This window comes from Microplitis demolitor, chromosome 2 (assembly GCF_026212275.2).
Source record: "Microplitis demolitor isolate Queensland-Clemson2020A chromosome 2, iyMicDemo2.1a, whole genome shotgun sequence".
Lineage (NCBI taxonomy): Eukaryota > Metazoa > Arthropoda > Insecta > Hymenoptera > Braconidae > Microplitis > Microplitis demolitor.
In genome coordinates this window covers 468,591-585,150 of record NC_068546.1, presented here as the reverse complement: position 1 = coordinate 585,150, position 116,560 = coordinate 468,591, and the positions used below count along the sequence as shown (strand labels likewise).

Genomic DNA, 116,560 nt, shown 5'->3' with positions numbered 1-116,560 from the left:
AATATTTATATAATTAATAATAAATAAAATTCATATATATTTAATTTTCTTTAAATAAAATATATAAGAAAATTTATTAATCAATAATTATTAAAAAAAAATTCTTATGTAAATAAATAAAATATTTTACGTATTTTAAATAAGAAAAATAATCAAATAAGATAATCTTAAATAAATATAATAATTTATTAATAATTATATTGAATGAGAAAAAAAATATAACAATTAATTTAAAAGACAAAAACGTTGTAAAATAAAGTCTCCATAAAGTCTCAGAAAGAAAAATAAAATTTATAAGATCAACAAACTTATCTTTAGTATTCCGAAGCACGTAAATGTGAAAAAAATTATATTATGATTCTTATCATTTTTCAAGATCCTCACGTACTTATCAATTAAATTCACATGACCATAATCTCAAGAACAAAACATAATTATTTTATTATTCATTTTTTTTTTCCGTAAGTAAATAGGACATTCGTAATTAATTGTTAATTATAACAGTAATTATTTAGTAAAAAAAATATAATTGACACTTAAATTGAACGTTGAACTAAACGCTGTAGAGGAACAATTTGATTAAGGTCAATAATTTATAGAAGATTAAAGAAATAAATTTTAGATCACGATAATTCGAACAAATGATTTTTTTATTGGCAACTAAATAAAAAAATTTTTTTTTTTTTTTCATATATTTACTGTGTTTACGATATACATTTAGTTATTCAAATATAATCCATGGGATAAAGGGGGTCAGGGATAGAAAACGATAATAACATTAAATGATCCTGTCATTGTCGATAGGTCGTTAACGTTACTACTAATTACACTTTCTATAACTACAATAATCTAAAGAAAAAAAATTATTGAAGATAAAATTTATCGGCTTGTAGTAAATATTTACTTGAGTTATTGAGAAAAATTAAATTACAAGAAAAACTAAAATTTTGCGAAACTACAGTTTCAAATTTTAAAATATTTTTTCTTATTTTTACAAATGACAAAACTGGATAATTATAATTAAATATTTTTCTAGCGTTATTTATAGGAAAATTTAAAAATTTTTGAATTATTCTATTTTATATAAAATACTCTAGTGTGTTTATAAATCGCTTGTAAACTCGAAATTACAAAAAAATTTTTTTAAAAAATTTATTATCATTTTAAGAGGACTTGAATGCTACCAGAACAAAAAATAGTAGTTCCGATAACTAAGGTACAATTAACTAAATAGATTACGTAATCTTATACTTGGATAGTTACATTTACTATGAAAGATCAGTAGTAAAGACTAAGAAACCTTTTGATACTTGGACAACATAAATATAATAACAATGATAGGAACTATAGAGTTACTACACGGAGAGAAAATTATGGTAACTGTTCCTAGTACGTTTATGAAATATCATCCCATACCGTTATAGTAATGATTACTTGGGATTATGGGATATAGACCCATACTTTCTGGGAAAAGTTTCCATAAGTATGGGAACAATTCCTATGATTATGGTAACAGTTTCCATATCGCATGTGAAAGAATCATGGTAATAATTATCATACCCAGGAATAGTTCCCATAAGCAAATAGTAACCAATCCTATAACCACATTGTAATGGTTCCTAAGTGTATATGGGAATAAGCTCTATATATTATGGTAATGATTACTATAATATCATGGTAACCATTACCATAGTATTGTAGTAACCACTACCATAATATTATGGTAACCATTATCATAGTTACATGGTAACGATTACCATGATTCCATAGGAACTATTCCGATACCTTATGGAAATTATACCCATAATTATATGAATGATTACCATAATATATATGGGTGTCGTTTCTATAATCAACATTTGAAAAAAACCGGTTACCATGTAGTATGGGAACCATTCCCATAATATATTGTAACTGTTACCATAATTTTCTCTCCGTGTAGTACTAGTATCAGAGCTACTTGCCACAACAATTTTTTTGTAGTCTATATTATTTGTGAATAGTTACAACTACCTAAACCAAGTCCTAAGTATCAAACTGACTTGTCCTCTAACTAGATGATTTGATTTTTTTTCTCTGAGTGCTTTAAATTATGTTAATTGTAATTTTGTATTTAAGAAGTCTATCATTAATTAACAATTTGAAACTGAATATTTGACATGTAATTCAATAAGACGTCGACTTAAAATTAATCATGTATTTAAATTAAATAAAAAAATTACGGAAATAAATTTTTAATGTGATTTTGATGATACTGTTAGCCGACGTCCAATAATTTTTGGTTTTTTTTAACAAAAAATTATTTTAAAAAAAATATTTGAAAAAATTGCACCTATAGTTTATTAAATTTCCTACATGTGCATATTTTTATTTTTATTTTTTTTTTACATTAAGTCGTTGAAACAAAAATTCGAAAATTTTTTACTGTCTGCTAACTTCAGTATCAATGATTTTCATAATTTAATAATAAGAAAATTTTGATTTATATATATTTTATAATAATAAATATTAAGATTTTATTTTTCCTCTTATTTGTAAATACAAAATATTTTGAAATTTTTTATTTATTAATAATAATAATAATAATAATAATAATAATAATTATATTTAAGTAATGCAAGCAAGAATGTCGATAAATAAGATAACAAAATATATAAAAATAATATACAGGTAAATAGAGTGTGGGGATAGTTGATAATTGTAAGGTCGGTGGGAGGTGAATGAAATTTAAAATGACCAAGATTTAAGTGCCAGTTTGAAATGTCAGTTTCACGCGGGCTTTTGCGTTGACTAGTTCATACTCAACGCTCTTCAATTCGTTTATTGAACAAATCAAATTAATAATTTATTATTTAAATTATATATATAACTAATAATTAATTATATTTTTGTAAATTTATATTATTCCATTATCGTGAATGTATGTAACAATTGAAAGTTCCGAAATAAATATAAAGAGAATGAGCAATGTTTTAAAAATAATCAATAACGATCCAAAATCGTAGTAATGAAAGAAAAAGTATAATTTTTTTTTTTTTTTTTTTTTTTTGAAGTGTTTTTAATTTACTTTGGATTTTGTTTTTCAATTTGCATGTAAGTTAATTAATTGTTAATTATTATTACTGGAATATAAATTAAATTAAGTGAAATTTTAAGAGAAATTTGTATTCAAATTTTTTTTATGTGCAAACTTTCAGTGTTTTTTTTTTTTTCACCTTGTTACGGTATCGGAATAATAAGTCAAACTATTATCGAATATTTAAACTGTCATACGATGTAAATAATGTTTCTGTAGTTATTTTTAATTGTTAAAGTTACGCATTACTTAAACATACGTGTTACGTGAAACTTCGTACGTGAATTGAATTATTTTATCCAGGAATATTTTGGAAAAAATAATTAAGTAAGAGAGAGGCAAAATTGTAAGCTAAAATTACTTGAAGTAAAATGTGACCGGCAATTTTTTTTTTAAATATTAAAAAAGGTGATGTAGATATGGTGCGATATGAGCCACTAAAAGTTTTGTATAAAAAAAATTTTCAATTTGTAATTTTTATTAAAATTAAAATTTTTAATTTTTTACGCGCGCTAATTTTGATTTTTTTTTACTGGGACATATTTATATCAAATTTTAAAGGGTCGATTTCGCTCTCTCCTTTTACTGTACACAGAAAAAAAAAATTTCTTGGCCCAAAAATATTTTTCTGTTTTTTTTTTTAAATTTTCGCGCCACGGAATTTTTTTTTCTGGGTATTTAAAATTTGAAAAAAAATTGAAATTTTGATTTGTTATAAAAATTAATATCTACTGGCATTTAAATTTTCTAAATTTTAGGTTGTCTGATAAATTTTTGAAAAAGATGTCAAAAAAATAAATTGATATAAATAATCAGTGTATTAATTAATTAAAAATTTTAATTGACCAATAAAATGTAATTGCGATATTTATTAGGTTTTGAAAATAATTAACGAACATATTACCATTTATTACTTACATTTATCGTGTCTGGCTATGATTTATGTACGTAGATAAAATTAAAAGGTCAGTCTACATTAGTCATAAATATAAAAATCAAATAATCAATTTTACTTTTGATCTTTAATTGCAAAAAAAAATTAAATTCGTAATTATATTTTTATTTTTATTTACCATCCAGATAACTCGTCTCACAATTTCATAACGTGATATTTATTCCCATTTATTAATAATTTAAATTTTTTATTAATATTTCAGCCTTAATACAATTATTGATATTTATAATTAAAAAAATATAATTACTGCGGACACTAAAGTTATGACAAATTTTAATGGTGAGTTCAAAATACATTTATGTTTTTTTTTTTTATATTAAAAAATTTTTCTTCATTATTTTACCGTGATATAGATATCAGTTTGTGATTTCTGATAATCATATGTCTATTTACTTTTTTTATTATTATTATTATAACTTGTGTAGTAAAGATACACAATACCTGGGAGTTACTTTCGCTAGTGTAATTCAGTATTATCCAGAATCATCGAGATTTATCATATAAATATCATCTATGTCAAGGTTAAATAGTCAGTCAAGGGTGAAAATTCATATCAATTATTTTTAATTAGTTTTTTTTTTCTTAAGTAAATGATTAAAAATATTTATCATCTTTTCAAGTTTTCTTGTCTCCAGATGTATATATATATATATATATATATATATATATGTAGGGAAGGCAGGCAGTAAATAAAGAGATTTGTAATAAAGTAAAAGATCCAAAACCCAATTAGGACCATTAGTCGCTGACTTTAACCGACTTATGGGTTTTCATAGTTTTTATAGAAAAAAAATTTCAAGTAAAAAAATGATGATTGATAAATAATTATTCATGAATCTATATATATTATAATATGACTTATCAAAGTATTTTATAATTTATTACAAATTTAAATTAAGCGGGTGTTTTCAAAATCGCGCAAAGCCGGCCATTTTTTACGTTAACGCTCATTCGTTAGATTAAATTTAGGTTACGTTAAACTCTTTGATAATTGTTATAATTATATGTAATTCAATATATATTTTAAATTTGTGAAAATTACATAAAGTGATATATTTTATAAATTATTATCCAAATTAATAAACTTATGACAGTTCAATTGATATTGGCTTTGAGCGAGTATGGGCCATATGTTGATCGAGAGATGGCGCATGACAACTTTTAGTGAGCGACTATGGTGCACTCACGAGCTTATTTTATAAATTAATAATAATTAATCATCAACATTATTCTTAAAATTATAATTATATTATAATATTTGAAACTACAAAAAATAACCTAAAAATGAAAATGATTTTTTATTTCATTTAGCAATTTATATTGAGTGGTTTAATCTTACTCCGATGAAAAGTGAGCCGGTAATGGGTCTTTTACCGTACTGTTAATTAATATAGATACTCAAAACTGTACAAAGATTTATAAATATAATGATTAAAAATAATATTTCATAAAAAATATTTTTTAATAAATTTTGTGAAGTGCTCGGTTTTTCCCACTTGGTCTTATTTGCTCCCCCCCCTCCATATATATATATATATATATATATATATATATATATATACATATATATATATTGTGATTGAAATCACGTGAGTTATAATTCATATTTGATAACAAATAACACAATTAGTATTTCCAAATTACAAAATCCGACAGTAGGTTATTGTAAATGTCATATATTTATATGTATTTTTTGTGCCTCAGGTTAGTTAATGTACTATTAAATGAATGACTTACTTACTTCTAAAACTATTGGGAATAATTGTTTTGATTATTCATTATCTTAGTGATGAAATAGTAATTTATTATTTAGATTTGATCTATCGAAGTAAAAGTATAGAAATTTATTTAGGTGAACACTAATAACAACATATATGTTCAAAAGTTTTGACAAGTAGTCAAGAACTAATGAGTTTGTTGACTAGTGTAGATCATGAAAAATTATGTCTGAGCAAATAAAAAGTAAGAAAAGTGAAGGAAAAAATTTTTCTTACTGAGCATAATCAAAACTTTCTCTATATTTTTGGAAGACTTCTGTAAAACCGAAAATATTTTCAGGATTTCGCTTTTGAGATGGATTTTTAATCGATCGAGTTTAAAAAATTTCCCGAAAATTTTCATTATTTTAAACCTTGAAATTCAATTTTCCAAAATTTCTTTCTACTCGCGTCCTCTAAATGGAAATTTTTTTTTTTTTATAACAAAAATAACGAAAGATTTTTTTTCTAGGGCTAAAAAATGATAAGCAACAAAATGTGGAGTGGCAAAAAATACGAACAAAACATGATACAGAAGAACTAGTGAGTATTCTTTAAACAATAATTTATCTCGCGTAACAATTCAAAAAATGAATACTAATTTTTGTCAAAAAATTTATTTCAGCAAATTTGCGGATTTGAAAAAAGTTATCTAAATAGTATCTTAACATATTTTTCATACATATTGTCATTAGGATGGGTCCGACTTTTTTTCCACTGGTATCCTCGTTTACATTTGTACGCAACCCACAAAAAATGCCCGTTAATTCGCGCCACGAAACTTTTGATAATCGTAAGTCAAAATTTCTCCTAAAAAAAATTTATTTTTAAATTTTCTCTGTAAATAACTTTTTCTATGTCAATGTACAGGATGATTATCAGGGAGTCTACAAGTCATACTTCGTCAAGGATGTGAAACTAATAGGGACAAAAAATTTGAAGTAATTATATTAATTTAATTCGCAAATTAAAATTATATTTTATGATGTGAAATCAACTTTATTGTATTAATTACTAGTATTGCATAAATAAATTAATCCGCAATGACATTAGTGTCACGTGTTTGAATGCGTACTCACATTGAAAGTACTATTTATTTTTTTAACTTCAGATCAAGTGGACACTTGAAAGTTCTCGGCGACATTGACGTTGATTTATTGAACAGTATTGAAGGTAAAAGTTTGAGTATTAATTTAGACAATGGGACTAAACGAGAGGTGCCGGAATATCGCGCATTTTGGTTTAAAAAACAATGTTACATATGGGACGAGACTCGCGATGAGTTCTCTGGGTTAATTGGCTTAGATAGATATGTCTCATGTCCGGAACTTCATCTTGGTCAAAACAAAGGTCTTTCGAAAGAAGATCAACTGTTGAGGTGATTTTGATAAGACATTTATTTTATTTGAAAATTTTCAAATACTACTATATATGAACATATGTATCAGATATATGATTAAACATGATTTTTTATGTTCATATATGATCATAATTAAGTTTTTTTCCCAGATATTTATTGTCATAAATTTTATCAGATATGATCATATATGATGAGATATGGGTAATTACTTAATCTGATCATATATGATCATATCTGATATCATGTGTGACAATAAATGTCTAAGAAACAATACTCAGATATGATCAGAAATGAAAAATTACTTTATCTGATCATATATGATCACACCTGAGTTTTTTTCTCAGATATTTATTGTCATAAATTTTATCAGATATGATCATATATGATGAGATATGGGTAATTACTTAATCTGATCATATACGATCATATCTGATATCATGTGTGACAATAAATGTCTAAGAAACAATACTCAGATATGATCAGAAATGAAAAATTACGTTATCTGATCATATATGATCATATCTGATAGAATTTATGACAATAAAAACCTACGAAAAAATACTCAGTTATGATCAGATATGGATAATTTCTTAATCTGATCATATCTGATATCATGTATGACAATAACTGTCTAGGAAAAAATCTTCAGATATGGTTAATTACTTTATCTGATCATATATGATTATATCTGATACCATTTATGACAAATGTTTTAGAAAAAATACTCAGATATGATTAGATCTGAAAAATTACTTCATATGATCATTTATGCTCGTATATGACTTTTAACTTGATCAGATATAGTCATATATATTTATGTGTGTTCAAATGCGTTCATATTTGGCTAATTATGATTTCAAATTGATCAGATATTATCATATATGTTCGTGTGTGATCAGATACGGCTATTTATATATCTGATCATATATGATTAATTTTTCCAGGCATATATGATCATACATAATATCAGATATAGTCATATAAATTTATATCTGATCATATATGAACATACATGATCATATCTGAGGATTTTTTTCAGAATATTGAAAATAATCGACTATAAATAGAATAATAAAAATTTTTCAGGCGAATTGTGTATGGAAATAATGAAATAATAGTACCAGTACAAAGTATCCTTGTACTATTTCTACTGGAATTTTTAAATCCTTTTTATATATTTCAAGTTTTTACAATATGCGTTTGGTTTGCGGATGGTTATTATTATTACACCGGTGCTATTATTCTCATGTCAGTATTCAGTATTACCAGTACAATTATACAAACTCGCCGAGTATGTATTAAATATTTATATATACCGCAATTATAAATAAATTTCACTAATTAAAAAAAATAATATTTTTTATAAGAATCAAAAAAATCTTCGTGGCACAGTAGCTTCCATGGACATGGTGCGCGTAAAAAGAAGCTCTGGGGAATTCGAAAGTATATCTAGTTCCGAATTAGTTCCTGGGGACATAATTGAACTACCAAGGCATCAAGGGACTGTTATGTGCGATGCTGTCCTACTTACTGGGCACTGTATCGTCAACGAATCCATGCTCACAGGTATTTTTTTTTTCAATCCATAAATAAAGTATGATACATTTTAAATTATTTATTTTTCGCCATCAGGAGAGTCTGTGCCTGTTACGAAAACACCATTAACACCCAGACCAGTGCTCTATGACTCTAAAGAATGTTCGCAGCATACACTTTACAGTGGAACGATGATCATTCAAACCAGGTAATTTAACCTTTCTTCACAGTTTTTAAAAATACGACCCCAATAATTGCTTCGGTAACCAATTTTTGAATTTATATCCAAAAGTTGTTACCAAAAAATCAATATTCTAGCTAAACTAATAAAGATATCACAAAAATGTATAGAGACACTTTGGTAGCTTATTAAATTCTCTACAAATAATGTACTATTACTTTTTTACGTACGTCGAATTTTTCCGACGTAATTGCAACTTTTAGTAAAAAAAATAATTTATTCAAACTCTCGAGTTGGATGATCAATTATTTATTTTCTCTATAACTTCGTTGTTATTAGAAATACGATAATAAGTCTAAGGACTTTTTTTGTAGGAAATTAAATTTCCTACAATTTTTGTTTGAAACATTTTTTTCTAAAATGTATAGTTTCGTTACAAATTTCATTTTAAAGTGAATTAATCCTTTATTTAATTTTTTTTCCCGTTTAAATTTTGATAAAATGAAAATAATAATAATTATTATTTTATCAGATATTATGGTGATGGTCCAGTATTAGCAAGAGTTATCAGAACTGGATTACAAACAAATCGCGGTGCTCTAGTAGCTGCTATTTTATATCCACCACCGGCAGATTTCAAATTTGATCAGGACTCATATAAATTTATTGGAATACTTGCAATTATTGCACTACTAGGATTTATTTATACTGTAATTTCAAAGGTAAAGCGTAAGATGAAATTTCAAGCCCACAATTGATAATATTAACAATAATTTCTAAAAAATTTATTTAAGGCATCACGTGGAATTACTACCAGTGAAATAGTGATCGATGCACTTGACATAATAACAATAGTAATTTCACCTGCTTTACCAGCTGCAATGACGGTTGGGAAATTGTATGCACAGACGCGGTTAAAAAAGGCGCAAATTTATTGTATAAACAGCCGTGTAATTAATGTGTCTGGTAGTATTAATTGTATTTGTTTCGATAAGGTATTCTTTGTTGTGTATTATGATTTATTAACAAATATTAAAATTGTTTATATTTTTTAATCTTTCATTTGTAATTGATATAAAAAAAAACTGTGGTTTGTTTACAGACCGGTACATTGACAGAAGATGGCCTCGATATGTGGGGAGCAGTTCCATGTAGCAATGGCGTTATGCAGAGTCCTGAGAAAGACATAAAAAAATTGCAAAATCATCCTATTTTTCAGGGAATGTTGGTCAGTCATAGTCTTACTCTCATTGATAATGAACTATGCGGCGATCCATTAGATGTTAAGGTAAAATATAAGTGGAATTATCTGTTTACACTCAAAAATATGCAGATTCTATCATATATGATCATATGTAACCAAACATTGTTATATATGATCATATGTGACCATATCTTGCCATATATGATCATATGTAACCATACATTGTCGTATATTATCATATATGATCATATGTGGCCAAACATTGTTGTATATATCATATGTGCTCATACATTATCAAATATGATCATATGTGACCATATTTTGTCATATATGATCATATGTAACCATACATTGTCGTATATTATCACATGTGCTCATACATTATCAAATATGATCATATGTGGCCATATATTATCATATATGATCATATGTAGCCAAAAATTACTATATATGATCATATGTGGCCATACATTGACCTATATGAGCATATGTGACCATACAGTGTCATATATGATCATATATGGTCGTATATGACACCATAAATTGTCATATGTGAACAAACATTGCCATATATATATATAGCCATATGTAGATATATATGATCATATGTAACTATATCTGGTTATGTATAGTCCTATATGATCATATCTGGTCATGTATATTATAAAAATCTTAAGTATGATATATAGGCATGATCTTACTAGTCATATATAATTATATGTGATATTAGATATGATCAGAGTTTAATTCATGCTTAATTATATATGATCATATATGGTAATAAATGATCAGGTTTAAACTTATATATGACCATATCTGATTATAAATGACCATTTATGATCAGGCATGTATATAATCATGTCTTACTACTTTTTTTACATAAAATAATTTGAATTCCTTTCAATAGATGTTTGAAAGCACTGGCTGGATATTAGAAGAGCCAGAAATATCTGACACGAGTAAATACGATCTTTTGGCACCAACAGTAGTAAAACCTTCGGATAAAAATTCCATGATGACGGGAAACATGAATGAAATATCTGAGATCGGTATAATAGAGCAGTATCAATTTTCAAGTTCGCTTCAGCGCATGTCAGTAATAGTCCGCGTATTGGGATCTGATCATTTCGAATCTTATACCAAGGGTTCGCCAGAAGTTATTCTGAGTCTGAGTAACCCCGAAACTATACCACAAAATATAATGACATTAATGCAAGAGTATACTGAGCAAGGCTACCGCGTCATTGCCATCGGCAAAAATATTATCGCAAGCAGTTATACGAAAATCCATAAAATGCATCGGGACCAAATTGAGAGAAATTTGGAATTCCTGGGTCTGGTTATTCTGGAAAACCGGTTGAAGGAACCAACCATCCAGGTCATTGAGGAGTTACGTGAAGCGAACATTAACGTCCTGATGATTACCGGTGATAATATACAAACGGCTGTTAGTGTCGCCAGGGAATGCAAGATATTGGCCAAAGATGAGACAGTAATCGGTGTCACTGTTGTCCCACCACCTAGTGACGAAAAAATATTGCCCAAGATCTTTTACAACGTCCAAGGCAAGCCAGCGAAGATAATAAACAATAAGTTGTCTCTGGATATCATCGAACGGGGCATGGACGTAATTAACTACCGGTTTGCACTAACCGGACAAACTTGGCAATTATTGCGGGAATATTATCCAGAATTGGTTCCTAAAATTTGTGTACGAGGTGCCGTGTTTGCTCGAATGACCAGTGATCAGAAACAGCAGTTAGTTACTGAGTTGATGCAACTAGGATATTATGTTGGTACGTTCATAAACAGTTAGCAATTACTCTTGTTGCCACATTACAATGAATTTATTGCTAAATATTATTTTTTTTTGTCAATAGCTATGTGTGGTGATGGCGCCAATGATTGTGGCGCCCTCCGTGCTGCGCACGTCGGGGTTTCTTTATCAGAAGCAGAATCCAGGTATCAAAAATCACTAGAACTTTCTTAAAATTATCACTATTTTTGTATAATAAAACCAAATGTCATTTTAACCAAATGTATAATAGAACCATATATGAATAGGGTCGTATATGAGTTTAAACCTGGTCATGCGTGACCAGGCTTGACCATGTGGTCAGATATGGTCAAGCTTGGTCACATATGATCATGTCTAGCAATACATGAAATCTAAACTGGCCACATATGATCATATATGATCAAAAATGATAGAAAACATGTTCATGTGATCAGATGTGATCAAGCTTGATGTCCCATAACCATGTCTAGAAATACATGAGATCAAGACTAGTCATATATGATCAGATATGACCATACATGATCATATATGATAGAAAAAATGTTCATGTGATCAGATATGGTCAAGCTTGACCATTTATGATCATATCTAGCAATCCATGATATCAAAACTTGTCACATATGATCATATATGACCATATATAATTATAAATGGTACGAAACATATTCATATGATCAGATATGACCAAAATTGATCACTTATGACCATGTTCAGCAATACATGATAGCAAAACTTGTCACATATGATCATATATGACCACATATGATCATATATGACCATAAATGATTCAAAACATATTCATGTGATCAGATATATTATTACTGATCATATATGGCTTTGAGTCTGATCATATGTGATCATATATACTCATATATGGTCATACGGGGTCTTATATATTACACATGATCATATAACCAACTTAAAAAATTTTCTCCGCATTTTAAATAAAAATTAATTTTTGTTGCAGTGTCGCAAGTCCTTTTACTTCACGAATACCCGACATTACATGCGTTCCAAAAGTAATACGTCAAGGACGCGCAGCACTAGTGACATCCTTCGGAATATTCAAATTCATGGTTACTTACTCCCTAACCGAATTTATATCAGCATTTATCCTCTACTCAATCGACTCAAACTTGTCAGATTTTCAATTCCTCTTCATTGACATATTTCTTATCGTTAATTTCGCATTTTTCTTCGGTAAAACTAAAGCTTACGAAGGAAAACTCGCTAAGAAACCTCCAATGACAAGTTTGCTGAGTTTCACTCCACTGTTTTCTCTGACCCTCCACATGACTGTCATGCTCTTGTTCCAACTCAGTGTCTACTACTGGGTAAAACAGTTCGACTGGTACTCGGCCCCTCAATTTCGAGGCCTACACGATTACTATTCCTTCGAAAATTACTCAGTATTCACCATTTCCATGTTTCAATACATAACTGTAGCTCTTATATTCTCACATGGAAAGCCCTACCGACGAGCCGTCTACACAAATAACTTATTTATCATTTCGATACTGATATCTACCTTAATATGTCTCTATATAACAGTGATGCCAGCAAATTGGGTCATTACAATACTGCAACTTAAAGTACCACCGAATTATCACTGGCCCTGTATTATTGTTACTCTGTCCATTGTCAATTTCGTTATTTGTTTCTTCATCGAAGCCGTTATTATTGAGTATTTGATTGAAGGAATCGTAAAGCCCCGGGTATATCGCCCAGAAAAGTCAAAAAAACGTTATCTAGGCATACAGTACGATTTGAAAAATCAGTCCGATTGGCCGAAAATAAACAGCGAGCTGCCCGTATTGCCCCTGACACCCAGTAACGACAAATTGAAAACAATAGCCGATGATTGTGATAATCAAGTCAACGCCGGTTTCGATAATTTGGCATTCGAAAATGAGGATATCAAGGAGACAACTAAATTCTAATTTAGTAAAATTTAAGTTGTAATAAATATTTTTATCAATTTTCAATATTAAGAAAAATAATTTAGATTTTAATGTAAGACAGAAAAGTGAAAAAAATATGTTATTTGAATATATGTTTAAGTTTTATTTGTATACGATAAAATAAATGTTGACTATTTGTAAAAAATTGCGTCATTTAACCCTAGTCTGCATTATCGAAGTCAGCAAACGGTTCACAATTTTTGGATTTTTTTTTCCACTGAATAAATTATGAAAAAAAAAAAAAAATATGCATACGTAAAAAATTTGAACAACTATAGGTGCAATTTTTCCAAATTTTTTTTTATTTACTGTTTTAAAAAAAAATTTTGAATCATTGGACGCCAGTTTTATATGATACTAGTCATCCGACGTCTAATAATTTTTGAATTGTTTTTTAAAACAGTAAATAACAAAAAAAAATTATTTCAAAAAATTGCATCCATAGCTTTTTAAATTTTCTACATGCGCAATTTTTTAACTTTTTTTTTTTTTTCGTAATTTATTTGGCGAAAACAAAAGTTAAAAAAATGTTAATCATTCTTCAATTTCTGAATCACGTTTATTTTAATGAAACTGAAATTACCCAACGTCAAATAATGTTTGGAATTTTAAATTTATTTTTCAATTAATATGAAACTTAAGGAACGGTATAGTTTAGATTTTTTATCTGAATAATTTTATTCAAATTTTCAACTCAAGAGAAATATACGTTATAAAAAATTTGGTGGCCCTGAAAAGGGCCGTTTTGTTTAATGATTTGGATGAGGAAATTTATTTGGAGCTGGTGTATTTGGTGACAGCTTTGGTTCCTTCACTGACGGCGTGCTTGGCCAATTCACCAGGAAGCAGAAGACGAACAGCAGTTTGAATCTCCCGGGAGGTGATGGTTGACCGCTTGTTGTAGTGCGCAAGTCTCGAAGCTTCAGCAGCGATACGCTCGAAGATGTCGTTGACAAAACTGTTCATGATGCTCATGGCCTTGCTGGAGACTCCAGTGTCAGGATGAACTTGTTTGAGCACTTTGTAAATGTAGATGGCGTAACTTTCCTTACGCTTCTTCTTGCGTCCTTTCTTATCATTCTTAGTGATGTTCTTCTGGGCTTTACCAGACTTCTTCATGGCTTTACCACTTACTTTAGGCGGCATGACGACGGAGCAATTGGTTGATTGTCAGAGAATAGTCAGACTGCCGAAAATATTTTTTCGCAGCAATAGCATGACTTATGAATCGGTACCTGCGAGGCCAATGAAATCGCGTAAAAGTAAGTGGAGGGGATAAATGTAATCTTATTGGCGCGCTGGTACCGACCGCTGAAAAATAATAACAATAGTAATAAAATTGGGATCTGCGAGCCAATGAGAACGCAGAAGTGGTGAAGGGAATAGAAACTCTTTCCGGATTGGGTCGCAGGTCCCGATGAAAAGTTCATAACACCCCTTTTTTCGGCGCCATGTTGTATTACAACGCAAGAGTTCGCTCTGTTCACTCGTGTCACATTTTCTAACTTCAAAACTCATCATCATGTCTGGTCGCGGTAAAGGAGGCAAAGTAAAGGGAAAGTCAAAGACCCGTTCAAGCCGTGCTGGACTCCAGTTCCCAGTCGGTCGTATCCATCGTATGTTGCGTAAAGGAAACTACGCAGAACGTGTTGGTGCTGGTGCTCCAGTCTACCTCGCAGCTGTCATGGAATATCTGGCCGCTGAAGTTCTCGAGTTGGCAGGCAACGCTGCTCGTGACAACAAGAAGACTCGTATTATCCCACGTCATCTTCAATTGGCCATCCGCAACGACGAAGAGTTGAACAAACTTCTCTCTGGAGTGACCATCGCTCAAGGTGGAGTCTTACCCAACATCCAAGCTGTCTTGTTGCCCAAGAAAACCGAAAAAAGCAGCTCTTAAATTTAACATCAATTTAAATAAAAAACAAAACGGCCCTTTTCAGGGCCACCAAATTTTTTAAAACGAAAGTTGCCTTCAAGTTTTATTTTCTCTATTAAATTAGTTGTCTATTTCTCTTAACAGCGACATCAATAATATTTTTATCATTTAAGTGATCCGTCATCTTTTTTCACTTAAAATTAAAAATGATCCATCTTAAATACATAATCAGTTTACTCAAATTTAATTTATTTTACAGTCTCCAATTACTGTTACTCCTCTTTTTCCTCAAACCATTCCTCATTCCCCAGCTAGGAAAACACCAGCAGTCAAAAAGTAAATATTCAATCCATCGTTATAAATATTTAAAAAAAAACGGTCCTTTTCAGGGCCATACAAATTTTTCGAAACGCAACAATACACTTCGAGATTATTTGAATAGTTTAAGATATCAATTGCCGACAACGTTCCTTCGTTGGATCCTTGTGGAAGGATTTATAAACACAATTTGTAAAAAATATTTTGAACATTACAATGTTATTTTTCCAACTTTCAAAAATTTTACTAATCTCTTTAAACAAAATTCCAAATTTTATTACCTTTCAAATCAAAAGTAAAAATAAATTTTGAATTCATTATCATTTATCAGTTAGCTGTAAGAGACAATTACAATTTAATTCCTACCATAAAATTCCACCCTTTTTATATATTTTCACCAAAACCATCTGAACTAAATTTATATCGAAAATGTTAGATAACGTTCGGAAAAAAATGAATCTGCTTTAAAAAATATAAAATGAAATTGCAAAGCACCCAATTATTATCGCTTGTAATTAGTAGAATATCGCGTGCCAAAAAGTAAAAGGGCGTATACCAATGTATAAGCCCTTTTACCTTTACAAAGGTAAAAGGGCGCATAAATTTTTTTTTCATCGCCGATTGATTAGTAAACATTTTCTATGCTTAAAAATCACATATTGTTTTCCCACAGGTAAAAGGGCGTATGTCTTTAATTATGCGCCCTTTTAGCTTTAGGAATTTGAAAATTTTGTGACCAAAAGGTAAAAGGGCGTATAAATTTTTTTTCTGAAAAATTTATTAAAAAGCTTAGCTGAAGTCTAAAAATAAAAAAAAAAAAAAAAAAAAAAAAAATGCTGCAAATTGTATGAATGTTATTTTATTTCACAGTTAATTATTAGAGTTTATAATAGTATTTTAAAATTCTTATACTAAATTGAAAAAAAAAAAAAAACAGAAATAACCGATTTATTTAGGTACGATTCCTATACCCTCTTCCTCCGTGTCTGTCGCACTTACTTTGGATTTTTTTTTTTTTTTTTTTCATATATTCTGATTCATGACGGATCCATAATCCAAAACACTGATTAAAGAAAAAGTCAATAAATTTTTATTTTTCATAGTCGTTATGAAAATTTTTTATTCAATTGAAAATTTGATATTTTCATTTTATTTTTTTTTTTTTCAGTTATTTTATTTTTAATAAAGTAAAAAGAAAAGTGTAAAAGGAGTGTTTTTTCATCTAACTTGTCTTTTGAAATTATTTGTCAGTATTTTGTATTAAAACTAGAATTTTTTTTTATGCGCCCTTTTACCTTTAGGCACTACTTTTCAAAAGGTAAAAGGGCGTATGTCTTGAGATACGTCCTTTCAGCTCAAGGATGCCCAAATTTTTTTTTTGCAGATCTTTGCGTTTCGAAAAATTTCAAAACTAATAGCAAAATAAATTTTTTTATACGTCCTTTCAGCATAATTCCCTACTAACCTGTAGCAATACGCCCTTTTACCTTTTGGCACGCGATATATTAAGTAATTCTCAATGTGTAACACCAGTATTTTCCGGGCCTTTGAAAAATCTCGGTATATTTATGCTATTGACGATCGCGAGTATCAACAATCTGCTATATATTGACCAATTTTTTAAATATAAACTAGAAATTTGAATAGCGCGCGCGTAAATTTCAACCAATACTGAATCGTGGCCCGTTTTTTGCGAATTTCGACCTTTGACTAACTTCAAGACTTTCATCTATTTTATAATATAGGATAAATGATTTATTAATATGGAGTTTAATTATTAAATACTGAAAGGTGAAAGAACATAATGTGATATATATCATGTATCAAAAGCCCGACATTTTATAAGGTTAGGATTTAGGACATGGATAATAATAATCAAATTGAGGATAGAGAATAATTTCAATTAAACTAGATTTATAGGGGATTTAATAAAACTTGATTGATTTGTTACGTATAAAAAATTTGGTGGCCCTGAAAAGGGCCGTTTGGTTTGATTGATATAAGCAGAGTCGAGTGATGAAATTAACCTCCAAAACCGTAAAGAGTACGGCCTTGACGTTTCAGAGCGTAGACAACGTCCATGGCGGTGACGGTCTTACGTTTCGCGTGCTCGGTGTAGGTGACTGCGTCACGGATGACGTTTTCAAGGAAGACCTTAAGAACTCCACGGGTTTCTTCGTAGATCAGACCGGAGATCCGCTTGACTCCACCACGACGAGCCAGACGACGGATCGCTGGTTTGGTGATTCCCTGGATGTTGTCACGAAGAACTTTACGATGACGCTTGGCTCCTCCTTTTCCCAATCCTTTTCCTCCTTTACCACGGCCAGTCATTGTCACGAATTTAAAGAACGGAGACGGTTACTCGACGAGAGTCAGAGAACTTATGAATTTGGAATTTAAAATAGCCGTATTTAAGCACTTTCTTACGATTTCCCTCTCCGCTCGATTCCAACGAAGCTGTCAAATTTTCTCCCACTTTTCGATTCGAACCAATCGCGGAGACGTTCGCTAAATTATTCCCCTCTACCGAAAACGAACGAATCAGAATGCGCCAAGCGGCAAGAGAGTTGACAAAAAGGCAAAAACTGGCGGAATTTTGTTAATTCGCCCGAATCTCTTGAACGTATCGTTACGTCAATTCTCTTTTATCTCGCCATGGCTCGTACTAAGCAAACTGCGCGTAAGTCGACCGGTGGAAAGGCTCCACGTAAACAACTGGCTACCAAGGCTGCTCGTAAGAGTGCGCCAGCAACCGGAGGAGTTAAGAAGCCTCATCGTTACCGTCCCGGCACAGTAGCTCTCCGTGAAATTCGTCGCTACCAGAAGAGCACGGAACTTCTCATCCGTAAGCTGCCATTCCAACGTCTGGTTCGTGAAATCGCTCAAGATTTCAAAACTGATCTGAGATTCCAGAGCTCAGCTGTGATGGCTCTCCAGGAAGCCAGCGAGGCCTACTTAGTTGGTCTCTTTGAAGACACCAACCTCTGTGCCATCCACGCCAAGCGTGTCACCATCATGCCCAAGGACATCCAGTTGGCTCGTCGTATCCGAGGAGAACGTGCTTAAGTTGCTTCAACATCTAAACATACAAAACCAAACGGCCCTTTTCAGGGCCATCAAATTTTTTATACAAAGAAAATTTCTCAAGTTCTCGCAATTTCTCTCCTCACCTATACCCTACCATTTAATTTTTTTTCCTCACTAATAGTATTTTTGTCTACCTTAGAAATAAATTTAACTAATATCCCATATATTTATCAATTTTGGTATTTATTACAACTTATTTTATTCTCTGACAGAACACTATCTGCCTCTAGAATCATTCACACTTTAAAATGTGTGAATTATCTTCACCATTTAGTGCTTTCTGGTTCGTTCGCAATTACCAACGTAATTTTTATCGACATTATATTCCATCGGTTAGCGCGAACCAATCACAGCTCAGCAAATATCGCCTTTACTCCTATGAATTTTTCCATTCGTTTGCAGATACCGACGCAGTCAAAATTCTTTTTTTTTTTTATCGGAACCTGCGACACCAAAGTCGAATATTTCTATTCATAAAAATTTTTATCTATGTCTGAAAATTATTTGCTTAAAATATTAATTTTTAACTTGAGATACGTGAATCATTCAAATTTTTAATTCCAATTCGAAAATTTTCAAAACTTAACACTCAGAGATAAAATTTGCGAAAAATTATCCCCACTTTGCAACATGGAAGCTTCTGATTAGATCGAATTAAGCCCCCTCTACCAAAAACCGACCAATCACGAAGAAGATGCAAACTATCACCTGATCGGCTCGCAGATACCGACGTTTCTAGCCGGAGCTAATCAGCGCGAATAACAGCAGTTCTGTGCTTCGGTCCATTCGCCAAGATTAGTTATAAATACACCTGCTAATTCTGCATAATTCGCATTTTCTGCTCAGCTGTCAAAGGGGTAAAATTATCCTTTGGCACTTTTAGCATCCTCAGAGTCCAATTCAAATAAATAAACTCATTAGAGCCACTTATAAAACTTAAACTCCGCGATTTTAATTTTCCGCTTATAATTTACACATTGCGAATTCGCTTTCAATCCTGCGACAAATTTTCTACAAACTAAAAATATTAGTTCGTTCACCGAACTCTTGCGAAATGGGTTTTTATGCCATAAAAATTTTATCATGTATCTTTTATGGTTGATAAAAAATTTATGATTTTTAAAGAAAAAAAAAAGTTATTACTTCTGATCAACCTAATAAATTTTTTTGGTTCTAACTAATGTAAACTTTTTTTTTCGTTAATTCTTTTAGCTTGTTTTGTTCATCGACTACGATAAGTAAATTTTTATTTCAAGGCTAACTAATATAAATTTTCTTTATTTATTTTTCAATTCTTTCAGCTAAATTGTATATCAAATATTATTTCTTATAAAATTTACTTGAAATGTATAATCGTAACGATAAAAACTTATTTAAATATTTTTATTTCAGGGCCAACTAATATTTATTTTTTTTTTTTTATTCTTTCAGTTAAATCTTATATTAAATAAATTATTGTTTATAAAATTGACTTAAAATTACACTTTTCAGCGCTTCATTGTATTGAAAAATACTTATTTAAATGTTTTCATTTCAGGGCAAACTAATATTTAATTTTTTTATTTTTTCAGCTAGATCTTCAACTAATTAAATTGTTACTTATAAAACTGACATCAAATGATAAATTTAAACTCCCCATTGTAATGATAAAAACTTACTCAATAATTTCTGTTTCAGGGCCAACTAATATTTATTTTTTTATTATTTTTTTTTTTAATTCTTTCAGTCAAATTTTAAACTAAATAAATTATTGCTTATAAAATTTATATTAAACGGCACTTTTCAGCACCTTGTTAAAACGTTGAAAACTTGTTTAAAAATTTCCATTTCAGGAATCAACTAACATGAATTGTTTTATTTTTTTTTTTAATTTTTTCAGTCAGGTCTTACATCAAATGAATTATTCTCAATATAATTGACGTCAAGTGGGACTTCAGCGCCTTATTATTACGACGAAGAGTTTTTCAATCAATCCAATTTCAAGGTGAACTGTCATAATTTTTTCTATTTTTATTTTTTGACTTTGATTTTAAGTAAATTATACAAAAAACAACCATACCCATACGTAAAACCATACCAAATTAAAACCAAACGGCTCTTTTCAGCGCCTGGCTCACATGGAGAAAGTTCTTGAGCTTTTGGGGTCCTGTTCATGCAGCCCCCCCCCCCCCCCAATTTTTTATACGTCTATTCCTTTCAAGTTTCAAATTATACTAAATAAGCAGTCATAAGAAATACAAAATTTTTTTTCCGTACAAATAACATAAAATTTTTTTCTTGCAGAGTATAATTCCCTTAAATAAAATTTCCCAATACCCATAAAACCCATCTTTAACTTTATCCTTTCCCATTGGACTCAACAAATTCATGAAACTTTTTTTTGTTGAATTTTACGGCAATTAGTAAAAAATTTTCTAACCTAGTCTGCAGAATTTTTATCTATCATCTCTGTACTCAAAGATAAATATATTTATAAACTAAAGTGTAAACTATAATTTAACGAATGTTAAAAAATTGTAATTCTTTGTCAGTCATTTAAAACAATGAAACATTTACTGCGAAAAAATATCGGAGCATTGATGTGAGTTAAATGTTACAGAACTTAAATTATCATCCACGAACGTAAATTATAGTGGCTCTAAAAAGAGCCATTTCCAACTCAAAGTGTAAAACTTCAGTATCCAATTATAAAAAATCTGTACATAGAAATAAAAAGAATTCCTGACGAAAGACATATTTCGTTTGAGATTTCCTCAAAATAACATGAAAACCAAATTATAAAGTCGTGATGACAACTTTTTTTTCACAACCCGGGATATTTTTCTACTACTTATTGGTTAGCCGATACCAACTCAGTCAATATTGTTATTATTTTGCGTTATAAATAATTACTTAAAGCTGTAAAACTATAAAACTTACACTCTTGTAAACATTAAACAGTCAATAAAAATACTTAGTTGGAATACTTATATTTGTTAAAATAAGAGACTAATGGTGAGGCAAAAATAAATATATGCACAACTCGAAATGTATAAAAATCATAATTTAGTAAATATTAAAATTTGTACTTGTTGTTTAGCCACTTACTAAATAAATATAAATATTGAAAGAGTATGGGAGCAAGGATTGAATTCTTAGGTGTAAACTTGAATTGTTTTTTACGTATGAAAAATTTGGTGGCCCTGAAAAGGGCCGTTTTTAACTTAAGTCAGAACTTAGGTATCTAATCAGAAAGTATCTTCACCTGTACCATGATATATACTACATCGCTGGCTTCATGTAATATGCCACAGAAGTCGTCTCTGCCACGTCGTCTGATGCAGTTGCCCAAGTGTATATAGTCATCGTAGGCCTTGAAAGGAGCAGACTGGTCGGTGAGGGTCGTCAGGTTACCGAGCAAGTCAAGGGCGAAACACTGGGCGGTGTATCTTGTCTTGAGGTCCTTGGACTTGGACGGTTGGATGCCCAACGAAAGCCAAAAGTTGTCTTCCCGGTCGTGGCTTAGCTCCATACGGAAACTCCATGTTTCCTGGATGTCTGTCCTCGGATACAGGGATGACTCTGCAACCTCCACAGCTCCTGAATCTGTCGTGTATAGCTTCGTGCTGATTTTAGTCAGCTTGAACGTGTGGCCAGTTGAATTAATGAAATTCATCTTGACGTGTGAAGTTAAAAACTTGAATATTTTGTGTGACGTACAAAGTAAGTTGTCGGTTGGAAATGACCTACGATGACTGTATGACCTCTAAGTAACCTCTGACCTTTACCATCTCCACGACTAAATTTCAACGTACTGCTTTCTTATTGGCTCGCAGGTACCGACACAGTGAATATTGTTGTTATTTTTCGTCGGTACGTGCGATCCAATAGAATTACCGAATCATCGATCCCTGAAATATTTGCATCAGACAAAATATTTAGCATTGCCATCGATGGAATATCAAAACTTAACAATATTAAAATATTCCGTTCGCATTTAGTTGATTTTTTAATAGTAGCTGGCTATTGGCTACTTCAACAATTTTACCACACTGTGAATGATATGAATAATTTTATTGATATATTTGTGAAATTTCAGGAGACTTTCGTCTGTTAGAGAGACTCAACTTTCCTTATGACAAGTACACAAAATAATTGTTTGAAAAAATCAAAAATTAATAATAGCTTTTCTATTAATAGCTTTTTCGTAATTTGTCACAAAAAAAAAAAAAAAAATAACATTCCGGTACCGGGAATCGAACCCGGGTCGCCTGGGTGAAAACCAGGAATGATAACCCCTACACTATACCGGAGAAGTTATGAGTATTGACAACATTGACTTAGTTGTTCTTATGAAAAGCCATAATGATTTGAATATAATTTCTATTTCAAACTAAAAAATTAAAAAAAAAAAAATACTGTGTAATTTAAAATTAGAAAATTTTTTGATTTTTGAATTTTCTTAACAGTTAATTTAAAACAATGATACGTATTTTATCTAGATAAATTTTAACATACTACTTAAAACAGTCAGTATTTCTCCGCGATGCTGTCAACAATTATATATATATATATATATATATATATATATATATATATATATATATATATATATATATATATAAATATATATATATATTAGGGTGATTCAAAAAATAACAAATTTTTTTTTCTTCTCACAAACAGGTTCAAAAGTTTCATTTAGATATAATAAGACGCCTGTGAAAATTAGAGATCTTAATATTAACATTAAGAGGTTCCTCAGTGCACTTTTCTATTTTCCATAAGAATAACATGGAAAAATTTTTTTTTGCATCTTCTGATTTTTATAACTAGCTAACGATGCACAGTACAAAGAATCAACAGATATATTTTTGTAGGGAATTGAATGCTCTACAAAAAAAGTCTCTTATCATTTTTTGATAAATCCACTTGTTCATAAGTTATTCGAGGTTGAAGTTGAATTTATAATAAATTTTGAGATCGTGTTACTTTTCCGGCGAAACTATCAAACTTATCACAAAATATTATAGGACCTTTTTTGTCGACATTTTTATTTTCTACAAATTATTACCTATAAAACTTTTTCGAATTCCGCATTGTTTTCTAGTTATTTTCATTTTACTCTCAAGCTCTTAAAAAAAATAATCATCTAATCGACTTTAAGCGCTTGAGATTAAAATGAAAATAACTAAATAATTTTTTTTTAACATAACTTAGTAACTCGAGCATAAAATGGTATCTTTTACATGCAATAGCATTTAAGAATAAACCAATAGTACTTTCAAGCTTGAAAATATATTCACACTAATGTTTTTGAGCTCCTTGAGCTGATACCAATCACTCGAGGCTTATGACGCTCAGCCACGGTAGCCGCCTAATTTTTTTTCATAACTTAAAATTTTCTAAATTCTATTACCGATAATTTTTTTTTAATTTTCAAAAGACTAAAATATTAGACTAATTAGTAAACTAATTTTTTTTTGTCCAGATCATTGCACCTGACCATCTAAGAATATCTCAGCAACCAAAAATTTGATGATACTTAAGATAGCCGACGTTGAATAATTTTTAGATTTTTTTTCTCAAAAATATGATTTATAAAAAAAATTTTTTTAAAAAATTGTGTCTATAGTTTATTCATTTTTCTACATATGTATATTTTTAGTTTTTTTTTTTAGCAATATATTTATTAAAAAAAAATTCGAAAGTTATTAATTAACTTAATAATTAATAATTTTTTTTCAACTGCAATTTATTTAATAAAGGATGCCTATTATTAGAATAATTTAAAATAATCATCACTTGAATTCAATGACAATTGAATGATCGTATTCTATCCTAAAAAAAATTCTGCGCATGCGCAGTCGATCATAATAAAGAAACTAACCATCTTTACAAGCAAATGTCTGTGATTAATAAAAATAAATAACTAAACAAATATAATCACAATATATATTCATGAATACTCAGATTTTTTTCTAATAAATAATTAAGTGATAAATTACCGTTTCGGTCAATGCGCTCATGTTCCGTTACGGGTACAAGTGCTGCCGCGATCAATTATTTATGTAATATATAATGTAATACTAGTGTAACGTAATAATAAACAATAATAATGCGATATCTATCAAAAATGTCAGTATGTTGTCGTAAAAACAATAACAATGGGTTCATTATCGGAATGTGTTTCGGACTAATAATAAGTTTGCTGCTTTACCAAATGTCAAGTATTGATTCTCACGATGATAAATATGGATCAATCAAAACAGTAGATCGTACTATAAACAAAAAACGTGCATCACACCTAACTCTGCTAACTAGCCAGGATAATGACTATGAAATAAACAACCAAATAAATCGGCCGTCTTCGAAGGACCAAGTCGACGAATACGCCCCGAAAATAAAAAAGCCATCGTCTTTGAAACTCGATACCGATTTAAATAAAAAACAATGGAGATTTATTCGCCCGCGGTATTATTTTACAGAGCTGGGGATCCGGGAAAAATTATTCCTCGGTGTTTTGACGAATCCCGAGCACTTGCACAGTCGCGGAGTGGTTTTTAATAGAACTGTGGGTCATTTAATCGAAAAAATTCGGTACTTTATTACAATAAATGAAGGGTCTGGGAACGGTAACAAGAAACCCAATGTGACTTTGTCGGGAATCGTTGGATTTACGGACACGCGTAAGATCCTCAAGCCATTCCATGTGATAAAGTACATCATTGATAACTATCTTGATGACTACGACTACTACTTCATTATCAAAGACTCATCGTACGTGAACGCGAGGCAGCTGATGGCTCTGATCGAAAGCTTCAGCATCGGTAGCAACAAAGAAATTTATCTGGGGATTCCAATCAAGACTGATAGTACTAATTCTGATAACTATATCAATGATAACTTAACGAACTTCTGTTCTCTCGACGCGGGGATCTTGATAAGCAATTCAATAATGCGTGAGCTGAAGAAAAATCTCGATTGGTGCGTGAAAAATACTCTTCTGTACTCGAGTCAATCGGACGACGTTAATTTCGGAAGGTGTCTTTACTACTCGACAAAGATTCCATGCAGCAAAAAACTATTCCGAAGTAAAAATGAAATCTTCGCGGCTAAGCAGCTGCCGAATAACTTTAATTTCGTCGAAGATTTTAGTTCACTGATAAACAATAACTACTTTGATAATCTGGTGTCGGTTTATCCGATTTATGATCCGAAAATAATTTACCGAATGCACGCGTTCGTTGCCGCTAAAGAATTGGAAAAAATCGAAAATGCTATGATGAAATTGAGGAATGAAATTTCTGCTAGCGCCCATTTAGGTCCGGTAATTACTGGTAATAATTTTAACAGTAATAGAACATCCTGGCCGGTGGGGATCAACCCCGGGAACAAGGCACCAGGACGTTTTGATATTCTGCGGTGGAATTATTTCAACGCGACTCATATTTTTGGGGAAACGGACTTCAGTAACGTGGGTAAGTTGCAGGGTAGCAAGAAACTGGACATTGAATATGTGCTGATGGTGGGTAGAAAGAGAATTAAAGATAAATATGACGACAAGTATAAATATGAAGGACTTGTCAATGGGTACATGAGATTCGACGCTTCCAGAGGGATGGATTATATCCTAGATTTAAGTTTTGTAGACTCGAGTACCAAAGAAAGTAATAAAGTTGTGAAACGCATCGAACTTTGCAAGCCGCTGGGCAAAGTTGAGCTGCTTGCGGCCCCCTACGTCACGGAAAACACGAGGGTTAATTTGATCCTGATGGTCGATGGAAGTAATATCGATGACTCTATTAAATTTGTTCAAGACTATGGGTCTGTTTGCATGGAGAAAAGAGACAAGACTACACTGATGTTGGTAATTATTTTTCAGTTTTTTTGAAATTCTATAAGAGTTCGTTGGTAATTATCATTTTGTCCAGGTATTTTTGTACAACAATTCAACGAAAGGCGCTAATGACGTTTTTGCCAGAGTGAAGACACTGGCGTTGAGTCTTACTAATAAATATAATAAGAGCAAAGAGCAGTCGAAAATTATTTGGCTGTCGATCCAATTGCCGAAGGAAGGAAATGAGGATCCGCGGATCAAAGTCGCGGTTACTGATCTGATTATCAAAAAATTTTCATTGGAAAGTTTAATTTTGTTTGTGCAGACTCGCATGGAGCTTACTGTTGATTATTTGAATAGAGTAAGTGATTATTTTTTTTTATAGATATTGATCAGAATTTAGATGTCGGCTCTATAAAATTCGATTACTTATTAATATAGATGTAGCATAATAAAAACAATTTTCATCGCTGATATTTTTGTATCTGAATATTCCTAAAATATTTTAATTTCATAATTTTTGTAAGGATCCCGTGTAAAAAAAAAAAATTTCATGACTCATCATAAATTTTCTCCAGTATCTTTTTGTCAGATGACTTTGATAGAAACTTGACTGAATTTTTACTCAGTTCAGAAATTATCAATAAATTTCTTCTATCAAGTACTCGATTTACGTAAATCAGTTTCTATTGTAAAATTAATTTAGTGAATGAACTTCGGATCACTTGGATAAAAATTTGACTGCCGTTATTAAAGTTATGATAGAAATTTATGATAAAAGTCATATTTGTGTCACGACCTGAGTTTCGTCATAAAATTTAGGCCTAAATTATAAATATAATTTTTTTAGAGGGGATTCAAAACTCGACTTGTAGATTTTTTTTTTCTTACAAAACTAAATAATTTAAAAAATTTTTCATGTTTGTGTCTACTTTCGGTCAAATATAATTTACACTTAAAAAAAATTTTTTTTTTTTTTAGAGTAGGTTTTTTTACTAAAATTCCCAAAATTCGTGACATTATTAAGCGACACTCCAAGAATATTCTGCTAAATTTTCATAAAAAAGTATTTAAAAATAAGCCAGTGGTCGAAGGGAGAGACAAGGCACAAAAAAAAGTCTCCATGCCATAGGCAAGATAACTCATGACTGCCTCATCTGAAATAAAAAAACCAAAAAGATTTCTTTAGTACAGTTTATCTTAGATTTGAACGAAGTATTTTTTTTTTTTTTTCAATAACTACTTATTTTTTAATTAAACAAAAAATGCAATTTTTGGGAAAAATCATAGTTTTTTTATTGCACATTTACCAAAAATTCAAAAATAAATATTTTGTTTGTTCCTTGGTTCAAATCCATCAAACTTATGTACTAAAGAAATCTTTTTGGTTTTTTTTTTTTTTTTTTTTTTTTTTTTTTTTTTTTTTCCAGATAAGGCAGTCATGGTTATTCTGTCTACGGCATGGAGACTTTTCTTAAAGTGACTTGTCTCTCCCCACTACCACCGGCTCATTTTTCAATATTTTTTTATAAAAATTTAGGAAAATATTCTTGGAATGTTGCTCAAGAATGTCACAAATTTTAAGATTATCTGAAACGAGCTTCCCCTTTAAATAACCGCAATATTAATAAGAAATATTTTAAATTACAGATTAGAATGAACACAATAATTCAATGGCAAGTATTTAGTCCAATACCGTTCGTCGAATATAATCCAAATTTATACGAAAGTGATCAGAAGTCACGGAAATTTGACCTCAGTCACAACCACGGCTACTATGACACATCTAATTACGAAAGTATTTCATTTTACGCGAAAGATTATCGCGCAGTCCGGCGTGCGAGCGAAAATGAGTTGCCGCAGGTCCACAGCGACCGGGAAATAAGTAAATTATTGAAGAAAAAATCACCAAAAATAAGTAGTATTACTTCGATATTCAAATTATTTGTCTCGTACAGCAACTTGCATATTTTCCGCGGCATTGAACCCGCGTTGAAAATTCATTACAGCGACAAAAACAAAAACGTCTGTGGCAAAACTGCCCTAGGACATCGCGGACAACTCGCGAGACTGATTGACGAGTATAAAGTCATATAAATAATATAAGTTTTGTTATTTGGCAAGATTTATTTACTTTTTATATTATCATTTATTAATTATTAATAATTATATTAATATTATTATTATTATCATTCAATTATTATTACAAACTCCCAATACCTTATCAACACACAGTCCTACTGGACATTTAAATATATACATATATATATATATATATATATATGTATATATATATATGTATATTTATATATATTTATAAGAAAGAATTGTACAAGCATTTTTAAAAAAATTTATCTCCCGATGCGTAAATAAAAATATATAATTTATTGTTAAATTAAAAAGTATCGGATTGTTATTATTATTATTACTTATTATTTGCTTATTTATTTCAATCACTATCAGACTCCGACTCAGATAGTTGGAGATCTTCACTTAATAAATTATTTTGCAAGTTCGTCGTCGGAAGTACCGGTGACGGAACTGCTCTAGTCCCATTAGTATGTCCTGTAATAAATGTTTTAGTTAATAAATAAATAAAATTTATGTTTTACATACACAGAAAAAAATTATTTATTGGTATGAGAAAAATTTTGAACTGAGAATTTAAAATAAAGATTTTCGTAGAACTAAAAACAGAATTTTTTGCAACAAGAAATTATTTTCTTGACCCAAGAAAATTTTTTCTTGATTCAAGAAAATTTGGTTTTATCTCAATAAAACTTTTTTGATTAAAGAAAAATTTTTGTTTTCAATTTATGATGAAAAAAATTTCTTGAGTCAAATAAAAATTTTCTTGATAAGAGTCAAAATTTTTAGACCCAAGACAATTTTTTTTTTTATATGCAAAATGATTTTTATTAAAAGCAACTTTAGTACCAGTAAAATAATAAAATAAATAAATACCATTTGTACTAATTGTCGTGGCACTAGGAACATTGTCCATATCCGAATCACTATCGGAACTATCAGAACTCGAGTCACCGCTGCTTGAGCTTGAATCACTAAGGACACCTACTTCATTGTCTATCGTTGACAACGAATTTCTAGCTCGTTCATTTGAATTTGAACTAATTACAGTTACAGGAACAGGGACGGGTACTGGTACAGGAACAGCGACAGGCTTAGGAGCTTGTGCTGGTACTGAACAAATAAAATAATTAATTAGATAAATTTCCAGTGTAATTATCAATGGACAAATAAAAATCCTGTACCTTCTTGGAAGTTATCAAGGTCAGAAGCACTATCACTGTCATCACCACCGCCGATGACTGGAAGGCTGGTCAATGAAGGCAACGCTCCTTGACTTGAACTGATGGCTCTCGCGGGGGAACTGTTAGATTGAATAATGAATTGAATTATTCTGGTACTTGATAAGAGGATTAGATGACTATGAATGCTACCTTATATTATTAGAAAGAGTTGACGGCATGTTTGATGGACTTCTACCATGATAAGGTGATCTACGTAGTGGACTAGCTGCTGTCTTAGGATGTAACTGCATAGTGGGTTCTCTTTTCTTACCACTGGTTACTTTAGTCCTGCTAGAGGACCTGGCACTATTAGTGGCGTTAATATTTGATGCCTGTATACTGTTACTTGTACTGTTGGGTTTTAATTTTGTTTCTATTGGAGTGTTGGGACGATTCAGTGAGTTGGAAGCCGTGGACGTGGGCACCGATGGTGGTACTGCTGACTGGGACCGCTGCTCTACTCGGGTCTTCTTCACCTGGATGTTCGATGACAATTTTTCTAGAGTTATTTCACCGGTCAGGTGGTTGAAGATCAGGACACATTCTTTACTACATGGACGCTGAGAGCCTTTGAAGACAGTGTGAGGAATTCCAGCACCATCAAGGTGGGGAACTGTCACTGTCATCGTGTTATTTGGACCTACGTCGACTGTTGCCATCTTTGAAATGTCGACACTTGCTGGTTTGAAGTCATCTGTTGGTTAATTCATTTAATTATGTTTAAGTTTTACTAAAAATTTTTCTTATGAAGTTTTAATTCAAGTTTGAATTACTATAACTTTTTAAGTATTGAGTTTAAGAAAAAATTTAAAGAATACTTTTTTATAGGAAATTTAATTCTCTATAAGTTTGTTCCTATACACTTTCATTGTATCTTTGATTGATAACCCACAATTTCAATTTTAAATATTCACTCAATAAAAATAATGAAATTCCCACTTTTCTGTCTTTAATTCTAAATTCTGATTAAAATATCACAAATATGACAAATATACCTCTGTACTTTTTTATAGGAAATTTAATTCTCTATAAATTTGTCCCTATACATTTTTGTCGTATCATTGATAGATAACCCACAATTTTAATTTTAAATACCCACTTAATAAAAATAAAAAAATTCCCACTTTTCTGTCTTCAATTTTAAATTCTCATTAAAATATCTAAGATATGACAAAAACATCTCAGTACATATTTATAGGAAATCAAATTCTCTATAAAAAAGTTCCAGTAACCTTTGTCCCTAAATCCCATAATTTCGACACAATCTCACTTCAAAGTATAAGAAATGAATTATTTTCTCTATCAAAAATACAACTGCAATTACTTTCATTTTAATTATCATATTAATTATAATTATAGAGTCGGACTACCGGGGATAACCACCAGAGCATTTAAAACCATAAATAATAAATAAAACCCTTCAATGGTCACTTGGTCTATGACCCTGTTCCTTCTAAAAAAATTCAACAAAAAATATCAGTAATTAAAAAAAAAAATTTTGAATAAAATTAGACAGCAAACTTACACTTTATCGTATGAAATGAAGTTTTATCACCAGAATTATTTCCATTATTAGTAAAAGTAGATCCAAATTTCAATTCTCGTACTTCAGTACCCAGACCCAAACGTTTGGCCATTTTATTTATTACGTTAATTAATTAATAATTATTATTGTTTATAAACAATTTTAATCACAGACTACATCACCTCCTATTTAAATTTACAGCGGTACCTAAAAATAACAAATAAAATTATTTATTTAAATTTTTCTAACCAAATTTTTAAAAAATTAATTTATTATTCATAAATAATTACCTTACTTATTAATTACACAATTAAAAATGTCATTTTGACAAACGTAAGGACCAATATATGGCAGTCATTTTGGTAAAATGATTTATATTAATTGTAACAGCTGTTACTGATGTCTTATACTGTAACAACTAGGTGTACATTTATCTTTTTTTTAAATATGTATATATATATATGTATATGTATATGTATGTATATATGTGTGTGTGTGTAATAAGACTAGATTAAGGTTATCTTTGTAGTTTATTTTCTTAAGATAATCGCGAGTATTTTTTCTGGGGTAGAAAAAAATTTAAAGATGATTTTAAATCGAATGATTTTTTTTTTAAATTTATCACTTATTTCATTGATAGGTATCGCGATCACTACACAGGTAATGCAACTTTTTTTTTAAGAATACATGTAATAAGATGGTTAGATGGCCAGATGTGTTGCCATATGTGCAAGTAAGATGATAGGATGACCGTCAACTAAAACGCGCGGGAAATTCAAATTTCCTGAGATTCTGGCGATGGTAAGTTGAGGTTATGTTGCTGGTAAGCTAGATCTCTAGTTTTTTGGAGCTCGTATGTGAATACTGTTACTGACAATTGATTATTGTTGCTGTGTACATTAATTGTTTTTAAAATTTTGAATTTTAATTGTTTTTTGGTGTGATTATTGTTTCAAAAATACAAAAGTATAGTTTTAGAGTTTAAATAGATATAACTTGGAAATTATTGAGTTTGAGAAAAAAATCAAAGAATACTTTTTTGTAGGAAATTTAATTCTGAATAAATTTGGTCCTGTACAATTTTGCGATATTTTTGATAGATTGCTGGCAATTTTGATTTTAAGAATCGGGTTTTAAATTGGATTGAAATTTGGTTCTACTAGGACTTTTTGGGCTTTGAATTAAAATTCTGACTAAACTAGTGAAAATACGGAGAATTTATAAGAATACAATTTTGTAGGAAATTAAATTTTCTTGAGAAAAGTGTTCATTGACTTTAGTCGTAAAGTTGATAATTTAGTCACAAATTCAATTCAAAGTCGAATATCAAATATTATTATTTCGATTTCGTAGTGATCGATAATATAGATCTTAGATCGATAATTTTCTTTTATTATCGATTTAAGATTCGATATATCGATATATTTTTTTTAATTCGATTCGATACATCGTAATTAAAATTCGATTATTCATAACTTCTCAAATTACTGCTATTTAACTGAAAAAAAATTTTTAACTTTTAAGAAAACTTTGTTATCGATAGCGATAATTAATGTACCCAACTTTGATTTTTTTCTACTAAACTAGACAATCTAACAAAGAAAAAGATCCATGGTTTAGTGACGTAGCAGTAATAAATAAAATAAACACAAACGGTTTCAATTTTATATTTAAATTACCAAACTTTCATTTTTACCCGAGCGGTTCATTGTCGAAATTTGACCCAAATTCGAAATTCTAAAATCATTAATTATAATAACTGACTACTTTGATTAATTCAATGTAAGATCTATCAGCTGAAAAATCCAATCAATCAATCGATCGATCTATAGATCACTGTCGTGATCTCAGCCGGCGGAATTGTAAAAATTGTAAGTTTTTTTTTTACTTTCAATTCTAATCATAAGTATGGGCAATAATCAAATTAATTATGCAATTTTATTTGGGGGCAAGGTAGTAAGTGATAAAAATGATTATAAGAAATTAATCATTATAATAATTATTGTGTCAAGTCTAAAATTTAAAATTATTGAGGTCAGAATTTTTTTGAGTTTCTGTAAGAAAATGGAAAATTAATTTTTAATTTTTCTGAAAATATTTCGAAAAGTTCTTAACATTTTTTCAAATTTTGTAGATTTCATAAAAATCTATTGCATATTTTTAGATCGTGATTTTGAGAAAATTTTGACCTAATTTCGAAATTTATTTGGATTTCAAAATATCAGGATTCAAAATTTCATATATATATCGCACGTTATCGCGTTAGCGCTGATAATTTATTCCGGATCCTAATAAAATTTTGTCCACATTTTCTTTGAGTGATAACTTTATCAAGTTCAAAAATGCGCTAAGTTGAAATTGGATTAGAAACGACCAATTGAAAATTTAAAAATAACAAAAAATTTCTGTCAAAAATTTTCAGAGAACAAACTGAGTTCGATTCTGTCGGAAGTGAAATTTTTCTTTTATTCTGACTTTAAAAAATTTTCTTTTCCTCAAAATGTCCAATAAAAAAATTTTTTTTAAAAGTTTATTTTCTTTAGCTGCCAAATACTTTTTTTTTTTTTTTTTTTTTTATTTAATATCTAATTTGTTTGTTGACAAAACCAAAATTTCCGGATGTTTACTTTGACTATCACTGAATCATACAAACACAAAATTTTCACTATAAAAAAAAAAAAAAAAAAAAAAAAAAAGTTAAAATCAAAATCGATAAGGCGTCAAAAGAAAAGGCCTATCTGTAATCGGTGATCGCAAGTAAAATAATACCCTGATAATTGAGATTACCACTATTATATATATATATATATATATATATATATATATATATATATATATATATATATATATATATATACATAATAGATGGTGCGTGTGCGCGGTGATATGATATGATATGTCAGAGCTTATTAATCTAGATTGAGTTTGCTATTATTGCGCGGTCGTGTCTGGCTCTTGTCTCGACAGTTGATTGCTATGGCCATCAAGCAAATATTGCCGGGTGCGTTCTTCCTAGAAGCAACAGAAACATTAAAAAAAAAATTCATACACTTAAATATATACTTTAATATTCTATATATGTGTATATATATATATTTGTATATAAACGACTACAGACATAAATTTTCGTTTAAATAATTCGTTATGACCTTGCAAGCTTATATATATATATATATATATATATATGTGCATATGTATATAAAGTAAAGCGACAGACGATTTATCGAGTTCGTGAAGAAGGAAGCAGTAGATCATTATGGGGTTACAAAAAAATTTCTATGGCTTCCTCAGGCAGCCCCATAAGGCCGGTGGCCTGTTCTCCCCCTGTGTGCGTATGCATTTTTTCCTCTTTACGCACATGTGCGATGCAGCCTTATGATGTGAGTTTAAACTCGTCAAATTTGGGCATCAGGTAACACATCAACCCTGTCCTGTAAGACGACACGCACATCTATCTCAATCTATTAAACTCATTTTTATTATAGACTGTCAATTTAAATTATTTATAAATTGGCTTTGGTTTAACTTTTATAACTTACGATAATTATTCGCCGTCAATATTGCAAGTAGAAAAGACACGAGATGGAAAAATCCTTTATTCTGTCCAATGACAGCTTTTATTTATTTATTATTTTTTTTTTTAATAATGTCTAGTTAGTGATTGATCTAATTGTCATCTTTTTATGTTTTGAAATACTACAATGCCTATTCTGAGTATTTTTTTTCGAATCAATCAATTTAGATTGTAATGTACTATAAAACCGAAATTTGGTTTTTATATATTTTTGCTATACACTAAATTTTCATATATTTAGTAATTTAAATTTGAGTAAAAAAAATAAACAGCTAAAATTTCTAAAACTATTTTATTTATTTTACTATAGAGCTAATTTTACTGTAGAGTAGTAAATTAACTAAATGAAAATCCAAACTAATAAAATAATATTTTTATTTATTTTAGTTATTATTATTATTATTATTATTATTATTTGTCGTGCATTGATATTGTAAATTCCTATGCCTCAAAGTCCGAGTAGAGAATCAAGTGAATTTATTTATTTATTTTTTTTGGCTTAGCCGGGATTCGAACCCTGATCTCCCGCGCGTGAGTTCTAGCCTCAGGCCAACGCTCCGCAGTCTCCTTTAGCTAAAGCCGAATTATCGAGTAATATATATTCAAATACTCTACCCCCAGTCGTTTATTTAAATTTTAATATTTAATAACAAATTAGTAAAATTACAGTAATTTTTTAGCTGCCGTAATAATTAATATCATTGTTCCTCACTATGCCTAGTTTCTTTGTGATTCTCGAATTTTAATCCATACTCAATATTCCTTCCTCAAAATCGTCAAATCCTTCAATAAAATATCCAATAAAATTTATGCCTACTCTCTTATATATAACAGTATATGTCAATAAAAAAAATTAAATTTTACAGCATCTTATATTTATTTATAAACACTAATTTACTAAAGTCATTACAATATTTATTATATATTTTGAATATTTATTCGATACATTTCAATAATATTCAAATCAAACTATTAAACTTACGATTATTATTATTTTAAATTATAAATAATTATCTCCATGACATATATATGTATATATATATCATCAGAAATTTATATATGACAATAAAATTACATAATCGTAAGTTTTATTCACACACATACACACATAAATCATAATTTAATGTACTCGCTTAATAATTAAATGCGATCATATTCAATACATATATATATATATATATATATATATATATATATATATATATTTAATCAATATTTATAATGGACGTATGATTTAAAAAAAAAAAATTCGCGCGTCTTGTCTTAAATTTTATACCGACAATCAATTCTTATATACAATTTTCAGACACTTGTATAATTATAAAAAATAAAAAAAATGATCAAGATAATTTAAAATGAGGTCGCGCTCTCATATATCTATCAGAACTTTTAAAGAAGTTACAGCGTTTTTTTTTTAATTTATTATCAAACCATGCAAGTTATGCATTTTAATAACAAACTTGACAATTGCTGCAACATTGTTGCCTTTATTTAATTCAGTCCACTTTATTTCTATTTATTTTCTTAAATTACAACAATACAATGTCTAGTTTATGATTTATTAATTTTCCAGTCACAGAGACGCTACCGCGATTTATATTATTACCCTAATAATTTTCAAATAAATTTCATACCGATTTACTGTGTAATTATTTAATAAGATCATTATTTTTTGCGAAAGTTTTTGGTATTTACCGAAAATTGTGTAATGTTTTTTTTTTATTGTTCCATTCGGGCTGAATGCATTTGAGGTAGATTATATACATTTAGTTATTTGTTTATTATTCAAGGTATATATGCGGATAAAAAATATAAAACGTCACACGTGCACATTAAAATGTATACAATTATTATTATTATTAAAATATTGTGTAAAAATTATAAATTGTATAATGTATACATATATTTTTATGTATATGTAGGGGCGAGGCGGGCAAACCGGGACCGGTGGGTAAAATGGATCACTCTAAAAGTTTGGTAAAAATTTATTTTTTCTTACGATTTTTTTTTTTTAGTTTGAATAGAAATAAATGGGAAATTAATGAGTTTATAGAAAAAAATATAGAATACTTTTTTGTAGGAAATTTAATTTTGAATAAATTTGTTTCTGTACACTTTTGCCATATTTTTTATAGATAACTGTCAATTTTGATTTTAAGAATCGGGTTTATAATTGAGATCGAAATTTTTTTCTTTTAGAATTTTTTGGGCTTTGAATTAAAATTCTGACTAAACTATTGAAAATATGGAAAATTTATAAGAATAAAATTTTGTAGAAAATTAAATTTTCTTGAAAAAAGTATTTATTGACTTTTTTTGTAAAGTTGATAGTTTAGACACAATTTCAATTTAAAGTCTAATACTAAAAAAATTATTATTTTTTTTTTTAGGGTGATCCGTTTTGCCCACCCGAGAAAAAAATTTTTTTCTACAGCACAAAAATTAATTATTGCCTAAGCGGTCCATTTTGCCCGCCTCTCCCCTGTATCAAAAAATGTTTTTTTCAGTCTAAGTTTTTTTTTTCGTTGTTATTTAAAAAATTCATTCCTCGGTGAATTAATTTATAAATTCACTAGTATACTTACACAAAGCGTATAAAATTGCTAATAGATGCGCAACATGCCTAACATCTATATTTATAATTTATATTTATATATAAATGCTGGTGGTAGAAAAATAATTTTATGAGCAGCCGCAACGTTCGACGACCATGCCTGGCAGACGAGAAAATACAATTTGGTACTCGTTGTCGAAATACAACATTGTAATTTCGGACAATTTTCTGGGCGCGCAACATGGACCAGTATTATTTGGCGGCTCGGCTAAACTTACGATGTGTGTATTCGGGTAAGCTGGAAGAAATGCCATTGGACAGTCACCTGAGCAGTAATTTGCATCGTATCTGTTGATGGATAAAAAAAATTCTTTTAGTCACTGACAGAATATTATTTATTATTGAGCCCTATTTTCATTTTTTAGTCAAAAATTTTTTTTCTTAATCCCGAAATTTTTAAATATTCGCGCTGAAAAAACGCAGAATCACGTCTACGTTAAAGAGAATTTTTTTTTTTTTTTTTCAAATTTATTTTAGACCTCTTTTTGACAGCCTACGGGTCAAATTTGATCCATGGAATTCAATAATTTTTTATGACCGTCATTTTGCTCGATTTTGGTCTTCATAATTTTTCTTTTTAAAATTGAGACAAAAAAAATTTATTGCGAAAAAAATCAAGTGGGCTAATTTTCTGAGATTTTTGATGATAATTTTCTCATAAATTACTGTGATAGCAAGTGGGGATGGGATATCACAGAGACGTGAATCCATCACGGACCAACCAAGTCCGTGGAATTTTGATTTAAATTAAGATTTTTTTAATGAAGATCCGAACCAAATGATTTGAAATCACGTCAGGTTTGTTCAGTAGGATGCTTTTAGGTGTCAGAAAAAATTTTATAACAAACTGAGGCAATCTAAGCCCATAGAGAAAATTTAACGTCAGAGAATTCGAATAAAAATTGTAAGCGAAAATAAGAATTCACAAAAATTAAAAATTTTTATTTTCGCGGGTAAAATTTTGTATTTTCTGTATCAGTATTAATTGAAAACTCACTTTTTAGGCGCAATGATCCAGTCCCATCCGAATTTTTCAAAATCGACAGTAAGCTTGTATCGACAACATCTCGTTTCTTGACTCGCTTCATCGCAATTCAATCCGACATTTCTCTTAACCCGAGATCCACGTTTCGACTCTGGTTCTTGCATCTGAATTTCCAGATAGGGCGCGAACTCAGCCTCCGGATCGGTCTCCACTTTCCAAAGGCTATTTTTTCTAGTTGAACTTCCACTGCTAGTACTATTACTATCATTAGCCTCTTCATCATTAACTCTTATAACAACTCCTAAATTATTTCTCGGATGTCTAAACCACTCGGCAACCATCCGTCCTAATTCAATAGTCACCCAAAACCCGTGTTCTTCTCCCTGATGGCGCCCAATCAAGTGCTTGGTGACCAACGGCGGGCCCAATTGCGAGCCCTCATCGGTATTTTCGCCTTCCGATTTCGTGACCAGGTTCGCCAAAACTCGCTGCAGAGTTATAGAGACCACCTCTCTGTGCTCATTATGATAATGACGGTGGTAATGATTGTGATTGTGATTATGACTATGATGATGATGATGATGATAATTATAATAATGATTGTCATTATTATTTTTATTATTTTCTTCTTTATCAGTTTCTTTATCTTCTTCACTTTTATCATTTTTTTCAGGCTCAGTATCAGTCGGCTTACTGATTTCCGAAACCCAAAGTGATAATTTCGCCCGCGTAACGCGATGCTGCATTATTTTATCAGAAAATTTAAAATACAATATATCTAAATTATCTTGCTCCGAATGTCTTAATCTTGAACCTGTAACAATTAACAAAAAAATCACTCATAAAAAAATATCTCTTTTTTTTTTTTTTTTTTTTTTTTTTTTTTTTTTTTTAAATCTTCAATTCGTTTTCGTATGAGGTTATCACATATTGCGTACTTTATATACATTTAAGAAATTTTTCACATATATATACATACTTATGTATATATAATTGAGGCAATTAATATAATTTTTTGTATATATATAAAAAAAAAATGGTTTATCAAAATTACATATTGAAACTTTTTGAACGGTACCTACTCAAACAGTGCGTTCGTCACACAACGAGCGATAACCTTATTTATAAATAGAAAAAAAAAAATTAACATTCAATCGCACAGATAATTCAATCAATATGCGGTTTTTTTTTTTTTTTTTTTTTTTTTTTTTTTTTTTTTTATTACAATAATTTTGATACGCTCGTATATTAATTCAAAATAATAATAAATAATGAATTTATTGATTTTAAAAATTCTTATTAACATCCACTTTTTTTTTTTTTTTTTTTTTTTTTCATAATAGCTTATAATAACCCAAAATTACCGGTTGGATCGATTTAAAATTATCCAATTTGCGTGTAGGGACAATTGGATATAAAAAGGGTGTATCGTTAGTACATATATATGTATATGGGTGTATATATGTGTGTAATATGTCGATACGTGTAATTTACAATTATACGACATAGAAGTCGTTGCGCGGATACGGACATTACGATATAAAACGTGTGTTTGCCATGAAGGGTAAAAAGGATGCGTGCGCGTTTTATTTGGCTAATGTTACTTTAGCTAGCTATATAAATCCATGGTACACCGTTATACGGTTTGTTTTATAAAATATATGTATACATACATACACACATTTTTTTTTTTTTTTAACAAGAAGACATACTAGTAAATTGAGTCAAACAAACGGTAAATAATTACATCAACACTAATACGGCTGATAAAATAGAGCAGGTGTTAAAAGCGCATGAGTTAGTGTACACGTGCATATGTCTGTTTTATGTCTAGACGTGACCGGTGAATTTTGGGGGATTCATTGATATCAAATTTTATTTAAAGATTTTTAAAAAAATAATAATAAAATAAATAAAGGATCCAATTAATCGTCTAGGGTAGGTCTTAGACGTCTCGGAGGTAATGATGCCATGACGGGTGTGACTTGTAGTACTGACCTAGGTCATGCACTGGCCATGACCTTCAATGTCTCCTACATATATATATATTTGTGTGTATAAATCTGTGTGCGTGTATGTATATACAGTAACATATTAGGGCACATATGCCAAGCCGGTTAATCTTACTTACACACGTCCTCATGTGTTAACCCACACACGCTAAAACTATGAGAAATTTATGTTTATTAGTCATTGGGTAGAAATGACGTCAGCGTTGGCGAATTTTTTTTACCGGGCTTATATGGATGGGAGAATATATTTTAATTATTTTTTTTTTTTTTTTTTTTTAACTGCACTAAAAGTTTTTTTTTAGACGAAATATTCTTACGCTGAATAATTTTTTTTGTAGTAATCAATTTATTAGAATTTTAAAAAAATAAATTAATTCCTGGTAATTTTTCAAAAATTCATAATTTAAATTCAAATTTCCGTTACTGTAAAAAATAAAAAATTTTTTAAATTTAATGTAAAAAATTTCAAAATTACCGCGGATTAAATCCTAGTGTAATTTTAAATTTTCGAACCCTGGGGTAAAATTTCCTCGATTTGGACCTGATTGAATACAAATTCAAATTTCCAATTGGCAAAAAAAAATCCCTGAGTAAATTTTTGTCTAACTACTGACTGAATAAACATTAGAGTAAAATTTTCATTCACTAAATTTTCGAACGCGGATTTAAATAAAATTTTGTTTCGATTTTTACTTTGAATAAAAAAAAAAACTTACGTGGGTGAGCAAGTGCGAAAACACTTTCAGTTTTGGCAGTAAATTCGTCAACCTCATCGTAGTAATGTGCAGTACCAGAGCTCGATTGCTCTCTTAGAACGACAGGTTCATCGGCTTGTATTCCATACATATCCATTAGTTTTGATATCGGTGGTATTTTAGGCAGCGCACGTCCCGTCATATTGGGCGCCTGCTTAAGTCCCAGTTTGTTAAGAATTTGTTCCTTAATGGCTTCTAAATTTAACGCACGTATTTCTTCGTGCATTTTACACGTATTACAACCCCCACTATTATTATTATTACTATTATTATTATTATTACTATTATTATTATTATTATTATTATTATTATTATTATTATTACTATTATTACTATTATAATTTCTTCTATTACTTGTCGTAGATGACACTGGCGTTATAAAACCGTTTTTCGCCAACGGCGTTAAGTCAAATACTCCAAAAATAATAATCAACCAAATAATTAATATTCTTTTAATCATTTTATTATCTAACATTATTAATTATTAATATAATAAATAAATTTATAATTTTTTTATTAATTGCACCTCGTCTTCGTCTTCGTCTCTCTAATAACGTTATCCTCATCATCAATAATTATTTAATTCGCGCCACAGGGCGCTATTGTCTTTTATTATTATTATTAATTTACACTTATCCATTATTACAACTCATTATTAATTAATTAATTAATTAATTAAATTATTAATTAAAAAAAAATTTTTTAAAATGCCCACGTGCAAATTCACTGTTCCCACGTGCACTTGGACATTTTTTTCTTTTTTTTTTTTTTTTTTTTCAAACAAAATTTCTCATATATTTGTATATATAATATATATAAATATACACAATTAACACTTTCTCACATAATATTTAACACAAAAAAAAAGCGATTGTTTGATCGATAAATTTTTTTTAAGTTTTTTTTATTTTTATATATATATGAAATATATATATTTTTATATGTATTTGTGCGTGAAAATTTTTGGTGGGAAATTTGTGGCGAATTTGAAATATTTAAAAATACTTATGAAGGTTTTTTAAGCGCTCGCGATAAATAATCTTTAGAGAAAAGTTGGAAACAACCTGCGTGTACGTGAGTGGCTGAGTGGCACACACGTTATGTGATGTGTAGTGAATCCGCACGGGTTCTCGTCTGCTCTGATATATATATTATAGTTGTGTTGTCGTGGTGTAGATCGTCGTCGACGGTAAAGTACTTGGTGGTAGTGGATCGCAGTGTTGTAGTAATCGTAAGGACGTTGCTAAACGAATGACGGAGACGGACTTATGGGAGTACTTATGAGTTCAATAAGACAGCCGTATAGTATATATATGTATATATCTATATATTTGTGTTAAAAGTCTTGTTGTGTGTAATGCGTGTGTAAACTAGTATATAATGTATATACATATGTGATGAATAAAAAAAATCGCGAAAGAGAATGCGAAAGATGAGAAAAAGAGAAAGAGTTAGCATGCGCGCGCTACTCACGAGACCTGCCAAATAAAAATTAATCCGCGAAAACTTGATCGGCACGCGATACCTTCCGACCCTTCCGAAATATTTTTTTTTTTTACTTTGTGTAATTTTTTTTTTTATTTACTTGTTTTTTTTGTTTTTTGTCTTCGCAACACTATTGATTACGTGGCGATTTTATTTTTACATCGAGTTTATAAATAAAATTTTATTTTACTTTTTTTTTTCTTGGGATTTTAGATTTTGGAAGGGGGCGGGAATTTTTAAAATTTTGAAATTTTTTTTTGCGTGATTATTTTTTAGGATGTTTTAGAACGAGTCCTAGGGGGTAAAATGGACATGTAGTAAAAGAAATTTTTATTTTTAGTTCTGAGAATTTTTGAATCAAAATTTTGAAAATTATTTTAAATATTAAGAAATAAAAAAGTGAAATTTTTTTTTTGAATTTCGTTCCCAAAAATTTTAATTTTTTAATTTTTGAGTAGACGATTCGAAGTGAAATACAGTACTGGGGTAATATGGGCAGGTAAAAATAAAAAAAAAATTTATCGCAGCTAAAAAATTTTCAAAAAAACTTTTGAGAAAATAGGAAATTTTTCTTAAGAAAATAGAACAAGAATTGTTTTAATTTAAAAGTCACAATAATTAATATTATCCTTGAATATCTCATTGTGCCCTTATCTTCCCTATATTTATATATATTAATATATTATTAAATTGTGTATGTAACAAATAAAAATACATGTGTAGAAAACATGTGGGTTAGCAAAAAAAATTTTAGCAAGGGAGCATAAGTGCTGCGTATATTTAATTGCTAATATAACTTAGTATTAATAATATATATGTATGTATAATATAATATGTATATTGACAGCATTAGCACGTGTTTCCGCCCCACGCGTCGTTTTATGACGCGCGTGTAGATAAAGCAGCGAGAAAAAATGATTAATTAATAAAAAGACTGGTTATTCATTTTTTTTTTTTTTTTTTTTTATTCAGTTATAATTTTTTAAATTTAAATAATTATTTATTTATAATTTGTCATGCGCGTTATCAAAACGTCATTGCACAAAGGTTTTAATAACAAAGAAGTTTTAAGATAAAAAATAATAATTTCATTTAAAAATCAATAAACTTTTTTTTATTCTGTAAAAAAGCACGTAGGCTTTTGTTTGTACAAACGGTTTTTTTAAATTTTAATTAAAACTTTTTTTATTATCTTTGGTTGGTTTTATTGTTGATTACCAGACTTCACATTTGACATCCGGATTCATATGAGATCCCTGAGGGCAATTGAATTCTCGTGAAAATTCGGGAAAATTTGACAGCGGCCCTATTACGCGAAATTTTGGAGGACAGTGAGAGTCTTTTTCTATTTGGAGATTCAGTGACTCGGAGGTTATCGCTGAGCACCAGACCTATAATCATTTTTATTTCAGAGATAAATTTTATTTTATTGCTGGTCAATTTGTTAATTACCTGAGCGAAATTAATAAAAAATAATTGGCGATGGTTCAAAGTACCCAGACCGGGTAATGGCAATTGGTCATGATAACTTTTGGGCGCGTTCAAATATGCATGGTAGGCTGCCTTCAATCCTCCGTTATCTGCGATATTTTCACCTGCAATATAAATGTTTGTTGGTAATTACTAGGGACGAGATTATTGCCTTAACTTCGAAATGGTTCAAATGTTTCATATTACGGCGGAAATATTGGTTTTATAAAAAAACTTTTGAAACAAAAGTTGTGGGAAATTTTATTTTCTAGAGAAAAGGTCTCTTATAATTTTTTTATACGACCAATATTTTCACCGTAATTCCAAAATTTAGATTCATAATGAATTATTCAAATTTTTAATAATCATGAAAATTTTAATTTTGAAATTACGGTGAAAATATTGGTTGTATAAAAAAATCATAAGAGACATTTTCTTAAGAAAATAAAATTTCCCACAACTTTTATTTGAAATATTTTTTCATATGACCAATATTTGTACCGTAATTCCAAAATTTAGATTCATAATGAATTATTCAAATTTTTAATAATCATGAAAATTTTAATTTTGAAATTACGGTGAAAATATTGGTTGTGTAAAAAAATCATAAGAGACATTTTCTTTAGAAAATACAATTTCCTACAACTTTTATTTAAAAAAATTTTTTATACGGCCAATATTTCCACTGTAATTTCAAAATTTCACACCATTAATTATTAATTGTTATTTTTAAATAAAAGCAAAAATCCTGGTCCTAGTATTAATCCAGTTTTTGAAAAATAAATTTTGAATTTTTTTTTTAAAAACCCCGCGTGGATTCGAATCGCCAACCGGCATCGCTTTACTTTACGAAATAGGATTAGGAATTTGATACTAAAAGTACGAAGTCTATTTTTGGCGGAAAAATTTGAAAATCTTTCAATGAAATTGGAAGCCAAATTCAAGAATGAATTTTGAAATTTAAATTTTATGTCGGTAAGAATTACACTAGAGAAATTAAGATACAAATTTTTAAAATTTTTTATTGGCGGCAAATTCAAAATTTAAATTTCAGCGGAAGTAAATGCAAGATAATTACCTGGTAAACTAATGAAATGTAGGAGAGGAAAAATGAAACAGTAGAGAATTTTGTGCTCTAAAAAAAACGGGGTAAGTTGGTCATCCGATGTTCATTTCAAAATTTAAGCAAAAACGAAAAATTTGTTATATTGTCGAAATTTGAACAAATGGCTGCACAACTCAGTACCAACTTAGCCCATACTTTTTTAAAGACTGTAAATAGTTACCAAACAAATTTCTTGTGCAAAAGTTTATTTTCAGTCTAGAAAAAATCGGGTAAGTTGGTCAGTCCAAAAACCGAGGGTAAAATGAACAAAAATTTTTTTTTCAATTTTAGTAAACATGAAAAATCTTTGCAGTAAATTTTCAAAAATGGTGTGACCATCTCACCCCATAATTTTTCTAGAGTCCATATATAAATTAAAAAAAAAATTCTAAAGAAAAAAAAATTACCCAAAGTCTGTCTTCCATTAATATGATGATTTTCAATCTCATAATTACCATACTGTTGAACAAAACACTCTGTCTGAGTTTTAAACCTCTGAATCGTAGCATTATTCCACCATTTATTTAAATTACCGTTGAGATCATACTCACGGCCTTGATCATCAAACGCATGTGTAAGTTCGTGGCCCATAACAACACCAATGCCTCCGTAATTCAGACTCGCTGGATTATCCATTGCGTAAAATGGACTCTGCAGTATTCCAGCGGGAAATACTATTTGGTTTTTAGTCGGAGTGTAATAAGCGTTAACTGTAGGCGGTGTCATTATCCACGTCGTCTTATTCACCGGCTGATCAAGTTTCTCTAAATTTTTTTTCAAAGTGTATTTATTTATCCGAATGTTATTGAGAAAGTATTCATTGTCCTTGATATTCAAATCCTGGTACCGTTCATCCAATTCACTTGCCGACAAAATGAATGCCGGGAATCCGATCATGTCCGTAATCGCATTGGCTTTTTCTTCAGCCAATTTTCGGGTCTCGCTATCCATCCAATTCAAATTTTTAAAATTTTTTACGAACGCTTCGCGAATACTCGCAATCATTTCTTCGGCCTGTCAAAAAAATAACAAAATTTTTTATTCAAAAAGTGACCGAAAAAAGTCCCATTGAACACAAAGTCGAAATTTGACAATTTTCTGTTCCATAATTGCTCGATATTTTCAAAAAAAAGGACTACGGTCTCAATTTTCAGTCTGTTTTTAAAAAATAACAAAATTTTTTATTCGAAAAGTGACCGGAAAAAGTCTCATTGAACACAAAGTCGAAATTTGACAATTTTCTGTTCCATAGTTGCTCGATATTTTCAAAATTTTTTTCAAAAAAAAGGACTACGGTCTCAATTTTCAGTCTGTTTTTAAAAAATAACAAAATTTTGGCGGGTTCACGGCCAAATTTTGGACTTTTCTAATAAAATTATACGATCGGCGTAATTTCGGCTGAATATTTTTACCCGGGTTGTTTATTTATTGATACTCACTTTAGGTTTACTTTTCCCATGAAAAACTTGCCGTACAAACATGGCGCCAATCGCAAAACCCATAACATTATTCGCGTCACTGACGCAGTACCTCCATTGTTCTTCTCTGCCTTCGGACCCAATTAACGCTTTTCTAAGACCTTTGTACGCTTCACGGAAGGGCCGGGAGAGAAATGCCGTCAGTGATCTTACTGTTTGCCAAACTAAATAATTATTGAGCACCCTGTTGTCAAAAAGAAACCCATTATTTATTTATCAGCACATTTCCAAAAATAATATTCAAATTTTTGAGCTCACACTTTTCCATCGGTCGTTTCGTTGTACGTCTGCACGAGCTTAGAAAGTTTCTTGAAATATTCAGGGGCAAAATTGACAACCATTTGCCGACCGTCGACTTTTTTCCCGACCAACTTTGTTGCGTTTTTGAAATAATCTACCCAAGACATCTGCAATAGATTAATGGGGGTGTAAATATTTGATTACTTGCTTTTTTAATGTTGAGGAAACTCAAATTTTCATATATTACATATATATGTAGAGGCCAAGGTAAAATTTTTTTTTCCACGCAATACCGGTTATTCAAAAAAGGGGTAAAATCGCTACCCCAAATTTTGAGAAATTTATTTTAGTCAAATGTGGGGAATAAATATAACATATATGTGTGCAAAATAACAAGATGTCATGTATATATGAGCTGCATAATTTGAAGAATTTGAGGGCCCAATTTGCTCCATAAATTTACAAAAATTTTTGTATTAGAAAAATTGATAGGAAAAAAATGGAGAATTAGAGTGTAGCCATTTTACCCCGGTCTCTTTATATGAAATATATAAGTAGTCTTTATAAACACATACACAATATTTTATATGAATATACTAACAAAAGGCGCAATTTTTTGCAACTGATTAATGGACATTAAATTGTACAATTTTTCTTCATCGCGTCTGTCCTCTTGGGGGATCGTTATCTCTGCTAATTTCGTTTCAAAATCAATTACAGCTTGCATTTGTCTCTTAGTGTCCTTTTCTTCCCCTCCCAAAAGCACTCCGATCTAAAAAATAAATTAATAAACTTATCTACATGCAAAAACATTTTTTTATTTAAAACTCAACCGTCACCTTGGTCATGTAATCTAAGTAGGCAGCGAGTACTTTGGCATGTTCTGTTTTGTTCAAATAATTGTCTGTTGTCGGCAAAGTTAATCCGCCTTGATCAATCTGTAACCAAAAATAAACAATTTCATGGTCATCGGGTTATACGGCCTTTTTAAATAAAATTAGGGTCCCTAGACTAGATCCCCGATAGATTTCCAGGTCAATTTTAACCCTCAAATGAAATTGGGCGCCATTTTGATCTCAGAACATTTTCAATCAATTTTTCTAATAAAATTACAACCAGCTAGACTACCGTCAATTGACCAAAATTTTTTCGAAAATTTCACTTTTTATTTTTTAGAAAATAGATTTTTTTTTTTGGAAAATTCATTAACGGAATAAAAAATATCTTAGTCTCTGAAAAAAATAGCGCGTTTTTGATTGAAAACAATTTTTCACGGGTTTCTTCCGATACTTTTTAAAGTGAGATGTGTTCCAGACTTTTTGAAAATTTTTTAACCATTGGTCATTTTTCACACTGGGGTAAAAATGTCACCAGAACCCTTTGCCATTCTTACAGTCCATTTGAGGGCTGAAACTGATTACTGGATTACTAAAAGAAAAAAGATATATATACCTGTATAATATGTCTTGTACTATTTCTATCATCCTCATTAACAGCCCAAGAAAAAAGGCCTCCCATATTATAAACATTTTGTAAAACATGCATACTAGTTTGCAAATCCCAACTAGAAACATTAAAACCGCGGTCTGTTATGCTGCTATTACTATTTGTTATATTCCAATCGCCGATTCTTTTCAAAAGATCAACCATCGGTTGGGCGCCAAGTGCCTCTATCGTTTCATTAGCGTCCATACATGATAAATAATACAGTTTTGCTTTTTGTTCAGCTTTTGATTTCATCTCACTCAATTCTTTTTCTAAAAATTAATCAATTAATCAATTAATTATTGAGACAAAAATAAATATTGATAATTACCTAACGCTATTTTGACAACGAGCTGGTTATCTTGTTCCAATTTTCCAAAAGTACCCCACATACTTTTTCCATCTGGTATTGGATTTTTTTTAATCCACCCACCGCAAGCGTACTCGTAAAAATCATCACACGGATTTATAGACGGATTTATACTGTTTATTATTGTTGCTGCTACTGTGACGCAATGCTCAGTTAAACAATGAAAGCTACCTATTGAAAGAAAACAAAATTTTTTGGCCATCATTATTAGCTTATTAATTATCAATTTTTAGTCATAATTGTAAATAATTACTGTTTGATGTAGATACATGAAGAATCTGAGCATCATCCCACTCATTTTTAATAGGACTATTGTTTGTTGCTGTTGTTATGATAACAACGAGCAGTATAAAAATAATAAGTGAAAGACCGAGACATATCAAAAATAAGCAGCGTTCAAGTTTACTTCTTGCGCGCCAAAAATTCATTCCCTTTAGAGTTAATTATTTTAAAAATTAGTATTGTTATTGTTATTGTTATTAGAAATTAATACATACTGAGTGATATCGTATATGAGTTGCCGAAGTACTAATGCCTTCACTATTAAGTATAACGGAACCAATACTGCTACTGCAGCTGTCATCCTCAAATTCTGTGTGTTTATATTTAGTCATCTGTAAATGATGATAATTAAAATTTTGATAAAAAATGGATTGCATAGAGGGTTTTTTAAAAGTGACTTTTTAGGTAGCATTGATTTTATTAGATATTTTATTGAAGGATTTGACGATTTTGAGGAAGGAATATTGAGTATGGATTAAAATTCGAGAATCATAAAGAAACTAGGCATAGTGAGGAACAATGATATTAATTATTACGGCAGCTAAAAAATTACTGTAATTTTACTAATTTGTTATTAAATATTAAGATTTAAATAAACGACTGGGGGTAGAGTATTTGAATATATATTACTCGATAATTCGGCTTTAGCTAAAGGAGACTGCGGAGCGTTGGCCTGAGGCTAGAACTCACGCGCGGGAGATCAGGGTTCGAATCCCGGCTAAGGCAAAAAAAATAAATAAATAAATTCACTTGATTCTCTACTCGGACTTTGAGGCATAGGAATTTACAATATCAATGCACGACAAATAATAATAATAATAATAATAACTAAAATAAATAAAAATATTATTTTATTAGTTTGGATTTTCATTTAGTTAATTTACTACTCTACAGTTAAATTAGCTCTATAGTAAAATAAATAAAATAGTTTTAGAAATTTTAGCTGTTTATTTTTTTTACTCAAATTTAAAATACTAAATATATGAAAATTTAATGCATGACAAAAATAAAAAAGTTGAATTTTAGCATACATTACAATCTAAATTTACTTATTTTAACCTAGATTCTTGGGCAATCATCACTAAATCTTCCTAAAAAATTCCATTTTTATTTTTTTCCAAAATTTAACCCTGACTTCCCTCGAAATAATAAAAAATGAACTAGCCCTTAAAAACTCCCTTCTACGCATTATATATATATGAAAATATATACAATCAATAATGAGATTTATCGCATTTATAAAAAAATAGTGATATAGAAGCAAAAATATTTCTACAGCCCTGAAAATTCATAAAATTATTTTCTCTCCGTTTATTATTCCCGACTGACCATATGAACACACTAAGTGTAACTTTATTTAAAGACTCTGACGATGATACAAATTACAAAGTACGCTTACAATATTAAACCGCATGCGCGTATTTCAGGTAATTTATAAACAGCGCAAACTCGCAACGTATATAAACCCCCATCAAACGCATTTATTTCCGCACTATTTAATAATCATACTCATATTTACTCAAAACAATAATTACATAATTATATCATTCGGTCCAGAAAAAACTAATGAATTAACAATAGGATACTTACTTTTACAGACATTTTTTTTCTTCACCTCCGACTTAAATATTTGAAATTTAATAATTTCTTACACAAAGACAACAATTATAATTTTGTGCATTTAATTATTAACACATCAAAATATATGTATATATATTTATATATTTTTTTTGCGTCAAATTTTATTATCGATCAAATTTCTCTAGTAATTTGAAGTTAATTAGGCAAACATTTATATGAAAAAATATGAATATATATTTATATATAAACTTTAATATATTTATATAAATATAAATGTGCTCATAATTTACTATATTTATTAATAAGATGGTTAAATTATAAATTAAACCCAATTATAGGCAAAATAATAACACGACAGTTATTCGCGGTCTGCCACCGCTATCACTCGTCTCATTAAAAAATACATTTTTTTTTTCGTCATTGCAATTTAATATTTATATATTTAAATAGCACTATTTAAATTTATGATTATATTTAATTATTATTATTATTATTTTTATTTTTTATTACTTATAATATATATTTTTTTTAATGTATCTTGTTACTGCACTTGCGTTAAGACTGATGTTATTCGTCGTCGTGGTACAGCACACGCGCTTTAGTCTGTCGGCGCTGTCTTTTCAGATGGACCTCGCCGCTATTGATTTCTCCGTATCACATTTATTTTACAGATAGCTGGGAATTTAGTTATATATGTTCCAAAAAAAAAATAAGTTAAGTAACATTTAATGATAACGTTCATGATATTTCGGTGCCATCTGGAGTTTCTTATGATAATATTTTCATTTATAGTTTTAGTTAATAGATTAATTTTTATGAATTTCAAACTTTTTTATTTGGGGAGCATGAGTAATAATATTTTTTATTTATTTAATTTTGATTGAAAAAAAAAAAAAAAACAATTTTTGTAAGTAATTTTGATAAAAAAAAATTTTAACGAGACACTAGAAGATGGTTAAACAAAAATTTTTAATGTTTGCTTGGAAAATAACATATGATCACATATGGCCATATATCAACAGCTATGTCTGATTAGATGTGAAAAACCGCCTTATCTGATCATATATGATCAATTATATCTGATTGTATATGTAAAATCATCTTTTGTAGCCATATATGAACGCCCATATGTGACTAGATATGAAGAATGTCTTTATCTGATCATATACGATAATATCTGATCATATATGTTTATATCTGATCAAATATGATAGTATCTGATTATATATGATCCGTCATATATGATCAGATATGGTGAATGTCTTTATCTGATCATAAATGATTGTATCTGATTACATATGAACCGCCATATATGATCAGAAATGGAAAATGTCTTTATCTGATCATAAATGATTATATCTGATCTATATGATCATATTTGATCATATATGATTATATCTGATTAGATATGATATTATCTGATTATATATGAACCGTTATATATGACTAGATATGAATAACGTCTTTATCTGATCATATTTGATCACTTGTTAAAAACGTTTTTATTTGATTATATATGATCATACTTTATATATATGATTCCATCTGATCAGATATGATATTAACCAGTCAGATTAAAAAATAACCTTATCTGATCGTATATGATCAGGCATTATATATGATTAATTGTGATCACATACATGATTGCATGTAAATATAAATTTTTATAGTAATCAGATATGGTCGTATATGAACACTGAGATCTAATCAGATTCGAAAAGTAGTTCAATCATCATATATGATCAAAGATGGCCATATATGATCATTATAGTCATATATAACGTCATATAGAACCACATATCATTATAATCATATATAACGTCATATATAACCACATATCGGCATTTATAATCACATATAATCATATATGATACTGACAATGATCATCTGTGATTATGCACTATATCCGTTCTACTTTTAGAGCTTGATTAATTTTTGTTTCTTATTATTTATAAGAATTTCATTATCCCATAAAAATATCCATAATTTAAAAATTTAATTAAAAAGAGTTTACCAAAAAAAAACAATAAATAAAAAATGGCCGTATCAAATTTTTAAAAAATTAATTGTAATTTTTATTTTTCCATTACTGACAGCAGACACTCGCATCCTATAAAAATATCAATAATTTAATGATTTAATTAAAAAAAAAAAAACATGATCATAATACACTAATTAATCAATTATTTACAACACTTTTGCCCGTCTTTGACTGGGCTTCCAATAATTCATTAACTAAAAAAGAATAATAAGAATCACTAAAAAAAATCTTTCGTCTACCCGTTTATCGTTACCCCATTGACTATCTCATCTTCATTAATTAATAGTAATAATTATAATAATAATAATAATTAATAATAATAGTAATAATAATTATCAAGATAAATTATATAATTTTAAAATTAATAAAAGGACACAGTCAAAGCAATCTTAAGTTATAGGATTGAGTTCTCACATAAATTATTTAAAGTTAAATTTAAATAAAAATTTTACGAAATCTAAATTTAATCTAATTAACTCTTCTTTTTTTCATTTTACTTCATTATTTATCTCTAAATCAATAGCCGGTGTAATCATGCCAAGGATTTCTATCCGCTTGTCTATTGTACGCTCCCACGTGAACCACTTCTGGAGTCTTGTAGTATTGCGTTGAAGTAGTGGCTCTTTCGTCATTGATTCGAGTAAGAGGAAAAAACCCAGGGCTCGGAGCAAAACTTTTTTGCTGCTGTGGCTGTTGTGGATGGTACTGATGATGCTGAACCTGAAGCTGATGGGAAGCATCTGGTTTGAAAGGCCTTACGCGGTAATTATTTTCAGAAGGCTGGAGAGCCGGTTCTCGATTCCCTTGCCGTTGGAGTGGAAGAACAAAACCACTGGGTAATGAGTCTTGATTTAATGACGGAGTCAATGCTTCATTCAACGCCACGTCGTATTCACTTTCTGGAATGTCCACGAGATGATGGGGAACTTCATTGACCCGTTGCTTGGCTACGCTGCTGGGTCCAGTGACATCTTTTCGGTTTTGTTCCCCGAAGTTGTTGTTACCTTGAGTATTGTTTGGAACACGGTTCCCCCTATTGGGTGACGGACGTCGTTCTTCTGGCGCCCACTTGATTTCGCTCTTTTCATCCTGGGCCTTCCAATTGGGGTCGAACCCGTCGTGAGACTGCGGTCCCAGGTCTTGAGCAAGCGAATCAGTTCGACTGCCATTGAAATCTTTTTTTTTATCCGTATCAATTTTTCTGTAGGCGTCGTAAGATCTGTCTTGGTAGCGATCTTCAACTTTAATAGGACGTTTCGGATTTCCGGTTGAGGGAGGGAGAGATTTTATAGAAATACTGGGAGTCAGGGGCTTGGGGTCTTTGCTGCCAGAGTCTGGAGCTTTAATTCCAACGGGGGAGAGGCCTCGTGGGTTGGGATTCCCACCCCGTGAAGGGAGAAACGGACGTTTGACGATTCTGACCGTCATTCTGGGCGGCAAGGCCGTAGAAGCTGGGGCGGAAGACGACGAAGAAGAAGTCGATGACGAAAATGAATACTCGTCATCGTAGTATTCGTCATCTGGCGGATAGTCATCTTCTAGCTTACGCACTTCTGGCTCTTCTTTTTTATCATCAGCTTTACCATCAACTGTGGTTCTGGTAACGGAATCACGATCTTTCGATCCCTGGCCATCCTCATAATCTTGCGTGATTGGATTGGTATCTTTCGATTGCGCTTCTTCAGCAGAATCTTTGCCCGATTGCTGAGAAGGAAGTCGATCATTTTCTTTATCTCGCAATGCAGGTCGTCTCATTCCCGGTCTGTGATCTCTCTCACGGTCCATAATTACTGATGATTCCTTTTCTCGGTCCAGTAATGCGCGATCACGAGCACGTTCGTAATAACGATCACGATCTCGCGGCCGCTCTGGATACTTCCTAGGTCTCATGTCATCCTCCTCGTCTCGGTAACGTGATGGCCTTTAATATTAAGTCATAGTCAAACATCATTCATAATGACAATAATTATTTATAAATAATTCATTAATTTATTCCAATAACGAGTCAATTAATGCGGTATTTATTAAGTATACCTTAAAGGCCGATCTCGTTCTCGATCTCGTTCCCGGTCTCTGACATCACGTGATGCATCAATAAGATGCCGATCCCGTTCCCGATATGGTCTTCTTCTCACGGGTCTTCGTGCCGGTCGTTCCTCTAGTTCATCCTCGAAATAGTCTTGATCACGAGCTACCGATGACTCTGTTGTTGACGTTGTCGTCGTACGTTTATGCTCTCCTGTCATGCAATTCCAATCTCAATAAATATAACTCATATCCATTTATACAAAATCATTAAAACACCATTTAGCAATACTTTAATCATTGTTATTATTAACATTTATTGTTCATTATTCAATATAAGGATACATCAATACATAATTTTAGAAAGTTACTGCCATTATACATTATAAAGAAAATGAATTACCGACAATCGGTTGAACGGATGATGCTTTGTAAGCAAATCGGTCTTGCTCAGACAATGGAACGGGTCGACGGATTTTTGGTGGCGCCCGTGGACGAGCGTAGACTGAAGTACTGGGTGCTGCTGGTTTCACCAGGGTTTCACTTGCTGGTTCGTCATCGTAATCGTCTTTAGCAAATCTGGTAAAATAAACAATTAATTGCCAATTTGTATCAATTCTTAATAAGTAGTGAACTGGGATCAGCAAATTACCCTCGATCGTAACGTTGATCTTGATGACGTCGTTCATTGTCAGTCTCATCGACTCTGGGTGGATCGCGCCTGTTATTCCTTGGAGGAAACCTGTCACGAGGCCGCATCACCAATGAATCTTCCTCGTCCCTGACAGCCACTGGCCGTTCTGTTGAATACTCGCGTGGTCGTGATACTGGATCGCGATCACGATAATCCCTGTCACGATCTCGCGGATAATCGCGAAAGTGCTCGCGATCTCTTTCTCGGTCTCTGTTGCGGACATTGTACTGCTGTCGGTCGTCATAATCATAATCATCGCGCCGATCGTAACCCGATCCGCGGGTTCGAGGTCGCTCGTAATCATCGTCGTAGTATTCTTGATCATAGTAATCATAGGCAGGACGTCTTCGGAAGGGTCGACGTCTTCGACCACCCGAACGCGGACTGTCAGCGAATTCTGGAGGTTGGATCGGCGCAGCTATTGTCGTGGTTGTTGTTGTTGTTGTTGTTGTTGTTGTTGGTGGTGGTGCGATCGTTGTTGTGCTGGCAGCTTGGTAAAGTGCATCATTACGATGCCAGTATTTTTTCGAATTAGCGCAATCTATTTCGGAAACAAAATGGCAGATGAATGTTTTCTGATCAAATGCCGTGAAGTTGGCGCATAGGAAATCGTAGCGTGTGCCGTAGAGACAATGGTGATAAACCTGTAAAAAGAAATGTTTATTAACTGTTAGGTGTGGAACGTGGAGACAGTGGGATATTTGTGATTTCAGCGTTGGAACTTTAGGGTAAATAGACCGAGCTTTTGTGAAAAACTCATATTGGCACTCATTGAGGTTCGGACCCAGAGCCTTGTCGATTGAAGTCCGACCTAGAATTATATGTCTTAGACCACTTGGCTTAAAACCGGGTTTCGAATTATTTTTCAGTTTTTAAGTATCGTAAGTTTCCGAAAACTGTCGTCAATTCGGATTTTTACAAAACTGATGAATAGAAAAATTTACGGATTTTTATGATAAGTTGAAAACCGGCGAAATTATCAAAAATTATGAATTTTTGATTGAATACTAATAGGGTAGAAAGAGCATTTTTGGAAAATGCTCTATTTTTGGATATTTAATACTTTCTTTTCCCGGGTCGAAAAATTTGATCTAATTATAGTCTCACTAGACTGCATTTGAACTAATTGTCTGTTTTTGAATTTTTATAAAAATTTTAAACCGTTTTCGATCTAAAATTTAAAAAGGCAACATTTGAGAAAAAATCTGATTTTGATCTAGAGATGACTAAAACCAGGCTATAAATTATTTAAAACAAGTCTGAAAATAAATAAAAAACTATAAAATAGAATTTCCGCCTTAATAGTATCATACAAGGATTTTTGAATAATTTTTTAAAATTAATCCTCTAATTTGATCCAAATTTTTTCCAAATTTTTGAATAAAAATTTTTCAAGTGCCCAAAAGTGGTCAAAACAGTACCTCTCCTCTACTTAATTCGATTCCATACACAGATAAGCTGATTAACATCCGACAAAAAGAGACTGAATTAAATGAAATTGAATCACATCAATGATCTAGTTTAAAACGATTTTGTAATTTAACAATCGTGTTGTTCTTTTCTCCGACTTGCTTTCACACAACATCTACACACATACACATACATCCCATAAGTACAAGTATAATTTGTTCTTTTAGAATGTACACCACATATCCACATTTGTAAATCGTGCGGTTACAGTCTCGCGGTTACATTCCCCCCCACATCGTAACAACCGAATATATTCCATAAGTTGTGCGTGTTACTACGCAGCGTAAAATAATTTAACTTTTTCACTGTAGTTGCCATCGCTGTTGTTATTTTACTTGCACACATACACATCTACATATCACGTGGAATGATCTCGAGTGATTTACTAGAGCACATCGAAATCCACCGAATACGTCCTGGATTTCTACATCGCTCTAATCAGATATTCGACGGCTTTTTAAAATCTACTCTCATATGTTATCTGTTAGGTTAGAAAATATAAAAAAAACAACATTACAATGCTCTACTCTCGATTTGTATTGTCTCAAGCCCGTACTTAATAACAGTAATAACAAAAAAGTAAAACCTAATAATCATCATATATTCCGATGAAATATTAACGACTAAATGTCAGGAAGCGTATTGCGTATCTAAGATGGTATTTAGCATGACAATGCTTCTTAACGGTTCGACGGGTCTAGATCGATATTGCGACATCTGCTTTCTCGATTATTTTACTCAAAACAAGGGTTTCATAAACATCTTAACGGTTATTTATAATTTATAATGAAATAGTTGTATTTTGACGTTTAATGTTGTTTTCTAAAGCAGTGAGGTGTGAAGTTGATCAGCTTAAAAAATCTTTTTGTCAATTACCTGACACTTGTGTGGTACACTGGCGTAAAATCCGTCGTGGAGGCCATCGCACTTGAAGTCTATGTCCTTGGGTATTGTTTCGTAAAAAGGATAATCACTTAAATTGTATCCGTTCAATTCTCGCGGTAGATTTGGATCCCATATGTAGTCAATTTGCGGAATTCCGGTCAAATTGTGACTGGCTGTTGCGTTACCATCTAATCCCTGATGTTTCCATAAACAAATTTAGTGAATAAATATATTCAGACTTGATTTACTAAATAAAATCAGTTACCTCAGTTTTATTCCCGTCAATTTCCGACCCATCATCTAATGAAGGTGACTCTGTTGTGCTGGTCGTTGCTATTTTAAATTTTGGCCGGGAGTTTTTCAAGCCTGCTGATACAGCCGAGGCTAGTAAGAAACCTAAAGCAGATTTATTTTATTTTATTTTATTTTATTTTACTTAACGGATCTTAAGTGAGAATCGAGCTGTGATATTGTGAAATAAATGAAGAAGCGACTGATGGCATTGCAAAAGTCTGTTAAACTAGGAGCTAGTGAGAGCACGTGACGCAATTACAAATAACTTGCAGACGAAGGAGGACATGATAAAAGAGGTAAATTGAGTAATTGTTTTTAAATCAGATCAAGGCTTGGGTTTAATTCGATATTGTTTTTTAACCATTAGAAATATAATGTATATAATTATATATATAGGGTGCATTAGTGATTAATGGGTGTTATTTTATGCTAATAAGAGAAAAATACATTATTAGGAATTATAGAATATGAGAATGGAAAGACAAGGTTGGATTTATTTTTATAATGGATTTTTAACGGAGATTGTGGAGGCTGTGTTGTAATTTATGTTAATAGTGATCTTTAAATTGAGAATGTTGATAATGTGTTTATCAGAAGTTGTTAATAATATTAAGAGAGTGAGTTATAATGTAGAGGTTTTAAGCCGGAGTCAGTTATTTCTGCAGTTAAATTTATAAGTATGATAAATATAGTATATATAGTTGATTGGTTGAAAACACTATGATTTAGAGATCTACTATACTGATTATTTATGACTGGGGTAATAAATGATAAATTTTAGAGGGTAATTATATTTATTTTGCCATGGGTTTTATTAGATATTTTATTGAAGGATTTGACGATTTTGAGAAAGGAATATTGAGTATGGATTAAAATTCGAGAATCACAAAGAAACTAGGCATAGTGAGGAACAATGATATTAATTATTACGGCAGCTAAAAAATTACTGTAATTTTACTAATTTGTTATTAAATATTAAGATTTAAATAAACGACTGGGGGTAGAGTATTTGAATATATATTACTCGATAATTCGGCTTTAGCTAAAGGAGACTGCGGAGCATTGGCCTGAGGCTAGAACTCACGCGCGGGAGATCAGGGTTCGAATCCCGGCTAAGCCAAAAAAAATAAATAAATAAATTCACTTGATTCTCTACTCGGACTTTGAGGCATAGGAATTTACAATATCAATGCACGACAAATAATAATAATGATAATAATAACTAAAATAAATAAAAATATTATTTTATTAGTTTGGATTTTCATTTAGTTAATTTACTACTCTACAGTAAAATTTGCTCTATAGTAAAATAAATAAAATAGTTTTAAAAATTTTAGCTGTTTATTTTTTTTACTCAAATTTAAATTACTAAATGTATGAAAATTTAATGCATGACAAAATTGAATTCTAACTTATTAAAAATTTATTTCACAAATTTTTCAGCGAAATTCCCTTTCTTACAAGGGGCGGGCATAATGGACCTCCAAAAAAATGACTAAAAAATTTTTTCAATGGATTAAAATTTCCTCTTACAAAAAATTCCATTAATTTTAATTTCCAAAATCTCATAAATAATTTCCTGTACATCTTTCTTTTCTAAATACCAGCAATCCACCATAAAAAATATTAGCAATTATAATTTCCCACTGTCCTCACATAAAAAAAATTTATTTACACAGCAATAAAATCCTCATGCAACCAGCATAAAATTTCTTTTTAATTATTACAAAAAAAAAAATAATTACGACACTAAAAAAAAAATTTCTCAACTTAAAAAATTACCATAAAGTGTGAGGAGAAGGCACGTCCTGCGCATGTTGCAATATCTGTAATAAATAAAATATTAATTTAATAAAATATATAAATATATGAATAGTCAATGCTCAGGTCGCTAATGCGTCGATTTGTCAGCTTTGTAACCATCGACCAACGACCATCAGACATCACCAGACTCTTCAGTAAAAATCACTCATACTGATACTCATATATATTTATTTATAAACTCATACTTTTATCATCGATTCCACAGGTTGATACTAGAGCTAGTACATGCAAGTATAGAAAACTTTCTCTGTGCTGTCACCACCACCAGCCATATAATGCAAGGATAATGTGGGTGTTATATAAAACCACCCAGATACGTAATACTCGTAATCTTTGACATCTAGGTCCATTGATGTATCATCAACTCGCTACTTAAATCTCTATGTCTCTATTAAGTAACTAATTTATTTAATTTATTTAATAACTGAGTGAGTAAGAGATATTAAATATGAACACGCATCCAACCTGCCTGAGGATTAATTACTAAATTATAATAGTTAATTAGGGATTATAATGAGTTAAATTTTCCAAGGACGAGTAACCTTGGATGGCTTAAGATTGACCGTTGCTGCTGTTGTCTTGTCAACATTCCAGTGACTTCCGCATTACGACAGTTGTTGCCTTATTTTAAAAATATAATTAAACACCTCTTGTACAAATGGTGAAAGTAACCTTGCGACTTAATATTTACTTTTAATAATTAACATTTATGTTTATATAATAGTTATAATAATCATAGTCGTAGCAATAAAATAAGTCGATGGTAAGTCTGGAGTTAATGGAGATTTTTTTTTTCTTGGATTCAAATTCTGGCTTAAATATTGGGTTTAGGATAAAAGTTAAGGAATACTTTTTTGTAGGAAATTTAATTTTGAACAAATATGTATTAGGGTATATTTGTCATATTTTTGATAGGTTCGACAGAATATCGATTTTAAGGAATGAAAATTTTGAAGGGGTGATAAATTTATTTTAATTTGAATCTGGGTGCGTAAAATTGATATTACTCATTATATATTGAAGATATGATAAAAATGTATAGGAACAAAGTTGTAGAGAATTAAATTTGCTAAAAAAAAGTATTCTATAAATTTTTTTTTAAAGTCGTTAGTTTATGAGATATTTTGATTTTTATAAATTGGAGTTTTTTGTAACTGATTTTTATTAAAAAAATAAAAAATTAATTGAAACGTCATATATTTAAATATGAATAAAAATCCGTTAGACTTTTGACAAGTAATTTTAACCGGAAGTTTATTCAAAAACTCATTTGACGTTTCTTACCTCACATTGAACGCAAGTTAACGGTCTTCTCAAAGGTCAAGCAAGTGTTCAATAATGAAATCAACTATCACATGTGTATAAATATACCGATAATTAAAAAAAAAAAAATTTTTATGTCAAGGAATTTAAAAAAATTTTCCCAAGTCAACGACTCGAGTCAATCAAGGATTAGCTCCTTTCTTTTTTTCATTATTATTAAATTTATGTGCTCAGTCTACCAAATGCTTCCTTCTTCGCTTCAATGCAGTAATTATTTGCTACCATAACCATTATTAATATGAATTATTTTACAATTACTATCATCAGTTTTCCTTCAGCAAATATTTTTAAATAAATTTAACCGAGATAAGAATATTTAATGAAATTTAAAGAGAGAGGCGACAAAAATGTTCAGTTACGTGTCGTCATCGCAATCCGTTGTCTCCAGTCAACTGTAAATGTACAGAAAAAAACTTGGCTCAAGAAAAATTTTCCATTTTCTATTGAAAACTTAAATTTTTTTGAGACGAGAAAAATATTTTTTTTTGCATCAAGAAAATATTTATTTGCAATTCATTACAAAAATTTTCTTCAGTAGTTTAAGTATATATATATATATATATATGTATGTATGTATGTATGTATGTATGTATGTATGTAATTATTAATAGGGATTCCCATAAAAAGTGAACGCTATTTAAATAAACCTGTTCTTAAAAAAAAGGCGGAAAAATTTAAAAATTCAAATTTCGAAATTTGAATTTTTAAAATAAAATGAATTTTAAAAGAAAATTCTGAACAATTGATTTAGTAGAGAGTAAATAGAAATGAAATAAAAAATAAAATACCTCTCTCAATGGAGTTTCTCTCTTTTCCTCGGTTGTCGACGCTAATCTTTAGCGCTCACATTAATCTCACCGTTTATAACTCCCGCAGTTTTCCCAAGACTATCTAAAACAATTCACTATACACGAGTTTATATTTTACAAATTATATCAATTCATGAAAACACGTGTCAAAAATTAATCAATTAATAAAATACAGTATATATATTTATTTATTTTTATATTTATCGTCGGACGCGGCGTCCGGGCCGGCTTGATACTAACGTAATGGAAGTGGAAAACACCAGGAGTTGATGGTGGGTTACAGACTCAAGAGCTTTCTACATCGAGGATAAACAACAGTGGGGATAAGACAAGACTCCATTGGCGTACTATTACTGTACAACACATATATATATATATATATTGCTTACCTTTCTTTTCTTAAATCAACTCCCTGCATCATCTTATTTTTTAAAAAAAAATTAACTATAACCACTGGCGTATCCACAATTTTTAAATCTAGTCTCATAATTAACCCCCACTTAAATAAATTAATTATCAATCGATTATAAATTTTTTTTTTTAATAATTTTTAAATATAATGCAAGTGAAAGTTATTAAATTATTTTATTAATTAATTAAAAAAAAAAAAAAAAAAAATATATATATATATGTATATATATATATATAAAACCTACGCAAATTCCATTTAAATGTCTCTATTGTTATATTTATAAATTCTACATATCATGTGTCATATGTCATATATAATTGATTAATAAAAATATATATATATATATATATATATATATAGGTATATATTATTAAAGGATTAAATTCTTATGATAAAATCAAGGCAACTAAAGGCGCCTTTTTTAACTCGTTTGCTAAAGAATTATGAATATTTTTAAATAATTAATGGATATAGAGACCAGTCTTCCAATAACTTGTTTCCAAATTCACTTATATTTTTATTTTTTATATAGATACATATATGTATATATGTATTAAAATTCTGGTGATAAAACCTTTCATGTTTTACGTGACTAAATTACAAATAAAATTTTTTTTTTTTTTTTATTATTAATAAAAAAAAAAGTGCAGGTTGATGTTCCCTCCAAGGATTTAAAAAATTCCTAAAATAATTTTCTATGAAATTTTGAAGATTTTAACTTTCTTTTTTTTTTTAATTCATTTTTTTTTCTTATTACGATTGATAGTGAGAGTGATATCGATTGACGATCGGAATCGTTGGAGATTTTGAGATAAATAGTGCATGTAATTACTAAATATAATGATAGATGTAGAGATAACTGATAGATGTGGAGGCAGAGTAGAGATGGAGAGTGAAGTTTATTGTATTTATTTATAATATATATATATAAGTTTTGAATATCGGGCGAGGCGAGACCGATCACTATACAACTCAAGTCCAGCCACTCACTTTCTATTGCCCAATCATGCCAAGAAATCGCCAACATTATGTGGTACTGTTCTTACTACCGACCTCGATCGACATTCACACGAAAGTGATACAATAAAACATTATATTTATAAATATATGTGTATGTATATACATATATATGTGTAGAAGGATAGATGAATGGTTGATGTATGGGTGGATGGATATTTTTTCTTTCCCACATTAGTTTGCTTTCATAAGTTATTAGAATACAATAAATTTTAAAATATAAAAATATATTATGGGTAATTATGACACTTGGATTGTTGGGATTGAGAAACTGAAATTAATTAGCGGGCTGTAGAAATTTGAATTGATGCGGGATTGCGCGATCGCTAAGACCGAGAACCAGCTGTGCGATTACCGATAAAGTTGGGATGGAAATTTTAGGAAAATTTTTTATGTAAATATATGAGATGTGATTAGTTTTCTTTTTTATATTAATTTATTATGGTACATAATTAGTTAGAGTAGTTTTTATATTCTGTTGCCATTCGCGTCTCGATACAAGTCGTCGTTGATGCCGTATAGTCTTGGGGAGTCGTTGCAGTCGACCTGAAAATATAAAATTATTTTAACCTTCTGTTGGAAAGACGCAGAGTTTAATCACTTAGAATTTTTTTTTTTTATTTCAATTAGAAAAAAAAAAAATTAGGATATTTTATTATCGATACATTTTTTTATGGAAACGTTGGATATTTTTTTCAATATTTTCTGATCAAAGTGACGATTTGTTACTTTTTTTGCAGAATGTAGTTTTGCGCATGGATGAAAAAATTTTTTTATAAAAAAATTCAAAACTTAAACTGAAGACTAAAAAACTTCTTCAAGGGTTTTTACTTTAGAGCTTCGAAAAAAAATAGTGAAAGTTGTGTCAGCTGTAAAAACAATAATTATCAAACCAACTGAAAATAATATATTTATTTAAAATTTTAATTATTAAAAAATAAAATAATAAATAGTTTTTGTTATTTAAATAATTAAATATTTTTTTATAAATGTATTATTTTAAATTTTAAATATATAACTTTACTTCATGGATAAATAACTTTTATTATTATTTATTTTGCTGTAATGAGTTAACTAGTGTGCGACATCCTTGACAAATCGGCTTATCGTAATCATCACAATAATAAAACCGTATTGTTGTTCCATAAACAAATACTTTTTTTAGCTAAAGTCCTTAGTTTCTCATCTTTGTCACCCCAAATTTTATCATCCGGTTGTCGTTCGTCCAACAGATGACCGACTTGCCACAATTCCTCTTACCCATTCTCAATATTTAAATTTAATAACAACAATAATAATAACTTTGTTCTCAGACTGACAAGCTAAACAAAAATGTATAAAATAAAAAATGCAAATATATAAACCTCGAGTACTAAAATGTCTTTCAGTCTTTAGGGCCCATGTGTAACTTTCCCTTCGCCCACTATCTAACGCAGTTCCTCCCTACTTTTTTCTTACACTCCCTACAGCCCTTCAATACAAAAAATAATCCGCCCCAGGATCCAACCCACGGGTTAATTTATATAAAATTCCCAGTTAAAATAAAAACAATTTCGGGTCTATACCTTAAACCACCAGTCGCAAACTCGTGCAGTTTGACTGAACACTGTGCCATTTGGGCAAAGGAAACTAAACATCTGACCACTTGGAAGACACCAGTGCCAAACTTGACATCTTGCTTCTGGATCTGCGTAATAACCCGGTAATTTACCACCGCAATTAAACTGAAGACCCGAAGGCACCGAATTGTACACCGGGTAGTCAATGCCCGGCCTGTATCCATCTATTTGCTGAAAAAATTCCAAAATTTTCAAATAAAAAAAATTTTCGTCAAATTGAAAATTCAAAATTTTTTTTTGGTTTTCCATCTGAAAAATTTCGTAACTTAACGAAATTCCAGGCAATATTTCATAGAGATCAGATAAAATCAAACTGATAAAGTTACAGGACTTACAAATTTTTATTACTGACCGGAAGTGTAACGTATTGTTCTCCCGTGTTCTTGTTTTTTATTATTATTATAATTTTTTTTTTTTTTTTAGTGATCATGTTTATGGAATTTAAGACCCGACGAAATGCTCAAAATTTATCTCAATTCGATTGGAGCAACATTTATATTGTCTTGGTGTTCCTCCGGACAAGCTTCCGGTGAAAATGAATAGGATTGCGCATCCTTCATAGTCGACTGCTTACTCTACGAACATCTCCCCTTTTTTTTTAACATTTATTTATATTTTATTTTATTTTATTATTTTTCTGGTTTTACGATCAATTGTCGGTGTGAGAAAGAGCAAAACTGACAGGAGTCACTCAGGTCCTGACTCCTCAAGGGAAGGGAAGATGTCAGAGTACATCAGAACACGACAGAGTCTAGATGGAAAGCGAAACTGTTTTTTCTAGTGAGAATGCTCGCGTAATAATTAATTGGGTGACGGGTACACGCATCTGATTGTTACGTAGTCACGTGAGAAATTACTCGAGATTTATTCTAAAAATTATTTAATAATAAATTACGTATGAGTTTTTTTTTTTCTCAATCAGTGAAATTTTTTTTTTACCGTAAAAATTTTCCGAAATTAAAAAAAAAAATTTAATGGAATTTCCATTAAAAAAAATTTTTTTGTTAAATTTTAATGCAGTTACAAAATAAAAATCTATGAAAAAAATGGGCTTAAAATAATTTTTCCAAAAAAAAAAAAATTTTCAAAATTAAAAAAAAAATTTTAATGAAAATTTTTATCAATTTTTTTTTTTTAGAATTTAAATGCAGTGTCAAAATAAAAATTTATGAAAAATGGACTTATAGAAGAATTTTTCCAAAAAAAATTTTTCAAAATTAAAAAAAAAAAAAAATTTTATGGAATTTTTATAAAAAATCATTTTTTTTGAATTTCAATGCATATAAAAAATAAAAATTGATAAAAAAAAGGTATTAAGAATGGACGAAAGAATTTTTTCCAAAAATAAAATTTTGAAAATTATAAAAACTGAAAAACTTACTGCTGTTGTTGATCGATATAAAATAGCACCAGCAACGAGAACAAGACAACAGATAAATTTGGAAATCATCTAAAAATAATAATTTATTCACTTAAAAAATAAAAATAATAATAAAAACATTTTTTACACTGAAACCAACCTTAGAAAATTCAAAAACAAGTAAAATAAAAAATTTATTTAAACTGAGCAAATTTTTTTTTAAATATTAGTGAGACTGCTACCAAACGTGTGTTATTAGTATTGTCTTGAAGATGTTCTTAAAGAGGTGGTATATATAAGGCCCGAAGAATCGCGAGTCGGGGGCAGATCTGAGAGCCCCTCTTAGTCGAGTATCTCACAGAGAAGACAATTGCACCCCTCCAAGCGCATCTTCCACCTTTTTACTCCTAAGTATCCTCTAGTTGTATAGGAAATAAAGAATCTTCTGGCTCCTTGTTGCGAATGTTCTTGTTCTCTCTTTACTTGTTACCCAGCTGGCGTTATTTTCGATGTTGATGTTGTTGTTGCGATTCACGCGATGTACATTAGATTGGAATAGGAAGATCGTAACACGAATCCCTTCTTGTGAAATCGGTGCTCTGTACCCGTGAAAACACTCGTACTTTGATTCATCTGATCATCCGATATATATTTAATACATAACACTGTTTTTTTATCACCAATAAGTATTAATAGAGGACGGACAAAATGGACCACCCTAAAAATTTGGAAAATTTTTTTTTTCCACGTGCTTACGTCACTTACGACTTCCTCATCATTTTTATACAATTTGGAGTGTCCCGAATTTTTTTTTAGGAATTTTTTAGTGGACCCAAGTTGGCAAGAAAAAATATATATGATGTTTTCTTCGCTATATTGATTTTTGATATTTTTTTTATTTACTGACAGCATTGCGATTTTTTTTTTGGACTGAAATTTGATGTCAAAAATTTTGCGTCATTTTTTTAAAATAAAAAAACAAATTTTTCATTTTTTTAGGGGTGGTCCATTTTGCCCGCTCGGAAAAAATTTTTTTTTTCTGGCAGGAAATTTTGTTTAATTTTTTTGAACGTAAATAAAAAAAATATTCACTGAATTCTCTCGTATTATTTTTTTAGCGGTTCCATTTTACCCACCCCTTTTTATATGTTTGTTACTTTGACAAATTTCGGACGGAAAAAATTTTTTTTTGTGGATTTGATATAAAAATCAAATTTTTAATTTGAATTTTAATGTTTTTGTTGAAATTTATGCAGACACGATTTTACCCCGTAAGTTTGTTTATGTCAATAATGAAGATATGAATGATGAATATTCATGATGCTGAGCGGGAAATGTTAAGTCAAAAATTATAGGGCATATTTAATATCTTAGATCCAAGGCTCTTGACAATTATCCGCTATTCATTTGTAAATTATAAATCGTAGAGGAGCCAATTTAACGAGCCGTAACATTATTCCTTTTGTTAGACTCTTGTTTGAGAAATATTTAACAAAAAATTATAATTGTGAAAAAATATAAATATTTATTATTTTGTATTAACCAATTCATGTATATATTTATATATACATCTATATTTGTTCTAAGGTGGCCTAAAAATTTTCATAAGTCAAAATTTCGAGTTTCTCTAAATTCAAAATTTGTTACAAATATAATCGGTTATATCTCAGAAACTAACGGTCCTACGAAAAAATTTAAAAAGTACAAATCGATAGGAAATTTAATTTTCTACAAAAAAGTTCTCATACATTTTTACCGTAATTGCAATTCCTTAAAAGTTATGGGTTAATTTTACAAAAAATTCGTTTTTAGAATTTTTTTGTAAAATTTGGTGTTCATTAATAAAAAAAAAATTTGCAAATAAACAACGTATGACTTATATATATTTTAACTATATATAAAGATTTTCAGAATAACATTTTTAGTTAAAATTTGAAATCCATAAAAAAGCCCGCGAAAGTCTTCAGAATTCAAAAATTCAAATTCCCAATTTTTTTAAATTTTATTTTTGTCGATAACTCGTAAGCAAGCGGTCCTACGAAAAAATTCATTGATTACAAATCGATAGAAAATTTGATTTCCTATAAAAAAGGACCTATACATTTTTACTGTAATAGCAATTCCTTAAAAGTTATTGGCCAATTTTATAAAAAATTCATTTTCAAATTTTTGTCGTAAAATTTAATGCTGGTCTATAAAAAAAATTTTCAAATAATTATTATATATGACGTATATATTTTTTTGTGCTACAACTATATAAAATTTCCAAAATAACATTTATAGCGCAAATTTAAAACCTATAAAAAAAGCCCGCGAAAGTCTAGGATTCAAAAATTCAAATGCTCAATTTTTGAGATTTTATTTTTGTCGATAACTCGTAATCAAACGATCCTACGGAAAAATTCATTGATTACAAATCGATAGTAAATTGAATTTTCTACAAAAAAGTTCGTATACTCTATTACCGTAATTCCCATAGATAAAAAATTACCAGCCTTTTCTACAAAAATTCCATCCGAACCAGGCTCCAGAATTTTTTAACAAAATAAAATCTACTTGTTAACAAAAAAAAAAAAAAAAAAAATTAAACCAGTAACTACATATGAATATATGTAATAAAATAATATAATTATTTAATTTCCGAGTTCACATAAAAATGAAATAATATGCTGAGGTGTCGCACGTGGAAACTAAAAATATTCTCACGTCTGAATAATCCTTTTGCTATTAAATAATTAATTATAAATTGCACACACGAGAGTAGAAGAAAAAGAAAGATCAAAAAGACTTATGAAACCGGTGTACATATATACATACACATATATAAATATATAGCAATCTAGTTGGATAGTAATAGTAAAGAGAAATAAAATAAAGAGGACGAAATAACAAAAAGTCTGCATGCGTGTCTTTGAGTCAAATACGATTATGTAATAAATTTATTTATTTTTTTTTATTCTTATAGTTCATTTTTTCTCTTTTTCTCTGAAATATTTTTAGTGGACTAAATTAATAATAATAATAATAATAATAATGAATGTTGGCACAACACAAAGAAAAAGTGTTTTCCGGATTAAAATGAATAGTAACCAGTCGGTTAGGTGATACGGTATGTAATCAATGACAGTAGACTCATTTTATTTTATCTTTTTTTTTATTTAGTTTATGTTTCTGCTACAGACTATAACCCGTCAGTTTCACATTCAATTCATTTTATTATCGCATGTCTTATGTGACGGTTGTGATGTGATGTCAATTAATTAGAAGTAAAAAAAGATATTTTTTTTTTGAATTTCGCGGTTTTTTTGAATCGTAAGTAATTTTACTACTAATTAATTTTAACAATTTTTATATTAATTTTTTTTTTTTCACACGTAATTTTTTGAATTTTGAAATTTTTTTATGGTGGGAAAAAATTTATTAGGAAGTTAATAAATTTTTTTTGTAGGATTTAAAAAAAAATATGTATAGATTTTAAATTACAGATGATTATTTAATGTAAAAATAAATTTAAGATTGAAGATTAAAATAATAAGAGACAAGTACGCGGTAGACTAATAAATTATTTTTTTATTTGAAGATGATAAGCTTGAGATAAGAAGTAGACAGTGACAAGTGAGAGCAATGATTAATTTATAAAAGAAAAAAATTTAGAACAGGTTTTCGTTGGCACTGACTATAATCTAGGATATATATTTATAGAAATGTGGACAGAAAGGGGTGAGAGTAGATCGAGTACTTAGGGGATATCAAATTTTTTTTTATTTCTGGTATATTTTTGACGTGAGGTTTTTTTTATATTGGAGGGTGAATAGGGAGGACAAGAAAAAAAAGATATTTTGCTAGAGTTAGATTTGGTACTGGTGTCTTCCAAGTGGTCAGATGTTTAGTTTCCTTTGCCCAAATGGCACAGTGTTCAGTCAAACTGCACGAGTTTGCGACTGGTGGTTTAAGGTATAGACCCGAAATTGTTTTTATTTTAACTGGGAATTTTGTATAAATTAGCCCTTGGGTTGGATCCTGGGGCGGATTATTTTTTGTATTGAAGGGCTGTAGGGAGTGTAAAAAAAAGTAGGGAGGAACTGCGTTAGATAGTGGGCGAAGGGAAAGTTACACATGGGCCCTAAAGACTGAAAGACATTTTAGTACTCGAGGTTTATATATTTGCATTTTTTATTTTATACATTTTTGTTTAGCTTGTCAGTCTGAGAACAAAGTTATTATTATTGTTGTTATTAAATTTAAATATTGAGAATGGGTAAGAGGAATTGTGGCAAGTCGGTCATCTGTTGGACGAACGACAACCGGATGATAAAATTTGGGGTGACAAAGATGAGAAATTAAGGACTTTAGCTAAAAAAAGTATTTGTTTATGGAACAACAATACGGTTTTATTATTGTGATGATTACGATAAGCCGATTTGTCAAGGATGTCGCACACTAGTTAACTCATTACACCAAAATAAATAATAATAAAAGTTATTTATCCATGAAGTAAAGTTATATATTTAAAATTTAAAATAATACATTTATAAAAAAATATTTAATTATTTAAATAACAAAAACTATTTATTATTTTATTTTTTAAAAATTAAAATTTTAAATAAATATATTACTTTCAGTTGGTTTGATAATTATTGTTTTTACAGCTGACACAACTCTCACTATTTTTTTTCGAAGCTCTAAAGTAAAAACCCTTGAAGAATTTTTTTAGTCTTCAGTTTAAGTTTTGAATTTTTTTATAAAAAAATTTTTTCATCCATGCGCAAAACTACATTCTGCAAAAAAAGTAACAAATCGTCACTTTGATCAGAAAATATTGAATAAAATATCCAACAATTTTTTACGATTTTTTTATTTAAATAAATCAGGGGGTCTTTATAATGCGCTTCCGTTACAAAATTAAAAACCGAAAGCTAAATCAGTTGGTAGAGTACAATATAAATAAAATAAAAAAAATATAATAGATAAAGTTTTATAAAAATTTGGCAACGCACGAGCGAACTTGGACGTTACTCTTTTAGATGAGTCGCGGCCGAGTGCACTTCCGGTGACCGTTTGCCATCGCCGTCATTTCCTGCATCCCGTAATTGTCTCGTGCGCACGGACGAAATAAAAACTTAGCCATGTTTACATATCAGCGTTAGCTGGTTTAATATCAGACAAATTATTTTTTTTTTCACTTGATAACTGATTTATTGTTTTTTTTAAAATTATATAAGTAATTATAAGTCTCGAGCTGGGGATTATGCAGCAACGCCGAGTGATAAAACAACAAAATTAGCGATCGAGGAAATATCTCGTGGGAATTTTTTAAAAAGTTCGTTTCAATAGTAGGCGTTAAATGATCACCTGCAACTAACATGGAATACTAATGAGAATCTTTAATTCAAACTGACGACTATAGATAATATATCCAGCTCACCTGACTCACTTCCTGTATACACGCATGTATATACGTATACATATATACGGTTACCGAAGACCTCACCCTCGAATATAAGTAATTTATTCAGAACCAGTGTAATACAATCCCTTTTTAATTTTATTATAATTACAAACGGTTAAATAAATATAAATAATAATAATACTAATAATAATAATAAAATATAATGTTGGTTGAAACAATTGAGAAGTGATGAATTTTTGATACTTGACTTTAAGTGAGAATTATGGTTAAACTATGTAACTTACGGAAAAAGTTGATAAATACTTTTTTGTAGGAAATTTAATTTGCTACAAAAAAGTATTCTTTGAATTTTTCCGTAGATTTGATAATTTACGAGTTACTTCAGTAGAAACTTTGACTTGAATTTTTGAAACTGTAATGAAATTTTGATATTTTACTTTGAATGAGAATTGCGTGTAAACAATGAAACACGAAGAAAGTTGACTGATACATTTCTGTAGGGAATTTCAATTGCTACAAAAAAGTATTCTTTAAATTTTTTCGTAAATTTGATAATTTGCGAGTTATTTCAATAGAAACTTTGAAGGAAATTTTTGAAATTATAATTAAAAGTATAATTAACTTTTGATACGTGACTTAAGTGAGAATTTTGGCTAAAATATGCAATTTACGGACAAAGTTGACTAATACTTTTTCGTAGGGAATTTGATTTGCTACAAAAAAGTATTCTTTGACTTTTTTTGTAGATTTGATAATTTACGAGTTGTTTTAATAAAAACTTTGACTTGAATTTTTGGAAGAATTAAAAAAATGATAAATTTTTGAAGATTTACTTTGAATTAAAATTCTGTCTAAAATATTAAATTTACGAACAAAACTAAAGAACACTTTTTTGTAGGAAATTTGATTTTCTACAATAATGTATTCTTATATATTTCTCATATTATCAATAGTTTCGCCATAATTTCAATTTAACGTCAAAAAAACATACAAGCCACAAAAATCCTACAATTTTCGTAAACTGACTTCTTAAAATCAAATTTCCAAGTTATATATCAAAAATATGACAAAAATATATGAGAACAAATTTGCAGGAAATTAAATTTCCTACAAAAAAGTACTCAACAAATTTTTCATACCCTCAATAATTTAAAAGATATTCCCCTCCAAACCCATAAGAATTTCATTTCCAAAATTCCACCAAAATATCCAAATGTTTATTTAATAACGATCATTTAATTATAATTTATTTATTTTCTGTTACTTAATTTTATCTTTATGACCGTGTATTATTTTTGGGGCACCGAGGGCGTTGTATCCGGCTTAGCTCGTAAAAAAAAAAACAAAACCCACGACGAATTGGTCAGGTCAGGTGCAAGGTGCAACCCAGAGCACGTGCTTTCCATTAAATTTCTTCCAGCTCAACAGCTGTTGCCTTTTCTGCTCCAAGATACTCAATCTCTCCGGCTATTTTAATTCATATTACACATATATTTATATATATTTTTCCTTAAATAAATTTATCAACAATAAAAATGTCCCCTTCACCTCCAAAAATTCAAAAAAAAAAATTATTTGCCGAATTTTTTTTAACAAGACTAGAAATTACCCAGATCTAATTTAATTCCCAAGAATTTTTTTATGATAAAGATTAAATTTTATCTTTCACCTGATAATTGATAAGCGGACTGATAATAAAGTAACCATTCTTAAAAATCTCGTTAACTATTACACATATATTTACTCAGCAATCGTCAACGTCAACGTCATGAATAAAGAAGAATTCGGATACACCAGAAGGGACCCACAAGTCCTTCGACGTGCGTACGATCACCCTAAGCCCGAAAGTTTAGAAGGCGTGTCAGGACGAAGCGCAGGAGGTTCTGGAGTAGGAGGGACCTTAACGGAAACCGGAAGTGCCCAAGCTAACGTACAACATCGTCCAGCTCAAGAGACCTCAGTCATTCGTGACACTTCGAAGCCACCAAACGTCGTCGAGTTTCACTTTAAAGTTTCACCTAATTCTGTTACCGTAAGTTTTTTTTTTTTTTTTTTTACTAATTTTTTTTTACAAGCAATAGAATGATATTTAGTTAAAATAAATTTCATTAATTAATTTAGAAACAAGATCGTGAGATGAGAACAGAACAGCTGACGCCGCTGTCATCTAGGGACAAAAGTTTAATTGGCGGCTTATCAAATTTGTCGATAGACAAAAATGTCTTTGAAGGCTCTGAGGATTTACCGCAAGTGTTTCAAGTTAAATATCTGGGCTCACATGACGCACGTGGTCTCTGGGGGATAAAACACACGAGGAAACCTGTTGATAATATGGTAGAGATGGCCAAGTCTTTACCCACTGGCACAGTTTTGCCTCTGATGAAATTAATCGTCTCGACGGAAGGAGTTACTCTGGTTCCTTATGGTCGGAAAATTTCTGAAGCGAATAATAATAATAGTGCGAGAAAATTGTATCCCATTGAGACGATATCCTATGGGGTTCAGGATCTGGTCTACACTCGGGTCTTCTCGATGATCGTCGTACGGGACACGTGTAATTTTCGTAAAGTTTCACCGTTTGAGTGCCACGGGTTTGTGTGCGAGTCGAAATATCACGCGAGGCAGATGACATATGCACTTGCCACTGCCTTTCAAATTTATTCCCACGCTATTAAGAATGTTAAAGATGGTAAAGTTGGACCGGGAAGTGGAAATAAAAAATTCGCTATCGATCTCAGGACACCTGAGGAAATTGAAACTGAGTTGACAAGAGATTCTGAGGCTTGAATATATTTTTATATATTTATATGTGTGTCTTTTTTTATTTTATTTTTTTTTTAATGCAAATTATTTAGTGCTCAGCAAAAAAAAATTTTTAATTCAAATTTTGACAGATCGAGTGGTCAAATTTCGAAATTTTTTATTTTTAGCCATTTTTTTTATTATACTAAATAACTTTTAAATGTCATATATATACATATTTTTTTTCATACTTCAAAAATTATTTAGCAGACCAGAAAAAAAAATTAATTTTTTAAATTCAAATTTTGACAGATCGAGTAAAATATAATTTCAAAATTTTAAATTCATCGCGATTTTTTTTTTCTTTATAGATGCTAATTTTTTTTTCATACTTCAAAAATTGTGCTGAATTCAAAAAAATTTTTAATAATTCAAATTTTCGGAGTCCGAGTAAAAAAAAAAATTCAAAATTAAATTTTTTTTTTAATTTTCAGCAATTTCTTTTTTTTTTTTTAAGACAAATTTTTTGCTAGTATACTAAATAATTTGAAAACTTCATGTATATAAAACCGGGGCAAAATGAGCTGTCATATTTTTTGTAGATATCCAGGGTAAGTTGATCAACCTTAACTTGCAGCCATATAAAAATTTTCATTGAAAAAAATTTAGATTTCGAGTTTTCATTACCTAAATTATTTTTTCACTACCGAAAAAATAGACATTGAGGTAAAATGGGTCGAAATTATAAAAAATTTTCAAAATCCGCTGTCCAGCTGATCAACTTTCTCAGTTTCCTTCTTACAAAACTAAGAATTCTTTAACAAAAAAAATTTTGTTTTTTTCTAAGAGATAACTCATTTTGCCCCTGTCTCGCTTTTTATTTATATACCGATATATAAATGTAAATACGTGATAAAATAATTATTATTGTTAAATTGTTGTTTTCGATTAATATTTTATCAACAAGACTCGCGCCTGTCTTTGAATATGGCTAGTTGTCCAAAGATATCGATATAAATTTACAAAAATACACCACGTGCTTATTTAATATATATATCATTGATTAAATAGCACATTTTCTATATAAATTTTTAAATTACCGATTTTGAATCGCAAATATTTTTTTTCATAATTTCTATTAATAGATTGAGCAATTAATTAATTATTATTATTAAATATATATAAGCGCTTATCACAAAGCAAACCATTATCAATATACATATCGCTTGTACATAAAACCAATTAAATAAATTTAACTATAACATATATATATAATTGTGTATATTGTAAATAAAAGGCTTGGGACTTTCGTGTAAAATAAAATGAAAAGGTTCTAAAAATAATTCTGGCCGAGTGCTTTTGTGTAAATAAGAGTATTCATAAAAAAGGAAGCTGATTGTATTGAATTATTCTCGATTGTACTTTATTTCCGGGATGTTATTTCTTTATATATATTTATGTTTGTATTTAAATATATTGTAGATTGTAGTTGGCTGCATTTTAAATGTCATTGTCTATTTACTTTAATCATTTTATACATTTTTTTAATAATAAGCTATTGATATTAAGAATTAATTGATAAATATGATGATTGATGATATATGTAGTATTTGATTTATTGTATGCAGTAATTAAAAAATAAGTGATTGGTAAAATAAATTTAATTATCATTAAAATAAAATTTGTTTTAATTTTATCATGTAATGAGCTCCTCAACACAGAATGTCAAAGACAGACACATCTCGACCCGATCACCAGGTAGATCTGGACTCAGAAAAAAATATTTTCTATAACTTTTCCGGGTTTCTCCTACTAGAGGACATCAAAATGAACAAAAAACGTTAATGGTATGATGGGTTATTTCCAACAGAAGCAAAGTTACGGGCGACTCTTCATAGAGAATCATCAACACCCATGTCCACCACCGCTCATATGGGTCTAAATTCGAAAAATAAATTATTCCTAGGACTTTTTCAGGTTTTTCCTACTAGAGGACATCACAATGAACAAAAAACGTTAATGTTATGATGGATTATTTCCAACAGGAGCAAAGTTACATGCTACTCTTCATTGGAAGCCATGAAAAGAGTCATCCTCATTTATCTTCATTTATCCTCATTTATCCTAATATGGGCCTCAACTCGGAAAATCAATTATTCTCCGAACTTTTTCAGGTTTTTCCTACTAGTGGGCATCATAAAGAACAAAAAACGTTTATGGTATGATATGTTATTTTCAACAGGGAAAAAGTTACGGGCACCTTTGAATAATGCAACAATTATTTATATTTTTTTCTCTTTATTTTTTCCAGTCACATTACAACTATATAACCACAAACGTCCCATATATTTATCATAAATTCCCAAGTTATTGAATAAAGTTCAAAGGGGTCGTATCATAGCGTTCACTTTTTCCTGGCAACGTTGTACCAACCCGCGAATTTTTTCCTCTCCGTCCCGGGCGACCTCTCGTCCGCGGATTCCGCGAGAACGGAGTCACTGCCGGCACTTCATTAGTATACCCAGTGTCTGGTGCGTATCCAGGCGCTTGCTGGTTATCCTGAGTGTTGGTCGGCTGGTTTTCCCCATCAATTTTATTGCTCTCCTCATTTTCCGTATCCTCTGGCTCCTCTTTTCCGAACTCCTCATTCAGGACGTAGTACTGCTCCGACTCTTCGCAAGGTATCGATTCATTTACTCTCGTGCACACAAACGTTTCCTTGTTAGAAATAAATATTTATCAATTATTTTTTTATATTATTATACATTTATATACCAAACATATACCCTTACCTGGTTAAAAACCGTTTCCGCAGGACAAATAAAACTCCAGCGACGCGATCCCCGATATTGCGGCATGCAAACATGAAAAACTTGACATTCATTATCGATATCAGCGTAGTAACCATAGATACGATTTTCACATGAAAATGTATCGACAATATTTTCTCTAATTGCTGTAGCATTGTTCGGTAAAAGTAATTCCGGCGTTTGATCCTTAAAAAAAAAAAAAAAAATGTGAAAACTTTTAAAATAAAAATGATCCTGAAATCAGTCGAGGTTTTACGATTTTCAGATTTCCAAAAAAATAATAAATTATAAAAAAAAAAATATTTAAAAAAATTGCACTTATAGATTTTTTAATTCTCTACATGTGCATTTTTTTATTTTTTTTTTTATTTTATTTGTAATTAAATTATTCTTAAAAAATCCAAAAAATTTTCATACTGAAGTGAGCCGACGACTAATAATATTTGGATTATTTTTAAAAAGGTAAATTACAAAAAAAACATTATTTTGAAAAATTGAACTTGTAGTTTTTTAAATTTTCTACATGTGTATATTTTTTTTATTATTATTTTTTTTTTTTTTTCATTTCTATTTTTGAAAAAAAAAATCCGAAAATAAATCGTCAACTAACTTCAGATCAAAAATAAAAATTAAAAAAATTTCTTACTCTAAAAATAGGAATAGGTCTTCTAGAAAATTTCTGAGCAAAAACCGAGACACAGAGAACACAGAAAATGATAATCTTCCGTATCATTTTTAAAAAAATGAAAAATATAAAATTTTAAAAAAGTAACTTGATCTGCAATCTTCAGCAGACTGATGCTTAGATCCAGAGAAGCGGAATGTTATATAGGTAACGACGGCTCGGATCTTAGTATTGTATGAATGACATCGAGATCCCGATCGCGGTTCAAATTTGCAGGATGGTCACGTTTGCCCAGTGGCCATCCGTATCCACATGGTCCTCAAATTCTTGAAGGTCCCGATGCAAATCTTCGTCCATCATACCCAAATTACGTTATATTACATTACATATATATACATATATACTACATAAATATAAATACTGGACATATAATTCATACTATATAAATATACTGAATAAATCACAGTCTTGTCGCGCTGCTGCTGCTGCTATCAATGGGGTGTGGATCCTTGAAGATATATATATATATATATATATATATATATATATATATATATATATATATTTATAGTGAGATGTTTACATGAGCCAGTTGGATTGTAGCCAATTGCCTCCGAAATTTAGTTGGTCACGGTGCACATGGAGGTCGACCTGTGTCTCCAACGTGATCGTTACTCTCTGAATACTTAATATATATCAAGTCGTGCATATTTGCCAAATTTAATGCTGGCTGGTCATTGACCATGGTCTAGTGTATTTATATATGTATATATATATATATGTGAATTTTTTTTTTTTTTAAGTATATAAAATGCTTTACACGAATTTTTAGATAAAAATCTTGAAATAAAGATGCAGGTGCTATTTAAATGTATGTAGATATATATGTATATATATATATTTTTTTTTTTTGACTCATGATAACGTGGTATATTTTTTTATATGTTATGTAAGAATAATAATAATATAGGGAATTTACTTTTTGGTTGGTTTTTTTAAATGGAAATTTGGTGACAACAAATAGATGACAAATTTGAATTTTTGAAAATTTGGCGGCTATTTTTTTTAGACTCAAAAGGGGTATATTATATTTTTAGTTATGTGATAATCATAATATGAAAAATGAATTTTTTGATTTTTATTAAAAGAAAATTTGATGTCAATTACAATTAAGCCCGAAAAATATCGACGGAAATTTTGAATTTTTGAAAACGCACTAATTTTTTTTTTAATTTTTATTAGCCAGCGATATTTTTGTCAATTTTTATTGATCAAAATTTTTGATTTTTAAGATACTCTGTAGTAATTTTTGAAAATTTCAATTTTTCCAAAATTTTTTTTTTTATTTTTAATTATTTTACATATTTTTTATTCAAAATTGTAACTAGGAAATTCTTTAAGAATTAAAAAAAAAATTTGTAGCTAGAAATTTCTTTAAAAACTCCAAAAAAAAAAAAAAAATTTCCCATTTTTTTGGAAACTTTCTATTTTGTCCAAAAATTAAAAAAAAACTCACTACAAAAATTAATATCATACGGTATTTAGTCCCCTAAAATCTATCAAAAATTTTCCTCAATTACAAGATTTTCCCAAAAATTTTACAAATTCCAATTTTCCAAAATTTCTTCCATCAGAAAAAATTTTTACAAAAATGACATGTTGGGTATTAAATAAAAGCTCATAACCTCTAGATTTCCATAGTATATTTTGAATTACCCGCTAAAAATTCCAGAGCCCATTCTGCCCCAAATTCATCTGAGCTCCAAAAGTAAAAAAGTAAATAACAAGTATTTCTTCTTCATAATTAATAACGACAGATAAATCCCAATAATTATAAATGCATAAAATATATATATATATATATATTTGTCATATAATTATAGCACAGAATCGAGATTTGGAATAAACTTTCACAAAAACTTGCAAGTCATCAGAATAAAGTAGACAACTGTTCGAATAAATAAATACGTAATTTTATTAAAGTACAATAAATAATTTACATGACTTAAAAACTAAGTAACATTAACAATAAAATAAATAAATAAGTTATTTCAGCGTCATCAGTTCCATTGGTTTTTTTAGTAACGGTAAAAGAGCTGCTGAGAATATAAATTTTCAGACTGGAACAATAAAAATCGTTGATATGCATGATTATTTATTAAGACCTAAACCTAGACCGCTTAGCGTCTGGGCCAACTACTAAATGCCAGCTGGTTATTCGTGTCCAGAGATCTTTTTTTCCAGTAACTCGGCTCCTCCTCGGGCTCGTAATGATGCTGGTGCTGAGCGTGCTCGTAATAAATTACCTTTGCCGGATGATGCCCTTTTTTTATGTCGATCCACAACCGGATGAAATTAATAATCAGACCTATGACGGCTATTGCAAAAAATTTGAACTGAAAGTGAGTTGACACCAGTTGCAGCAGAAGACTTATTTTCGCTTGAAACAAGTGGAAAATTGGCAGCAATTTATGCAGGAGTTTCTTCTTCTTCTTGCCGATTTTTATTTTTCTCGACTCGCCTGAAAATTATATTTTTTTTTTTAACATCACAAAAAACCACTTCCGCTCGTTTAAGAGACGTAAAAGTTTATTTAAATTTTCTCACGGCTGTTTATTTTATTGCGACTTATGCACATTTAGGGGAGGGGTAAAATGACTCTCATAAAACTTTTTTTACTACGGCTCATTTTACCCCACATTAATTTTTTTTTACCTCGGTCATATTTAAATAAAATTTTTCTCTAAAATAAAATATGAAAAATTCGACTTTTAAACTTTTTTTTTTTTTAGAGTAAAAAATGCGTTTTTAAAAATTTCGGGTCAAAATGGGCGCCACTTTTGTCTTAAAAATTTATTTTACCATCGATTTCGCTCACTATTTTTTTTTACAGCTGTCATATTGAAGTGACTACAAAAAAAAAAAATTTACAATTTTTTTTTAGCCAATTTTACCTCACGTTTAATTTTTTTAACCTCAGTCATATTGAAATAAAATTCTTGTGTTTAAAATAAAATTTAAAAAATAAAACTCAAACTTTCCCAGTGTAAAAATGCGTTTTTTTAATTTTAGGGCAAAATGGGCGCCAGCTTTTTTTTTTTGACCAACAAAAATTTCTAAAAAAAGTATATTTTAGCATCAATTCCTCCACTGATTTTTTTTATACTCCAGTCACTAAAAAAAAATCATAATTTTTTACGGCCCATCTTGCCCCTTTCTTGTTCTAATTGATGCAAAAAAATGAAAATCACTTACGATTTGTATCAGCGGGATCTTTGTCATCAAAAAAATGATTGACTTGGTCCATCACAAAATCACTTGTCCTCTCGATGACTTGGCTGAAGGTGACGTTGTCTCTGTTGCCAGTAACTTGCAACTCAATTTGATCCAAACTTGCGTCCGTTAGATTCTTCACACACCCAAGACTGTCGTCCTCCATAAAACACCCAAGAACATCCTGTCCTTCATCAGCGTCCACTAACGAAAATGTCAACAAAAAGCAACCAATAGACACCAGAAGAAAATAAACTACAGCCATCGCGCGTACGCTAGGTCCTTGACAATATAAAACACTGAACGCAGAAACAAAACGGACATGTATTTTTTATTTACACATCTTATTTATTTGGTGTAAGGTATTGTGGTCGTGGCCGTGGTCTCGGTCGTGGTGGTCTTCCACTCGACCACTTAAACTCAAAACTTTACCACTTTTAACTGTGAGTTAATTTAAACAAGTGATATTGTGTCCCTATTGGAATATGAAGGCCAATCAGGAGCCAATAGCTCTCCCTCTACTGTCTAGTGCTTTCATAACTTTTTCTTATGGAGGTTTTTTAAACTGGGACTCGACTTGTCGATTTAGGATGTCTGGGATAGGACTCGTTTTTACTGTTTTCACCTCGAAAATTTATTTTAAACTTGACACTGATTTCCCTTTCGAATCCGGAAGAGGTTCAGTGGGTTGTGGGCTTCGAAGATTTGCTGGCTGATAATTTTTCAATTTTTATTTTTATTGGTATCAGTTATTTTTACTGTGTGGTATACATATGTATGTATATAAGAATACCGTTTTCGTGAATAGTCTGAAAATTTTGGTCTTTAAAATTTGAGCCCTTAATTAAGAGGTCGCTAATTGTAATTTTTTATGGCCATTTAAGGAACATGGGTTTTTTATTTTGAATTTTATAACGAGTGAATCAGTGGATCGAAAAGGTCGATATATATTTCGGGGGGAAATTGAACGCTGTACAAAAAAGGTCTCTTGTTATTTTTTGATAAATTTAATTTTTCAAAAGTTATTCGAGGGCAGAGGAAATTCATAGTAAATTTCATAATTATGTGATATTGGCGAAACTATCAGACTTATCACAAAATGTTATAGGACCTTTTTTGTAGATAATTTCATTGTCAACAAATTATCTATTATGAAGTTTCCGAAATTTTTGAAAGTTCTTTAGTTATTTGCATTTAAAAGTAATTAATTAAAATCGGCCGAAATACGATTTCTTGACAAACTGACATTTAAATGCAAATATCTAAAGAGCTTTCAGGAATTTTGAAAACTTTGTAAGAGATAAGTTGTGGAGAATAAAATTATCTACAAAAAAGGTCCTATAACATTTTGTGATAAGTTTTATAGTTTCGCCAATGTCACATAATTATAAAATTTACTATGAATTTCCTTTGACCTCGAATAACTTTTGAAAAATTAAATTTATCAAAAAATGATAAGAGACCTTTTTTGTAGAGCGTTCAATTTTCAACAAAAAATATATGTCGACCTTTTCGATTCACTGACTCACTAACGAGTTATAAAATTCAAAATAAAAAAAAAATTCCCATGTTATTTAAATGGGGGATAAAAATTACAATAAGCGACCTCTTAATTTCAATATTAAGGGCTCAAATTTTCGGAGGACCTTTATTTTGGTATCCACCGAAATTTTGAGACCATGAAAAAAAAAAATTGTTGGTTTTTTAGGCAACAGTCAATGTATAAATATATATTTTGATGAAAAATAGAGGAAGATTTTCTTCATTAGAAATCGATGTTCTAATTTTCGTCAAACGATTAAATCCAATGACTAATAATGTAATGTAAGCTGAATAGTTTCATTGCGTATTAGTATTCCGAGTGAATCGGATACTATACTTACTCTTTATAGTAACCTTTTTTTTTTTTATGATTAGTCACGCTTGCGCATCATAATTCCTCTATAAACGTATATCCTTTGTGCAATTATATTTATAGTTCATATATTTGTCTATTAAAAACACCTGCGGTTATTAAGTGCAACGTATTTTCTCTTCGTATACATAAAAGTTTTTATTCCATTTTACATTTTTTTTTTTTTTTAAATTATTATAGACTTTTATTAGTTTTAACTACTTCGTAATTTTATGTGATACGAGTTGTAAAAAAAAAACAATTAGTGATTAAGTAGAGAAGAGAATTTCATGATTACAGTAATTAAACTTTAATCAGTAATATTTTTCAAACAAAAAAAAATAAATTTTTACCTTCTTTTTTAGCCTGTCCATTTTACCCATACAGAAAAAACTTTTTTCATAAAAACTGGAAATTTGTTTCAATTATTTCGAATGTGTCAAAAAAAAAAAAAATCCGTGGTTCCTATGGATAAGAATTATTTCTTTAGCGGTACCATTTTACCCCACCCCCATAAATATATATAAAACTTCATTTTCAATCAATTTTATTTTATTGACTAAAAATTCCATATATACACATGTATATATATAAAACGTAAATACAAAATTTTTCGACAGAACACACCATAAAACAATCTGGACCAAAATGCCGTTAGTTTAACTCCAAGTAGGTCAGTCAACATCCCATCGCCTTGACGAACGGACACAAATACTTAATCCCAAGGTCAAAAGTAATTCGGTAAGTATCATCAAATAAATAATAACACACACAACTATCCAACAACCAGTAGAAAAAATAAAAAAACAATAAATTAAAAATTTACAAAAACCCCATTGATTTATTTGTTAATTTCACCCGAAGGGACCGGAATCATCGTCGTCATATGGCGAGTAGTAGTGGTCGTAGTGTTCAGGTTGGCTTGGCCCGTGATTGACAAAGACAGTTTCTGTGTTCGAACGTAAACTTATCAACAAGTTGTACAGCATTATTATCAGCGCCAGTTTCCCGACAAACAGACTTTTCAACAGGGACATCTTTATAGAGGCGAGCGCTCCTGGGAGAGACAGAACCTGCCGACAATGTCAGTTTACTTTTAGAAATAAATTATTATTATTGCTATTAATTATTTATCATTACCTGCATCATCAATGGTATCATCATCAACATTGCTCCGATTCTTTGGAAAATATTTGGCTGCTTATTGTTATTATCAACAGCATTATTATCTTCGTCATGGTCATGACGACTTTGTAGTTCCTCTAAACACAATCATTTCATTTAATTTACATATAAATATATATGAGTATACAGGGGACGGACAAAAAATCAGACCAATTTTGAAAAAAAAAAAAAAAATTTTACTGGGTAAGTTGGTCACCAAATTGATGACTCAAATTTTTATCAAAAAAAGTTTTTTTTTCGGGGAATCGGCAAAAAAGATGACGGGTAAAATAAACTGAAATTTTTTAGATCACCCATGACGAAAATTTATTTTCCATAATTATTTTAAATTTTTATTCAGAATTATAAAATTTCTCCATTTTTTTTCTCAAATTTCTATTTTACTTTTTTGAATTTCAGTAAACCCAAAATTTTTTTGTGCAAATTCTAAAATGGTCGCATTACTTATGACCAACTTACCCCGTGTTTTTTTCTACAAACTTTACAAATTTTTTTTTTCTAAAAACCAACGTCTCATTATACCCCACTTTCTTTTTTATACATTTTTATATATATTTTATAAGAAGGGTAAAATGGACCCATGGGGTAAAACGGACACTTCAAAATTTTTTTTTTAAATTAAAATTATCAGAGGAAAAATGAGTCACGAATTTTTGAGAAAAAAATTTTACTGGGTAAGTTGGTCACCAAATATTGCGACGACTTTGAAATTTTTATCAAAAAAAAAATTTCTTTTTTTTGGCTAATCGGCAAAAAAGATGACGGGAAAAATGCATTGAAATTTTTTTGGCAAATTTTTATAATAAATATTTTAGATGACCCATGACTTGAAATTTATTTTCCATCATTATTTAAAATTTTCCTACAGAATTCTAAAATCATGACTAACTTACCCCATATATTTTCTACAGACTACAAATTTTTTTTTCAAAAAACGTCTCATTTTACCCCACTCTGATTTGTATACATTTATACCATAAGGGAGATAAAATGGACCCTCGGGGTAAAATGGCCACTTGAATTTTTTTTCTAAATTAAAATTATCAGAGGCAAAATGGGCCACGTCAACACTGCGGTAATTTTTCCTCAGTGGTCCATTTTTCCCTCATATATATAAACATATGTTTACTTCCACATAAATATGACAATAAAAAATACCTGACAATAATTTTTCAACATCGAGTTTAATTTTGACTTCATTATTTTCAGTGTAAAAATTAACGCCAGTTAAATCGACTAAGTCAGTATTTTTATTTATTTTACACTCACTGATCTTTATATTGATCAATACAATAATACATACAATAAAAAATGATTTAAACATAACGTAACACATAACAATAAAATGTTTTATTTTCCGATAATGAGTTTTACGAGCATTGACCAAGTTCATGGAAATAACGAAACTGATTCTCAGCCGCAACTTCCATCGCGCAAATAAAACTAGATCTAAGAAGTAGAGGAATGCACTTTTCCAGAGTCCAGTTGTCCAGTGCACTAATACTTTGTGTATAATAGCTAGTAGGTGTAGGTGAAGGTAGAGGTAAAGGTAAAGAGCACGCTGGAGTATTCCAGTGCACGCAATTCGCTGCTACTGTTATGAACGGAGTTTCCTGTCTATTGATCAACCGAATAGAAATTTTATAGCTGGATTAAACATGCTTTTTATTAATTTGCAATGAGAATTTAATTTCCTTTCATTAATTTTTTTTTTTTTTTTTTTTTTTATGAACAATCAAACATGAGTAAGTATATTAAGGTCGATTTGAAGATTAGACTGAGGAGATTAATTAAGAATTACATCAAAATTTATTTTTTAAATATATATTTTATTTAATTAATTAATTACTCGTATACTGTATCCATTATTCGAGTTTATAAATATAATTTTTTATAATTTAAATAAAATTTATTGTAAGCTAGGGTTCTGTTATAAATTATTACCATTTTTAAATTTGGCGGGTAATTTAAAAATTTGAAAATTTAAATTTATTTAATAGATTTGTTTTTTATTGAAAAATAAAATTCAATGGATAATGGAATTATTTTCTTGTAAAAATTGAATTTTAATGGATCTTGGACTCCATTGACAATGGATTTTCTATTGATAATGGAAATTTATTGGGTAATGGATGTATTTTCTATGAGTAATTTAAATTTACTGCTGGATTGATTGATTTTTCAGTTGGCATTTAAATTCAATAGCTAATGGAATTACTTTCCATTAAAAATTGAACAATTTGTAGTTAATAGAATTATTTTGAATCGAAAATGGAAATTTAATGGATAATGGTTTTATTGTCCATTGGAAATTAATATCAAATGGTTAACAAAAATTTTTTTCATTAAAAATAAGAATTTAATGGCTAATGGAAATTTTTTCCATTAAAAATAAAAAATTTCTTAGCTGATGGAAATTTTTACTATTAAAAATTAAATTTCAATGGCTAATATAAAAATTTTCTACTAAAACTCCAATTTAATTGATAATGGAATTTTGTTCCATGAAAAATGGAAATTAAAAAGCTTATGGAAATTTTATCCATTAAAAATTCACATTCAATGACTAATGGGAATTTCCCCATTAAAAATGGAAATTTAATAGCTAATGGAAATTTTTTCCATTGAAAATCAAATAGTAATGACTAATAGAAATGTTTTCTATTGAAAATAAAAATTTAATAAATGATGGAAAATTTTTCCATTAAAAATTAAAATTTAATGGAAGATGGAGATATTTTCCATAAAAAATAAAAATTTAATAAATAATGGGAAATTTTTCCATCAAAAATTAAAATTTTATGGCAAATGGAGATATTTTCCATTAAAAATAAAAATTTAATAAATAATGGAAAATTTTTCCATTAAAAATTAAAATTTTATGGAAAATGGAGATATTTTCCATTAAAAATAAAAAGTTATTAAATAATGGAAAATTTTCCCATTAAAAATTAAAATTTTATGAAAAATGGAGATATTTTCCATTAAAAATAAAAATTTAATAAATAATGGAATTTTTTTCCATTAAAAATAAAAATTTAATGGAAAATGGAGACATTTTCTATTAAAAATAAAAATTTAATAAATAATGGAAATTTTTTCCATTAAAAATTAAAATTTCATCCCTAGTGAAAATTGTTTTCATAAAAAATAAAATTCAATAACTAATGAAAATTTTTCCATAGAAAATTGAAATTCCATTATGAGACTCTTTAAGGCTAAATTTCTGAATTACTTAAAATTTAAATTTACAAAATAGTTATTCACATAAAAACAGACCTTAAACAAAAAAAATAATTAAAATACCTTTGGTCAAGTCTTAAAAAAAACAATTACAACTTTTAATATCTATGGCAGCTTTTTAAAAATTCAAAGACCTCAAAAAGCTGCCATCAATTACTAAATTATATATAGCACATAGTTCTACTTACAAACTATCTAACTGTTCAATGATTGAACTCCTAATTATTACGTCATCTAATTAATTTTTTTTCTTACAAAAAAAAACTAAATTAGCTAATTATGGCCGCGTGATAAATAAATAAATAAATATAAGAAATAAAAAAAATTGAGACTAATATCCATGGGGAGGATGTTGTATAGGATGGACAGGATGCTGTCCTTTATGATAATAATCAGCTGCCGGTGCTTCCCATCCATTATCGTAGTGACTATAACCAGGGTCATTATGAACGTGAAAATGAACCGGTGGGGCCGGCGGCGTCCATGTTGCTTTCTGTGACTGGAATGATGCGTAAAATTTGCCGAAAAGTGAACTCAGTTTTAACACCAGCAGTATTATTCCTGTAAAAAAAAAAAATTATTAGCCCGCGGTGTTTATAAAAGAAAATTTAAATTAGTTCAAGATATTATTAACTCGGGGTTTTCAGTGATTTGCATACGTAGTATAGCAAACAATCGGTGATAGCTGATGATCATACATGTACATGTGGGATCTATGTCAAGAAAAGTAAGTGTGTCACGATTAGTAATTCAGGCCCGGCATGCCAAAAACGATTTCTCTTTGATTAAATTTAAATTTTTTATATGTTTACTTTGTGACTAGTTCCGTTGTTCTTATTCACGTTTTGTTCAAAGGAGAACGGAAATTGTGGTTATATATTTTGTGAAAATTCGGGCATTTAAATAGAACGGACTTTTAAATAAATTATTGTTATTTTTATTATTTTTTTTTGTGTAAGAAAATTTTTTTGGAGTTTCAGAATTTAAATTGCGATCAGATGGAAAATATTGAAGTTAGGAGAAAACTAAAAGAATACTTTTTCATAGGAAATTTAATTCCCTACAAATTTGTTCCTATGCATTTTTGTCATATTTTCAAAATATAACGCGTAATTTCAAAATTTAGCACTCAGTAGATAAAATTTCCATTCCTTAAATACTTTTTGGTATTCAAATCAAAATTACGCTTAAACTATGAAAGATATCACAAATATTCTCATAAACATTTTTATAGGAAATTAAATTTTCTATAAATTTGTTTCTATACATTTTTATCATATTCTTGCTCTAAGCCTTGTAATTTTAAATTTAAGAACCCAGTCATCAAAATTCCCATTTCTGAAATATTTTTTGACTTTTAAATTAAAATTACGCCTCAACTATCAAAAATATCAAAAATATCCTCATAAACATTTTTATAGGAAATTAAATTCTCTATAAATTTGTTCCTATACATTTTTATCATATTCTTGCTCTAAGCCTTGTAATTTTAAATTTAAGAACCCAGTCATCAAAATTCCCATTCCTCAAAGATTTTCCGGCCTTCAAATTAAAATTACGCCTAAACTATCAAAAATATCAAAAATATATCTTCTTACATTTCGATGGAAAATTAAATTTCCTACAAAAAAGCCCAAATCAACTTTTCCCCTAACCCAATAGTTTCCTCAAAATTTGAATTTCCCTCCTCATGTACAAAATTTAAAACTAAAAATATAATTACAATAATTACAATTACAAATTTACACAAACTTACCAACAGTTAACCCCTTCAACGAAACAACAGTCAAGACAACCAACAAAGTCATTATCACACCCATTTTAAATATCATCGGCATCATCATAAATTGCAATCTTTTAATCCCGAACGTCCTTCCTAAAAAATAAAAAAATTAATCGTTAAATTATTCAATTAAAATAATTCTCCTCTTACATAAAAAGTGACTAAAATCACAATAAATTATATTTACATCAATTAATATTAATAATTACCTTGTCCGTTGTAACTCAATATATAGTCGACAAGTTCAGTAACTGGATTATCTCGTCTGGAATTTAAATCCTTACTGGTCAATTCCTCGTTCGTCGATTCGGCCATCCCAATACCGATGCCAAGTATGACAAAAAATAAATACAAAATTTTTGTCTTCATTTTTTAAATTTAAATCTTCTTAACTTTTTTTTTTTTCACTCCAAAATAAAAATTTAAAAATTTCCAGCCAGAGAACGTGTTCACGTCACTGCGGGTTGAAGAGACGAGATGTTATTCGGCAGACGGGCCAACTCAAACTTACTGTCTTATATTATGAAGAGTTGGAAAGTCCGATCAAGTGAGTGAAGGTACAGTAAAAAGTGGCATAGAGCAACGCGATAGGTCTCCAGGTTCCAGAGTCACTATAACTGCCCGTGGTTACGTTATTTATCTTCTATATATTTATCTATACATATATATAGGTATTTATAGATGTATATTGTAACTGCTTTGACTATTCGCGCCAATACACGATCCACTGAGCGGCTAATAGACTCGCGGTTACAATTCGCGGCCTGAGGAATGAACCGACACCGGAATAAGAGCTACGACCAATTGCACTTGTCTTTATATATTTTTGTCCGATCCTACTTATTGTTATAAAGCTTAGTTTGCTTTATTTTATTTATTATGCTGGTCTTAGTTTCTTTTATATTAATATTCAATCGTTAAATCGCGGCGATGAGGCGAAAAAATTTTACCGGTACGCAGTTATGAATTTTTTTTTTTTGCTGAGAAGAAAAAAAAAAGTAAAAGTATTTTTTAGTGATGGAATTTATATAAAATATGACGGATGTACAGTTAAATTTGTGAGATAATTGTAAGAGATTTTTTAGAAAAAGTTGAAGAATGAATTTTTTTTTTTTTAATTGTTTGATAACGGGTTGAGAGACAGTAATTATTGATGTATGGAAGGAAAATTTTAATTGCTAGTAATTTTGTTTTGTTGATAAAAAAATTTATTAAGGAATTTGGAAAAAAAATTTTTAAGTTAGATAATTTTTTTTGGGAAATTAATTTTTTAAAATATGTTGGCGGTAATTAAAGTATTTATATATAAATATATATGATATGGTCGTATATTTTTTTTTTTTGGGCTTAAATTTTGTAGACTGACACATTAATAATTTTTTTTTTTTGAAAAAAAAAGTAATGATTCTTTTTTTTTAAAAAATAGAGACGTTATTAATTTGTCGCGATAAGGAGCCTTTTAAATTTGGAAAGATACTTTTTCTTCAAGTTTTTTAACCAGTTGTATTAATAAGCTTTGATGACGTGAGAAATTGATAAATTTTATTTTTGTATCTGAAATTTCAATAAATTTATAAAAAAAAAAATTTTCCCTAACATTAGGAATTTAAAAAAAAAAAAATTTATGTATGCAAAATTTTATTATATAGCGCTTTCTGAGATTTTATTTTTATTGACAATAAGACCAAATTTTTATGAGTGTCCCAGATATTAAAAATAAAATTGATGTAATTTTGAAATTATGACTAGAAATTTAATTACATACTTTAAAGTTGAAGCAGAAACATATGAATATGTCCATGAACAATAGATCATATATGGTCATATATAAAAATTTGCAATATGTCCTATATACAGTATATTCATCATATATGCCTATATATGATTCATATGTTCTATATATGAATCATATATGGTCATATATAGATCATAAACGTATCATATATGCCTGTATATGATTCATATATGTTCTATAAATGAATAATATATACTTCATATATGTTTTAGATATGAATCATATATGGTCATATATAGATCATAAATGTATCATATATGCCTTATATGATTCATATATGTTCTATATATGATTAATATATACTTCATATATGTTTTAGATATGAATCATATATGGTCATATATAGATCATAAATGTATCATATATGCCTACATATGATTCATATATGTTCTTTGTATGAATAATATATACTTCATATATGTTTTAGATATGAATCATATATGGTCATATATAGATCATAAATGTATCATATATGCCTATATATGATTCATACATACCTATATATGATTAATATATACTTCATATATGTTTTAGTTATGAATCATATATGATCATATATAGATCATAAACGTATCATATATGCTTTTATATGGTTCATGTTTAGAGATTATATGAATCATATATGATTATTATATACTCCCCATATGATTCATATATATGTTTCATATATGCTCTGCATATGAATCATAAATGAACCATATATGGTTCATATGTGGAGCATATATGAAACATATGTATGATCTATATATGCTTCGTACCTGCACGAAAAAATATATATCCCGGCAAAATAGTATATATCCGGCTTATATCTTTAGTATTGTCGTATGTATGCTTTTTTGCCGGCATATATTCTCGGATATATCTTTTTCCGTGTGGGTAGCGGGTCAATTTTCATATATACTCCACATGTATAAATCATATATGCTTCATATCTAGATCATATATTAAGCAGATGTGAAGCATATATGGAGCATATATAGTCAATTTTTATAAATGATCTATATATGGTTAAACATGATTTCTATGTGGAACATATATGAATCATATAAATTATATAAGAAGCACATATGAAGCATATCTGGCTATTTTTCATATATGCTCCACATATGAGCATATATGATTTATTTTTCACAGGATATTTTTATTTCCACTTAATTTCATTCTATCAACTCAGAAATCGATTATATATATATATACATATACAATAAATGCAAAATTTTTCAATTCAAGAATTTTTTAAAATTAAAAAAAAAAAAAAAAATAACCGAAAACGTTATATGAATAAAATTATCATTACTGTTCGGTAACTCGTGAATTTATTTGATTATGTATTTTTTAAAGTAACCATTGTGTCATCATCCTTTTTAGTATAATAAGTTGAATAACTCGAAATAAAAATTCATAGACAGCTTTAATAATAGATTAAATGCAGTAAATTTATTTTCGATATAATCCTTCCTGACCCCCGATGGTTCACGTAAAAATAACCGCCAGGTACATACGTAGAGCCTATGGTAATTCACGCCACTAAATAACCGATTGTGAAATACTCAGTTATATAAATATATTTATAAATAAAACCGAACGATTAAAATATTAAAATTTTATAAAATAACAATAAATTAAGTTCCTTCGTCCAACCTTTTTTCATTTTATTCATTACTCCTTAAAATATAATCGTCATTTATTTAAATCCTCAAATTATTAATCACCTCTCCAAGCAGCGCGTAATCAGCAAAAACTAAATTTATTCATATCGTCGCCAAAAAGTATAATTTTTAAAAGCAACATCATGTTGAATAAAAATACACGAAGGAGAATCAATCCCGATAACACACTCGAAATGTAAAAAAATAAAATAAATGTAATACTGGTTTAGTACCGGATGGTCATGTACCCGGTGAAGGGACAGGAACAGGGACCGTACAAGGTCTTCCAAGCTCTTATCCATCGAACTAAATAAGTATAAATTATCGCAAAAAGTTCAGCATGTAGTCAGTACTTAGCTTCAAACCCAAGACCAGCTGAGATTCCACATTATTTTTATCTCTTCCAAGGACTAAAGTCGAGTTTTATCGTTAATTCCTCTTAGACATTATTCCTTGTACGGCCTATCCCTTTATATAAAAGTTTTAATAGTTTGGAATTAATATAGTTTAAATTACAGTTGCCCGTATGAATAATATTGACCAATATAAAAAAACAGCCTACGATAAAAAATGAAAAAACAACAAATAATTGGCTAAAGTTTAAGTACCAGGCCATGAACCTGCCGGACAACCCTGGAGATCCAAGAAATAAGTAAAGGAAAAATGAAAATGCCGATCGGTCGAGTGGTGGCCGTCTATGCACACAAACCCAACACTGATACCACACTACACACATAGATTCCAAGTCAGGTTTAATGTATGTGGTTCATCGTCCTTACTAGTCTTGTTCTTTCTTCTCCTTGTTCTTGTCTTGCTTGACGTTCACCTGGTACCTGGGATCCATATAGACGAGGGTTGCTCGGAGGACTTGGTCCACTAGTTGAGACATTCGCTTCGCGGCCGCGACCATGAAAGCACACGGTCCTTCGAGTATTTGTTTAACTTTTACTATTTTTTTATTCCTTGGTGGTGTTTTGTCGAGAAGTGTCAGCGATGATCGGCAAGTGACTGACAGTATTCAAGATGACGACTCAATTCGACAAGATGATTCGCAAGTAAGTGGGAACCTCAATTCGAATTCAAATTCGGATCCACAAACGGAAATCGGTAAGTCAACTATTGCTACGGGTCATGATAAAGACGAGGGGATTAGGAGATTTGATGCTAATTCCGACGGTAATCCTAATTCTAATGCCGAAGCTAATGCTAATGACGACGGTAAGCACTCGGTTGAACGTAAGTTAGATTCGGAGGATAGTTTTGTTAGAGGGGATACTAAAGAAGCCGATGAACGGGTCAAGCGTGAGCCAGATTCGGTAGACAGTCTTAGTAAGAGAGAGAATGTTGACATTGACGCAACGATTGGCAATGAAAAATTGAAAGGAATCGCGGGCGATGAAGATCAGAGGGTTCACCAAACTCTGGAGTTAATTCCTGTCAAGGTGGACCAGGTCCACTTGGACGATGCTGTAGAATCGGAAGTTAATTATGCGAGAAAATCAATTTCTATTGACGGAGAAGAGGACGAGGAAGATAAAAAAGACGGACGTAGTGAAAGGAGCGAGAAAGAAAAAATAAAACTTGACGAAATTCCCTCGCCGGATGTGCAACATTGGAAAGAGCAAGCGATTCTTTTGCAGGAACAGTTGAAAAATGAGAGCTACTTGTCGTATCTCAGGGAATCGGAGTCGGATATTCTGCCCGGGGTTCCCAAGTTCACGGAAGGTCAGCTGTTGGATTTGCTGAAGAAAATCGCCCCGAAAAAGCTTGCGCCTGCGGAAAATTCTTATTTTGACAAAGCTGACACTTCGGGACTGAATACAGATCAGCTGGAGATATTGAGATGCGCGGAAGGCTTCGTTTCGGAGAACAAACGTAAGAACTTTGCTGATGACATGCTTGAATGTATCCGGGGTCTGAATATTCTCAATTGCATGAGGATTTTTATTTGGCCGATTATTGTTGACAATGTGCCTGAGTCAATAACCCAAAGGTTTCCGACTTTCCCTTTGGAGTTGACACTGTCGGATTGGCTGCCAGGTGATCGCGAGACACCGAAAACAATCCGGGCTACGACGGGAGTTCCCCAGCAGAGGCTGATAACTCCAGAGTTGGTAATTTCTAACATCCTGAAGGATGCGCTAGAAGGTGGCAATTTAAAGGACTACGACAAAATCCCGACTTATATTGACGCACAAAACGACACCCTGTCGAAAATATTGAGCCCTGGTCAGATGGAGATCCTGCAGATGTCGGAGAAGTTCTTGCCCGAATCTGCGAGGCAGGACTACTCGAACCGAATGTACTCGTGTGTTACGAGGTTCGAGTACTTCAGCTGCATAAAGTTTTTCGCATGGCCTACCATCAAGCAAAACTTCCCGGCTCTGCCAGAATTCCCTGATTACCAGAACTGGTACCCAGCGAGTATCAACGTTTTTCCAGGCTACCCGTTGATTCCGTTCCCAGATTCCACGTCAGAAGATGGAAGCTTGCCAGAAGTCGTGGATGTTGATGAATTCAAAAACCGAAGACCCCGCCCTGAGGCGCTGATAGTTCATATACTGAAAAATACGTTGGATCAGCAACCGAGACAACAACTACTGTCGTCAGCAATACGTCTGCAGGATGACAATATCAAGTACATGACAAAGGAACAGCTGGCTTCGATACAGATGGCTGAGCAGCTTATTCCCGTTGAACATCGAGCGGAGTTCGTTAACAATAATATTGAATGTATGAGACAATTCAATTATTTGACTTGTCTCAGGTATGTAACTTGGCCGACTGTTAGGAAATTTAAACCAACTTTGCCGGAATGGTTTCCTTCATTTCCATTCTCTCTGCCGGCTTTGCCGAGTTTACCGAGTATTCCGGGTTTACCAAGCTGGGGCGTCAGTGAGACAGCGACAGAATCTGCAAGTATTTCGGGTGGTTCGTCAGGAAGTGGAACAGGGGGAGGAGGCAGTGGAGGCAGCGGTTCTGGCGGAAGTAATGGTTCGTAGCTAATTTACCATTTTTTTAAAACTTGGATCAATGGTATTCTATTTTTGTAGCTGGAGGAGTCCAAGTCATCAATGGTGGCGGAAGCTCGACATCTGGTAGTGGATCTGGTCAGGGTTCTCCTGAGGAAGTCGTTATCATTATTAAGCCACAGGGAGGAGGTTCAGGAGGTTCGGGTGGTAGCAATTGGGGACAGGGAAGTGGTAGCCAGGGAGGAAACCAAGGAGGAAATGGTAATGTATCATTTTGAAGATTCTGGTCAGTAACGCAGTTTTGCTAATAGTTTGATTATTTTATTAGTCGGTACTGGAGGATCTAGCAGTTCAGGTTCCGGAGGATCAGGTGGGGGTACCTGGTGGGGAGGAAGTTATCCAGGCTCATCAGGAAGTTATCCAGGAAGTGGTAATTATTAATTTCGAATGGACTTTCTGTTACCACAGTTTACCAATGATTGTTATATTTTTTTAGGTGGTTCCGGAGGCCCTATTAGCGGCATTTGGGGTGGAGGTCAAGGAGGATCTGGTAAAATATCGTTCTTCCATTATCTATAAATTCATTTTAAATACTTAAATGATTATTCATATTTAGGCAGCGCAGGTAGTTCTGGAGGAGGTGGTTCAGCTTCAGGTGGACAAGGCTCCAGTGGTACTGGAGGGCCCATAAGCGGTATTTGGGGAGGTCAAGGAGGTTCTGGTAAGATATATTTCTTCCATTGTCTATAAATTTATTTTAAATACTCAAATAATCATTCATATTCAGGCAGCGCAGGTGGTTCTGGAGGAGGTGGTTCAGCTTCAGGTGGGCAAGGCTCCGGTGGTATTGGAGGACCTATTAGCGGAATTTGGGGAGGTAGTGGTAATTGTTATTTCTTTGATATAAACATGTTCGTAGAGACCATACTTCACTATTACACGGAGTATTTTATTAGGTGGTTCCGGAGGACCAATCAGTGGCATCTGGGGAGGAGGTGGAAATCATCATGGAAGTGGTAACTTTATTTTTAACATAATCGTCGCTAGAATACTTTACTAATGCTTGGATTATTTTATTAGGTGGTAGCGGAGGATCTGGTGGATCAGGTGGTTCTGGAGGATCGCATGGTGGATCGTGGGGTATCGGAGGAAGTAATCAGGGAGGCCAAGGTGGAAGTGGTAATTTTTTATTTTATATAAACTTGTCTTTATTACCGTTTACTAATGATTTGATGATTTTATCAGGTGGCACTGGAGGCTCTAGTGGTTCCGGTGGATCACATGGTGGATCCTGGGGTATAGGAGGAAGCAATCAGGGAGGCCAAGGTGGAAGTGGTAATTTTTTATTTTATATAAACTTGTCTTTACTACCGTTTACTAATGATTTGATGATTTTATCAGGTGGCACTGAAGGCTCTAGTGGTTCCGGTGGATCACATGGTGGATCCTGGGGTATAGGAGGAAGCAATCAGGGAGGCCAAGGTGGAAGTGGTAATTTTTTATTTTATATAAACTTGTCTTTACTACCGTTTACTAATGATTTGATGATTTTATCAGGTGGCACTGGAGGCTCTAGTGGTTCTGGTGGATCACATGGTGGATCCTGGGGTATAGGAGGAAGCAATCAGGGAGGCCAAGGTGGAAGTGGTAATTTTTTATTTTATATAAACGTATCTATAATACCGTTTACTAATGATTTTATCAGGTGGAACTGGAGGCTCTAGTGGTTCTGGTGGATCACATGGTGGATCCTGGGGTATAGGAGGAAGCAATCAGGGAGGCCAAGGTGGAAGTGGTAATTTTTTATTTTATATAAACGTATCTATAAAACCGTTTACTAATGATTTGATGATTTTATCAGGTGGCACTGGAGGCTCTAGTGGTTCCGGTGGATCGCATGGTGGATCCTGGGGTATAGGAGGAAGCAATCAGGGAGGCCAAGGTGGAAGTGGTAATTTTTTATTTTATATAAACGTATCTATAATGCCGTTTACTAATGATTTAATGATTTTATCAGGTGGAACTGGAGGATCTAGTGGTTCCGGTGGATCCTGGGGTATAGGAGGAAGCAATCAGGGAGGCCAAGGTGGAAGCGGTAATTTTTTATCTTATATAAACTTGTCTTTACTACCGCTACTAATAATTTGATGATTTTATCAGGTGGCACTGTAGGCTCTAGTGGTTCCGGTGGATCGCATGGTGGATCCTGGGGCATAGGAGGAAGCAATCAGGGAGGCCAAGGAGGAAGCAGTAATTTTCAATTTTAAATATATTTGGCTTTACTATAGTTTAGTAATGATTTGATCATTTTATCAGGTGGCGTTGGAGGCTCAGATGGTTCTGGAGGATCACATGGTGGATCCTGGGGTATCGGAGGTGGTAATCAAGGAAGCCATGGAGGAAGTGGTAAAATATATTTTTTTAATCGCTTATAAATTTATCTAGTTACTTAAGTAATTATTTATATGCAGGTAGTACAAGTGGTTCTGGAGGTGGTTCAGCCTCAGGTGGGCAAGGCTCTGGCAGCAATCAAGGCGGTGGTGTTACAATTATTGTTACTAAACCAGGCTCAGGGGGAAGTTCAGGATCAACTGAGCCAAGTCCTGGTTCCGTTGCACCTGGCAGCAATTGGGAATCTGGAAATCATTGGCAAGCTGGGGGAATTTGGGGATCTGGTAGCAATAATCAAGGCTCTCAAGGTGGAAGCTCAGGAAGTCAAGGATCTGGGGGTAGTCAAGGCTCTCAAGGTGGAAGCATAGGAATTGGTGGATCAGGAAGTCAAGGATCTGGAGGTAGTCAAGGTTCTCATGGAGGAGGCTCGGGAAGTCAAGGATCTCAGGGCGGAGGCATAGGAATTGGTGGTTCAGGAATTCAAGGATCTGGAGGAAGTCAAGGTTCTCATGGTGGAGGCTCAGGAAGTCAAGGTTCTGGAGATAATCAAGGCTCTCAAGGTGGAAGCATAGGAATTGGTGGTTCAGGAATTCAAGGATCTGGAGGTAGTCATGGTTCTCAGGGTGGAAGCTCGGGAAGTCAAGGATCTGGAGATAATCAAGGCTCTCAGGGCGGAGGCATAGGAATTGGTGGTTCAGGAATTCAAGGATCTGGCGGTAGTCAAGGTTCTCATGGTGGAGGCTCGGGAAGTCAAGGTTCTGGAGATAATCAAGGCTCTCAAGGTGGAAGCATAGGAATTGGTGGTTCAGGAATGCAAGGATCTGGAGGTAGTCAAGGTTCTCAGGGTGGAAGTATAGGAATTGGTGGTTCAGGAAGTCAAGTATCTGGAGGTAGTCAAGAATCCAGTGGTTCAGGATCAAGTGGTTCCGAAGGTAGTCAAGGATCAAGCGGAGGTATTGACGGTAGTGGTTCTGGCAGTCAAGGATCTGGATCAAGTGGCTCTGGCAGCGATCAAGGATCATCGAGTGGTGGAAGCATAGGTGCTGGTGGTTCGGCAGGAACTGGTAAGTTTTCAATTCTCTATTTCAGCTAATTGTAATACTGACAACTAGTAAATACCCCAACTAACTATTTGTGTTGTTTACAGATGGTGGTAATAGCGAAAGTGGTTCTGATCAAGGCTCTACCGGAGGAAGTGAGCAGGGTGGATCTGAAGGTGAATGCACATGTTGCCCAACTGGAAACACAGATTCTCTGTATAACAAAGGAATTGAACCGAAAATCATTGACATCCTCCACACTCTACGTTACTCAATGATAACTACTCCAGTCCACCATCGTCCATTCATCGCCGATCGGCAGCTTATGTCTCACACACGTCTCACCAACGAACAACTGACCATTTTAGAACTCGCCGAAAGTATGGTTCCATTCACAACACGACGTGATTTGATTTCCCGATCGCTAGGATGCCTTCAAGGTGGAGCAGATTTCATGGTCTGTACCAGAAATGTAATCTGGCCTTTCCTACAACTTTACATCGACAGCCTTCCGGACTTTCCCGCGAACAGCGATGCGTTTAAAACTACCGGTGCCACAAATAAATACAAATTCCAATTCGCGCCAGAAAAACGAAGACCATTTGAATGGATGAATAACCGACCGGCTACCACTCGTCGCGTTTCTTCTACCCACGGCAACTATGGATTACTAAGATACCCTAATATACAAATAGCCGCACGAACGCCTTTACATTCAGGAATTTCTGCTAAATCCGATGACCAACCAATCATTTCAGTAACCGGTGCAAGATTCGTTCCACTTTATTCAGAATATCCCGAAGGAGTAATTTTGAACATCCTCAACATGTTAGTGAAATCCTCATCGTCTGCGGAATCCCAAGTATCCAAAAGCAAAGTAACTGAATTTCCTGAACTGGTAACTCCCCTAAATAAGCAGCAAGAACACATTTTAAGAGTAAGCGAAAGCTTGCTTCCGGAAAAGGCTCGAGCCAGTTTCTTCGAAGACATGGCGACGTGCATGCGCACCAACGATTTCATCATCTGTTCTCGGGAAATAATGTGGCCGCTTTTGATTCAGTACTTCCCAGACATGCCAAGTTTTCCAACATTTCAACGAATCGTCAATTCCGGAGCCTCGGCTGCAGAATATCTCCAACCAATAGCAGATAACTCGGCGCCCATTTCGGAAACGAATATAAAAACTGATCAGACTGGTGACGCGATGATCACATTCACGGACACCCAATTCGTCCCGATAAGCGAAAGTCCAGAGGAAGTGATTTCGAAAGTTTTGAAAACTATGGAACCGTTAAATAAACAACCGTCAGCATTTTCGTCTATTGCCAAATCACCAGCATTCATTTCGCAGTTCACGAAACCTCAAGCTGATGTTCTTGTGATTGCAGAAAATTTACTGCCATCGACATTCCGCGAGACATTTATTGTCCGGATGAATGATTGCATGCGTGGCAGCAGTTTTCTGGATTGTATGAGAGAAATCTCTTGGCCTACGATAGGACAATTTTATCCAAGGCTACCAAATTTCCCAAATTTCGGGACTGGAGTCAACTTGCCAGCAGAGAAACCCGAACAGTCGGCTCTACTTCCACCGCACGTGGAACCAAATTACGCTGAACAAGTTCCAGCACGGATTGAATTCCTACCACTGCCACAGTATCAGTCCAATTACTTCCAATCCTATGGATTAAATCCATTCAGCCCAGAGTATTTAGGCTTGCAGCAGCAAAGCAGCAATTATCCATCAGCCATAACTTCGACCGTAGGTGAACCATCTGTAGCATACAACAGAGCTTGATGTAGAAACGGTTCTTAGACTTATACTAGACCATTTAAATATAAATTTGTTTTACAGGGTCAACATTAACACCAGCCGTTGCCGGCCAACCAACTAAAATTCTTCTACACATATCACAAGGTGCTAAAAATTTATCGCGTGTGCGCAGAAATATCCCAACTAATGATAATGATAAAGATAATACTGAAAACATTAACAAATTGGATGGGCCAAACTTAAATTTAACAGAGACCGACTTTATAGAGCTTCTTGCCAAAATCCTTAAACAATATCCTGAGCCCGCGGAAACTGATGGCTCGTTTGTCGACACCCTCAACTCAACTGTAAAGAACGCATTGACTGCTGATCAATTGACAATTTTGAAAATGACTGAGCAACTGAGTCTCCAAAACACCAGGGGACTTATGGGCCAAGTGTTTAACTGCATAATAGGTCTCAGCTTCATAAGATGTTTGGGAATTTTCATGATGCCTGTTATCATGAACATGCTGCCTTCGCTGGGTCTCGGGTTGCCTTTCGGCCGTTCCAATGACAACGACCAAGTCCTGGGAATGTCTAAAAAAGACGCCGAAGCCGAACTGCTCGAAGGAAAGGAATCCATTGAAAGCGTTCTGCTCAACTGGTACAAGAGTCTTACTGAAGAAAAGTTTTCGTCGTCTTTCGGATTCCTTGAGTTCCAAGGCTACGGAAATGGTCAAATTGGCATTAAATTCAACGGATTCAGGCAGGCACGAGTCAGGATCAAGGACCACAAGACTCTGCCAAGTATATTGACAATCATCAGCGACATTATGGAGGACGTGCTGGATCCAAAACCTGACAATCCCAAGCTTAAGAACAAAAAACAAAAAAGCATAAAATTGAATTCTTATGAAGATCTAAATGAGTCTCCAAGAAGCAGCGACGACAAAATAATCCAGATGTTTTTGGAAAGATTGAAAGCCAACTCGACAAACAGCGACACTGACTCCGTTGATGATCAGAAGCAATACCTGACTATAGAAGATGCCTATCGCGCATTCGAAGTTCTTCTGGGCACGAGATTCAAAGCACGGGCTTCTAATGACCAGGACACTTATCAATCGAACAACAACTACGCTGACGAGGAACTGAAAGTAGTTCCTCTGGAAAGCTTTCAGGAATTGGGCGGAAAAACCAAAGCCAAGGAAGACAAGTCGCAATTAATGGTCAAGCTGCCTCAGTTGAACGAAAACATGGAGTTGGCTCGAAAACTGACCAATACGGTGACGGATTTATCAAGACGCATGAAGAACAACATGATGCAAATGGCCCCAGGTGTTGGGGTAGCAGTCAGCTTTCTTCTGCAAATGGCCTTAGCTCACGCCCGTGCTGCAGCATCAGTAGCAGAAGTGATCAGCAACATGGCGTTGGGTTCTGCGATGTTCACTTTCATGCGGCAGACCTGGTTTGCGCCCAGTCCACAACCGAAAGTTCACTACGTCCACAACCACGAGCCATCTGAAGCGGGAATAAGTTGGTCAAGAAGTTTTTGAGTAGATCACATCTACTAGAAAACAATAATTATTAAAATAACCAATGATCGATAAATTGGGAAGGCTGCAATAATTTATGTTAAGGGATCTTGGTGATGGGTACTATTATGTGAACTTGTGATTCTGTAATAATTAATTATTTACGATTCATATATATTATCTTTATACATTCATTAGTCGTAATTCATTTTATACATTCACTTGTACTCATATTAGTTAATAAATAAATCAGCGTAATGATTTTTAAATCATTGTTCGTTTGTTTGACCTTTGAACCTTGAAATTAGAGGAAAGGAGACAGTTATGACTACCCAAATTTTTTTAGGTTCAAACTTTCTTTGAAAATTTATTCTTCCTTTACTTTGATGTGCTGATGTTCTTCCACACAATAAAAACGTTTTTTGTTCATTACAATGTCCTTTAGTCGAAGAAACCCAAAAAAGTCCTGGGAATAATTTATTTTTGGAATTAAGACCCATATGAGCGTTGGTGGACATGGGTGTAAGTGATTCTTTATGAAGAGTAGCCTGTAACATTGCTCTTGTTGGGAATAACTCGTCACAATAAAAACGTTTTTTGTTCTTTATAATGTCTTCTAGTAGAAGAAACCAAAAAAAGTCCTGAGAAAAATTTATTTCTTTAGTTATTGACGTCGGGCAGATACGGGCAGATGACGATGTCTTCGACTTTCTATGGAGAGTGGCTCGTAACTTTGCTCCTGTTGGGAATAACCCATCATACCATAACCGTTTTTTGTTCTTTACGATGCCCTCTAGTAGGGAAAGCCATAAAAAGTTCTAGGAATAATTTATTTTTTGATTTGAGACCCATATTAGGTTTGGGTGGAGATGGGTGGACATGAGTGGAGATGATTTTCTATAAAGAGTAGCCCGTAACTTTGCTCCTGTTGGGAATAACTCGTCACAATAAAAACGTTTATTGTTCTTTATGATGTCTTCGATTATGAAAACCCCAATAAGTCCCTAAAAAAATGCATTGTTCAATTTCTGAACCAAATGCAGTACAAGGATGCTGTTGTCTATATCTGCTTCTTATAACTGCCCAGAGATTTGATTCTGTTAAGAATTACCTCGCACAACCAGTGTTTTTTTTCTCCATAGTGTCCTCTACTGTAAGAACTACAAGAAATGCCTAGCTTAACCTACAGCAGATTTTTTCAGCGAACCTAACGCCCTCGTATGTCAACGATCGAACTAAAATCCCATGGATCGAACGTCAGTAATGTAGGAATTTTCCACATCGAACCTCTATTCCACGACATCCGCGTTTGAAATATTAAAATGTCAAAATAACATTATTTCCAGCAAATGACTAAATATATAAAAGTATGAAAATACCAAATATTGAATATTACTTTTTGTGGCTTTCACTTCTAGAAATCTTTCAGCCCGAACTAATACAGATGATTACAATAAATGTAACAATTCGTTCGAAAATTGCTGTAAGATTTATATAAATTTTAGTCGATGTAATAAATATATAAATCCATATTTTCGAAATTTAATAACGGAGGCCGTGAAAGCCTGAACGAGAAGAGGTGGACAAATGGCTGGCTATGTTAGTTGTCTTAAACGTCTTACCTTTCTCTTTGCCTCCTTTCAGACTTTCTTGTCAGCAACTCAGTTCTTAAGCAAACTCCGCTGGAAAACGATCATGTATCAATCACTTGAACAAAATAGATTTTTATAAACCTGCGACAGTTCCTTTGAAGTTTTAGTAGACTAGAACACCAGTGATTGCAATTAATAGATAATTGATAGTTGCAGTGATGCGACTATCAATGAAAAAAGTCAAAATATATTTTTTACTATAAAAAAATCCTCATGTGAATTTATCTCAAAGGTGTGTTATTTTGTGGTAATAAATTAGAAAATTATAAAATGAAATTTTGTAATAAAATAATAATGATAATAGAAATTGAGTCAATGGCCTTCGGAAATAGTGAATGTATTTCTTATATTCAATTAAAATTTAAATGAATTTGTACCCGCGCTTTTGTACTGGCGTTTAAATATGTGACGATTAGTCTGTGGTAAAAAAACCATTTTTTTTGTGAGTAGGTTTGAAATTTTGGCGGGGGATAGTGAAATAAAGGTTCTGTGGTAATTTGAGCCCTTAATATTTGAATTAAGAGGGCGCTAATTGTAATTTTTTATGGCCATTTAAGGAACATGGGTTTTTTATTTTGAATTTTATAACGAGTGAATCAGTGGATCGAAAAGGTCGATATATATTTCGTTGGAAAATTGAACGCTGTACAAAAAAGGTCTCTTGTTATTTTTTGATAAATTTAATTTTTCAAAAGCTATTCGAGGGCAGAGGAAATTCATAGTAAATTTCATAATTATGTGATATTGGCGAAACTATCAGACTTATCACAAAATGTTATAGGACCTTTTTTGTAGATAATTTCATTGTCAACAAATTATCTATTATGAAGTTTCCGAAATTTTTGAAAGTTCTTTAGTTATTTGCATTTAAAAGTTATTAATTAAAATCGGCCGAAATACGATTTCTTGATAAACTGACATTTAAATGCAAATATCTAAAGAGCTTTCAGGAATTTTGAAAACTTTGTAAGAGATAAGTTGTGGGGAATAAAATTATCTACAAAAAAGGTCCCATAACATTTTGTGATAAGTCTGATAGTTTCGCCAATGTCACATAATTATAAAATTTACTATGAATTTCCTCTGCCCTCGAATAACTTTTGAAAAAGTAAATTTATCAAAAAATGATAAGAGACCTTTTTTGTAGAGCGTTCAATTTTCAACAAATAATATATGTCGACCTCTTCGATTCACTGACTCACTAACGAGTTATAAAATTCAAAATAAAAAAAAAATTCCCATGTTATTTAAATGGGGGATAAAAAATCACAATAAGCGACCTCTTAATTTTAATAGTAAAGACTCAAATTTTAACAGGACCTTTTTATCCTTATCCTACACCAACATTTTAAACCCATCCATTATCATAAATATATAAATATATATAATAGACGTGATTTAAATCCGGGTGATAATGTCGCAATCATTTTATTTTATTCCTTTGTCCTTATATATATACATATATATCTATAAATCTAAGGACAATGTTCTCATCAAGGCCGACCAGTGACTCCAAAAAAAATGATGTTATTTTTTTTTTATTTTTTTTTTTTTTTTGTATTAAAAAGTGAAAGATTAAAATGACAACCTGGATTCCACTAGTGGAATGAATATAATGTGTACTTGGGTCTTATATATTACTAGAATATACATTGTTATTATAGAATTAAATTTGTCATGACATTAATTACACGTGCTCTTATTTCCTGGCAATTATATACTAGAGTATAATCGCCAGGAAGTTTAACAGTTAGGACACACGCGTTTAATTATTTAAGGAATTAATTAACGACTTTACACTTTGTATTGTTTTTTTTTATTTTTTATTATTTATACAGCTATTACTGGGGTAATATATATCATATGCATGATCGTATATATTTAATAATTGTTGAGGTATTAAATAGTCTTTGATATTTAATATTTAATATTTAATATTTAATGTTGGTTAATAGTAAATTCAATGACCGCGCGTATTCAGCAGAGCATGACCGCGTTGGTGTCTACATTCACCTATTACTCGACTTGGTTACGCAAAATGCAAAACTAAGCCAAGTTACAAATAATGGAAGTAGAATAATATTTTAATATATTTATTAATTTATAAGATCGTGGCGTTTTTTTATAAATATTTTTTTTTTGTAACTTATAAGGCAATTAGAAGTAGAAACTTTGTTCCATTGTTTATCTACTTTTTTTTTATTAAAACAATAAGAAAAGTGATAATTATTATAATAATCATAGAAAATATTCCAAGTGAAACTATACAATGTGATAAATTTTCTATGGAAAACTTTGAATCAAATTTGTGGCTAAATTATTGAGTTTATGAACAAAATTGATTCATGCTTTTTTGTAGGAAATTAAATTTTCTACAAATTTGTATCTATAAGTTTTTGTCATATTTATGATATTTAAGCCAGAAAATAGATGTAAAGACCAAAAACTACAACAAGTCTAAATTTTTTGGGAACTAAATGCTTGAAATTTAAATTCTGAGTTATTTTTCAAAATTCGATAAAAATATATGAGACCAATTTTATAGAGAATTAAATTTTCTACAAAATTGTCCTCATATATTTTTGTCATATTTTTAATATTTAAGCCAGAAAATTAAAATAAAGACCAAAAACAATAACAAGTCTATAGTTTTGGGAACTAGGCATTTGAATTTAAAATTCTGAGTTATTTTTCAAAAATTTGATAAAAACTTAGAAGACCAATTTTGTAGGCAATTTAATTTCCTACAAAATTGTCCTCATATATTTTTGTCATATTTTTAATATTTAAGCCAGAAAATTGATGTAAAGACCAAAAACTAACAATTTTGGGAACTAGATATTTTAAATTCAAATTATGAGTTATTTTTCAAAAATTCAATAAAAATATATAAGACAAAATTTATATAGAATTAAATTCGCTACAAAAAAGTATTCTATCAATTTTTTTTTACACTCAATATTTCGTAAGTTATGCCAATTTAAACTTTAATTACAATCTTACTAAAAAAAACAGTATTAATAATAATAATGATAATAATTATAATAATAATAATAATGATAATAATAATAAATGTAGGTAGTGAATGTAGGATGTAGTAGAGTATAATAAAAAAAAAAATTAATATAATGTTTTATTACAGAAAGATGGTGAATGTCCAACTGGTCTTACTGGGAGTTGTTTTACCAATTTGGGGTGGCTATATTCCACCAGGTCCACGGTATACATGCCCTAAAGAGCTTCTCTACATCTATCCGTGCTCATGTACTAAAGGAAGTGACTCAGGTCTATATATAAGATGCGAAAACACAAACCTAGCCAGTTTGAGTCTGGCTTTTTCAAATTTGGGCAACGAAGCCGCCCCGATTGAGGAACTAACCCTCTACAAATGTAACATAGGTACCTGAATCAAATTATCTATATTGACCATCAACTAGACGAATTTCCACTTGTGTACTCACTTTTGTTCTTATTTTCAGCGAGGTTTTACGGTCCAGCACTTTATCCGTTGGACGTTCGCGTGCTGCGATTCATCGATACTCCGCTTAAGTCTATTGAGGAGCACAGCTTTCTCGGAGTTAATAGAACACTACAAGAATTGTATATCGAAAGAAGCGAACTGGAACGTTTTCCACGTGAAGCGCTTCAAATATTAGGAAATTTATCGATTATGAAAATAATGGGACACAAATTAACGTCATTAGCTGGCAACAGTTTTAGCGGGAGTATGCTGCCGGGAAAGCTGGAGAAATTAGAAATTAGTGACGGTTTGCTGTCGGTATTACCAGCGGATGCATTGATACCATTGAAGAAATTGAAATCACTCGATTTGCATGGTAACAAAATCGTTGAATTGAAACGGAACCAATTCAAAGGTTTGCGGGACACAGAATTCTTAGATCTGTCCCACAATTTGATCAACAAATTAGATCCCTCCCATTTGGCGGATTTGACCAAAATGGGATCCTGTAATTTGTCCCACAACGCGATCGGTGAACTGAAACGCGGAACGTTTGCACGAAACACTGTTTTGAAAGTTTTGAACCTCAGTCACAACAAAATACGAAAATTAGACTCTAATACATTCAGAGGAATGCGATTTTTACGCAGGCTTTTTTTGAGCGACAATCAAATAAATGACGTAGGCCGCGGTACTTTCGGTTCCATAACCCGGATCGGAACGATCGATTTGGCGAGGAACCAGATCAAGAGAATTGACTACCAGATGTTCAACCAACTGCAGTTTTCTGATTTGGTGGACGTTTCGGAAAACCAGGTCACTGTAATCGAAAAGCTGGCGTTCAAAGACTTGTTCTTGACCAAGATCAACTTGTCCCACAACGCAATCGACAAAATAGAAGCTGGGGCTTTTGAAAACTGTGCCAACATCACTCTACTGGATTTGAGTTACAACAAATTAGAAAATATTGCGAGAACCGCTTTTGATAGCGCGACTTATGCCATGGAATTGCAGCTTAGCTACAATTTGCTCACTGCATTGAACCAGGTAACCCCAAACGGAAAAACTAATCACTATTGAAATCTGGTCAACACATCACTTCCAATAACATTGTAAAATTCATTAATCAGACTACTAATGATTACTAATAAAATTCCACACTAATCACTTCTAATAGTGCTAACAGACTCAGTATTTGGAGTACTAATGATCACAAATGCAACACTAATCAGTTTTCACGATGTTGCAAAATTGATTAGCCTAAGTACTAATGAACACTAATAGAACATTATTCAATAGTGTTGTAAGATCCATTAGTACTCCAACCAATGAACACTAATAGAACATTATTCAAAACTAACCACTTCCAATAGTGTTGTAAGATCCATTAGTACTCCAACCAATGGACACTAATAGAACATTATTCAAAACTAACCACTTCCAATAGTGTTGTAAGATCCATTAGTACTCCAACCAATGAACACTAATAGAACATTATTCAATAGTGTTGTAAGATCCATTAGTACTCCAACCAATGAACACTAATAGAACATTATTCAAAACTAACCACTTCCAATAGTGTTGTAAGATCCATTAGTACTCCAACCAATGGACACTAATAGAACATTATTCAAAACTAACCACTTCTAATAGTGTTGCAAGATCCATTAGTCGAAGTACTAACCCGGAGAAAAGTTTCAACCTGCATTTTGTCTGTATCTGCCCAAATCAAATTAGATCTGTTCAGATCTAGACCAACTGATTTTTAAGCAGAAAGCTATATCAGCCTAGATCTACTTTGATCTGATCAAGTCAGATCTGTTTATACCTATTCATAGAAGAAATTTGATGAGGTCTCAACTTTTTTTCCCGGGAATGAATACTATTACAACACTATTCAACACTAATCACATCCAATAGTGTTATAAGGTTCTTTAGTCAGATTACGTATGATCACAAATAAAACACTTATCAATGCTAACCAATGTTCAATAGTATTCATTAGTTTTTTTCCATAACAGCCAAACCATTTCTCCGCCGAATTGCCATTGAACCCTTCATATTTACGAACCAAAATTTATTTTTCCAGGTTCCGCTTCACAACATGACGGGTTTGAAAGTTCTGAACGTTTCCCACAATAACATCGCCTCGATACCTCGACAAACATTTCCCAAACTCTACGAGCTCCACACGATTGACATTTCCTACAACAATCTATCAGAAATCCACTCGGCGATTTTCCAGACCCTCTTCAGCCTGAGGTTTCTCAACATGTCTCACAATTCGTTGGAGAAAATAAAGTCATCGACTTTCGGGTCACTTCCCACAGTCTTGGAATTGGACTTGAGTTACAATAAGCTGAGAGAAGTCTCCAGAGGAAGCTTAGCCAAATTGGCGAGTTGTCGTACGTTGACTGTGAAGAACAACAACCTGAATAAGATCTTCGAACTGCCGATTTCTTTGGGCCACTTGGACTTTTCGGAGAACGAGTTGACGGAGATACCGGCGATTGAAGTCTGGCCGCCGATGAATTCGCTTCTTTCATTGGATTTGTCGCGGAATCAGTTGGGTGACAATTTGCAGCATGGGAGTTTCCAACCCCTGTTGACCCTCAGGATTCTGAACCTCGAAAGCAACAACATCACACGTCCACCTTGGGCAGCATTGAGCACGTTGACCAGTCTTCAGTATCTCTACATGCAGGACAATAAGCTGACCAGTTTGGACAAAGCAGCTTTTGGGCTCCTGCCGATCGTCTTTGAGCTTCATCTGGCGAACAACAAAATCCATACGATAAACCGGCGGGCGTTTGAAGGCCTACTGCAGCTGTTAACACTCAATCTAACTGGTAATAACCTGACGTATATTCCTAACGGAGCGTTCCAGGGTCTGGTATCTCTGCGTACCCTCGATCTTTCCAACAACAGATTGGAGAAACTTGATAACAAGACACACGGATTACTCGACGATTGCTTGTCGTTGGAAACGATAAATCTGAGTAACAACAGAATATCGTTTATTACAAGAAAAACATTTCCGAGCGATCCATGGCGGCCTTATCGGCTCAAGCAAATTGATCTTTCTTACAATACTATGCCTGTTGTTACCTTCGATCTGACTACTGGTACCAAGAAAGTTGTTTCTTTGAACCTCAGCCATAATAACATCAATGAGATACGGAGATGTGAGTTTATTGTATTGTTGAACTACAGTCTATTAGAGTTAAAGTTGGAGACCGGAATTTGGGTGACCAATTATTTAATGGAATGTTCGATATTTTTTAGGATAACCAATGGGACAGCATTTCTATCAGTCACTAATTTTTTATGGAAAATAATTCCACTAACCGAATAGTTTTTTAATTTAATGGAAAAATAATTCCATTACTAATTGAAATTTCAGTTGTAATGGAAAATATTTCACTTACAGATCAATTTTCATTTTCAATGGAAAAATTCCACTAGCGGATCAACTTCCATTTTTAATGGAAAATAATTCCACTGACCGTTCAGTGTTCTAGTTTAATGAAAAATTATTCCTTTAACAATTTTGTTTCCATTTTAAATGGAAAAAATTCCATTACTGATTGAAATTTCTTTTTCAATGGAAAAAATTCAACTCACAGATAAATTTCCATTTTTAACGAAAAATAATTCCATTACTGATTAAAAATTTCATTTTCAATAGAAAAAATTCCACTAATGACTTAATTTTCATTTGTAAGGGAAAATAATTCCATTACTGATCGAAATTCCATTTTCAATGGAAAAAATTTCACTAACGAATTAATTTCCATTTATTTTAAATGGAGAATAATTCCATTAGTAATTGAAATTTCAGTTGTAATGGAAAATATTTCACTTACAGATCAATTTTCATTTTCAATGGAAAAATTCCACTAGCGGATCAACTTCCATTTTTAATGGAAAATAATTCCACTGACCGTTCAGTGTTCTAGTTTAATGAAAAATTATTCCTTTAACAATTTTGTTTCCATTTTAAATGGAAAAAATTCCATTATTGATTGAAATTTCTTTTTCAATGGAAAAAATTCTACTCACAGATAAATTTTCATTTTTAACGAAAAATAATTCCATTACTGATTAAAAATTTCATTTTCAATGGAAAAAATTTCACTAACGAATTAATTTCCATTTATTTTCAATGGAAAAAATTCCATTTACGGATAAATTAATTTTCAATAAATAAATTCCATTAAAAGATCAATTTCCATTTCCAATGAAAATAATTCCATTACTGACTAAAATTTCAATTTCAATGGAAAAATTTCACTAACGACTCAATTTCCATTTGTAAAGGAAAATAATTTCACTAATCGTTTAGTTTAAAACTTAACGGACACAAATTCCATTGAATTTTTTATTTTCATTTCAAATGGAAAATAATTCCATTGTTATTTTTATTATTCATCTCTTTTGTTGAAACCAGTCGAAATTACAAATTATTCCAAATTACAGATGTTCTCGGGAACTTAACATCCCTCCAGACACTGGATCTATCGCACAACGACCTGAATGACCTGTCAGAGGAGTACGTTTTCGAGCCGCCCGAGAATCTAAGCTCCCTATACCTGAGCAACAATCACTTCAGCCACCTGCCGATGGACAAAATCCTAAAAATGCCAAACCTCAAACTCCTGGACCTAAAAAACAACGAGCTCGGTAATTTCGACTCGAATTACATGAAAATAGTAAAAAATAACACCGATCTGAGGTTCGGAGGGAATCCATTGCATTGCGATTGTTACGCCCGGCCACTTCGTAGATGGCTCGAGACCTTGACGGAAATTCCAACCAAGTGGTTGGACTTGACCTGCGCGAGTCCAGATTACGTTGCCAATAAACCTCTTGTCGACGTTGCTGAAGAGTTGATGACGTGCGGGGAACGTGAAATACACGATAATACCGAATTGGAAATAACACCGGACATTAAATTCCGCAATATCGAACAGTAAGTAAAAAGCATTGACTAAAAAATTTATTTAATCCATCGAGTAACTGGCCACTGGTCAGTCTAACCGGTAACTGATAACTTTTAACTCATGTTTTCATTTATTTTATTATTTCTTTTTGCTTTGCAGCGACGAAGAAGAGAATTCGTGGAAGGTTACGTGGTACGTGACGTCCCGAGGGGATGTTGGTGATTTTTATATCGTCGTTCGCGAAGTAGGAGGCAATAAACCGCTTTTAGAAAAGGATCTTGTATACAAAGAGAGATCTTTTAAGATGAAAGATTTGCCGGAATCGATGAATATCAAATACGAGCTATGTGTACTTGCAAGAGATTCTATCGGCAATGTCAAGCACTTTAGAAGTTCTCAGTGTCAGTTGCTTAACAAACGACCGATTATATCGTCAAACTCATCAGCGTTAACCGGCTACCTGACTCTAACACTCGTTACCATTACTCTAATCGCTGTGATGTAAATAATCTGTATATTATTATTTGTTAACAAAATATGTAATTTAATTAAATTTTTTATTTTTAAATTGGTTCTTTTGTTCATTTTCTGAGTTCGATTGTCGATGGAAAATAAGCTCATTTGTTATGGAAAATAATTCCATTCATTTTTCCGTTTCCATTTTTAATGGAAAATAATTCCATTAGTTGATAAATTTATTTTTAGTAAAATATTTTTATTAACTGGTTAATTTTCATTTTTAATGGAAACTCATTCCATTAATGGAATTCCATTGGTTTCCAATTTCAATGGAAAACTATTTCGTGAATAAATAAAATTCCAGTTTCAATGGAAGAATAATTCTAGTAATGGTTCCACTCCCATTTCCACTGAAACTTACTCCATTGATTGTTCGAATTCCATTTGTAATGGAAAAGTATACTATAAATCTATGAATTTCGATTTTCAATGGAAAATATTTCCATTGTCCTGGAAAATGTAAATTTTTGAGGAAAAACTTCAATGAGTATTTTATTTATATTTTCAATGGAAAGTAATTCCATTAACGGGTCAATTTTCAGATCTAATGAAAAGTTAATTCCATTAATCATTCAATTTCCTTTTTTATCCAATTCTATTTTCCGTTTTTAATGATAAAAAAATTCTATAAGACATTCTGGTTCTATTTTTAATGGAAAAATTTCCATTAGGCATTCTGTTTCTCTTTCTTATGGAAAAATTTCCATTAGTCAATCTAGTTCCATTTCTAATGGGGAAAATTCCATTAGACATTCTATTTCCATTTTTAATGGAAAAATTTCCATTAGTCAATCTAGTTCAATTTCTAATGGAGAAAATTCTATAAGACATTCTGGTTCTATTTTTAATGGAAAAATTTCCCTTAGGCATTCTGTTTCTCTTTCTTATGGAAAAATTTCCATTAGTCAATCTAGTTCCATTTCTAATGGTGAAAATTCCATTAGACATTCTATTTCCATTTTTAATGGAAAAATTACCATTAGTCAATCTAGTTCCATTTCTAATGGAGAAAATTCCATTAGACATTCTATTTCCATTTTTAATGGAAAAATTTCTATCTATCGTTCTAGTTCTCTTTCTTATGGAAAAAATTTCATTGGAAATTCATTTCCATTTTTTATAGAAAATTCTCCATCAGGCGTTCTATTTCCCTATCTTATGGAAAAAATTGCATTGGACTTTTTGTTTCCATTTCTAATGGAAAAGCTTCCATTGGCCATTAAATTTCCATTTTAATCGTAAATTATTCCATTAATTAATTAATTATTACATTTTCATTTTAAATAGCGAATAATTCTACTAATCACCAAATTTCAATTTTTAATGGAAAATAATTCCATTAGCCATTAAATTTCCATTTGTAATGGAAAATAACTCCATTAAAAATAAATTTTCAAATTTTCAGTCAAAATCATGTCCTTCAGTCTTGTAAATGTTTTATTTTTAATTACTTTTATTTATATATATATATATATATATATATATATATATATATATATATAATTTTTTTTTTTTTTTGAAAGTTTTTATTTTTATCGCTCGTTTGCTGTTACAATTATTATTATAATTAATTATAATAAATAATTTTAACAATGAACTTCACACGGTTTGGCCACCTGTCCTCGACACTTTATTACTCTGCAATTTAAGGAAAATAATAAAAAAAATATCTCACGGAAGTGTTTGTCGTGTAAGTTCGTGAGATTTAATTATCTCCAGATATTAATTAGGACCACGATTAAGGAGAAAATTGAGACTTAATTAGTCAATTTTTTTTTTTCTAACCACCGAATTAACTAATTTTCTTATAATCACTTCTATCGTTAATAATATCCTTCAGAATTTTACCCAATTTTAACTACCGCGAAATTCAAATTTTTAAATTTCAAAATTCCATTCGATGATTAAAATTTTTTTTCCTTTAAATTTCCATTAGTCCATTAAACTGTCACATAAAATTAAGTAAATTTATCACCTGGCTACCAATAATTACATAAATATTTCCAGTGCCATTAAAAATTTATTTTCATTCCGAATCCTTCCATTGAAAAAAAAAAAAAAAAAATTCTACCTCATGCTTATGTAAATAGACATCAATAATTAATTATAAACAAATTATCTTCATATAATTATGAGTAGATAAATTTATTGAAATATCTTTTCATTTAAATAGCAATTACTTTTTTTTTCTTCTTTATATACTTGTTACGTTGCCGTAAATAAACATCGTCCATTAAATCGTACAATAGATACTTAGCATCTGATATATAAAATAATACACTAGTATATTGTGTTTTTAACCGTTACAAATAACGTTTAGTAATGAGTAATACTAAATCTCAGAAAATAGTATCTATAAAAAGAGCGAGTCACTAATAAATAAATAAGAATCTTTTCTCGCCCGCGGTCAGCCCGTATTTGGTAATCAGAAACCCACGTACTGATTAAAAAAAAGACGGAGAAAAAATAACTATTAGATGTGGCATTTCCTGATGACAAGAAACTATGCTGAAAATTTTCTATCTAATATTTTTTTCGCGCGAAAATTCAAAAATTTCATTTAATATTTTTTTCTTGTGGAAGAAATTCAAACTCCCCGGGTCATAATATCTGGCCTCATTAAACTCAAGTAAGCCTCAAACAAGTCTCATTTAGCTAAAAAAGTATTTTGAGCCTCAAATAATGCTCATATAGCCTCACTGAGCCTCAAATGAAGTCACAGATCCTCAATAAGTCTTAATTAGCCTCAAATGAACCTAGTCTCGACTCAATGAATCTATAATAATAATAATAATAATAATAATTTTACGAGTTCGATTAAATGTAATTTAAATTCGATTAGTATAATTTGAGGCTCATTGAGGCCCTTTGAGCATCACTTGAGGCTCATTGAGGCTCTATGAG

The 116,560-nt window shown here is 31.0% G+C and overlaps 17 protein-coding genes and 1 non-coding gene across 31 annotated transcripts; 7 read left to right on the top strand and 11 right to left on the bottom strand.

Annotated features, from left to right (window-relative positions):
- The first annotated feature begins 2,779 nt into the window (after positions 1-2,779).
- LOC103580240 (polyamine-transporting ATPase 13A3) lies at positions 2,780-13,948 on the top strand. Of its 2 annotated transcripts, XM_014439787.2 has the most exons (15): positions 2,780-3,093; positions 4,234-4,310; positions 6,261-6,331; positions 6,414-6,581; positions 6,659-6,729; positions 6,900-7,166; positions 8,235-8,439; positions 8,516-8,714; positions 8,781-8,892; positions 9,398-9,587; positions 9,660-9,860; positions 9,968-10,153; positions 10,977-11,865; positions 11,950-12,031; positions 12,835-13,948. In XM_014439787.2, the coding sequence occupies exons 2-15, from the start codon at positions 4,295-4,297 to the stop codon at positions 13,805-13,807; spliced, it is 3,630 nt and encodes a 1,209-aa protein (XP_014295273.1). In that variant the 5' UTR covers positions 2,780-3,093; positions 4,234-4,294; the 3' UTR covers positions 13,808-13,948. The 2 variants fall into 2 exon arrangements, with proteins under 2 accessions (XP_014295273.1, XP_008560147.1); XM_008561925.3 differs by lacking the exons at positions 2,780-3,093; positions 4,234-4,310 and adding an exon at positions 5,760-5,993.
- A 474-nt stretch (positions 13,949-14,422) lies between these two features.
- On the bottom strand, positions 14,423-14,996 carry LOC103580241 (histone H2B). Its single transcript, XM_008561927.1, has one exon. The coding sequence runs from the start codon at positions 14,972-14,974 to the stop codon at positions 14,600-14,602; it is 375 nt and encodes a 124-aa protein (XP_008560149.1). The 5' UTR covers positions 14,975-14,996; the 3' UTR covers positions 14,423-14,599.
- A 310-nt stretch (positions 14,997-15,306) lies between these two features.
- LOC103580242 (histone H2A) lies at positions 15,307-16,200 on the top strand. Its single transcript, XM_008561928.3, has one exon. The coding sequence runs from the start codon at positions 15,351-15,353 to the stop codon at positions 15,726-15,728; it is 378 nt and encodes a 125-aa protein (XP_008560150.2). The 5' UTR covers positions 15,307-15,350; the 3' UTR covers positions 15,729-16,200.
- Positions 16,201-17,856: 1,656 nt separating this feature from the next.
- On the bottom strand, positions 17,857-18,389 carry LOC103580243 (histone H4). The gene has a single exon (XM_008561929.3). It carries the CDS (start codon positions 18,357-18,359, stop codon positions 18,048-18,050), a length of 312 nt encoding a protein of 103 aa, XP_008560151.1. The 5' UTR covers positions 18,360-18,389; the 3' UTR covers positions 17,857-18,047.
- A 259-nt stretch (positions 18,390-18,648) lies between these two features.
- On the top strand, positions 18,649-19,185 carry LOC103580244 (histone H3). The gene has a single exon (XM_008561930.3). It carries the CDS (start codon positions 18,684-18,686, stop codon positions 19,092-19,094), a length of 411 nt encoding a protein of 136 aa, XP_008560152.1. The 5' UTR covers positions 18,649-18,683; the 3' UTR covers positions 19,095-19,185.
- Positions 19,186-23,335: 4,150 nt separating this feature from the next.
- On the bottom strand, positions 23,336-23,407 carry Trnae-uuc (transfer RNA glutamic acid (anticodon UUC)). Its single transcript has one exon. It is a non-coding gene; the product is annotated as a tRNA-Glu (tRNA).
- Positions 23,408-24,969: 1,562 nt separating this feature from the next.
- Positions 24,970-29,216, top strand: LOC103580245 (chondroitin sulfate synthase 2). The gene is made up of 3 exons (XM_053736916.1): positions 24,970-26,964; positions 27,029-27,295; positions 28,585-29,216. The coding sequence occupies exons 1-3, from the start codon at positions 25,213-25,215 to the stop codon at positions 29,029-29,031; spliced, it is 2,466 nt and encodes an 821-aa protein (XP_053592891.1). The 5' UTR covers positions 24,970-25,212; the 3' UTR covers positions 29,032-29,216.
- Positions 29,217-29,300: 84 nt separating this feature from the next.
- LOC103580246 (ell-associated factor Eaf) lies at positions 29,301-32,508 on the bottom strand. Of its 2 annotated transcripts, none has more exons than XM_008561932.2 (6): positions 32,061-32,508; positions 31,771-31,977; positions 30,396-30,939; positions 30,207-30,325; positions 29,899-30,135; positions 29,301-29,499 (listed from the first exon to the last, which is right to left on the bottom strand). In XM_008561932.2, exons 2-6 carry the CDS (start codon positions 31,880-31,882, stop codon positions 29,384-29,386), a joined length of 1,128 nt encoding a protein of 375 aa, XP_008560154.1. In that variant the 5' UTR covers positions 31,883-31,977; positions 32,061-32,508; the 3' UTR covers positions 29,301-29,383. The 2 variants fall into 2 exon arrangements, with proteins under 2 accessions (XP_008560154.1, XP_053592892.1); XM_053736917.1 differs by having other exon boundaries at positions 32,066-32,508.
- A 29-nt stretch (positions 32,509-32,537) lies between these two features.
- Positions 32,538-76,773, top strand: LOC103580248 (conserved uncharacterized protein). 4 transcript variants are annotated; one of them, XM_053736915.1, is made up of 3 exons: positions 32,538-32,571; positions 74,138-74,421; positions 74,511-76,773. In XM_053736915.1, exons 2-3 carry the CDS (start codon positions 74,158-74,160, stop codon positions 75,174-75,176), a joined length of 930 nt encoding a protein of 309 aa, XP_053592890.1. In that variant the 5' UTR covers positions 32,538-32,571; positions 74,138-74,157; the 3' UTR covers positions 75,177-76,773. The 4 variants fall into 4 exon arrangements, with proteins under 4 accessions (XP_053592890.1, XP_008560156.1, XP_053592889.1 ...); XM_008561934.2 differs by lacking the exon at positions 32,538-32,571 and adding an exon at positions 33,418-33,641; XM_053736914.1 differs by lacking the exon at positions 32,538-32,571 and adding an exon at positions 70,229-70,291.
- LOC103580252 (growth/differentiation factor 8) lies at positions 36,580-42,445 on the bottom strand. Its single transcript, XM_053736913.1, has 3 exons — positions 41,672-42,445; positions 38,956-39,757; positions 36,580-38,246 (listed from the first exon to the last, which is right to left on the bottom strand). The coding sequence occupies exons 1-3, from the start codon at positions 42,183-42,185 to the stop codon at positions 38,027-38,029; spliced, it is 1,536 nt and encodes a 511-aa protein (XP_053592888.1). The 5' UTR covers positions 42,186-42,445; the 3' UTR covers positions 36,580-38,026.
- LOC103580251 (endothelin-converting enzyme homolog) lies at positions 44,224-52,030 on the bottom strand. The gene is made up of 12 exons (XM_008561939.2): positions 51,216-52,030; positions 49,841-49,957; positions 49,597-49,774; positions 49,305-49,514; positions 48,941-49,245; positions 48,328-48,426; positions 48,090-48,260; positions 47,507-47,655; positions 47,210-47,432; positions 46,178-46,784; positions 44,648-44,790; positions 44,224-44,586 (listed from the first exon to the last, which is right to left on the bottom strand). Exons 1-12 carry the CDS (start codon positions 51,225-51,227, stop codon positions 44,410-44,412), a joined length of 2,391 nt encoding a protein of 796 aa, XP_008560161.1. The 5' UTR covers positions 51,228-52,030; the 3' UTR covers positions 44,224-44,409.
- LOC103580250 (zinc finger CCCH domain-containing protein 13) lies at positions 53,256-62,805 on the bottom strand. Its single transcript, XM_008561938.1, has 8 exons — positions 62,551-62,805; positions 60,398-60,441; positions 58,587-58,717; positions 58,313-58,516; positions 55,925-56,610; positions 55,676-55,851; positions 55,282-55,486; positions 53,256-55,168 (listed from the first exon to the last, which is right to left on the bottom strand). Exons 2-8 carry the CDS (start codon positions 60,429-60,431, stop codon positions 53,764-53,766), a joined length of 2,841 nt encoding a protein of 946 aa, XP_008560160.1. The 5' UTR covers positions 60,432-60,441; positions 62,551-62,805; the 3' UTR covers positions 53,256-53,763.
- Positions 64,469-67,076, bottom strand: LOC103580249 (U-scoloptoxin(01)-Er1a-like). The gene is made up of 3 exons (XM_008561937.1): positions 67,001-67,076; positions 65,566-65,790; positions 64,469-64,546 (listed from the first exon to the last, which is right to left on the bottom strand). Exons 1-3 carry the CDS (start codon positions 67,067-67,069, stop codon positions 64,469-64,471), a joined length of 372 nt encoding a protein of 123 aa, XP_008560159.1. The 5' UTR covers positions 67,070-67,076.
- Positions 76,774-77,412: 639 nt separating the features above from the next.
- Positions 77,413-78,717, bottom strand: LOC103580247 (uncharacterized). Its single transcript, XM_008561933.1, has 3 exons — positions 78,588-78,717; positions 77,924-78,127; positions 77,413-77,849 (listed from the first exon to the last, which is right to left on the bottom strand). Exons 1-3 carry the CDS (start codon positions 78,672-78,674, stop codon positions 77,499-77,501), a joined length of 642 nt encoding a protein of 213 aa, XP_008560155.1. The 5' UTR covers positions 78,675-78,717; the 3' UTR covers positions 77,413-77,498.
- Positions 78,718-80,517: 1,800 nt separating this feature from the next.
- On the bottom strand, positions 80,518-82,263 carry LOC103580253 (conserved uncharacterized protein). Its single transcript, XM_008561941.2, has 2 exons — positions 81,822-82,263; positions 80,518-81,087 (listed from the first exon to the last, which is right to left on the bottom strand). The coding sequence occupies exons 1-2, from the start codon at positions 82,102-82,104 to the stop codon at positions 80,747-80,749; spliced, it is 624 nt and encodes a 207-aa protein (XP_008560163.1). The 5' UTR covers positions 82,105-82,263; the 3' UTR covers positions 80,518-80,746.
- A 5,784-nt stretch (positions 82,264-88,047) lies between these two features.
- LOC103580255 (conserved uncharacterized protein) lies at positions 88,048-90,381 on the bottom strand. Its single transcript, XM_008561942.3, has 3 exons — positions 90,154-90,381; positions 89,918-90,037; positions 88,048-88,722 (listed from the first exon to the last, which is right to left on the bottom strand). The coding sequence occupies exons 1-3, from the start codon at positions 90,311-90,313 to the stop codon at positions 88,493-88,495; spliced, it is 510 nt and encodes a 169-aa protein (XP_008560164.1). The 5' UTR covers positions 90,314-90,381; the 3' UTR covers positions 88,048-88,492.
- Positions 90,382-93,955: 3,574 nt separating this feature from the next.
- LOC103580269 (uncharacterized) lies at positions 93,956-103,331 on the top strand. 9 transcript variants are annotated; one of them, XM_053742987.1, is made up of 19 exons: positions 93,956-96,382; positions 96,442-96,621; positions 96,689-96,790; positions 96,857-96,910; positions 96,977-97,081; positions 97,148-97,243; positions 97,317-97,376; positions 97,441-97,530; positions 97,606-97,695; positions 97,762-97,851; positions 97,918-98,007; positions 98,066-98,155; positions 98,222-98,311; positions 98,378-98,455; positions 98,521-98,610; positions 98,677-98,766; positions 98,832-99,815; positions 99,899-101,557; positions 101,647-103,331. In XM_053742987.1, exons 1-19 carry the CDS (start codon positions 94,297-94,299, stop codon positions 103,101-103,103), a joined length of 7,581 nt encoding a protein of 2,526 aa, XP_053598962.1. In that variant the 5' UTR covers positions 93,956-94,296; the 3' UTR covers positions 103,104-103,331. The 9 variants fall into 9 exon arrangements, with proteins under 9 accessions (XP_053598962.1, XP_053598959.1, XP_053598960.1 ...); XM_053742984.1 differs by having other exon boundaries at positions 97,441-97,539; positions 97,918-97,998; XM_053742985.1 differs by having other exon boundaries at positions 97,441-97,539; positions 98,222-98,302.
- Positions 103,332-104,771: 1,440 nt separating this feature from the next.
- On the top strand, positions 104,772-113,685 carry LOC106693219 (protein artichoke). The gene is made up of 6 exons (XM_014439797.1): positions 104,772-104,966; positions 107,877-108,133; positions 108,214-109,241; positions 110,284-111,379; positions 112,674-113,166; positions 113,297-113,685. Exons 2-6 carry the CDS (start codon positions 107,881-107,883, stop codon positions 113,640-113,642), a joined length of 3,216 nt encoding a protein of 1,071 aa, XP_014295283.1. The 5' UTR covers positions 104,772-104,966; positions 107,877-107,880; the 3' UTR covers positions 113,643-113,685.
- The last annotated feature ends 2,875 nt before the right edge of the window (positions 113,686-116,560 follow it).

Bases quoted from the DNA above. Each gene is read 5' to 3' on its own strand.
- LOC103580243 (XM_008561929.3), bottom strand. From the start codon at position 18,359: ATGACTGGCCGTGGTAAAGGAGGAAAAGGATTGGGAAAAGGAGGAGCC.
- LOC103580245 (XM_053736916.1), top strand. From the start codon at position 25,213: ATGCGATATCTATCAAAAATGTCAGTATGTTGTCGTAAAAACAATAAC. The intron at 26,965-27,028 runs GTAATTATTTTT...CATTTTGTCCAG, and splicing joins ACAAGACTACACTGATGTTG to GTATTTTTGTACAACAATTC. The intron at 27,296-28,584 runs GTAAGTGATTAT...TTTAAATTACAG, and splicing joins CTGTTGATTATTTGAATAGA to ATTAGAATGAACACAATAAT.
- LOC103580244 (XM_008561930.3), top strand. From the start codon at position 18,684: ATGGCTCGTACTAAGCAAACTGCGCGTAAGTCGACCGGTGGAAAGGCT.
- LOC103580252 (XM_053736913.1), bottom strand. From the start codon at position 42,185: ATGTTAGATAATAAAATGATTAAAAGAATATTAATTATTTGGTTGATT. The intron at 39,758-41,671 runs GTAAGTTTTTTT...TAATTGTTACAG, and splicing joins TTTCGCACTTGCTCACCCAC to GTTCAAGATTAAGACATTCG. The intron at 38,247-38,955 runs GTGAGTTTTCAA...ATCCATCAACAG, and splicing joins TGGATCATTGCGCCTAAAAA to ATACGATGCAAATTACTGCT.
- LOC103580251 (XM_008561939.2), bottom strand. The intron at 47,656-48,089 runs GTTAGTATATTC...AATCTATTGCAG, and splicing joins TGCAAAAAATTGCGCCTTTT to ATGTCTTGGGTAGATTATTT. The intron at 44,791-46,177 runs GTAATTTTTTTT...TTTATATTGCAG, and splicing joins TAATGGAAGACAGACTTTGG to GTGAAAATATCGCAGATAAC.
- LOC103580253 (XM_008561941.2), bottom strand. From the start codon at position 82,104: ATGGCTGTAGTTTATTTTCTTCTGGTGTCTATTGGTTGCTTTTTGTTG. The intron at 81,088-81,821 runs GTAAGTGATTTT...TATAATTTTCAG, and splicing joins AGATCCCGCTGATACAAATC to GCGAGTCGAGAAAAATAAAA.
- LOC103580241 (XM_008561927.1), bottom strand. From the start codon at position 14,974: ATGCCGCCTAAAGTAAGTGGTAAAGCCATGAAGAAGTCTGGTAAAGCC.
- LOC103580242 (XM_008561928.3), top strand. From the start codon at position 15,351: ATGTCTGGTCGCGGTAAAGGAGGCAAAGTAAAGGGAAAGTCAAAGACC.
- LOC103580255 (XM_008561942.3), bottom strand. From the start codon at position 90,313: ATGAAGACAAAAATTTTGTATTTATTTTTTGTCATACTTGGCATCGGT. The intron at 90,038-90,153 runs GTAATTATTAAT...TTTATTTTTTAG, and splicing joins ATTGAGTTACAACGGACAAG to GAAGGACGTTCGGGATTAAA. The intron at 88,723-89,917 runs GTAAGTTTGTGT...TTTTTTTTACAG, and splicing joins GTTGAAGGGGTTAACTGTTG to GAATAATACTGCTGGTGTTA.
- LOC103580249 (XM_008561937.1), bottom strand. From the start codon at position 67,069: ATGATTTCCAAATTTATCTGTTGTCTTGTTCTCGTTGCTGGTGCTATT. The intron at 65,791-67,000 runs GTAAGTTTTTCA...GAATTTTTTCAG, and splicing joins TATATCGATCAACAACAGCA to CAAATAGATGGATACAGGCC. The intron at 64,547-65,565 runs GTATAGACCCGA...TTATATTTTCAG, and splicing joins TTTGCGACTGGTGGTTTAAG to GTCGACTGCAACGACTCCCC.
- LOC103580269 (XM_053742980.1), top strand. From the start codon at position 94,297: ATGAAAGCACACGGTCCTTCGAGTATTTGTTTAACTTTTACTATTTTT. The intron at 97,540-97,605 runs GTAATTTTTTAT...TGATTTTATCAG, and splicing joins GGGAGGCCAAGGTGGAAGTG to GTGGCACTGGAGGCTCTAGT. The intron at 97,852-97,917 runs GTAATTTTTTAT...TGATTTTATCAG, and splicing joins GGGAGGCCAAGGTGGAAGTG to GTGGCACTGGAGGCTCTAGT.
- LOC103580247 (XM_008561933.1), bottom strand. From the start codon at position 78,674: ATGATACGGAAGATTATCATTTTCTGTGTTCTCTGTGTCTCGGTTTTT. The intron at 78,128-78,587 runs GTAAGAAATTTT...TTTTTTTTTAAG, and splicing joins GACCTATTCCTATTTTTAGA to GATCAAACGCCGGAATTACT. The intron at 77,850-77,923 runs GTAAGGGTATAT...ATTTCTAACAAG, and splicing joins CGGAAACGGTTTTTAACCAG to GAAACGTTTGTGTGCACGAG.
- LOC103580250 (XM_008561938.1), bottom strand. From the start codon at position 60,431: ATGCGCAGGACGTGCCTTCTCCTCACACTTTATG. The intron at 58,718-60,397 runs GTAATTTTTTAA...AATCTGCTTTAG, and splicing joins CCTTCTCCTCACACTTTATG to GTTTCTTACTAGCCTCGGCT. The intron at 55,169-55,281 runs GTATACTTAATA...TTAATATTAAAG, and splicing joins GAACGAGATCGGCCTTTAAG to GCCATCACGTTACCGAGACG.
- LOC103580248 (XM_053736915.1), top strand. From the start codon at position 74,158: ATGAATAAAGAAGAATTCGGATACACCAGAAGGGACCCACAAGTCCTT. The intron at 74,422-74,510 runs GTAAGTTTTTTT...TAATTAATTTAG, and splicing joins TTTCACCTAATTCTGTTACC to AAACAAGATCGTGAGATGAG.
- LOC103580240 (XM_008561925.3), top strand. The intron at 6,582-6,658 runs GTAAGTCAAAAT...GTCAATGTACAG, and splicing joins CCACGAAACTTTTGATAATC to GATGATTATCAGGGAGTCTA. The intron at 11,866-11,949 runs GTACGTTCATAA...TTTTGTCAATAG, and splicing joins GCAACTAGGATATTATGTTG to CTATGTGTGGTGATGGCGCC.
- LOC106693219 (XM_014439797.1), top strand. From the start codon at position 107,881: ATGGTGAATGTCCAACTGGTCTTACTGGGAGTTGTTTTACCAATTTGG. The intron at 111,380-112,673 runs GTGAGTTTATTG...TCCAAATTACAG, and splicing joins CATCAATGAGATACGGAGAT to ATGTTCTCGGGAACTTAACA. The intron at 113,167-113,296 runs GTAAGTAAAAAG...TTTGCTTTGCAG, and splicing joins AAATTCCGCAATATCGAACA to CGACGAAGAAGAGAATTCGT.
- LOC103580246 (XM_008561932.2), bottom strand. From the start codon at position 31,882: ATGGCCAAACGTTTGGGTCTGGGTACTGAAGTACGAGAATTGAAATTT. The intron at 30,940-31,770 runs GTAAGTTTGCTG...ATTAACCAACAG, and splicing joins TTCATTTCATACGATAAAGT to ATGACTTCAAACCAGCAAGT. The intron at 30,136-30,206 runs GTACAGGATTTT...TTATTTGTTCAG, and splicing joins CCTTGATAACTTCCAAGAAG to TACCAGCACAAGCTCCTAAG.